The sequence below is a fragment of the Megascapheus bottae genome, chromosome X, assembly GCF_031878675.1.
Source record: "Megascapheus bottae isolate mThoBot1 chromosome X, mThoBot2.hap1, whole genome shotgun sequence".
Classification (NCBI taxonomy): Eukaryota; Metazoa; Chordata; class Mammalia; order Rodentia; family Geomyidae; genus Megascapheus; species Megascapheus bottae.
Genome location: NC_143547.1, coordinates 92,792,625 through 92,908,343, shown reverse-complemented (window position 1 = coordinate 92,908,343; position 115,719 = coordinate 92,792,625). Strand labels below are relative to the sequence as shown.

The window sequence follows — 115,719 nt, the reverse complement described above, 5'->3', positions numbered from 1 at the left end:
CAAGCCTAGCACTCTGCCATTTGAGCCATAGCACTACTTGCAGTGTTCTGGTGGATAATTGAAAGTAAGAGTCTCACAGACTTTTGCACCTAGGTTGGCTTTGGACCATGATCCTCAAATTTCAGTCTCCTCAGTAGCTAGGATTACAGGCATGAGCTAACAGCGCCTGGCTGCAAGTCCACATTTTATGACTCAGAATAGATGTATGCTGACTCTGAAGGTAATTTTTGTCCAATATTGGGCTTTCCTGTAATTGAAAGCTGGCTTTGGTTAACATAGTACAGTAATCGTTCCCCTTGTATTATTTCCTTTCGCTGCTATAGAAATTGTCACAACACTTTTAACTTGAAAAGCACAGCAAGAGGATTGCTTGGGTCTCAAAATTTGTGGGCAGGCAATCTAGACAATCCCCTGCTTATATGTCAGAAAATAAATACATGAAAAAAAAACCTGTTCACAAACTGACGCTGTGGTAACAATAGTCTCAAGAGTATTTACTCAATGAAATTAGGAGGATCACACAGAAGAGCTAGAAGCTTTGAAGTCTTAAGATTTTTCCCTATTCTTGACAAAGAAACAACTATCCCCTTAATAAGTGGGCTAAAGAATTAAAAAGAGGGAAGTGGGGCTTGGCTCAAGGGTAGCTGAAGAGCTCAGAGACAATACCCAGGCTGAGTTCAAGCCCCATAACCACACACAAAAAAAGACGCATCTTTGTAGAAGAAATAACAGTATGCAATAGACACATAAGGAAATGTTCAACATCTCTGGCCATAAAAGAAATGCAAATCAAAACCACATTGAGATTCCACCTCAGCCTAGTTAAAATGGCCATTATCAAGAAAACAAATAATAGTAGATGCTGTCAGGATGTGGCCAAAGGGATGAGAATGTAAACTGATTCAACCACACTGGCAAGCAGTATGGAGATTCCTCAAAAGAGAACTTCCCTGTGATGCAGCCATCCCACTTCTACGCATTTACCCTAATGATCACAAAGGAGGGCATACTAAAGATACCAGCACAACTATGTTCATTACAACATTATTTACCATAGCCACCAACTCAGGTGCCCCTCAGTAGAGGGATGAATCAAGAGAATGTGGTATATGGTATATATGCGCAATGGAATTCTATCCTTCCATCAGAAATGATGGCATCACCCCATTCATAAGGAAATGGAAAAACTTGGAAAAATATTAAGTGAAGTAAGCCACACCCAAAGAAACATAAGCTCCATGGTTTGTAACAGTTAGTATACTTGTAGGATAATTCTAGCAAAGTGCAAGCTTTGTGGGAAAAGTGCAAGGGCAGTGCTCAGCCGCAGGGCTGGCACACCCCAAAAAATTCCTTCCCCATAATAGGTCTGTGGATGCCACAGAGGGTTTTGGTCATGATAGGCAAGAGCCCTATCATTTAGCGACAACATAGTATTAGACCCGGAGTCATTGTCACAAGAGAAAACTCCTGGATGTAGTGCCATACAAAGTGAGTGGCATAAGCCAGGCTACCTAGATCTTTGAGCTGGGGCAACGTTTGTACTAGTCACTAACCTCTTGCACATTAGACTCTGACTGTGCATAACCATAGTTTCTCCAGGTTGGCTAAGGTCAGTGAGGTGCTACTGGCTAGAACCTAGGTTCTATTAGCCCTCCATTCTCAATTACATATGAAAGCGGTCCAAGGAGAGGTACCTGTCCTGCACTTCCACCCCAGACCGATAGAGGGCATACATCCAGTCTTGTCTGGACTTCCGGGGAGGAAGTCGTAGAAAGTCTCACCGGATGTGCGGTGCACTATTACCTCGCCATTTTGGAAGTGTGGTATGTAGTCATTTTGGAACTGTTTCTGGGCTCCGAATTTTTGGTCAGTATTTAAACCTTGGGGAGAGTAAAGATGGCAAAAGCTGCTCTCTGGGTGTCTCCGCTAGCCCGGGAATGTGTCTATTGCGACTATTCCTACTCACGGTGGGATCCTACTTGTGTTGATACCTGTGACGGTTATAGAGTAGCGGTCTTTGGGTTTTCACTGCACAGAGGAGCAGGCTTTCCCATATGCCCGGAGTTTGTGTCATGGCGGGGGGCTGTGGTCGGGGGCTGTGCTCAGTTTTCTTAGTTTCAGGAGTGATGCCATAGTGCGTAGGAGCCCACTTTCCATTGGATTTTAGCGCAAAACATTCCTCACCACTAGGACTCTTTGTCTTCCATGCTGATTTCTCCTCAGGCCCCTAGCTTTCTGGCATCCGGTCCCGCCTGGGCGGTGAGTAAGGCTTCCTCCATATTATGTTGTGGCACTGAAGGGTGTTTTAGAAGCTAACCTTGCTCATACTGAATTTTAACAATGTTTCTTTAGCATGCTGGGGTTCTCAGAACTGCTTTTTCACAAGGGCAGCTGAAAAAATAACTGAAGCTAATAATGGTGACTTGGTTTCAAACATTAGAGCACCTGACTAGCAAGTGCCAGGCCCTGAGTCCAAACTCGAGTACTGTCAAATAAAAATGGTCAGTAGTTTTAAATGGATTGTACATTCCCAATTTTATACTTATACCTATAAAGCATGGCAGAATTTTGTGCATCTGTCGTTTTGCTTTTAAAATATCTTAAAAGACACGTATAATTTGACAGAAATTCAGTTTAAAGATGGTACACTTCTTAATGCTTACACCTAAATCCATAAAGAGATTATCCCAAATATTTCAGGTTTTCCATCAAGTAAGAGTCAAGGCATCACTTTTCCTGGTATGTGCAGTAATGTAAAGGACTATCTTAACCTCAATGATTTTCGAGCTTGGGGGGGGTGACAAGTTTAGCTTTTTTATATTTCGGCACTTCTTTCCAAAATTTCTGTTTTCTTGTATTCAACTGTCATGACTTCAGTGCCATATGATTTACAGTTCCTTTCAATTAAATCCATGTCTGATTGTATGATCTCTGTTTCTTTAGTTAAGAACTGTTTGGATTTCCTAATTTCTTAAGTTCTATAATTTTGATTTTCAGATTATCAATTTCCAAACAAGTTTAACACAGTGGAATTGCAAACCAGATTGCTACAATCATTCTGGGGTGGCTGGAGGACTGAGTAAAGTAATTCTTCTGACCCATAGAAAAAAGTATTCCTTCTCTTTGTCTACCAGGCATTCTGTTTCTCTGAGTGATGATTTATGCCTTTCATTCAGGGTTATGAACTTTCACAGGAGATTTCTTGCCTTGACCTGCCACAGTTTTGTGCGTATATTATTTCTTTTCCTGTTTTTCAAAAATATTTTACAATTTTCATATTGTTATTATAAAGGCAGTATACAGAGGGGTTACAGTTACATATGTCAGGCAATGAGTACATTTCTTTTTGAACAATGTCACCCCTTCCCACCCTGTCTCCCAGGTTTTCTCTCCCATCCCTACACACAAAATTTCAACATAGTGTCTAGTGAATAGCACTCCTATATTTCTTCACATTTTGTCCCTCCTATCATTTCTTTTTTGTTACTTTTTTACAATTTCACCGTACCTCATTCTCTCCCAGTTTTTTCCCTCACATTCCCAGCACAATTTGAATAGTTCATTTTCAGCAGCGTCCTGTGAGTACCATTGCTGCATTTGTTCACCCTTTCTTAAATGACTTTTTAAAAGGCAGCCGTAAGTAGAAAACTTCTTACTCTCCTTTTTGCTCTGAAAACTTTGTTTGTTTTGCAGTTTTAGACGGGGTAAATTTCATTATATATTCATCACTATTTTCCAGGAAAGAATGGCTGATAAAGCAGCTGCAACTTCTGAAAGGACTAAGAGGAAAATGAACCCAGTTGAAGAAAGCTTGGATCCTTCACCACCACCTAAGAAGAGATACACTAAAGGCCTTATATCTAAGAAGAAAGCAACCGAAGAGAAAGAATCCCATCTTGAGGCCTTATCCAAGAGAAAGATGACAGGTAACTATGTTTTGGGGATGGGCAATCATATGCATGTGTGGGAAGGAAGCAAGGGAAGGAAGCGCCTTTGAAATAAGGAAGTATTGCAGGTAATTGCAGGTATAAAGAGCTTTCTGCAGATGGAAGAGCCGCAGCTTTTACAGAGGATGCCGGTGTAATCTCCTTGTTCATACCTCACCTTCCATTATCATCAGCTCTACTGCCTGGTGTTACAGAGTGTATCCTGCCTCATGATGCATACTTCTCACAAAATTTATATGGAAATTTTGGTCAGATGTTGACATACAATTTTCAGTATGTTTTGGCTTAGTTGCTCACTCATTCCTCTCGTCTGCCCTCTGGGACATCCATTCTTTTTGGCACTTCCCAGGATTGTTGAATGTTTGTCGGTATGCTTTTCTGCCATTTCCCTTCTGATCCCCTCCAACTCAAATGCTAAACTTTCCAGTAAATGCATTTTCTCTATTTTTAGCCCACCATGGCATTAGGTATCTCCAGTCAGTTCCTACAATTGTTTCTTGATGAGTATGCTTCTTCTTCTTACCCCTGTTGTGACTGCACTCTCACACCCTGTTGCCACAATGAAGAAATGAGTAGGTGATTAGACTATGCTACATCTCTTTGCAAAAAACAAAACAAAACAAAAAACCCCAAACAACAAAGACAACACTCTTCCATGCTTCTAAGGTGTCTGTTCACAAAGTGAGTGTATACTGCGGCCCACGGGCTTCTATTTACATTTTATCCTGGACACCTCTTTCTCTGTCTCTTTGCCTCTGAATTTCACTCTGTGTTCCCTGGCTGCTACCCTGGGCCTTCACCAAATCTGTCACTCTTCTCTGCATTTGGTCAGGCCACCTTGGGCTTCCCCTTTCAGCAGGTCCTGGGATGAGCTTTTCTCTGTAAAAATTATGTCAGGGAGACAGTTACATATGAGCTGTTTCTGGGGAATTTCAATTCCTATTTCTCCTGCTCACCTAGGTTTCTGCATACATGCATGGTACAGAGGGCATGAGGAGTTTTTATTGGGCACAGATTCTGGAAAAAATTATTTTCCCAGCATGACATTTCCTTGTGGAACATCTCCTTGACCTGAACTAAAGCTCCTTAGCTTATAAGGACCAGTCATGTGCATGTATGTGGGTGGATGAAGCCCTTTCCCCCTTATAATGAAGCCTTCCATTTGGATTGCAGATGCTCCTATCAGCCAGTAGAAGTCAGGGGCTATGTCCTTCTGATGAGGCATGACTAGTACTTCATCTAATCGACTGGATTTTGCATCTGAAAACTTCCTTTATGTTAGGAGGGGCAGGCCTGCTTGTCAACCCTTTTTTCTTTTTTTTTTTTTTGTTTTTATTTTTTGGTGGTACTGGACTTGAAATTAGGGATTAATTTTTTTTGCCAGTCCTGGGCTTAAACTCAGGGCCTGAGCACTGTCCTTGAGCTTTCTCAAGGCTAGAGCTCTACCACTTGAGCCACAGCACCATCTCTGGCTTTTTCTATGTATGTGATACCGAGGAATTGAACCTGGGTCTTCGTGCATGCTAGGCAAAATCTCCACCACTAGGCCAAACTCTCGGCCCCAAGCCTTGTGGGAACAGAGTTGGGGGAAGAAATTTGAACCATGACCTCTCCACAGGTGATAGCAAAGTCAAAGCAGCGCCTTCATCAACTGTGGTGTCCAGTGTGAAGCCAACAGAACCTGAGGTAATCGTTGGCACTGATCGTGAGGCCAGTAAGAAAATTCAGATCTTGGGAGAAGGTAAGTGTGTGTTAGGAGGATGGCCACTGGAACATACTGGAGTGCTGACATTCGTTCTGTTCCCTGGTTTTGCCTATTGTGGCTGTTGTCTTGAGCTTCCCAAATCCTGTAACTCTTCCTCTGCATTTGCTCAGGCGCTCTCTCTCCATTTGTAAGTCTATTTTGAAGACACCTCCCACAGCCTCCTTCACTCTCTGACAACTGTGGATAGCATTCTGCTACTCCCTTTCCTATCTCTTCTTGCCTCTTCACTAATATGAATCCAGCAGTAAGTGTGCTGACTTCCCTTTGCATTTGTGCTATGACTTTCTCCACCTCCATGACAGTTAAACTGGATATAAATGAGTAATATCTTCTTGTTTTGTTTACTCTTGATCCCAGCTTTTGTCCTTGTCCCAGGAAAAGCAGAACATGTGTAAATGACATAGACGTGTCAGACTTGAAGGCACCCCACTTGGACAGAAAAAGGAAATAGCAGCAGAATCATCTACACCATGGGATTTTGAGTAATGTGTTACAAATACTAGGCACTTGGATAGTATATATTTGAGCTTTTCCTCCGTTATTTTCCTCCTGAGGCCAGGACTTAAACTTGGTATCTGTTCTGCTGCCTTTGCTCATTGGCTATTGCTCTACTACCTGAGACATGCCTCTGACCCCAGATTTGGGCCTTATGTAAATTGTATTGAAGAGACAGGTAGTCACTGGGAAAGTTTACTTTGTATTTGTCCTGTGCATCCAGGTTACTGTGTACAAATATGGTACCAGAGGTCACGAGAAGGAAGGTTTTATTGTATTTTCTGGAGGGAAACTTGTCAATACAAGATTTCCCTGTGGATAATGTTCTTGCTCTGAAACAAATCACTTTAACTTAAAAGAACATTTAGATGTCCATGTCGGCCTATGAGACCTTTAGCCTCATAGAAGGAAAAGACATGAGCACTGGTCTCTCTACAGGTGACCACAAAGCTGAAGCAATGCATGCACCATCTACAGTGCCTGATTCCTTATCATCAGGCTCTGAGGTAACCGATGATGTAAAACGTGAACTCAGAAATGAAATTCAAAAGTTGGGACAAGGTACGTATATGTGGGAGTATGTGGCTACTAATAAACACTAGGAGTATCTGTCATTTTGTGATGTAAAGATAGCTTCCAAAAACCTTGGCAGAGGGAGTCAGTTCGAGAATTTCCTTGTTGAAATAATTTATTATGGTTCCTCTTTACTGTGACAGAACAAGAAAGCAGACATTTTCTTTTTTTCAATTCTCATGTCACTTGGTGACATGAAATTGAAAGTTACAAATTGATCCTTATCTTATACATTTAAATCACATTATCACATACATTGGCAAGCACACCCAGTCATGTACACACACACACGCACGCACACACACACACAATCTTTATGCCCATGATTATTTAAAGAGGCTTTCAGTATTCAGCATTTGTGGCTTTTACTTCCTCATTTTTTGAGAAACACTGAAAGATTATTTTATTTTCAGGATATAAAAGAATTGTTCAATTGCTTGATGAATTTCAAGGTCCACTGGAATTTAGGAAAGAAGTTGTTGAATATGTCCTCAAGGAAATAAGAAGGTTAGTGACAATTAGAACTAACCATCTTGTTTTAGCAACTTGATCTGTGCACGTAGTGCTTGAAGTGAAAAGTGGAGACCAGCCACTGCACTAGCCTTTTTCATGAGTAGCTTTCACTTATACTTGAAGTTGAGCCCACTGAATTTATGTGGGTATCACCTGCGCTTCTATTTTTCACACCAACTCAGTTTTACTACAGTGTAAACAGAATGGGATATTGGTCTTCAGTTGACCAACATTGTCTTTGCTGTGTGACTTTTATTTTATTTACATACTATTTCAAGTGCAGGTGATGAGCTCCCTTCCCATTTCCCATAGTGCCTTTCAAGTCATAGAATCTCTGGGGGGTCTTTTGTTTTTGGATGAATGATGCTTCATGCATCAGGATAGTAGCTTCCAAAAGATAAAGAGGCTTCAGTTTAGCCCCAGGGTATCAAGTTATTGGGAAAAAAAAAAGAATGTGAAGACTCATTGAATGATAGACCAAGAAAATAAAGGAAAGCAAAAAAAAATAGTACATGACGTAGACATGAGTACAGTCACATCGAGTACCAGGTACAATGAGTATTTTAACCTAAGTATTTATGGTGCAAAGTAGGTTGCAGTTTAGCCTTAAATTCACCTTAGAATAAGTGTTTTCACTTAATCTGACATCTAGCATAGTCTATCATCCCTGATGTGATATTATTTTATCAACTAAGTTCAAAGATAAAGAATTTTTTACTGTTAAAATTGAGTTGCTATTTTAGTTGGGATTTTTCTCTAAACGTGAGACATTGATGTATATACATTTTTTATTTTTGCTACTCCTGAGGCTTGAACTCAGGGCCTGAGCATGTCCTTAGGCTTTCCTCAAGTCTAGAGCTCTACCACTTGAACCACAGCACCACTTCCAGCTTTTTCTATGTATTTGGTGCCAAGAAATCGAACTAGGCAAGCATGCTACTACTAGGCCAAACTCCCCGACCTGATATGTATACTTTTTTCCAGACAAAAGAATAATTCTTTCCCACACTCTCTTTAAAACAGGTATCTAAGCCGGGCACGGTGGCTCATGCCTGTAATCCTAGCTACTTGGGAGGCTGAGATCCGAGGATCAAGGTTCAAAGCCAGCCCAGGCACAAAAGGACCAAAGACTCTTATCTCCAATTAACATATAAAAAATGGAAAGTGGGGCTTGGCTCAAGAGTAGGGTGATAGCCTTGAGCTGAAGAGCACAGGGACAGTGCCCAGGTGGAGTTCTAGCCCTGTCACCCCCTCCCACATAAACAAAACAGGTATCTATCCAGTATTTTTTCCCAGTAGAATTATTTACTATAAATGAATGTCTTTTAAAAATAATGATTTTCGGGGCCGGGAGTTTGGCCTAATGGTAGAGTTCTTGCCTAGCATGCACGAAGACCCGGGTTCGATTCCTTGCTACCTACATACATAGCAAAAAGCTGGAAGTGGTGCTGAGGCTCAAGTGGTAGAGCTCTAGCCTTGAGAAAGTCCAAGGACAGTGCTCAAGCCCTGAGCCCAAGCCCAGGACTGGCAAAAAAAAAAAATAATGATTTTCTTGCTCAATCTTGTAGTGCACTAATCAATTGAGCAATCAGACAAGGTCAGAGGGACAGAGCAATACTATTCTCTTATTTTTTTAATTAATTTACTCCATATTACAATTACGTGAGTCAGGTAATGAGTACATATCCTTTTATAAAGTATATCTGTTTACTCACTCTCTCCCAGTCTCTTCCCTCCCATTACTGTCCACAATCCGTATAGTTCCTCACCAGTGTCCAGAGAGTTCCCTGCTGTACCTTTTCACCCTTTTTTCCTCAAGTTCTATACCCCAGCTCTCCTGAAAATATAAACTTAAATTCATCATACATAAGGAAAAGAAGACAAAATCCTCAAAAAAAATAAAAAAGAGACCTTCTTGTGTCCTTATCTGTGAGTTCATATGTATAAAATTTTATGTTCATATGAAAAGGCATGTAGTCATTGTGTCTTTGTGTTTCTCTTGCAAGAGTATTCTCATTTGGTCTCATCATGTGCGAGTATCTAGATTCCTGTATATCAATTCTTTTTTAAGTGAAGGTTACAGTTATGAGAGAATATAAGGCTTAAAACCAAAATATTAAAATATTACTTAAGTGCTTTCCATTGATACAAGGTTTTTAAATTATCAGGATAATGTATAGAGTGGTTACAGTTTGTCAGGTAGTGGGTATATTACTTCTCGCACATTGATACCCCTTTTCATGTTTTTGTCCCTCTTTCCTCCCTCCTGATATAAGGTTTGTTTCTGAATTCTTGGCTGCTGTTTCCCATGCCTCATTTTCCCTAATGTGTCCTAAAATACACATATCTTTATTTTCAGGTTCAGAACCCATGACTTCATGAAGCACCTTGAAAGGACACTGAGAAAAATCAACAAGCGCATCAACAAAGACAAAGAAGCTGCAAGTGTCAAATCCTCTCATGAGAGTGCTCAGTAAGAGGAAAGAAGTAGTTTGATATGTTCAAGAATATAGGTTACTAATGCTGAAGTCTTCTGGAATGTGTTAAGAAAATTGGTTTCTAGAGTTAAAAGATAATGAGTAAGAAAAAGGAATGGAGCTTTGCAAGGTTACATGTTTCTATTAATAAAAGTTGGGCTATGACCCTATTGTTTTGCTTTGAAAGGACGGCTTGCTATTGGTGTATTTATTTATTCACTCCCTTTGGATCTCTTGTGTTACTACTTCATCTGTGAAACCCTCTTACTGTCCTCTTCTTTGCAACAAGTGGTCAAATCACAGATGGCATTTAAAACTGCCTTTTTTGTTCATCTTATTTTTTCTTTTTCTTGTTGGTGAAAAGTTCTCTCACTGTATATCCACAGTGACACTGAACTGACTGTTTAGCCCAGGCTTCCCTGCACCTTGTGATCTTCATTTACTAGCATCTTTAGTGCTGAGATAATAGATTTGTGCCACTATGCAAAGCTCCTCTTTGTCCCCATTGTCCCAAGGTAACCCTCTAAAAATGCTAGGCCTGGCACCATTGCCTGTCTCATACTCTTTGTACTAGAAATCTCTCACTGGGATTTCTGATTTTCTGTTAACTTGGTCAGAAAAGTCAGGTATTCAGTGGAGGGCTCTGAAAACTCAAGGCAGTTTTCTTCAGCCTTTATTCTGTATCCCTGTTTCCTAGAGAGCTGGGGCACATCTCTTCAGATGCTTTAGAAACCCGTGATGCCCATGATTGCCTATCAATGACTCAATGTGCCTATGTTAAAATAGCAATTTTCATATGGATGCTATAATTTGTTTTGTCAGTCTTGTGGCTTGAAGTCAGGGCCTACATACTGTCCCTGAGCTTCTTTTTGCTTAAAAGTAGCAATCTTATCACTTGAGCCACAGTGCCACTTCCGACTATTTCTGTGCATGTGGTATGGAGGAATTGAACCCAGGGCTTCATGCATTCTAAGCAAGCACTCTACCACTAAGCAACATTCTCAGTCCCAGGAATATTTTTTTGTGATTTCTTTGTACTAGATGTTTCCTATGCATGTAGTAACATCTGTCCTTCCAGTATCTTCATGATACTCAAATTACATTGTTAAATGAAGTCCTGAAGTACTTGTTCTTTTACATTTATTTTCTTCTGTACTTGCTTTCACAGAACAGTCTTGGAAAAATTCTGTAAAATAAGAAGTGAAAGGACTAGAATAGTGACCATCACACTAGAAGTGAGTGAAAAAGCCAAGTGATAGTACTGCTATGAGTTTAAGGTCTATACCACATCCCCATATAAAAGAAAGAAATATAATTTATTTTATTTTATAAATTGTTCTTCTAGGCTCTGGTGTACCATACTACAATCATAGTAACTCAGGAAGCTGAGATCTTAGGATCATATTTTTAGGTCAACTCAGGCAAACGCATCTGATACTGTTATTTCCAACTAACCAGCAAAAGGGCAGAGTTAATGTGAGTTAAGGGATAGAACACGGGAGTTAAGGGACAGAACACCAGCCACAAATGAAAAACTCAAGTGAAAACATGAAGAGTGGAGTTACATTTCTATACTATAATAAAGAATGTATGTTAACATTGTTTATGGGTTATGGGGTTTGATCTCGGCTTGGGCGTTGTCCCTGAGCTATTCAGCTCAGGGATACTGTCTACCCCTGAGCCTGGGTATTATCCCTGAGCTCTTCAGCTCAAGACTACCACCCTACCATTGAACCAACCTCCACTTCCGGTTTTCTAGATGTTAATTGTTAATTGGAGATAACAGTCTTAGGTCCTTTTGTGCCCAGGCTGGCTTTGAACCTTGATCCTCAGATTTCAGCCTCCATATTAAATAGGATTCCAGGTGTGAGCCACCATGCCTGGTTTATATTAACATTTAAAGTGATCAGTAACTAAAATTTTTTGTCCAAAACTAGAACTTGAAATAGTTTATTTAACCCTTTCATTCATGGGCTGACCACTTGGGCAATGCCTCCAACCTCAATCAGTGAATATTTGTGTATATTGTGCATAAGCCCAGATTCCCTATATAATGCCATTAGTATTTAGAGTCTAAGAGATTATGTTAAGGTGAGATTGTAAGGGAAGAACTTCTATAATTGGATTACTTCACTTACAATGAGAGAGCACTTCCTGTCCCTCTTCCCCCAATCTGAAACACAGAAAGGTATTTAGTTTGCTGACTATACGACATTCAGAGGCCTTTTTCAGAACCTGACTATTCGGTACCCTTATATTGGAATTCCTAATGTCCACAACAATGAGAAACAAGTATATTTTCTTTAAATCATTTTATGATAGTCTGTTACCACAACCCCAGATGACTAAGACATCAACACTGAAAAGTCTGTCATGTTCTGCTGCAGTAATCTTTTACCTGGATTTTTTTGATCCCATCCATGCTAATGAACGTAGCTTAGTGTAGAGCACATGGGCAACTTACTGAAGGTTCCTGATTACTGCATCACCAGCAAGACCTCCTAATTTTAAATAGACACAGTAAGGAAACGGAATCATGACAATATCTGGATAAAGAAAGGGGAAATGCCACATACCCCTTACAACAAGGGCTCTTTATTAGTCAGAAAGGGTAAGGTCTGTGGTTGTGGGGGTAACAGATGGAAATGGGGTGAAGAGAGGTGGGGTGGATGAGTAATGTTATTTTGACAGAGTTTCAAGGATCAGCATCAGATGTAGCCTTGGTCTCAGGATTTCATTGTTGTCACCCAATTGGTTTATGATATCCAGACTTAAGTTTTGAATCAGTATAATTTTGTTCTTCCAAAAAGTTTCAACATATTTAATTGTTCTGTACTCATATTGCAAAGAGTCTATACTGACTCTATGTCTTTTATTAACCTACTTAGCCCAATTTCCTCTGGCTAGAGCCTACTACATGTTTTTGGTTGATTTAGATTTCTTAAGTTTGTAGATGGTCTCACTGATATAGTGTTAGGGAGATGGAGATAAATGATACCTCACTGGATTTATTTTGGTTATACTGAGTTTAAGTGTAACATGTAAGAAAAAGCACATCTTAAAAGGCTTAGATGTAGGTCTGACAACCCAAAGTTGCTTAAAAGCATTGGAACCACTAGTAAAGGTTATCAAATCATGATTTTCCAGATAAGGGTTGTGACATCAATTGTCAGGCACAGTCACTGATGCCAATGAGCAGGAAGATCACTGCAGTTGGGTTTTTATAGACAGCCTAAGGCAACTCAGAGAATGCCAGTTTCATGTGTCAGAAAATAAATGCATATACATGTTCAGAAACTAACGTAATAGTATCAACCAGTTTTAATCAATAAAATTAGGCAAATCACAGAATAAGTGTTAAATGGTATGGTTTTACACCTTGCTCTATTCTCATCAAATGTGCTGTATTCCAAAGGTACCTTGAAAGCAGCAACTTCACCCTAAAGCAGCTTAACTATAAGCTTCATATTAACCACTTCAGTGGTTAGGTATCCAGCACCCTCCAAATTCCACTTCTACATTGCCTTCACTGTTTCTCATGCAGTACAAGTTTATGTCTTTGGCCTGCTTCAGAAAAAAACACTTTGACCTGCCGAACACCAATAGCATCAGTCTTTCAAGTATATAGGATCCATGAACCTCTGCACTCCAGACATGAACAGAAACAATCTTCCAAGGATCCCATGATGTGCTTGATCTTTACAGTGAGTGGGGGCTAATATTTCTCCACTAGTAATAACCACAAACTAAGTTTTGGGAGGAGACTTCTGTAAGACTGGGTGTTGTTTCTCTCCAGGAGTAGTTGTAATGGGAATTTGTAGAATGGTAGGGATATTCGTGATGAGCATCAGTGCATCTTTCATGTTAACAGCAGAAAGGTTGCATTTGCTACTATTTCTAGTTCTTACCCCTCCGGTGTTTTGCTGAGGGAAAGAATTGACTCTGGTTCCTTCAAAAGGTGAACCTTGGGTAGCACCCAGGACTTTAGGCTTTGTGTGTAGGGGTCCGATTGGGAATCGTCAAGATTTGTCAATTGGCCCTTGTACCCAGAAGACAATGTCCAAATGGTGCATGAGACAAAATGCGTGGCGACAGAGCCAAGGGTGCCTTGGGTCATGCTGCACGCCAGACTCGCGGCCCATGAGGCTCTGTACATATGCACACAAGTCCCGGTTCTCCAGAGGAGGAGCACGTGCTATCGCCAGGGTCAGGTTGGTGCTGCTGGCCACTGCCTGGGTGCCCTGGTCCCTCTATCCTTGGACGACAATATATCAAATTCCCCTGGGACGTAGCTACTCTAGAGGCTGAGATCTGAGCATGGCGGTTCAAAGCCAGCCTGGGCAGGAAAACCTGTCATTTTCTCCAATAAACTATTCCAACAAGCCGAAGCAGCACTGTGGTTCAGGTGGTAGAGAAAGTCCAAGGACAGTGCCCATCCCCGAGTTCAAGTCCCGGGAATGGCCACCTTTTGGGGACAAAGCTGCCCTGCACTGCCACCCCGGGCCACAGAGGGGCCCAAGTGCGAGGTGATCTGCACCTGGAGGCGGCCCTAGAGAGTCCTCCGGGGCAGGAGGCGGGCCGCTTCCTGCCATTTTAGAAGGGGCGTGGCCCTGCCCGCCATTTTAGAAGGGGCGTGGCCCTGCCCGCCATTTTACAAGGGGCGTGGCCCTGCCCGCCATTTTAGAAGGGGAGTGGCACTACGCGCCATTTTAGAAGGGGCGTGGCCTGCCTGCCATTTTAGAAAGGGAGTGGCCATGCCGCCATTTTAGAAGGGGCGTAGCCTGCCCGCCATTTTAGAAGGGGCGTGACCATGTCGCCATTTTAGAAGGGGCGTGGCCATGCCGCCCTTTTAGAAGGGGCGTGGCCCTGCCCGCCATTTTACAAGGGGCGTGGCCCTGCCCGCCATTTTAGAAGGGGAGTGGCACTACGCGCCATTTTAGAAGGGGCGTGGCCTGCCTGCCATTTTAGAAAGGGAGTGGCCATGCCGCCATTTTAGAAGGGGCGTGGCCTGCCCGCCATTTTAGAAGGGGCGTGACCATGTCGCCATTTTAGAAGGGGCGTGGCCATGCCGCCCTTTTAGAAGGGGCGTGGCCCTGCCCGCCATTTTAGAAGGGGAGTGGCACTACGCGCCATTTTAGAAGGGGCGTGGCCATGCCGCCATTTTAGAAGGGGCGTGGCCCTGCCGCCATTTTAGAAGGGGCGTGATCCTGCCCGCCATATTAGAAGGGGCGTGGCCCTGCCCGCCATTTTAGAAGGGGCGTGGCACTACGTGCCATTTTAGAAGGGGCGTGGCACTACGTGCCATTTTAGAAGGGGCGTAGCCATGCCGCCATTTTAGAAGGGGCGTGGCCCTGCCGCCATTTTAGAAGGGGCGTGATCCTGCCCGCCATATTAGAAGGGGCGTGGCCCTGCCCGCCATTTTAGGGGGGCGTGGCCATGCCGCCATTTTAGAAGGGGCGTGGCCCTGCCGCCATTTTAGAAGGGGCGTGATCCTGCCCGCCATATTAGAAGGGGCGTGGCCCTGCCCGCCATTTTAGAAGGGGCGTGACCATGCCGCCATTTTAGAAGGGGCGTGGCACTGGCCACCATTTTAGAAGGGGAGTGGCCATGCTCGTCATTTTTTAGAAGGGCGAGGCCTGCCCGCCATTTTAGAAGGGGCGTGGTCCTGCCCGCCATTTTGGAAGGGGCGTGGCACTGCCCGCCATTTTAGAAGGGGCGTGGCCCTGTCCGCCATTTTAGAAGGGGCGTGCCACTACCCGCCATTTTCGAAGGTGCGTGGCCATTCCCGCCATTTTAGAAGGGGCGTGGCCCTGCCGCCATTTTAGAAGGGGCGTGATCCTGCCCGCCATATTAGAAGGGGCGTGGCCCTGCCCGCCATTTTAGAAGGGGCGTGACCATGTCGCCATTTTAGAAGGGGCGTGGCCATGCCGCCCTTTTAGAAGGTGGCGTGGCACTACCCGCCATTTTAGAAAGGCAGCGTGCCACTACCCGCCATTTTAGAAGGGGCGTGGCCCTGCTGCCATTTTAGAAGGGGCGTGGCCCTACCCGTCATTTTAGAAAGGGCGTGGCACTACCCATCATTTTACAAGGGGCGTAGTACTACCCACCATTTTAGAAAGGCTGCGTGCCACTACCCGCCATTTTAGAAGGGGGCGTTGCACTACCCGCCATTTTCGAAGGTGCGTGGCCATTCCCGCCATTTTAGAAGGGGCGTGCCACTACCCGCCATTTTCGAAGGTGCGTGGCCATTCCCGCCATTTTAGAAGGGGCGTGGTCCTGCCCGCCATTTTGGAAGGGGCGTGGCACTGCCCGCCATTTTAGAGGGGGCGTGGCCCTGTCCGCCATTTTAGAAGGGGCGTGGCCCTGCCACCATTTTAGAAGGGGCGTGGCACTACCCGCCATTTTAGAAAGGCAACGTGCCACTACATCGCCATTTTAGAAAGGAGAAGTGTCACTACCCGCCATTTTGGAAGAGACGTGTGCCGTTTCCCGCCATTTCAGAATAGAGGCAAGCAGCTACCCCGCCATTTTAGAAGGGGGTGTGCCACTACTACGCCATTTTGGAAGAGAGATGTCCGATTTCCCTCCACTTCAGAAGGGAAGCAAGCTGCTACCCCGCCATTTTGGAAGAGAAGTGGGTCACTACCCCGCCATTTTAGAAGTGAGGCGTGCTGCTACTCAGCCATTTTGGAAGGTAGGCGCGCAGCTACCCCGCCATTTTGAAGGGGGCGTGTCCCTACTCCACTGTTTTATAAGGGCAGCGCGTGGCTTCTCCGTCATTTTGGAGGTGCTCGCGGTCTCTCCACTTCAGGTCGGCATTTTGGCCATAGATAGGTAAGTACTGGGAGAAAACTCTGTGCCCGGGAATCTCAATGTGCCCTGCAGCGTAGGTGCGTCACTTGCTCCCAGGTCTACCGGGTGGGTTTACTTCATGGGTCCTCTAAGGTGTTTGCCGCCACACCTGCGGGTTCACTCGACGGACCCCGAAGGCTTCTCCTGGGGCCTTTGGCGGGTTCTGTGGGAGAGGTCTGCTTCTGGGGCCGTGGTTGGGGCGTCGAGAGAAAGGCTCACCCTTGGACCTTTACCGCAGGTTCTGTGGGGAGGGGGTTCCGTGAGGTGGGGGTGCTCCGGGCCTGGGGTAGGGAGATGAAGGCTTTCTTTCAGGCCGTTTCATGGGTTCTATGGCTGGGGGGGGTGCTCTGGGGCATGGCTAAGGCATCGAATGGGAGGCTTCCTTTTGGGCCTTTATTGAGGGTTCTGTGGGGCAAGGAGTGAGCGGGGTGGGTTTCTGGTACCCTGGGTGGGAGGTCGGGCAAAAGTCTTCCTCTGGAGTCTTATTGCTGGCTTTGTGGAATGGTGGTGCAGCTTGAGGCCATGGATGGGACATCATTCGGAAGTCTTCCCCTTGGGCCCTGAACTGCGTTTCTGAGGCATCTTTACGGTATCAAGCCAAAGATTTCTTTGACCCTTTCTTGGGGTCTGTGAGGGAGGGCAGGGCGCTAGGCTCTGGGGCCGTGGTTGGGGGTGTTGAGTAGAAAGTTTCTCCTTGGGCCCTTAGCACGGATTCTATGGGGCTAGAAGTGGGGGGGGGGTGTCTGGGGCTGTGGTTGGGGCGTGGAGTAGAAGGCTTCTCGGACTTTTTCGCGGGTTCTGTGACGCGAGGTGGGGGGGCGAGTCTTGTGTGGGGCGGGGCATAGAGCAGAAGGGTTCTCCTAGGGACCTTACCACGGGTTGTGTGGGGCGAGGAGTTAGGAGGGGGGCCTCTGTGAGGCTGTGTTTGCGGCAAGGAGTGGAAGGCACCTCGGGCCCTTTCACGGGTTCTGTGCAGGAGGGGGGGGTGCTTGAGCCATTGTTGGGGCATTGAGCGAAAGGCTTACCCTTGGGCCCTTATCGCATTTCTGTGGGGTGGGGCATAGAGCAGAAGGCTTTCCCTTGGGCTTGTACCACGGATTCTGTGGGACAAGGAGTTGGGGGGGGGTCTCTGGGGCTGTGTTTTGGGCATGGAGTGGAAAGCTTCTCAGGCCCTTTCGCGGGTTCTGTGGCAACGGGGAAGGGCAGTTGGGGCGTTGAGTGGAAGGATTCCCCTTGGCCCCTTATTACGGGTTCTGCGAGGCGGAGTATGGGAGTCGGGTTTCGGGTGGGGCTGCGTATAGAACCGAAGGCTTCCCTTTGAGCCCTTACCGGGGGTTCTGTGACGCTGGGAGTGGGGGTCAGGGTGGATCTTAGGGGGCGGGGCATAGACAAGGTTTCCCTTTGGGCCCTTACCATGTATCCTGTGGGGCAGGGAGTTTGGGGGACGGGTCTTGGGCCGTGATTGGGGCATGGAGCAGAAGGCTTCTGCTTGGGCCCTTTCGTAGGTTCTGTGGGAGGTGGGGGAGGGCCTGGGCCTTGGAGCCATGGTTGAGATGTCATTTGGAAGGCTTCTGCTTGGGCCCTTATAGCAGGTTCTGTGGGTCTCTGGGGGCGTGGTTGGGGTATAGATTGGAAGGCTTCTTCATGGGCCCTTTCGTGCGTTCTGCAGGGGGGGGTGAGACTCTGGGGACGTGGTTAGCGCGTTGAGCCCAAGGTTCCCCTTGAGCCCTTTTGCCGATTCTGTGTAGGTGGGGGAAGGCTCTGGAGCTGTGGTTGGAGAATCAGGAGGAGAAAGGCTTCCCCTTGGGCCCTTATCTGGAGATCTGGGGCATGATTGGGATGTTGAGTGGAAGACTTCCCCTTGAATCCTTTTACAGGTTTTGTGGGAGGGGTTGCTCTGGGGTGTGGTTAGGGCGTTGAGTAGAAGGCTTCCCCTTGGGTTCTGTGCGTTGGGGGACTCTGGAGCCATGGTTGGGGGTCAGTGTTCGTATCTTTATGGGCCTTTTCCAAATGGCTCTTTAGCTCTGGGGAAAATAAGTTGGGGGGAAGGGGTGGTCCTTCGTCCTAGGGTGGCCAAATGCTCCCGTGGGATGACACGACCCACCTGCCTCTTCCTTATTCTTGGCACCTTCTGGAGGATTCCAGAACTATGGCTTCCTTCCAGAATGGTGGCTTGGGCAGCTCTCCCAACTGGTGAGGGGTCTTCCCTGAGGAAGCTTGCTGAGTTTTCTCGGCTTGGCACTGGTGGTATGTGGTGCATCTCTGGCCCTGCCCTAAGCTGACGTGGGCGATGGGGTCTGGGGGTATGTTTCTGGAGGGGTACCTGGGACCTCTACCACTAGGCCATGCTCCAGGTCCCTAGTCTTTTCTTTTTAAATCCTTGTTTATGTGTTGGTGTCAGGTTTATGTTGATCTTGTAAATTAGTTGATGTTTAGTGTTTTTTGTCTTAATTTTAGGAAACAGTTTGTTAATTGTTCATGTTTCTCCTGAAGTGTGTGTGTGTGTGTGTGTGTGTGTGTGTGTACGCGTGCATGCACATGCACTCAGAGTATTGACCTCGGGGTCTCTAGCTCTTATTTGGCTTTTTTCCTCACTACTTAAAATACGCCATTCAGATGTCAGCCTCCTGACATCTAGAATTACAGCACTGGACTAAGTTCCAGCTTTTAGCACATTATGAATATAAGTACCATCACCATCATTCTCTTATATAGGATCTGTAACCTTTCAGAAGAGTGTCCTTCTGCTCTGCCACATTTAGTGTTTCTATGCATTCCTGACTGTTCAGTGATTCACCATGTCACTCACAATCTTTCCCTGGAAGATTTTCGTCTTTTTTGCAGTTTTGTGGTCATTGAATTTTGTCATAGATGGAATATGTCCATTGCTATTTTCCAGGACATAATGGCTGACCATGCAGGTGAGAATTCTGAAAAGCCTAAGAGGGAGTTGAAACCAGTTAAAGGTATCATGGGTCCTCCACCAACACCTAAGAGGAGATATACTAAGGCTGTTATGTCCAAGATTCTGTTGGGAGAGGAAGAATCCAAACTTGAGATCAAGGCAAAAGGAGAAGGTAATTGTATCTTTGGTGGATAAGCAATCATCTGCATATGTTTACAAGGAAAGAGATGTACCTGAAATGAAAATTTTGAGAATTGCTGTGAGCATAAAGAGTTCCCTGTAGCTGAGATAGAGGTCAGATTTCACACAGTAAGGCAATGCATTACCCTTCAGGTCCTGCTTAGATTCTGAGGACACGAGGTGGAGCTGTCTTATTGCGTGCTAAAGTCTAATTCTCAAGCCTGAGATAGCTAGATAAATATCCTGGTCTGAAATAAATCACTTTATCAGAAAAGAACCACATAGATATGTTTATAGCATGAGGAAACCCTTCTACCCCAACAGCTCAGCTTATGAATTTTTTTTCCAGTCCTGGCTTGAACTCAGGGCTTGAGCACTGTCCTTGAGCTTTCTCAAGGCTAGAGCTCTACCACTTGTGTCACAGAACCATGTCCAGCTTTTTTCTTAATATATGTGGTAGCAAGGTATCGAACCCGGTCTTCGTGCATGCTAGGAAAGCACTCTAGCACTAGGCCAAAAACCCAGCCCCTGTGAATTTTGTTTTTCAGGTGCTGCTTTCAGTCAAGAGTCCCGTAAGCAGCCCATGGAGAAGAATGAGGGCTCATCTGAAGCCTTGTTGAAGAAAAGTACTCCATCAGAGCTTAAGGAGATAGCCGGAGGCAGTGCTGAGCCCAGTCCACTGGGTGCTGTGTGTGAAGACTCCACTGGTAGCAAACCTAGTGGTAACACAGTTGGGGAATTTAAAAGGATTGAATTCTTTACAGGTGACACAAAGTTGAAGCAATGACTGCATTATATGTGATAGATGATTTCATGACAGAAAGTCCTGAAGTAGTAAATGCTGATAAAGAATGTATGTTCATGAAAGAAAAATGTTTAAAAGAAAGAAAATTAGGGAAGAATAGTGATAAAAAAACCCGTAGCTGTCATTTTATTATGCTAGATAGTTGACAACTGTATGAGGAGAGGAACCCTTTCCCACAATTAAATCATTTTACATGATGGGATGGTTCATCTTTACTGGGACTAAAGAGCTTTGATAGACAATTTTCCTGTCTTTATATTTTATTTGGCTTGATGATTCTTCAGAGTTTTTTTCTGATTATTTTTTAATATCTCAGTTGAAGTAATTAAATCGGTTAGTCTTTCTGTGTCTCTATCTTACTGTGATGTTCTATAGCATGATGAATAGACAAGTATGTACCGTAATTGATTTGTGGTTCAACTTTATTTTTGAGAGCCCTTGAGGGATTTTTCTTGTCTCTTCAGGACAGGAAACCTTCTTACAGCTACTTCAGGAAGTTGAATATATGAAAGGAAGAGTAAAATTTGCTGAGCATACCATAAGTGAAGCGATAAAGGTGAGTGACAATTCAGTCTGTCCATGTTCTTTAGCCACCAGGCTCATGTAGGACCAGGACCAAGAAGTTGAGAACAGCCTGCTTCAAGTTTTTTGATCCTTGGCCCTCACTGATGGCTAGTTAAGGCTGAGTCCACTGATGTTCATGTTGGTGTCTCCTAAGCTGACCTAACTTTCCAGGCCCACTCTGCTCTCTTGCCTCATTGTAGTTTGAGGTTACGTGAGTATTTATCCTCTCTTTGCCTTTACTCTGATGAATTTTAATAGCAGACCTTACCACATAAACATGAGTGCTGATCTCTCTTTCCCATCACCTACAGTGCCCATTGGGACATTGTTTCTTTGATGGTTTTATCTCTATATTCAGGACCAAAATCAGGATTTAGTTCAAAAGCATCTTGAGAAAATGCTGAAAAATCAATTTCTGTCTCAACAAAGATAATGAAATCCCAAACGCATAATTTCGTTTTGTTTAGGGACAAGTTAGAAGCTATAGTTTTCTGTGTTAGAGAATGTAGTGGGATAATGCTAAAGCCTAGTAGCAAGAGTTTAAGATTTACAATGGTTTATAATATTCTGAATCTCTATTAGTGTTTGGTTTAAAAAGGCATCCCTGTTTGTTGATATGCTTTTGTTTTGTTTTTGCCAGTCCTTAGGCTTGAGCTCAGGGCCTGAGCATTATCCCCACACTTCTTTTGCTCAAGGCTAGCACTCTACCACTTGAGCCACAGCACCACTTTGGACTTTTGCTGTGTGTGTGATACTGAGGAATCAAATCCAGGGCTTTCTGTGCATTCTAGTAAGCACTATCCCACTAGGCCATGCTCCTGGCCCATGCCTGAGCCTCTTAAGCACTGGGATTATAGGTTGATTCCCATCGTGTCAGTATCCTCATTTGTTTATAGTTATCAGATAGCCATGATGCCTGGAACAGTGAGACAATTCATACATCATTTGTCACATTTTCTGTGCCATTCCATATCCTGAATGATTTGAGCCACTAAAAATGTTGGTAACTATCACAAGCTTAGGTTTTCAGTGAAGGAGGCTCTTAACAGTCCAGTCACAGTATTGCTCGGCTTTTATACTGAATAACATTATTTTTGAGGCAACAGTAATGGAGACTCTTGTAAATCACTTTTCTAGTGATATCTTATGAGAAAGTAACCCAATACCCAATGTATCCATGTAGGATCCATCAGTGGGCATTTTTTTTGAGACTAGATCTTGCTATGCAATCCAGGCTGGCTTGAGAAATTATTGTTGTAGTCTTAAGTGTCTCTGAACTCTTTTAATCTTTTTTATTAAAGAATTTATTAACATTGATTTTTACTTTATATTTCAAATGACATGTTAAACAAGTATTCAAGAAGGGAATTTCTATATACAATCACTGGCATTTAGTTTTTAGAACATAATCAAAATTAGGCTGAGGGTTTTTATGTCATAGCTACATATTAATGTATGTAATAAAACATTATGTCTATAGAGTCATAAGTTTTTATGTCTATGTAGTTGTGTTTATATTTCCAGTACCATGTCCATAGTATTGGGTATGCAACTATTGAGTCCTCACTCTTGTACTGTTTGGATCTAATAGACATATATTAAGGATACCATGCACCTTTTGTTCCTTTGGTCTTGACTTGTCTCACTCTACATGATTCACTCTAGATTCATCCACTTCCCTGCAAATGCCACTATTTTATCTTGTCTGTTGGCTATGTAGAATTCCATTGTATATATATACCACATTTTCTGTATCCATTCATCTGCAGGTAGGGCATCTGGAATGTTTCCATCACCTGACTATTGTGAATAGTGCAAAGATAAACATAGCTGAACAGGTGTCCTTGGGTTATGGTGTTCAGGATAGATGCCCAGAAGTGGTATGGCAGGATTGTAGGCAAGGTCAATTTTCAGTTATTTAAGAAACCTCCACACTGCTTTCCAGAGTGGCTGAACTAGTTTACAATCCCACCAGCAGTGCAGTAGGGTTCCTTTTTCTCCACAACCCCGCCAGCACCTGTCATTGTCTGAATTCAAAATCTTGGCCATTCTTGTTGGGGTAAGGTGGTATCTTAGGGTTGTTTTTATTTGCATTTTCTTTTCTTCTTTTTGACACAGCATTTGAATGTTGAAAATACATGATCCATCAATTATGACCACAAATAAGTTTTCTGGAGAGAGGGCTGGTTAGTGCTAATGATTTATCTCATGACCTTGAGCTAAATAGGCATAGTTAGTTATCATACACAAAGGGATTACAGCTACATAAGACATATAATGAATACATTTCTTTTTTGGACAATGATACTCCTTACTTTTTCCAAATTTCCAAGTTGTATAGTTCATTTTCAGTATAGAATCTAGTGAGTACCACTGTTCCATTTGTTCATCTTTTGCCCCTCCATTTATGTGCCCAAATCCTTTTTGTGTTATTTTTTGGTATGGTTTTCCTTTGTTCCTTAGTGGCCAGGGATTAAATCTTCCTAGTGAGCTACGCCATTTAGCTTGGGATGCTAGAGCATCTCTTCCCTTACTGGTTTCAAATTTCACTCCTTCCTTGGAGTAATTTTAACTTTCTATTGAATATGATTCTCATTTGGATGAAAGACCTGTAATCATATAGTCAGTAGTTGGGCCTTCACTGGCCAGGTTTCATAGTTTCCAGAGAGGCTGCCCTTCCTGGGCATTGAGAACTGTTACTCTACTGAAGCATCTGCACACTAAAGGGATTTCTCTATTTCTCTAATAATATCAGGGTGAATCTTTGGAGAAAACTCCTTGGTGATGGAAGGGCAAGGGTGGTGGTTTTTTCTGTTTGTACAGCTGCATTACTTAAGACCCATACTTGTCTTTCTACCACAGTTACATGTGATAAATATCAGGCTTTGAGGAGGGTATGCCTGAGTCCTAGAAGTAGATTTCCATTAGATGTAATCCTGAAGCCTTGGGGGACTTGTTTGTGACCTGGGCTCTATCTCAAACCTAGATGAGGATGTTTTCTGGCTTTCTTTGCCTCATCTATGAGGTGCTTCTACCCTGAGGGCACATCCAACATTGTTTTGTGCTGTCTGAGTCTTGAAGTCAGGGCCTTGAGTGTTGTCTCTGAGCTTTTTTGCTCAAGGTAAATGAGACACAGCTCTACTTCTGGCTTTTTGGTGCTGCTGGAGATAAATTCTCACAGATGTTTCTGCCCCTGCTAGCTAGTCTTAAACTATGATGCTCAGATCTCAGCCACCAGAATAGCTGTAATTGCAGGCCTTGGTTATTTATAATGTTTAGGTTCTAAACAAATATAATTAATCATTATTATACAAACAGTTTCAAGATTTTTTCCCCCAAGATACAAGAGTTATTTTGTTTTGTTTAAAAACAATACCTATGTTAAAAAAATAATGGTCATATGATCAAGACTTATTAGGAATGTCTTATTTGCTTAAAAGTTATCTAAGGAAAGCAAAACTAATCTCTTTTTTGGCCTATTAAGTTCTCAGATTGTAAAACCCTAATAATTTTCTTTTAACTTTCTTGTTTTTGTGCTTCCCTGAAATTTTACATATGTGAGAAAATAGTATTTGCTTTGTGACACTGGCTTATTTCACTGATTATTTCCACTTCCATCCATTTTCCTAACCATGGTATCATTTTCTTCTTTATGGTTTAATAAAATTCATTGGCATAAATTTTTCACATCTTATGGACCATCCCTTTAAATTATCTTACAGTGAATTTAGGAACTTGGAGGGTAACCTTGCATTTGTCTTCTGTTTTGTATCTCTCTGGTTTCCTGAAGACTCAATGATGCAGTCACATGAAGGAAACGTCTTTCATAACTTTACCCTGGAAAATTTCAGTCCTGTTTTCAGTTTTATTCTAGCTTAATGCTATCCTTAATGTAATATGCCTATTGCTATTTTCCAGGAATTGGTGGCTTATGAAGCAAGTAAGAATTCAGCAAGGCCTGAAAATGAAATGTTTCCTATGAGTGTAGCCATGGATCTTCCACCACTACCCAAGCATCAATTGGCAGGAGAGAGAGGATTCTCTCTTGAGACTACAAATGATGGAAAAGGAAAAGGTAATCATATCTTTTGTCAGTGGATAGATAACTGCTTATCTGCCACAGGAAAGAAACTTCTATGATCTGAAGATCATATTCCTGCTTGTAGGACAGGAACAGTTTTTACTTTTGAAGCCAGTGCAGTCCTCATCAGCCCATGGTCATCTTCTGCTCCTACTTCAGCTTCCCAGATCATCAGCTTTCCTAGTACAATATTTGAGATACTGCCTCTTGGTTCACACACACCCTATTGTGAATAAGGCCCACAGTAACATCTTCATTTCACAGTATTTGGCCCAGTTGTCTACTCTATTCTTTGTCCTAACATTCTAGGACTTCCATTCTAGTTGGTTCTTTCCAACAATGGTAAATTCTTATCTTGGTCTTTTTCTCTTTCACTTTCTATTTTCTTTGAAGGTAAATGTAATAGTTTCCAAACAGCACATTTTTCTATTTTCTGGTTAACTCTGACATGATGTCACCAGTTAGCTGCAAGAGCTCTTTTCTATAAATCTACAACCAGAATGATGAAAACAAGCATTTAAATAATGACACTCTAGACTATGCTGAGAACAATCTTCCATGACATAAACATTCTCATCTTTCCACTGTGTACTTTGTGAATTCCTCACACATAACAGTCAGTGTATACTTCATAAGAGTAAATAGGCAGTATCTTTCTGTTGTTCACTGCTGAAGTCTAGCTTCTAATTGGTTACCTGGAATGTCAGACATGTGTAAGGGACATAGAGGTATCAGATTGGAGTGAAAAACACCCTACATAGACACAGAAGGGAATATGAGCTGAATCATTTCTATGGCATTTAGGTTATTATGGTACAAATATCACATGATGAATAACATGAAAATTAAGCCTTTTTTGCATGCAAATTATGTCAAGGCAACACAACAGATTACAAGGATCTCTAAAGAGTTGATTTGTAGCTTTTCTGTCCACCTAAGTTTCTCTATGGCATTCACAGATATAGAGGGCAACAGGGGGATTTATTATAAGATCTGTGCTGAAACCACCTTTTAAGCATCAGGTTTTTTGAAAACCCTTATCTTCTGACATCACTTTATGCCATAAGAAGCAACCGATGTGCATGTGGAGCCGTTAAACACTCCCACCTCACAGCTCATCCTCTTCATTTATTTTTCAGGTGTTAATGATGGCCAAGATGACCATGAGCAGCCCAAGGAGAAAGGTGAGGGCCCACATGAAAGTTCCTTGTGGAAAAGTCTTCCACCAAAGTTTATGCAGATGGCAGGAGGCTGTGCTTCCCCCAGTCCACTGGCTTCTGCATGTTCACAGCACTCCTTTGGTAGCAGTGAAAATGAGCTGCTTCTCAAATCTCATGATAACACAGTTGGGGAAGGGTATATGAGTAGCTATTTCTCTACAGGTAACCCTAAAGTTGAAACAATCACTATACCAGCTATGGTGCCTGATTGATAGCTAGCACATCCAAGGAAATCAAATTTGATATAAAATGTGAGCTAATAAAGGAAATTCAGAAGTTGAGAAAAAGTAAATGGGAAGAATGGTTCATGATGAACTGGGTGAGATGGGAACATGGTCAAATAAGGGTATCTGGCAAGCTGCTTTAGGAAAGGAAAGTCTAACATTTTTACATTTTCACAATTTATGTTTGTTCCTCTTTACTGTGACTAATGTGTGCTATAGACTTTGCTTCTTTCAATTCTAGTTTTACTTGATCATTGTTAAAATTTCCTGATTAGTATGGAGTAGTTTCTAAAATGAAGTTTTTAAAACATGCGCTCACAAACATAAAAGTATTCACACACAAACTCAAACTGTAACTTTCTGCCGTGATGCATATTGATATAGGTCTGCAACAAAAATGACTTCATTTTTGAGAACCACTGAAAGTTTTTGTTTTTTCAGAATATGAAAGTATCTTTCCATTGCTTCACAAAGGGCAAGGAACTCTGGCGGGGACAAAAGAACTCTTTGAGTATGCTTATCAAGGAAGCATTAAGTTGGGAGGGTAGCAACTGTCAGTTTTCTATTAGTAACCTAGCTCTTGTAGGTCCAGGAATGGGGTATACAGAAGCCCTTTTTCTGAGTTTTCTAATCACTGGCTGTCACTCACAGTTAAGTCTGACTCTTCTGATGTTTCTGTTGGTATCTTCTGAGCCCGACTTAGCTTTCCAGGTCCAAAGTGTCCCCTTGTATCCTTGAAATCTGACCTTAGCAGGGCATCAGTTCTCAGCTAACAGTCCTTATTTGTTCTGACATTTGCATGCCAAGTCACATTACATTCTGAAAGGTCCACATTACTTTCTGCTCCATGGTAAACAATGTTTCTCAACTCATTGGTTGTTTGGGTGTCTTTTATTTGCTGATGTTTTTCTTTATTTTCAGATGCTGATGATGTTTAATTCAGTGCCTTGAGAAGATAATGAAGAAAATGAACACTGGTGCCCACAAATGAAGACCTTACATACAATCTTGTTATGACATTGATCAGTAAAATACCAGAAGTATTTTGCTGTATTAGAGAAGATGGCAGGCTAATGCTGAAGTTAGTTTTCAAGTGTTAAGACAATTGCATTCTAGAGGCTAAGAAAAAGAAGTGAACATTTGTTTCGTGAATTTCTGTTAATAAAAATTGCTTGGGCCCTGTGTATTTGGTACAGGCTTTTGTGCATTTATTTGTTTCCTTATGTGTGCTGGAGGTGTTATTATCTAATTGGGTCATCAGTCCTATTGCCCTCCTGGTCTCTGCAATAGGTATCATGGATAGTATATATAACTATTTTTTAGGATTATGTGTTTTGTGCTAATATTTTTTGGGACAGATTCTCTATGTATCTCCAGTGACCTAAAACTCAATTCTGCATCCATGTAGACTTGAACTCCTAATGCATATGCCTCAGGATCTTAAGTGCTGGAATTAGAGGTGTGGGCTACCACGGCTGGATTTTCTGTCCATTATGCATTCATATTGTCTCAACCCTAAACATGACATTATATCTGGTATGGGACAATAGGATTGTTCACAACCAATTCACTAAAGATTCTAGGCCATTAAATGTTCTGTCTGAATTGGTTGTATGAAATGTTCTCTTCATTGTTACCACAAAAGTCAGGCATTCAGAGAAGGGCTCTAAGATACTCCCAACATGCTGTTTTTCAGCCCTTGTACTCAATTTCAGTTTTCTTTATTCCAAGGGTTATAACTGCACACTATTCTACGAAGCAATTTGTTCATGATTGTCTTATTTATCCAAAGTGTCAGCCTCTGCTTGAGGCTAGCTCTACCACTTGAGCCACAGTGCCACTTCTGTTTGTATGTGTATGTGGGGGGGTATTTTATTGGTCAATTGTGGAACTTGAACTTAGGGCCCCTGGCGTTGTCCCTGAGCCTCTCTGTCCTCAAGGTCAGGACGCTTACTGCTTGAGCCAGAGCACCACTCACAGCTTTTACTGTTAATGTGTTACTGAGGAATCAAACCCAGGGCTTCATGCATGCTAGGCCAACACTATCACTAAGCCACATTCCTAGCTCTCATCTCAGGTTTTTAAATGATTCATTGAAGATAAGAGTCTCATGGGGACCTTTCTACCTGAGATGACTTCAAACTATGATCCTCAGATGTCAGCCTCCTGAGTAGCAAGGGTTACAGGCATGAGCCAGTGGCACCCTACTATTGTGCCTTTTTTTGTTAGTCTTGGGGCTTGAACTCAGGACCTGAGTACTGTCCCTGATCTGCTTTTGCCAAAAGTTAATACTCTACCACTGTTGGGCAACGACTGTGGGGTCAGTGACCTTGGACCTGCACAATTGAGTAGACAAGGAAGTAAGTTCTTATCTTGATTTTGGGCTGTGTCAATAGCTTCTCATTTAACCTATTTGGGACTTGATAGCTTCTCATTTAACCTGTTTGGGACTTGATTGCTTCTCATTCAACCTATTTGAGACTTGATACTGTTTGTAGGAATGTAGCCTCTGGCAGTTCCCTAGTTTAAAGAAGTGTATTTAAGATTGAGAACTAGAAATAAACTGGGCTACAGTCTTGGGCTACAGGCTTCTTAAGCTGTGGCTCCTGATTTGGGCTGTAGCCCTCCCGAACCCCATCTGTTTGTCTCTCTTCTATTTTTTCCTAGTCCCTGCCCCCTATTTCAGGAATCCCAATTTGCAAACCCTGGTTTGCTGCCGGCTGGCCCCGGCATACCACTTGAGCCACAGCACCACTTCAGGCTTTTTCTGTGTATATAGTACTGAGGAACTGAACCCAGGGCTTCTTGAATGCTAAGAAACCACTTATCACTAAGACATTCCCTGCCAAGTTGCTTTCTTTTTTGGTCCTGTTAAGAAGATCAGGCTGACATGGAAGCAGCCACCCATGCTGGCTGGCCCTGAACTCACCATATTTGTGCCTCTCTGAAGGCTACATAAATGACATAGTTAGACATGCCTCATTCAACTGAGTGATAATTTTGCTTGTTTGATTTGGATGTTTTCCTTGGTGTTCTATCTTTGGCTGTATTGGGCTTCATGCTTGTTAGGGCCTCACTACTCGAGCCATATCTATAACCAATTTTGGAATTGGTTATTTTTCAGTAAGGTCTTTAATGCCTGACTTTAGTGGGCAGTGGTCCTCTTTCTGAACTTTCATTTGTCACTGAGCAGGACAGGTACATGTCATTTTTGCCTAGTAAGTATGCTTTCTCTCTGGCTAAGAAAGGAACTATGCTATCATGCCCAGCCCTTGAATCAACTTCCCTTTTGAAATAAAGACCTATGAGCCAATAACCAAAATTTTCTAGAAATGAACACAAAGTTTGGCAAGTAGAGAAGGAAAAATAAGAATGAAAATAATCTAGCATGTTTCTTTATTGAAGATAGGAACTGGATTATGGGGGGAGCATTTGCATATAGTACATATTAATGAATAAAATTAGTATCTCCTATTCTTTTTTCTGTGAAGTCTAGAGAGCTGATACCAGCTAAAAATAGCTGGAGTTGTGGCTCAAGAGGTGGAGTAGTTGCCTAGCAAGCATAGGGCCTTCCTTGAGTTCAGACTCCAGGACAGGCAAAGGTAGAACTACCAGTGAAGTTTCAATCACACCATTCTTTGAAGCAGCATTTCAGAATGTGAGGAACATGACAAGTTGGTGACAAAGTGTTCATATGGATCTATGATTCATTTCCTGAAAGAGTGCTATACTTAAAACAGATGTAATATGGGATACCCTGGTGGGAATCTAGCATTGTGGATATCTACTATCACGAGTGTTTACACAATAAATTAGTACTTACACAAGAACAGCTGTAAGCCTTCTAGCCTTTTGCTCACTCATGCTCTGACCTAAAGTAATCTTGAAACAAGTATCCTTACCCTAGGGTAGCTTAATAGTAAGTCTTGTCTTAACCATTATACAGGATATCTGGCTGGAGCTTTCCCCTAAAGTCATCCCCTACCCCATGCCATTATTGCTATTTCTCTACATTACAAGGCCATGAAAATATCGTTACAAGATCTAGTACAGAGTAACACTATCATTGAATTTCTGGCTTGATTTCTGTCAGCATCTAGCAGCCAAGAAACCCCCATACTGCAAACATGAGTGGAAGGTGATACCCAAGGAATCAAGGATTCACTTAATTTTACAATCATTATAGCTAATATTTTATCTCTAGTAGTAAAAGGAAACGTGAGGTTGAGCCAGAAACTTAATGTAAGAAATGTTATGGGGCCGGGAGTTTGGCCTAGTGGTAGAGTGCTTACCTAGCATGCACAAAGTCTTGGGTTTGATTCCTCGGGGCCACATACATAGAAAAAAAATAAGTAGAAAGTGCTGTCAGCAACACCTCTCAGGCTCCAATTTCTTTGGCCTGGGTCGTTGCCAGCAGTCAAGATGGTGCTGCTCTCAGCTGGTAGGGGAGGGGCTCCCTCCCAATGCCGTTCCTGGAGCAGAAGTGGAAACTTCCCCTTGGAACTACTCACAAATTGCTGGATTCTCTGGTTGCGTGAAGCTGGCAGGTCCGTGCACGGCGGTGTCGGCTCTGGGCTCACGCAGGCTGTGTGGCTCGGTCTGCAGCCAGCGGGTCTGGGCTGCTGTGGAGCGCTGTCTCTGCTCTGATTCAGAAGAGCCTTTGTCTCCCGGCCGCTCCGCGGTGGAGCTCCACACTCTCTTTTCACGCTCGTAGTCTTCCTTTTTTTTTCCTTTTTTTCCTCTCTGCCTGAGTTCTCTGTGGTCCTAAAGCTTACTTAGGATCAATTGCTGTTAGAGGACTGTCTCCTGCACTGGTAGTACATGAATCTTGGCAGGAGCTCAGTACTTCTCACCCTGAACCGCCACCATCTTCCGCCTATCCTTTCTAACTGACAAAAGATTTCCCAGAGATCCCTTAGCCAGCACTGCTGAAGTCCATCCCCCTGTGCTGCCGGCAGACGTGGTAAACAAAGCCACCCGCGGATCTTTCAGCTTTGTTTTACCAAACAAGCAATCTCATCCGAAAAACCGCAAAGCCAAATCACAACAGAAAAAGACTTTGTGAAGTGTTTGGATCCTGAATTTAGTGGAGACACAAGTTTCCTACCCTCTCCCCCCACCACAAAAAAAAACCAAAACTGAAGAATACCCTTTTTTTTACCCCATCTCATTTGCATTTTTAAATGTTCTTGTTTTTCTCTTTGCCATTTAACCTACACCTTTTTTTTCTAATGTTAGGATTCATTCCTTTTTTCTTTTTTTCTCCTCTCTTTTCCCGCAATCCTGCTGTCACTGTGGTCATTCCTAGAAACACAGTGACAGCTCTGGATACAGTTTGAATAAAAACGATATCCATATTGATACAGTCACCTGCTTTTTAAACTCCGGGTTCTCAACCCTAGTATTTCTTGGGTAAGAACTCAGAACAGTGAGGAATCTCCCCCCATCTTTTTTCTTTTTTTCCTTTTTTTGCTTTTGTTTTTGTTTTCGTTGTGTATGTGTGTGTGTGTGTGTGTGTGTGTGTGTGTGTGTGTGTGTTCTGTTTTCCTTTATTTTGTTGCTGTTTTGTTTCTTTTTTTCTTTCTTAAATCGGTATCATCGAAATCCCTTATATCAATCTCTCTCTTTTCTCTATATATGCTTCTTATTACTCTTCTTATTTTGATAAGCTTTATCTAAGTTCATCTAAACTTTCTACACAAATACTCTACCTGTCTATCACCTTAGGTCAGTTATCCTTACACGATACCCTTTCTTCATTACTATAATATTCTTACACTCCTGTATTGCTCTTTTCCTACCTCCCTTGTCGTCTTTCATATTATTTTTCTATCTCTGGTCCTCTGTTCATCCTTCAACTCTTGCAATGCATGGATCTACATTTGATGGTTGTTGAGCAATGCTGTGTATCTAGGTGATCAATTATACTCTAGGTCCAAAGGGACTTAAATACAATAGAGATTGGATTGAGGGGCTTATTGTTTTGGTCATAAATTGGTCATCTGTGATTGTATTAGATTTGTATGTAAATGTACAAAAAGAAAGAGAGACTGTTATTACCAATCTAAAAGAGCTAATATCTATTGTCAGCCAACTAAAAAGGTCTAGGTTGGTTATATCTGAAAAATTATAATCTTGTTTAATATTAATCTTGCTCCCATCCTCAAATGGGCAGAACAAGAAACTCAAGAAAAATGTCAAATCAAGGAATAGCATCTCCTACCCAACATAAACAGGCAATGGAGCAGTCAGTGGCAAATCTAGGGGAGAGCCTTCCAAGTGCTATACAAATGCAATTGATAAACATCATTAATGAAAAATGTGAAAACATAAAGAAAGAGATAAGGAAGAAAGCCACAGCTAAACAAGAGGAAACCATAAACAAGGTGATATGTGAAAAAGGGGAAGCCATAAAGGAGGCCATAATAAAGGTTTTTCAAAGAAAAATGGACGAATTCATAGAATCCACAAACAAAAAGGTGACTGAACTCCAACAAATGTCCAAAGAGAATAAAGCTGCTAAGCTAACCACTCAAATGGAAATCAAGGAGCTAAAGAAATCCATACATGATCTAAAACAAGAGATGCAAGGCATCAAAAATGAGCAATTAGAAGCAAGGGAGATGAAGAATAAAGTAGATAGCTTTGATAGCAGGTTAGACAATGCAGAAGAGAGAATTTCCGGGGTTGAAGATAATTTAGTTGTTATAGAAAAAGAACAGAAAATGAGTCAATTCAATTCTAGGAAATATGAGAAAATGCTACAGGAGGTCCAATATACAATTAGGAAGCCTAATTAAAGGCTAATTGGGATTGAGGAGGGTCTAGAGAAAGAGGTCAATGGTATTGGAAATATACTTCAGGGAATCATCTCAGAGAACTTCCCAAATATCCAGAGGGCCAGGTCCATCCAGATACAAGAAGCTTTTAGAACCTCAAACAGACCTGACCAGAAAAGGACATCCCACCGCCACATTATAATCTGAACTGGATCAATAGAGGCTAAAGATAGGATCCTAAAAGCAGTCAGGGAGAAGAGAACAATCACCTATAATGGCAAACCAATCAGAATAACCCCAGATTTCTCAGCAGAGACCATGCAAGCAAGAAGAGATTGGAATGATATATACCATGCCCTGAAGTCAAATAACAACCGACCAAGAATACTGTACCCAGCTAAGCTCTCATTCATAACTGAGGGAACAATAAAAACATTCCATTCCAAGGAAAAGCTTCAAGATTATGTAGCAACAAAACCAACACTACAGAAAATTCTCAAAGATGTTCTACACATGGAAAACCAACACAAATGTAATACAGAGAAAGACATGGCACCTAAAACTCATAACATCTAAGTACCACAAGAACTGTCAAGACAGAGGCCCTAATGAAAGCTTGTAAAAATGGCAGGAACTAATAAATATTTCCCAATCTGACTCTCAATATCAATTAAACGGCAGAAAATATCTAGTTGGATCAAAAAACAAGATCCATCGTTCTGCTGTCTTCAAGAGACAGAACTTACCCCCAAAAAACAAACACCGTTTGAAAATGAGAGGTTGGAATAAACTCTATCAAGCTAACGGCCCCCATAAACAGGCTGGAGTTGCCATCCTCATATCAGATAAAATAGACTTCAAACAAAAATTAATGACAAAAGACAAAGAAGGTTACTACATACTACTAAAGGGATCTTTCCTCCAGGAGGACATAACCATCCTAAATATCTACACGAACTTCATCAAGCAAACTTTACTTTCACTGAAACCATACATACATCGAAATATAGTGATTGTTGTGACTTTAACACACCACTCTCACCTTTGGACAGATCAACAAGGAAAAAACTCAACAGAGAAACCTTAGAATTGAGCAACTATATAGACCAACTAGATCTAACAGACATCTGCACATTATTGCACCCATCAACAACACAATATACATTTTTCTCAGCAGCAGATGGAACATTTTCCAAAATAGACCACATTTTAGGCCATAAAACAAACCTGGACAGATTCAGAAACACTGAAATTATTCCCTGCACACTCTCAGACCACAAGGGCATCAAATTGGAACTGAGCACACAACTCCACCAACGAAAACCCTGTAACTCATGGAGATTGAACAACACATTGTTGAATCACCAATGGGTCATCGAAGAGATCAGAGCAGAAATCCAACAGTTTATGAAATTTCACAAAAAGTAGCACACAAAATATCAGATCCTTTGGGACACGGCAAAGGCAGTACTTAGAGGAAAATTTATAGCTCTGAGTGCATACAATAACAAACTGGAAAAATCACAAACCAACAATTTAATGTGTCACCTTAAGCTCCTGGAAAAAGAGCAACAAACCAACCCTAATCCCAGTAGAAGGAAGCAAATTATTAAAATTAAATCAGAATTAAATGAATTGGAATCCAAAAAAAAACTATAGAAAGAATCAACAAAACAAGGAGTTGGTTCTTTGAAAGAATTAACAAAAATGACAAACCCTTAGCAAATCTTACCAAAAAAAGAAGGGAGCATATCGAAATAAACAAAATCACAGACAAAAATGGTAATATCACGACAGAAATTACCAAGATCCAGAGTATCATGAGGGCATACTGCTCAAACCTTTATGCCAACAAATTTGAGAATCTAGAAGAAATGGATGAATTCCTAGCCAATATTAACATACCCACACTGAACCAAGAAGAACTAACCCAACTAAACAGGCCTATTTCAAGCACTGAAATAGAAATGGCCATAAGAGAGCTTCCACCTAAGAAAAGCCCAGGGCCAGATGGATTCACAGCTGAATTCTTATAAGGTCTTCAAAGCAGAGCTCACACCAATACTCCTCAAGCTCTTCAACGAAATTGAAAATGAAGGTTCCTTACCAAACTCATTCTATGAAGCCAGTATAACCCTCATCCCCAAACCAGACAGAGATTCATCAAAGAAAAAGAACTAGAGACCTATATCTTTGATGAACATCGATGCAAAACTTCTCAACAAAATACTGGCCAACCGTCTACAACAACTCATCAAAAATTATACACTATGATCAAACAGGTTTCATCACAGGGAGGCAAAGCTGGCTCAACATACGCAAATCAATTAATATAATTCAACACATCAACAGGAGCAGGGACAAAAATCACATGATTGTCTCAATAGATGCAGAAAAGGTATTTGACAAGATCCAACACCCCTTTATGTTAAAAGCTCTGGAGAAACTAGGAATCCATGGAACATTCCTCAATATAATAAAGGCTGTGTATGACAAACCCACAGCTAGTATTATGCTTAACGGTGAAAAGGTAAAGCCATTCCCTCTAAAATCAGGAACGAGACAAGGATGCCCACTCTCTCCACTCCTCTTTAACATAGTATTAGAATTCCTAGCCAGTGCAATAAGGCAAGAAGCAAGCATAAAGGGGATCCAAATAGGGAAAGAGGAAGTAAAACTTTCCCTGTTTGTAGATGACATGATCCTGTATTTAAAGAATCCTATAGACTCTACTACCAAGCTCCTTGAGCTGATTCAAAAATCAACTGCCTTCCTCTACGCCAACAGTGAGAGGAATGAGGCACAATCAGGAAAACAACTCCTTTTGCAATAGCCTCAAAGAAAATAAAGTTCGTAGGAATTACCTTAACTAAGAATGTAAAGGTCCTTTTTGATGAAAACTTTAAAACCCTGAAAAAGGAAATTAAAGCAGAACTGAGGAAATGGAAAAACCTCCCATGCTCCTGGATTGGAAGAATCAATATCATGAAAATGACAATCTTGCCAAGGGCTATCTACAAATTCAACGCAATACCCATCAATATCCCAATGTCATTCTTTAAAGAAATAGAAGAGACAATCCAAAATTTCATATGGAATAATAAGAGACCCTGTATAGCAAAAACACTTCTTAGCAGAAAGAACAGCGCCAGAGGAATTTCAATTCCAAACTTTAGACTCTATTACAGAGCTATAATTCTCAAAACAGCTTAGTACTGGCACAAGAACAGGCCTGAAGACCAATGGAATAGAACTGAAGACCACCAGATGTTAAACACAGACGTATGGCCACCTAATCTTTGACAAGGGAGCCAAAAAAATAGAATGGAAGAAAGATAGCCTCTTCAACAAGTGGTGCCAGCAGAACTGGTTAAGCACCTGAAGAAAACTAAAGTTGGATCCTTCTTTGTCACCCTGTACTAGAATTAACTCCAAATGGATCAAAGACCTGGAGGTAAAAGCCGACACTCTGAAAACTTTACAAGAAGGAGTAGGAGATACATTAGACCTCCTTGGCACAGGTCAAAACTTTCTTAATAAGGACCAAGAATCACAACAAATCAGAGATAGGCTGGATAAGTGGGACTGCATTAAACTGCAGAGCTCTTGTATGGCAAAGGACATAGCTAGTAAACTAATTAGGAAGCCTACAGAGTGGGAGAAGATCTTCACCAACCATACAACAGACAAAGGCCTCATATCTAAACTATATCAACAGCTCAAAAAATTAAATCAATCCAAAACTAATTTCCAAAGTAACAACCATCCCATTAAAAGATGGGCCAAAGACTTAAAGAGAGTTTTCTCTGAATAAACAAAAATGGCCTATAGACACATGAAGAAATGCTCAACATCTGTGGTCATAAAAGAAATATAAATCAAAACAACTCTAAGATTCCACCTCACTCCAGTTAGAATGACCAGGATCAGGAAAACGAATAACAACAGATGCTGGAGGGGATGTGGCCAGGAGGGATCACTACTACACTGTTGGTGGGAGTGCAAAATCGTTCAACCACTATGGAAAGCAGTATGGCAGTTCCTCAAAAGACTAAACTTAGAGCTCCCCTATGACCTAGCAATTCCACTACTTGACATTTATCCAATCATCCAGAAACAAGAACATACTAAATCCACCAGCACAACAATGTTCATTGCAGCACTATTTACCATAGCAAAGATATGGAATCAACCTAGATGTCCCTCAGTTGATGAGTGGATCAACAAGATGTGGTATTTATACACAATGGAATTCTATGCTGCTGTCAGAAAGAATGACATTGCCCCATTTGTTAAGAAATGGAAAGACTTAGAAAAGATCATATTAAGTGAAGTAAGCCAGACTCAAAAGAACTTAGGGTCAATAGTTTCCCTCATTTGTCCTAATCAGTAGAAATCTTGGGCTCTACTAGTAGAGATTTGCAATAGAGCAAAACTTCATACATAAGGACATATAGTATGACGCTAAATGAAAGGATCTCTATGATATAGAAACATAAGTCATATAATGAATGACTGTTGTACTTAAGGTACTATGTTGTCTCTCATCTCTTTTGCTGTCCCTTGGGTATCTCATATTGTTACAGTATCTCACTTTGTTATCTGACATATTGAATTTATTTGTGTTTGGTTATTTGCAATTTGATAGGGAAGGGGGGAAAACCAAGACGGGGGGGTGGGGGGTGGGAGGAGGGAAATGGGGACCAAGACATGTGAAAGGGTATCAATGTATGTGAAGTAATGCACCTTCTATCTGGCAAATATCATGTACCCCTTCTATTAATTACAATAAAAATATATGAAAAAACATAAAGGAAAACATAAAGAAATAAAAAAAAGAAAAAAATGGAAGTAGTGCTGAGGCTCAGGTGGTAGAGCTCTAGCCTTGAGAAAGTCCAAGGACAGTGGTTAGGCCCTAAGCTCAAGCCCAGGACTGACAAAAAAAATAGAAATGTTGTGGAGGCTTTTTTTTTCTCCTGAGAATGTTACTATGTTATATCACCAGGTTTTAGAACCTATTAAGACTACCATTGCATATTTTATGTTATTATGAAAGGCAGGTAGCAATTCCTCTCAACTCCAATTTGCCCTTGTTTGTTTTATTGAGAAAAGGAAAGGGGCTCTTGTCCCTTGAAATAAAAGTTCCACAAGAAGGCTAGAGATGGCACCCACACTTCTATTTTTGTTGGGCATCCAATTCAGTCTTAGACTTGTCTGTGATTGTCATAACAGAAAATGCCTGAGTGGGACACCCAGCACAGTCCGTGAGAAGAGTCACTTGGCTTGCCTAGTAGTTGTGCTGTTCTATAAAGTTCCTGCACATCTGGTTGTGGGTATAGACAACTTTCAGCTTCTCCAGGTCAAATGCTGATACATGGCCTACTAGTTTCTATTTTCCATGAAATCCTGAATCAGAGCTGCAAGAGAGTTCGCCTGCACTTCCACCCCACACCACTAGAGGACGCACATGCCCAACCTTACCACTCTAAAGAGAGGTCCTAGAAAGTCCCACTGGAAATAGGCATTCAGCTAGGGGCCATTTTGGAGGTGAGGTGTACACTTTAAACGGTCATTTTGGAGGCGTTCCTAACGCCCATCTCTAGGTCAGAATTTCAGCACTCGGGAGAGGGGAGGAAGGGGACAGAACTCTTAGTGATATTAGCAATCAAGCTGAAGTATTACTCTTTGGGGACTCCAGGGAGGGGGTTTGGAGAGGACGGAAGAAGGACTTTCTGCTTAGGCCCTGTCTTGTTTTTGCTGTGGATGTTGAGAACTGTGCTCGGTTCTCAGACCGTTTTTTATGAGAGATACCCTGGTTACTCAGAGAGCATCTTTGGCAGCTCAGTACATTGTTAGGGGTGGGGGCGGGTCGGTAGTGGAGGAGTATGTCGATATTGTATTTGATATCAGACATCAACCGCGAGTGTCTTCCCTGCTTGTTCTTCCTTGGTCATTGCAGTGGGAATGTGGCTTCTGGGAAACTCTTACACTCCTGAGAAATGGTGGCTGCTCCAGGACTGCAGGATTTTGGCATTAAAGAGTGTCTGGAGAGCTGACTTCAGAGTCTCTGCCCAGATCATTGCAAATCCTTGGCCACTTCACCTTAGGAATAATGGGTTTAAGACGGTAGTTTTTAAAGGGCATCCACATGGGAGTAGAACCCTGTGTTTCTTCTATCAGAGTTATGTCATCAAGGCACTGGACATTCCGGATTATGTCTACATCTTAGTAGACAATTTCAGGTAAATGAGGTACTAAGGTTTGCAAACGCTCTGTTTGGGTTCAGGTCTCAGATTCAGCATTGAAATGGGGACTTGCCCTGGCTTGGTTGGCCTCTGCCACAAGACACTTCTTCCCAGGGCACCTTATCCAGCATTTCAACAATGGCATTGGACACCTGACTTGCAAGCAAATACTTTGTAATCAGCTGTCACTCTTACTGTAACTACACATCCATTCTCTGATTTGAGGAGCTGTGATTTTTTTTTTTACTATTTCGTGATTTTTTTTTTGATAGGAGAGCTAGCCGAAATCACAGCCTACAAGTTGCTTTTACTTAGTTTTGTTCCATAGTGATTTTTTTCAGAGTCTTACATTATAGCTAGGAACAAATGGAACTAAGGTCCTTCTACCTGTGCTTCTCAGTGAAATGGTATGAATTCCATCATGATTATTGGTTGTCATGGAATCGCAGAAGTTTTTGTCCCACCTGGCTCCAACTATGATTCTTCTACTGCATACCTACTTAAAATCTGAGATTCCAGACTTGGAACAGTGTCAAAGGACTGTGTTTAAGATTCTTGTATCAGTTTTGTTGCCATTTTGTATTTTACAAATTGGATAGTGTGGGGTAGAATGGAGCAAGGACCATAATCCAACCTACTGAGAAGGCAAACAACCGAGGGTTGCAGTTCCAGGCCACCATTGGCAAAATGTTAGGGAGATTTCATATAAACAAATAAATTGGATCTGACAGAGTATATCTGACACCTTAGGAGGGAGATCTTAACAGACACATGGCAGTGAGAAATCAGCCCTGAGCTAAATCTAACATCTGATTAATAAATAAAGGTAAACATGGCCTGGTGACTTGAGTCAATTGATGGAGTATCTGCCTAGCATAGCAACTGCCAGTCCCTGATCCCAATCTTAATACTCTCAAATAAAAATTGAATGTTGTTTTCATGTATTCTGGATTCCCATACTACATTTAAATGTATAAAAATAGAAAATATTGAAGGTTTTCTACAATTGCTTATTTTTCTACTAATAAGGTATACTTATATAGAGAGCATTTATTCTCTTAAAAATGGCCTACTCTACATCCCCAAAGATAATATCCCATTATTATAGCACTCCCAGTTAAAAAATGAATATGTAATTAGGCCTGGTGTGCATTTGATGAGGTAAAGAAAATGACCATCCTTTCTGTAGTGATTTTCTGGCCTTGAGGTCAGAAATTTAACTGCTTTATATTTTTGTTTTTGCTACCAGAATCTCTATATTGTTCAAGACAAGGTGTATTCACCTCTTCTGGCTCCAGTGCCATATGGTTTACATTACTTTTCCTTTTATATTCAATCTGGCTATATATCTGCTAATTGACTTGTTTTTAGTAAAGACTGTTTGGGTTTCCTAAGTCTTTGAGTTCTGTAATGTTTATTATCATCTTATCAAGTTTAAAAGAGTGAGATTGCAAACTAGATTATTAAAATAATTTGGGGGTGAGATGGGAAACTGATCATAGTTATTACTTTTGTTATTAAGGCCTTTGTTACCCTGATTAATGATTTATATGTTTCATCCAGCACTAGAGGTCAGGTTTCATTTCATTCACTTCTAGGGTTTCAAAATTTGAGCTTTATTTTCAATGGTTATTTAGCTTTAATTTTCTAGGGATTTGTGTTTTTATTACATAGGAATGAAGGTGGATTACAATTATTGTCCATGGGTCCAGAAACTTGAGAGATCATTTATCAACTTGTATGGATTAATAACTTTAATTATAAAAATTAATATTTACAGTTCTTCTTCCCCATTTGTCTGGGTCTTTTTGCTTTCAGGAAACCCAATACATAATTTACTTTTTCCACACTTGGGGGGACATGGGTTGGGATTTCACCTGTAACTTTGATCTTTTCTGTAGTTTTTTTTTTAAGTTTTTGGCTTAGGTAGCTGAGGCTCATGTCTCTAATAGTCAGATGGGTGAGATTAGAGAAAGTTTAGGTCCAAATCCAAGCCAAAAAAGAAGGGCTAGAAGTGTCTTAAGTTATAGAGATCCAGCTGACCAGGTAGAGACCAATCACACTTATCCTCTCAAATACAAAGTAACAAGAAATAGAAAAAGGGAACGAAAAACAGCAACAAGGCCAAGATATGGAATCAACCTAGATGTCCCTCAGTATACCAATGGATCAAGAAAATACACACACACACACACACACACACACACACACACACACACACACACACACTGGAATGCTACTCATCCATCAGAAAGAATGATATTGTACCTTTGTAAGGAAATAGAAAGAACTGGAAACTATTACATTAAATGAAGTAAGCCAAAACCAAAGGAACATAAGCTGCGTTGTTTCCCTTATTTGCTAACGACTAGGGTCTTACATAAACTGTCATGTCCCAGTTTTATTTGTTTTGTTTATTCAGTGTGTTTACTTCAATTTTCCACAAATGACCAAAACAAACGAATAAACAAATCTGGTTATGTTACCTTAGCTTCTTCTTAATTTTTTCTAATCTGAAGCAATCAGAGAAAACGTCTCATTCTCCATCTTGTTCTAGATTTGATTTCCAGTTTCATGGAGGATACATTTTGTAATGAAATTTTCCAAGAAATCATGTCTGATGAAGTACCTGAGAATTATGAAAGGCAAAAAAGCAGAGTGAGCCCAGTTGAAGAAGGCTTGGATCCTTCATCACCACCTAAGAAGAGATGTGCTAAAGCCCTTACATCCATGAAGAAAGCAACAGAAGAGGATGAATTCCATCTTGAGGCCTTAGTCAAGGAAAAGGGGGAAGGTAACCACATTTTTGGGGGTGGGTGGGCAGGCATCTGCATGTGTGCAAGAGAAGGAAGCTCCTTTGAAATGATGAAGTATTAAAGGTAACTGCAAGCATAAAGAGCTTCCTGCACATGGGACAGGGCCAGCTTTCACACAGGATACTGGTGCAATCTCCTTGCCATACTTCACCTTAGACAATCATCAGCTTTCCTACCTGATACTAACAAGTGGATGACTCAGACCTGCCCACAGTTGTTCCAGATGTTGGCATTCAGTTTTCAGCATGATTTGGCCTAGTTGCTCACTCCTTCCTTTGTTCCCTAGGACTTCCAATCTTCTTGTCAATACCCAGGATTATTGAATGCCTGTCTTCATATTTTTCTGCCTTTTCCTTTCTCTTCCTCTCTAATTGAAAATTTTTCTAATTAATGCATATTCTCTACTTTTAGCCCACCATGGCATTAGGTATCCCCAGTGAGGTCCTACAATTCTTTCTTGATGAGTATGCTTCCTTTTCCTACTCCAGTTGAGAGTGCATTCTCTTATTCTGTTGCCACAATGAAGAAATAAGCAAACTATGCCACATCAGACTTTGCAAAAAGAACAAAAGCAAAAACAAACAACAAAAAATGTTTTCCATGTTTCTGTTCATTACCTGAGTGCATACTGTGGCCCTCGGGCTTCTAATTACATTTTATCCTGGACACTTCCTTCTCTTTGCCTCTGAATTTCACTCTGTGTTCCCTGGCTGCTACCCTGGGCCTCACCAAATCTGTCACTCTCGTTCTGCATTTGGTCAGGCCACCTTGGGCTCCCCCTTTCAGCAGGTCCTGAGGATGAACTTTTCTATGTAAAAATTATGTCAGGGAGACAGTCACATATGAGCTGCTTCTGGGGAAGTTCAATTCCTATTTCTCCTGCTCACCTAGGTTTTTGCATACATGCGTGGTACAGAGGGCATGAGGAATTTTTATTGAGCACAGATTCTGGAAAAAAATATTTTCCCAGCATGAGATTTCCTTATGGAACATCTCCTTGACCTGAACTAAAGCTCCTTAGCTTGTAAGGACCAGTCATGTGCATGTATGTGGGTGGATGAAGCCCTTTCCCTCTTATAATGAAGCCTTCCATTTGGATTGCAGATGCTCCTATCAGCCAGTAGAAGCCAGGGGCTATGTGAATGCTAGTATATCCAAATTTGGTCCTTCTGATGAGGCATAACTAGTGCTTCACCTATTCTGCTGGATTTTGCATCTGAAAAGTTCCTTTATGTCAGGAAGGGGCAGGCCTGCTTGTCAAGCCTTGTTGTAACATAGTTGGAAGAAGAAATTTGAACCATGACCTCTCCACAGGTGATAGCAAAGTCAAAGCAGCGCCTTCATCAACTGTGGTGTCCAGTGTGAAGCCAACAGAACCTGAGGTAATCGTTGGCACTGATCGTAAGGCCAGTAAGAAAATTCAGATCTTGGGAGAAGGTAAGTGTGTGTTAGGAGGATGGCCACTGGAATATACTGGAGTGCTGACATTCGTTCTGTTCCCTGGTTTTGCCCATTATGGCTGCTGTCCTGGGCTTCCCAAATCCTGTAACTCTTCCTCTGCATTTGCTCAAGCGCTCTCTCTCTCTCTCCCTCCCTCCCCCCCGTCTCTCTCTCTCCATTCATAAGTCTACTTTGAAGACACCTCCTACAGCCTCCCTCCTTCACTCTCTGACAACTGTGGGTAGCATTTTTGCCAGTCCTGGGGCTTGAACTCAGTGTCTGGACACTATCTTGGACTTTCTTAAGGCTAGATTTCTATTACATGAGCTACGATAACACTTCCAGCCTTTTCTGTATATGTGGTACTGAGAAATTGAATCCAGGGCTTTGTGCATGTTAGGCAAGCACTCTATCACTAAGCCACACTCCTGGCCATATGGATAGCATTGTACTCCTCTCTTTACCATCTCTTCTTGCCTCTTCACTGGCATAAGTCCAGCTGTAAGTGTGCTGTCTTCACTTTGCACTTGTGCTGTGACTTCTCTCCACCTCTATGACAGTTAAGCTGAATATAAATAAGTGGTAATTTTTTCTTGTCTTGCTCACTCTTGATCCCAGCTTTTGTCCTTGTCCCAGGAAAAGCAGAACATGTGTAAATGACATAGAGGTGTCAGACTTGAAGGCACCCCACTTGGACAGAAAAAGGAAATAGCAGCAGAATCATCTACACCATGGGATTTTGAGTAATGTGTTACAAATACTAGGCACTTGGATAGTATATATTTGAGCTTTTCCTCCGTTATTTTCTTCCTGAGGCCAGGACTTGAACTTGGTATCTGTTCTGCTGCCTTTGCTCATTGGCTATTGCTCTACTATCTGAGACATGCCTCTGACCCCAGATTTGTGCCTTATGTAAATTGTATTGAAGAGACAGGTAGTCACTGGGAAAGTTTACTTTGTATTTGTCCTGTTCATCCAGGTTACTGTGTACAAATATGGTACCAGAGGTCACGAGAAGGAAGGTTTTATTGTATTTTCTGGAGGGAAACGTGTCAATACAAGATTTCCCTGTGGATAATGTTCTTGCTCTGAAATAAATCACTTTAACTTAAAAGAACATTTAGATGTCCATGTCGGCCTATGAGACCGCTAGCCTCATAGCTTGCCTCTCAATTTGGATTGTAGATGGTACTGTCACTCAGAATGCCAATAAACACACCTTGTTGAGATATCAGGGCCTATCTGAAGCCTCTTTGTCAAAACATTTTCCATCACAATTTAGATGTGTCATACCCAGTCCTTCCTCTACTCCACTGGATTTTGTGTCTGAGGATACCCTTTTGTTAATGGACCAGTCAATCCTGGTAGTGGCATAGTTGGAGGAAAAGATATGAATTGTGGTCTCTTTACAGGTGACTTCATAGTGGAAGAAGTGCCTTCAACATCTGTGGTGCCCTGTTTGAAGCTCATTGGACCTGAGGTGTTCAATGTTGATACTAAGCGTGAGCTCAGTAAGGAACTTCACAACTTGGGAGAAGGTAAGTGTGCATTGGGTAGATGGCTACTGGTAAAAATACTTGGGTGCCTATGTCACCCTCACCACAGGTGCATTTCTTATGTAATGTATAATGGTTCCTCTTTAGAAGGTTAAAAAACTGATACTTTTTGTAATTCTTAATTTACTTTATTATTGATATTAGTAATTACATATGGGACAATATCTCAACTTAGGCATTTGATACACACATACAAGCACATATCTAGGCATTTGCTTACAAGTATGTACACACAGACACACTCACAAATACACTAACATTGTATGTCATGATACATGATTGCTGAGACACGTATTCACCAGAATTGACATGCGTTTTTTTTTCTTTATTTTTTTGCAATATATGTGGGATTACTTTTCTCTAGGATATTTAAGGATCTTCCAGTTGCTTGAAGAAATGCAAGGAACCCTGGAATTTAAGAAAGAACTTGTTGAGTATACTATCATGGAGGTTAAAAGGTGAGGGGAAATGGGAACTGTTCATCTTCTTTAACAACTGGACCCATTCAGAACCCAAAATGATAGGTGGTGGACAGACATTGCCCTAAGTTTCTTCATCACTAGACTTCATTCATAGTTAAGGCTGACTTCTCTCTTTGTGTGGGTATCATCTGAGCCTCAGTGCAGTGTGATCAGATCAGGATACTCATCTTCAATTGAACAATGTTGTCTTTGCTTTAGTATCTTTAATTTGTAGACATACTATTCCCAAGTAGGTCATGAGCTACCACCCCATTTCCCACAGTACCTTCCAAGTCATAGGATCTCTGGGGGTCTTTTAATTGTTTCTGCTTCAAGGACTTTGTAGTTAGTTGTGGGGCTTGAATACAGGGCCTACACATTTCTCTGAGCTTTTTCACACTACCACTTTGAGCCACAGCACCACTTCTACTTTTCTGCTGGTTAAATACAGATAAAAGTCTCATAGACTTTCCAGCTTTGACCCTCCATTCTCAGATCTCATCTTCTTGAGCAACTAGGATTACAACTCATGAGCTACCAGCACCTGGCTGATCAGTGACTTTTGATGCTCTAGGAAATAGTCTGCAAAAAAAGGAGATTTTTGCCTGGTCTCTGGGTTTGTTGATGTTGTTGCAAAAAGAGAACATGATGATACATTGAATTAGAGACAAAAATATTTATTAGTAAATTGAAACAGAAGAAAGGCAGATATAGTTCATTTATCTAGATGTTATACGATCACATCTGATAAGAGGTGCGATTAAGTTTTAACATCATATGCACTTATGGTGAAACATTACTTTGGGCTTGGCTCAAATTCACCTTAGAATAAGTGATCCCATTTTTTTAAAGGACACTTGGTATATTTCATCATTTTAATGTTAGATTCCTTTACTAATTAGGCCAAGTGACATAAAAGGTAGCCTGCTAATCTTGGGTTCTTTTTGTATTTGAGATTTTTCTTCAAACTTGAGTAGATGTCTGTACTTTGCTCTAGGTAATAAATTACCATTCTACACCCCTTCCAAAACAGCTGTTTATCCTTGAGATAAGTGTTTTTCAGAGCAAATACTTTTGGGGCCCCCAAAAATAATTTACTAAAATAAGTGACTTCCTTAAAGTTATCTTGCTCAATCTTAGAGTATGATAATCAGATAAAAATAGGCAACGTCAGAGAGAAACAGCAATTCAATTTTCTTTTCTTCTTACTAAAAGTTAGAGGTTATGAGAGAATACAAGGTTCAAGACCAAAACAGAGCTTATGTGCTTTCCATTAATATAAAGCTTACATCTGAATTTGTGGCTGTTATTTCCCATGTCTCATTTTGCCTTGATGCTTCTTACCACATAATGACCTGTGTCTTTATTTTTAGACTCAAAGCCCAAGACTTAGTTAAGCAGCTTGAAGAAAGGCTAAGGACAATCAACAAGAAACTCAAGAAAAATAAATCCCAAATATAAAATCCTCTTATGACAGTGCTCAATAAGAAGAGAGTAGTTTGCTGTGTTCAATAAGAGGAGAGTAGCTTGTTGAGTTCAAGAATGTAGCATACCAATACTGAAAGCTTATGGTATGTGTTGATCAATAGAGTTATCTAATATCAAAAGCTAATGAAAGGGAAAGGAGTGGAACTTTTGAATGTTACAAATTTCTGTTATTAAATATTGGAATGTGACTCCATGGATTTGCTTTGAAAAGACAGCTTGCTGTTGGTGTGTTCATTTATTTACTCCCTTGGGGCTCCTCCTGTTACTATATCATTTGGGAAACCCTATTAATGTTTTCTCCTTTGCAGCAAGATGGCATCTAAAACTGCCTTTTCGTTTCTTTTCTTTCATTTTCACTGATTGTTGGGGAAAAGGTGTCTCCTTGTATACACAGGATGACCTTGAATTCACTGTGGAGCCCAGACTTTCCTAAACCTTGTGGTCTTCCGACCTTAGCCACTTTAACACCGACATAACAGATTTGCGCCACTATGCAAAGCTTCTCTACCCATTTCTTATCCCCACTGTCTTGAGATACTCCTTTACAAGTCATGGTGATTGGCCTGGCATCATTGGATGACTCAAACACCCTGTACTAGAGGGTCTAGGGGAAAATATATCCTTCCTAATTGTGCTTCTCAAATTCTCTATTAACTCAGTCACAAAAGTCAGGTATTCCAAAGAGGGCTTTAAACACTCCAGCCACAGTTCTTTTTCCGCCTTTATTCTGCACCCCAACTTCCTAGAGAGCCAGGATTCATCACCGTAAACTCCATGGAAACCCATGATGCCCACGATTGCCTATTGATAATTCAATATGCCTATGTTAAAATTGCGACTTTCACATGGATAATGTAATTTTGTTTTTGAGACTTGTGCCAGGTATGAGGACCAGGCTTGCCTGCAAGTTGCTGTCTCCAAATGCTGTGGTTGTGTCTATGTCTCATCATACCTGGCTCTGGCTACTGTTTTTGGTTTTAAGTGTCTTTTTTTCTTCACCATATTGTTGATTGGTCTCTCTAACACTTTAGCAACACTTCTATCCTTTCATTGTATTTGGTTATTTTCAATGTGGGTCCTATGATTTGTTAATTTCTTGTTTATCTTGTTTATACACAAACTATTCAGTGTATTTTTCTGTGGTGATTTCTCTATGTACTGTTAATTTCATGTTTGTATTGTGACTGGCAGGATTCTATTTAGTAATCCTGATATCAATTCCTTCCTCAATACATTGTATTTAAAAAAAAAGTATGGCTGGCCTGCTAGTTCACACTTATAATCTTAGCTACTCAGGAGGCTGAAATCTGAGGATCCTGTTTTGAAGCCAGCCCATATAGGAAAGTCCATGAGATTCTTATCTTCAATAATCTACCAAAAAAGCTTAAAGTGATGCTATCGCTCAGCTGGTAGATCACTAGCTTTGGGCAAAAAAGGGTAAACACAGCACCAAGGCCCTGACTTCAAGCCCAAGGACTGGCACAAAAAAGTTTATCATCCACACCCACCAGATTTGTTATTTGGGTGCAATGTTGTAGGGTTTTTTGATGAAGTTATAAGGGATGGGTGTCCATGATATGATGACTACTTCACTTACACTGTGAGATCTCTCTCTTTCTCTCCCTCCCTCCCTCCCTCCCTCCCTCCCTCCCTCCCTCCCTCCCCCCCCCCCTCTCTCTCTCTCTCTCTCATAAACACACACACACAGAAACACACAAACACACACACACAGAAACACACACACACACATACAAGTGAACATAGAAAGGTAGCTGACTATAAACCATGCAGAGGTCCTCATCAGAATATGATCATTCTGGTACCCTGAGGTACCCTGATATGGGAGTTCCACATGTCCATAATGAAGAGAAGAAAGTGTTTAATTTAAATTACTATGTCTTGGTACTCTGTTACAACTCCAACTGACTAAGACAACAACACTATGAGTATTAAGTATCTCCCCAAATTCCCATCCAACAAGAAGCTGTCATGTTCTGCTGTAGTAGGCTTTTGCCAGGATTTGTTTGAATTCAATTCATACTATATGGATGTAACTCAGCATAGAACATTTTGCCTACCATATGCAAAGACCTGGATTTCAGCATCACCAGCAACAACAAAACTTTTTTTTTTTGCCAGTCCTGGGCTTGAACTCAGGGACTGGGCACTGTCCCTGAGCATTTTTGCTTAAGGCGAGCGCTATATCACTTGAGCCACAGTGCCATTTCGGAAGTTTTTTGTTTTTTTTGTTTTTTTGGGTTTTTTTGCTAGTCCTGGGCTTGAGCTCAGGGCCTGAGCACTGTCCTTGGACTTTCTCAAGACTAGAGCTCTACCACTTGAGACTCAGCACCACTTCCAGCTTTTTTCTATGTATGTGGTACCGAGGAATCGAACCCCGGTCTTCATGCATGCTAGGCAAGCACTCTACCACTAGGCCAAACTCCCGGCCCATCAAAACATTTTTTAATTGTTATTGTAAAGGTGATATACAGAAAGATTACAGTTATATGAGTCAGGTCATGAGTCCTTTTCCTTTTATACGGTGTCTTCTGTTTCCTCATTCTATCCTCATCACTCTCTCCTGTATCCACCCACAAATTTTAGAGTAGTTCATTTTCATCAATGTACAATGAGCTCCTCTGCTGAAATTTTTCACCCTTTAGCTCTCAAACAAAAAATTTAAATAGACACAGAATTTCACATTCACGACATGAGAATCATGCTGGTACTTTATCATTTGACCCAAGTTTTCAGTTATTTAAGTTTTTTTTAACTTATTGATTGGTAAATGGATAAAAGCATGTAGTATAATACCTAGCACATGAAAAGAACATAGTAGCTTTTCATTATTCTTTTCATTTTCTCTTTAAAAATTATGTTTACATTTAAGTAGTTGTAGAAATGAGTTGCCATTTAACAATGTACCATATGAATATAGTAAATAATGATCAAAGTCATAAACTTGTCATTTCCACCCATCCCTCCAAACCCAAGCAATTTCCTCAATTTTTTTGTTAGTTTTTTGTTATTTTGGTTTTTTTTTTGCTAGTCCTGGGGATAGAACTCTGGGTGTGAGCACTGTTCTTGGGTTTACTCAAGGCAAGTGTTCTAGCACTTGTGTCACAGCATCACTTTTTCTATGGATGTGGTACCAAGGAATTAAAGCCAGGGCTTCATGCATGCTAGGCAAGCACTCTACCACTAGGCCAAACTCCCGGCCCTTTGTCAATCTGCATTGCATGTTTTGAGTGCATCCTCCCCTTACTCTCATTTGTCTATGGCCTCTCCATGACTACACCCTGCCCTTTTGAATATCTGATACGTAGTGTTTAATTTGCTGGACTGTGAGTTAGCTTTCCTAAAGACCTACATTGTCTTGCTTCTCTCCTGAATCTACCATATTTGTATGTAGGGGTATTCTTCATGTTAACAGCAGAAAGGTTGCATTTGCTACTATTTCTAGTTCTTACCCCTCCGGTGTTTTGCTGAGGGAAAGAATTGACTCTGGTTCCTTCAAAAGGTGCACCCTGGGTAGCACCCAGGACTTTAGGCTTTGTGTGTAGGGATCCGATTGGGAATCGTCAAGATTTGTCAATTGGCCCTTGTACCCAGAAGACAATGTCCAAATGGTGCATGAGACAAAATGCGTGGCGACAGAGCCAAGGGTGCCTTGGGTCATGCTGCACGCCAGACTCGCGGCCCATGAGGCTCTGTACATATGCACACAAGTCCCGGTTCTCCAGAGGAGGAGCACGTGCTATCGCCAGGGTCAGGTTGGTGCTGCTGGCCACTGCCTGGGTGCCCTGGTCCCTCTATCCTTGGACGACAATATATCAAATTCCCCTGGGACGTAGCTACTCTAGAGGCTGAGATCTGAGCATGGCGGTTCAAAGCCAGCCTGGGCAGGAAAACCTGTCATTTTCTCCAATAAACTATTCCAACAAGCCGAAGCAGCACTGTGGTTCAGGTGGTAGAGAAAGTCCAAGGACAGTGCCCATCCCCGAGTTCAAGTCCCGGGAATGGCCACCTTTTGGGGACAAAGCTGCCCTGCACTGCCACCCCGGGCCACAGAGGGGCCCAAGTGCGAGGTGATCTGCACCTGGAGGCGGCCCTAGAGAGTCCTCCGGGGCAGGAGGCGGGCCGCTTCCTGCCATTTTAGAAGGGGCGTAGCCTGCCCGCCATTTTAGAAGGGGCGTGACCATGTCGCCATTTTAGAAGGGGCGTGGCCATGCCGCCCTTTTAGAAGGGGCGTGGCCCTGCCCGCCATTTTACAAGGGGCGTGGCCCTGCCCGCCATTTTAGAAGGGGAGTGGCACTACGCGCCATTTTAGAAGGGGCGTGGCCTGCCTGCCATTTTAGAAAGGGAGTGGCCATGCCGCCATTTTAGAAGGGGCGTGGCCTGCCCGCCATTTTAGAAGGGGCGTGACCATGTCGCCATTTTAGAAGGGGCGTGGCCATGCCGCCCTTTTAGAAGGGGCGTGGCACTACCCGCCATTTTAGAAAGGTAGCGTGCCACTACCCGCCATTTTAGAAGGTGGCGTGGCACTACCCGCCATTTTACAAAGGCAGCGTGCCACTACCCGCCATTTTAGAAGGGGCGTGGCCCTGCTGCCATTTTAGAAGGGGCGTGGCCCTACCCGTCATTTTAGAAAGGGCGTGGCACTACCCATCATTTTACAAGGGGCGTAGTACTACCCACCATTTTAGAAAGGCTGCGTGCCACTACCCGCCATTTTAGAAGGGGGCGTTGCACTACCCGCCATTTTCGAAGGTGCGTGGCCATTCCCGCCATTTTAGAAGGGGCGTGCCACTACCCGCCATTTTAGAAGGGGCGTGGCCATTCCCGCCATTTTAGAAGGGGCGTGCCACTACCCGCCATTTTAGAAGGGAAGCGCGTGGCTTCTCCGTCATTTTGGAGGTGCTCGCGGTCTCTCCACTTCAGGTCGGCATTTTGGCCGTAGATAGGTAAGTACTGGGAGAAAACTCTGCGCCCGGGAATCTCAATGTGCCCTGCAGCGTAGGTGCGTCACTTGCTCCCAGGTCTACCGGGTGGGTTTACTTCATGGGTCCTCTGAGGTGTTTGCCGCCACACCTGCGGGTTCACTCGACGGACCCCGAAGGCTTCTCCTGGGGCCTTTGGCGGGTTCTCTTGGGGATGGAATGGGGAGGGTCTCTAGTGCCGTGGTTGGGGCGTGGAGCGGAAGGCTCCCCCACCCACCCTTTTGCGAATTCTGTGGGGCGGTGTGCGGCTCTGGGACTGTGGTTGGGGTGCGGAGCAAAGGCTTTCCACTTGGGCACTTTTTCAGGTTCTGTGAGGGGCAGGTGGCGGGGTGGGGGGCGGTGGACGGACGGTGGCTTTGGGGCTGAATAGTTGCCTCGTCGAGCAGAAGGCTACTCCTTGGGTCTTTTTGCGGATTTTGTGGGTGGAAGGGACTCCGGGGCTGTGGTTGGGGTCTGTGGTCATTTCTGTGTGGGCCTTTCCCAAGCGGTTCCTCAGCTAAGAGGAAGGGATATATTGGTCGGAGCAGGGGGCTGGGAAGGGGTGCTGTCCGGCGTCCTGAAGAGACTGTTGTCTCGGCGAGCTGGCACGAAACCCCAGATAGGTCTGTCCTGATTTCTCTTCCTTGGACCTTCTAGAGGATTCCAGGACTCTGGTTTTTTTTTTTGTTTGTTTGTTTTTTTCCCCTGCAGGGTAATGTAGGCTGCTCCCCTACCTGAGGGGGAAGGGGCTTTGGGAGAAGGAAGGAGAAGGGAGGGGTCTTCCTTAAGAAAGCTTGCTGCAGTTTCTCTACTTGCCCCTGGAGGGCACACCCCTGGGCCTTGTCCCATGCTGACACTGGTCTGCCGGGGTTGGGGTGCTGTGGTCTGTTTCTGCAGGGGCTGCCCACATTGGATTGGACCCATATGGGTCTCCTGGACAGGCACATGTGCCAGTGGTCTGCTTGTTGGTATGTCTGTGTTTCAGAGCATTTCAGACGAATGCAGCCCTTCATCTTGTGGGAACAGTGGGTCGTTTGTGATCTGGGATTCAGCCTCAGCCATGCAGTGCCAACTTTTCCTGGCATACTGGTCTCACCCACGGGGGAACTGTTTCCTGAATTTTCTATCCAGGATTGCTTATCTTAGCTATGGGTGTGGATCTGGGTGTAGCAACATGGGATACCTTTCTGAATACCCCAGAGTCACAAGCCAGGATGTGCAGCTGTTGCTCCCACTGAGATTGCACTCAGTTTTCTTGTGACTCAGGAAATTATAGACACACTTGAATAGTTTCCACTTTTTTCTGTCTCAGGGTGTAGTAGAACTCTAATCTGGGAGCTTCTTTACAGATGTTTTGTGGAAGCCCAATACATTGTTAAACAGATAATTTTCATGTTCTTGACAGATTTTTGGAAAAGACTTTGCATGTTAACTGTAAATTTAATATTTGTCATAAGCTATAAACAAGTTTTTTGGTGACAGTCCTTGTGCTTGAATTCACAGCATTGCTATTATCTGTGAGCTTTGGTGTTCAAAGCTCGTACTCTCTATGACTTGAGCCACAATTCTGCTTCTGGCTTGTTGGTGATTAAGTGGAAATAACAATATCATGGACTTTCTAGCTTTGATCCTCATATCTCAGACTTCTGAATAGCTAGGAGCTTTACTTTTTTTTTTTGTTTCATCCCAAGTGTAATGGCTCACGCATGTAATCATAGCTCTTCAGGAGACTGAGATGACCAAGAATGTGGTTCAAAGCCATCCCTAAAAGTCCTTTAGATACCATTTCCAAAATGACCAACAAAAGCTATCCTGTGATCATAGCTAAGGTGAAAGACAACAAGCTAAGCTTGAGGGCAAACCCATTTACCTATCAAATAAAAAAAATGGTATTACAGACTTTTTTTTGAAACCCTAGTTTCCTTTTATTCAACTTTTTGATCATTTTAAAGTATTAAAGATTTCTGGCATTGAATTGTCACCCATCTTTAAAATGGATGGTTTTATTTTCCTACATTTTCTCTGTATGTAAATAAAATTGGTCTTCAATTATTGAACTTGTTTGTCCCGTTTTACTTTGAAGTTTATCATGTCATGCATATAGTTTATTTTATACATTTAGTTTTAGCAGTTTTCAAAATTTTTATTTTTTGTTATTACAAACAGAAGTGTTACAGTTAAATGCAAGGTAAAGTGTTCATTTCTTTTGGGATAATGTCACACCATCCTTTACTCTTTTCCAGTTTTGTTTTCCTGTCCCCACCCACAAGCTCTATAATTCATTTTCATCAGAGTGTCTAGTGAGTAAGTGGTACTGGTTTTTAACTTAGTGTGTTACCCTGGCTAGACAGGTAGTACATTTCTTAAGCCATGACCCCATATGTACTTCCTTATTTTTCAAATGGAGCCTTTTTGTCCATTATCTAGCATCTCAAGCTTTTTTTTTCTTTCCTTTTTTTTTGTAAGCTTCCTACTCTGACCAGTTCAGCATTTTATTGGTTGAGGTGGGATATCATAATTTTTCCCCACAGACTGGCCTCAAAAACTCAATCTTCTGTGATTATCTAGGTCTTATCTTCCTATCTAGTTAGAATGACATGCATTATCTGCTGCAAGTATCTAGGTGTTTATTTTTGTCTTTTTAGCCATCCATATTTGCTTTTTGTTTGCTCGTCTTTTATTTGGCATGTTGGTCTCTATATTCATATAGGATCATGTCCAATACTGATCTTTTCTTTTACAACTCTGTTAGTAAGTTCATAAATGGTTTGAGTAATAGTACTTTTTTATTTTAGGAAATAATTTATTAAAAAGACTTATGTACCTCCTGAAGGTTCTTTTGACTTTTTGTGTGTGTTTTTGTGTTAATGTGCTAGTACTGGAACTTGGCCACAGTGACTCATATTCTCAGTTCACTATTTTTTTCCTTTTTTCTTTTCTATTTTTTTTTCTTTTTTCCAGTTCTGGGCTTGAACTCGCAGCCTAGACACTGTTCCTGAATTTCTTGATGAAATCTAGCCTCTTCCACTTGAGCTACAGCTCCACTTCTGGCTTGTTTTGTAATGTATTGGAGATAGGAGTCTCTCAGACTTTCCTGCCCAAGCTAACTTTTAACTGCAATCCACAGTTCTCAGCTAGTACCTAGATTTACAGACATGAACCACCAGCATTCTTACTTTTTTTTTTTGTTTTTTTTTGTTTTTTTTTTTGGTCGGTTGTGGAGCTTGAACTCTAGGCCTGGGCGCTGTCCCTGAGCATTTCAGCTCAAGGCTACTGCCCTACCCCTTCATCCACAGTGCCACTTCCAGTTTTCTAGTGGTTAATTGGAGATAAGAGTCTCACATACTTTAGTGTCCTTGCTGGCTTTGAACCACGATCCTCAGATCTCAGCCTCATGAGTAGCTAGGATAACAGACGTGAGCCAGTGCACCTGGCTTTACTTGGACTTTTTAGTTACTATTTGTAATATAATACTCAGATGTCAGCCTTCTGAGAGCTGGTTTACTTGACCATGACTCCCTGGTGGATCATCTGTAAATCTCTTACATAGGCATTAGGAATTTTCAGACGAGTCTCCTTGCCAAACTCAAGTCAAGTTCTGTGTGTGTTTCTATTAATTCATCCCTGATCAGTGATAAAGCCACATAGAGGAAACCTTTTATTCACTATATTTCTCTGGACACTTTCAGTGCTGTTTGCAGTTTTGTGATTGTTGAACTTTGTCATGAATGAAATGTATCCCTTTCAGAAAATTATGGCTGATCGTGGAGATGAGAAACCTGAAAGGCTTAAAAGAGAAAAGAGTCCAGCTAAAATCATGGATCCTCCACCAACAACTGAAAAAGAGCCTACCAAGACTGTTCCATCCCAGAAGACACTGGAAGGAGAGGAAAAATCCCAACTTGAGACCATAGTTGAGGCAGAAGGAGAAGGTATTTGTATCTTTGGCTGTTGAACAATCACGTGCATGTATCCATGTAGAAAGAAATGCTCTGAAGTAATTAAAGTTTAAAGATGTACTATGAGAATAAAGAGCTCTCTGCAGGTAGGATAGACGCAGCTTTTGCACAGAAATGTGGTGCATTCCCTTTCAGTCCATATTTACCTTATCATACTTTTACTTTCCCCAATCATCAGCTCTTCTGCCTAGTGCTTCCTCCCAACAATATTTGTTATAGAAAAGACCCACAATTTGAACTAACATTGTCATTCTTTCTCATCTGTATTTGGCCTAGTTTTCCAATGCTTACTCTTTGGACCTTTCTAGAAGTTGCATTCTTATTTTTTTCCTTATTGGTGAATGTTTATCTTAGCTTCTTATCTTTCCCTTTTTATGCTTCTCTAATTTAATTGTAATAATTTTGAAACAACACATTTTTCTGAACTTAGTATTCTAGTTAAGCATGAGGTATTTTGAACAGTTCTTTACTAATCAGACTATTTTTCACTCCTGCCTTTGTTAAATGTGTACTCTGTCATCTTGTCACTAGAATAATGAAACAACTGTCACTCCAGGCTATGCTGTAAGCCAGTTCTTAATTCCCTAAGCACTCAAAACACCAACCAAATTTGTATTGAGATCCATCCACAGGTTGATCCTCTCCTAGACCCACTATTTTCTCAACACTAATCCTAAAACACCTTTCTCCCTTTCTTTGCCAGTAAGCTTCATTATTTGGTCACTAGTTCTTTCAGCTACAGTTATTGCTCTGGTCCTTGCCACATCCTGTCATTCTTCCTCTTCATGTACTCAAGCCAGCACTGTCTGTTCATTGGGTTGTAGTTATAAGAAACCTCCCAGTAGTCCCTGCCACCACTTAGCAACTGGGGACTTTAATTCTACTGCCTTTGTTCACATGCCTTCTTACTTCTTCTGGTACCAGCACAATTCCAGCTGTGAATGTATTACTGCCTCCTGGGTACTTGTGTGACATACTTTCCATGATAGTTTAAGTTGCATAAGTACAGTGATTATTCTTATCTGCCTCGATCACTACTAATTTCCAACATTTAATGAAGTACCTGGAACATCAAGAAATGTGTAGATCATACAGAAATATCTGACTTAGGCTGTGAAGTGTATTATTTTGACACAGAAAGGAACCATGAGCAGAATCATCTACATTATGGATTTTGTATGACAGTTTATTAAGTATCAGGCAGCTGATACTTAATAGTTCAAAAGTTCAAATCATGTGAGATTTGAATTTTTTCTGCCTGTAAAATGTGTCAAAAGTGGCAGTTAATCATGGATACCATGGATCTGTGAATGTTTACTTAGTATTTCTGTCCATCTAGATTTCTACATGCATTCATAGAATCTGAGGGCACAAGGCAGATCAGTCTTACTGTATGCTGAAGTCAAATTGTCAAGCTTAGCATGAAGAAATCCTCCCACTCCACAGCTCAGCCTATGAATTTGTTTTTCAGGTGCTGCTGTCAGACATGACTCCCAGAAACAGCCCATGGAGAAAATTGAGGGTTCTTCTGAAGCCTCCTTGAAGAAAAATATTTTATCAGAGCTTAAGGAGATGGTAGGAGGCAGTGCTCAGCCCCGTCCACTGGGTGCTGTGTGTGAAGACTCCCCTGGTATCAGTGGAGGGGGGCCTAATGATGACACACCTGATGATAACATGACTGAAGAAGAAGTGATGGACTTCTATCTTAGAGGTGACTCCAGAGTTGAAGCTCTTCTTCTGCCTTTTTTTCTTGACAGTCCTGGGGCTTGAGCTCAGGGCCTAAGTGCTTTCCTTGGGCTCTGTCAAAGCTAGAGATCTACCACTTGATAAACAGCACCACATCTTGCTTTTTCTATGAATATGGTACTGAGGAATTGAATCTGGGTCATTGTGCTTATTAGGCAAGCACTCCACCACTAGGCCAAACTCCTGGCCCCAGCCAGAATCTTCTGAAAGAATAAACTGTGAAGTCAGGTAGAAGGTCTACATGTTAAGAGAAAGTTACTGAGATTGACTAATTTTTTTGTGTTGGATAGATGGCAATTGCAAGAAGAGGGGGAAGCTTTCCCAGAATTGTAGTGTTTTGTATAATTATGATGGTACATCCTTCCTGGGACTAAAATGTCTTTGCAGACACCTCTTATGTTACCATTCATACCTTGCTAGATCATTTTTCCTAAGAATTTTCTAATTATATACAGTTATGTATGTAAATTTTAGTAATGAAACCCTCCTCATGTATCTGTGTTGCTCATTCTTTCACTCCTTCTCCCTGACTTCTGTCTTCTCCCTCTTCACTTCTCCCTTTTCCACTTGTCCCTCTCCCTCTCCCCTCCCTCATCTTGTATGTCATAGTTATCAAGACAGGCATTCACCATTTCCTTATTATTTGACTTATGGTTCATCCTTAATTTGAGAACTCTTGAGGAATTTAACTTTTCAGGAAACCATCCTTATTTTCTTAGAACTACTGAGTTTTTTATTTTTTCAGGACAGCAAGTCATCTTTCAAATGCTTAAAGTAGTAGAAAATCTGAAAATAAGGCTGCTACGTGCTGAATATGTCCTCAGTGAAGCAACAGAGGTAGGTGGCCATTGAATCTGTGTATATTAGCCATCAGACTTATGCAGGGCCAGGACTGGGTGATGGAGAACAGTTCCTACCTTGGCCCCTTGTTCATGGTTAATTAAGGCTGACCTCACAATTGTTTATGTTGATGTCTTCTAAACCGAACCCAGCTTTACACGCCTATTCACCTCTTCTGCTTCATGGTTTAAGCTAACCAAAACACCGATCTTCAGTTGACAGTCTATATTATTGTGGCCCTACACTTTTGGTGTGAAACCACATCTTTTTGTTGTAGTGGTCTCTTGTTTCTTCACCTATATTGGGATGTTATTATATCATCTGGGAAATCCTATTATCTTTTGGTCACTGCAGCAGGTGCAAAGTCATAGGTGATATGTGTAAATAAATGTTTCATGAATGCTTAATTTTTCCCTTTTTCTTGAGGCATGGCTTACTCCTGTATCCCAAGTGACCTCAGAATAATTGTTTTGTCTAACTAGTCTGTAACTCCTAATGCTCTTACCTCTTAATTTTAGGGTGAAAAAATTGTTCTGCTGTTAGAAATATAGCCCTTTGGTGTCAAAATGATTAGACACATAAGATACAGATTTTGTTAAGGCAGTTTAATTCTGTGCAAAAAAATGTGCTGCTACTCTTTCCAGAGCTAGGCAAGCACACCAGAAGAGATGGTATGCTTGTTTTTTGTCCTAATCTAAGGGTTGTTATTGCCTCTTCTCCTTGTTGCTAAGGAGTCAGGATTACATTTTTTTTGCCAGTCCTGAGGCTTGAACTCAGCGCCTGAGCACTGTCCTTGGACTTTCTCAAGTCTAGAGCTCTACCACTTGAGCCACAGCACAACTTCCGGCTTTTTCTGTGTATGTGATCCTAAGGAATCGAACCCAGGGTTTCATATATGCTAGGCAATCAGTCTCCATTAGGCCAAACTCCCGGCCCAGGGTTACACATTTTACAATTGGTTGCCAGGGTTATGGCGTAATGTAAGGAAATTAGAAAGCACTCTAACCTTCAGTGAAAGGTCCATACTGGTCCAGGAGTTTGGCCTAGTGGTAGAGTGCTTGCTCGAGCATGCACGAAGATCTGGGTTTGATTCCTCGGTACCACATATATAGAAAAAAGCCAGAAGTGTTGCTGAGGCTCAAGTGGTAGAGTTCTAGCCTTGAGAAAGTCCAAAGACAGTGCTCAGGCCCGGAGCTCAAGCCCAGGACTGACCCCCCCCAAAAAAAAGGTCCATACTGGGGTTGGGGAGGCTATCCTTTTGGAGGCAAAGGTGCACATTTACTGCTGGCTGAGAACTAGGCTGGTGAAGGTTTCATTTGGAGGAGGTTGATAAAGTAATTGGAAAGTTCCCACTCATATCCTTGACATGGCTGGCTAGTTACAAACAACACAATATAGAGACGACTGAAGTCATAAAGTAAATTATTCCAGGAAGTATCAGTACAGAATGTGAAGAGATGAAGAGAATTTATTTTGACAGAAAACATTGGCTTTTCTCACGTGTAGCGTGTCCTATTCATTTTTTATCCCCATAACCTTCGGGCAGTCATGGATCCTGGCCTGGTATAATGGACATTTCACACTCTCTTTACTGAAGGCCATTCCATGTCCTGCCTGATTAGGGCCAAAGAAAAAAAATTTTAACCCTATCAAAAACTCATTTGTTTTAATGAATGATTCTAAGCAGTACAGACACAGTGTTGCTCAGCTTTTGAACGGAATATTTCCTTTGAGCCAAGGGTCGTTAAAGCACACTCTCATAAATCATTTTGCAAATGACCGTCTCTGAGTAACCCAATGTACCCACAAAAAGTTTCATTTTGCACCCATCAAACAGTAGTGGGAATTTTTTGAGTCTAAGTCCAGCTGTGTATCCAAGGCTGGCTTGGAAGTTACTATGGAACCCAAGCTGTCTTTGAACTTTCTGTCTTTCTGACACAGTGTCTAAATGCTGAGATTACAAGCATGTTCCACCACTCCTAACAAGATATAACTACAGTGGTTTTCAGGGGTATATTAGTGCAGAGATTATATGGACTCGAGCTTGATAGGCATAGTCTCTATCATTTTATCCATATTTATTTTTGCAAGGCCTGGGGCTTGAACTCAAAGCCTAGGCATTGTCCTTAGGCACTTTTTGCGCAAGGCTAGTGCTCTGCCACCTGAGCCACAGCACCACTACTGGCCTTTTCTGTGTATTTTGTACTGAGGAATTGAACCCAGGGCTTCATGCATGCTAGGTGAGCACGCTACCACTATGCTACACTCCCAGCCTATCCATGATTTTAGTCCCTTTTTGCATTGGTTATTTTTTTTTCTGGTATAGTCTTCCTTTATTCTTGGGTAGACAAGGATTAGATCTTCCTATTGGGGATGACAGATATAGTCTACTTTTACCCAGCAGTTGTGCTTCCTTCATCCTGAAATCACAAAGGTACAACACCTCACCCAGCAATTGATTGAGGTGGGTGTCTCAAGAACATCTCTTTTCCTACTGGTTTCAAATTTGACTCCTTCAGTGGAGTATTTTAACGTCCCTATTGAATCTGTTTCTCCTTTGGAAGAAAGACCTATGATCACACAGACAAAAGTTGGGCCCTTACTGACCCAGGTTTCATGGAGTTTCCAATGAGGCTGCCCCTCCTGGACATTGAGAGCTGTTACTCCACTGGAGTATCTGCAAAATAAGGCTGTTTTTTGTTTTGTTTTGTTTTTGTTTTTGTATTTTTTGTGTGATGACTCCCTTTCTCTAATCATGTCAAGGTCAGTCTCATTAGACATACCTCCTTGGTAATGGAAGTGGAAGTAATTGTACTTTAAAGAAACAATATTGTCAACACAGTATTTTCTTCATTAATACTGTCATTTTTATTTTGATTGCCTTTAAATAAATATGATAGTTATTTCCTTGATAGTGTCCAATAAGTGGGAACAGGCAATCCTTTTTTCTCAGTCTCTGGAGCAGCTTGGAACTGACATGTGTGGGTGTGTGCGCACGTACGCGCACATGTGCGCACACACCAGTCTCAGTTGAATTAATTTAGAAGTGGGGTTTGATTTTGGAATACTTTCTTTTTTGATAGTAACCATAATCTCATTGTTACCTAGATAGAGACCATCATCACTGAGATAATAAATATTTCCATAGAAAAGTCATAGCCAAGTGTTTGTATTTACACTTTAATTGCATTTGTATTTTGATTGCTTGGCATAGATTTCTATTTAAGACTATAAGTTGGGCTTCTTTTTTCCTTGCCTATAATCAGTGTATATTCAACATGATAATAAATTTCATTATGGAATTTCTGCAGAGGCATTATCTCCTTGACCTTGCCCATATTCCATTGTAAAACCCTAATAATTCCCTTTTAACTTTCATGTCTTTGTGCTTCCCTCATATTCTACATATGTGAAAAAATACTCAGTACTTGCCTTTGAAACTGGCTTATTTGTAATACCCAGTTCCAGTTCAATCTATTTAATTATTTTCTTTGCTTTTGTGGCAGAATAAAACTGATTTATTGGCCTGGAGTTTGGCCTAGTGGTTAAAGTGCTTGTCTAGCATGCACGAAGAACCGGGTTTGATTCCTTAATACCACATATATAGAAAAAGCTGAAAGTGGTGCTGAGGCTCAAGTGGTAGAGTTCTAGCCTTGAGAAAGTCCAAGGACAGTGCTCAGGCCCTAAGCTCAAGCCCAGGATTGGCAAAAAAAACCCTGATTTATATAGATAGGCCACATTTTCCCAGACCATCTCTGAATTCTTTTCTATAGCAGTTATGATGTTAAAACAGTCATCCTCTCTTGCTCTTTTATATTTTTTGCATTTTTGTGTGGTTTACTGAAGGCTCAGTCTTGGAGACACATAGATAAACTACTTCTTCACCATTTTGGCATGGAAGCCTTCAGTTTTTCCACTTTTATGTTAGTAAAATGCTATTTTCTTATGTCATACGTCCATTACTATTTTCCAGGATCTGATGGCTTATGTAGAAGGTGACTTAGAAAGTGCTGGGAATGAAATGCAGCCAACAAAAGAAGCCAAGGACGGTGCACAATCATTTCAGAGAAGCCACACTGAGGAGTTGACATCCAAGAGTCAATTGTCAGGGAAAAAAGAAGGTATCCTAATCTTTGGTGGGTGAGCAGACACCTGAATGTCTGCTGAGGGCGGGAGAAGAAACTTCTCTGATAATGATGAAAGTGTGGTAGTTTCTGTAAACATATAAAATTCCCAGCATGTGAGACAGGGACAATTTCACACAGGAAAGGAGTGCATTTCTCTTTATCCAATGGTGTTCGGCTCATACGTCATTTTACTATATTTTCAGTTTTCCTCTGATATAATAATACATGGGATTCTACCAAGACCTACAGTCTGAGCTGGCATTGCCATTCATCTCAGCAGTATTTGGCCCAGTTGTCTATTCCCTTCCTAAAGAAATTTTCTAGGATCTCCATTTCCATTGTTTATCTCTGCAATGGATAGAAATCCAATCTTGGTCCTTTTCTATCATTTACAATTTCCCTTTAATGTAAATGAAATAATTTCTAAAACTAATTTTTCTCTCTCACGCTGGTATGACATCACCAATTAGATATAATAATCCCTTTCAGATCAGACTGCTTTCATTTCATGTCACTGTCTACATGCACTCTCAGAGCCTCCAACACAATGAAATAAGCAGATATACGATGGCACCAAAAGCTGTGCATCTCTAGGGCATTTATTCTCTGTCCCATTTTTTTCTTTGTCACTGAACTTCACTCTGTGGATCCTGTCTCTTTTTTTCTTTCTTTCTTTCTTTCTTTTTTTTTTTGCCAGTCCTAGGCTTGAGCTCGGGGCCTAAGCACTGTCCTTGGACTTTCTCAAGGCTAGAGCTCTACCACTTGAGCCTTAGCACCACTTTTTTGTATGTGGTACCAAGGAATTGAACCCGGCTCTTCGTGCATGCTAGGCAAGCACTCTACCACTAGGCCAAACTCCTGGCCTCCAAATCCTGTTTCTTTATCTTGTAGCTGTTGCTCCGATCCTTAACCACATCCTGGGTAAATCCAGTTGCTTCTCCTTGGACTCTAAAGAACACTTCCAAGAGAGACTGCCACCACCCGACAATTGTGGGTGATCATTCCCTCTATCGTTTCCTTTCATATTCATAGTCTGAATTTAACCACCACAAGTCCATCTATGAATATGCATTTTCCTACTATGCACTTCCTCTGGGACCTCACCCCACCACAACAGTGTAAGTTTCATAAGGTTAAATGTGCAGTGTCTGTGTTTGCTGCTTACTGCTGATCTCCAGCTTCTGACATGGTGGTTGGAACTACACACAAGCGTGAATAACATGGAGCTTTCAGATTGGAGTGGGATGCATTCTGACTTAGAAGAAAGCATGAGCTGAATCATCTCTATGGGATTTTGGGTGTTATGGTAAAATATCAAACATTGAACACCATGTGAGTTTTAAACTTTCCTGGACATAAATTGTGTCAAGGTGATAGTTTACAAGAGATTTCTTGAATCTGTAAAAGGTTTATTCTTAAATTTCCTGTCCACCTAGGTTTATATGTGTATTCATGAAGTCATAGGGCATCAGGAGAATTAATTTTTGTTTATTTGCTGAAGGTAACATTCAAATAGGACCAGTTTCCATACAAACTTCATCTTCTGAAGTCAATTACTTTATCCCACAAAGAGTACCCTGAGGTACACTCCCACCTCACAGCTCACACTCTTCGTTTGGTTTTCAGGTGCTTCTTTTAACCATGACACTCATGAGTAGCCAATGGAGACAGGTGAAGGCCTACATGAAGGCTCCTTATGGAAAAGTCTTTCATTGAAGCTTATGCAGATAGGAGACATTGCTTCCCCCTCCCCCAATCCACTGGATTCTGTGTGTGAACACTCCGTTTGTAGCAGTGTAGACAGGCCTTTTCTCAAACCTGGTGATAACACCGTTTGGGGAGGACATATGAGAATCTATTTCTCTATAGGTGACTCCAAAGCTGAAGCAGTGGCTGCACCAGCAGTACTCGAGGAAATCAAAGCTAATAAAAAACGTGAGCTCACAAAGGAAATTGAGATGTTGGGAAAAAGTAAGTAGGGGAAGAACAGCGCATGATGAACTGGGGAGATGGTTATGTGGGTTATATAGGATATCTTGCCAACTGCTAAAGGGGAGGGAATCTGTCGATTTTATATTTTTACATAATTTATGTTGGTTCCTCTATATTGTGGCTGTGTTCCTCATACTCATACTTTCCATTCTGATCTTACTTGATCATATTAGATTTTTCTTTTTTATTAAATAATTTGTTCACATTGATTTTTACATCATATTTCAAATGATGTGTTTAACAAACAAGTATTCAAGGAGGGAATCTATATACAATCACTGGCACTTAGATTTTAGAACATAATTAAAATTAGGCTGAGGGTTTGTATGTTATAGATACATATTAATCTATGCAATAAAACTACATCTATAGAGTCATAAATTTTTATGTCTATGTAGTCATGTTTATATTTCAATACCATGTCCACAGCATCTGGTACGCAACTATTGAGTCCTCGCTCTTGTACCGTTTGGATCTAATAGCCACATATTAAGGATATCATGCACCATTTGTTCCTTTGGTCTTCCCAGTTAAGTATGGGCTAGTATCTGACCTAAAGTTTTCAAACACACACACAAATGTGCATCTGCACATATATAAACACACACAATGACTAACATTCTGTCGTGATTCATAATTCCTGAGACTGGCCTGCAACAAGATTGACTTCTTTCTTCATTGTTTTGCCAAGACCCACTTCCCATTTTCTAGAGATTAATTGGAGATAAGAGTCTCAGGGCCTTTTGTGCCCAGGCTAGCTTTGAACCTTGATCCTCAGATCTCAGCCTCCTGAGTAGCTTTGATTACAGGCGTGATTTCTTCTTCAGTTTTGAGAAACATTGAAGCATTTATGTCTTTCAGAATATGAAAGGGTCTTTCAGTTGCTTGAAGAAGGGAGACGATCTGAAGAAGTCAATAAAGAACTTTTGGTGTATGCCCTCAGGGAAGCTATAAGGTGAGTAGCAACAGAGCTGTCCATTTTCTTTTACTAAACTGGTCCTTCTGGGGATTTGCAAATACTCTTTTTTCGTGCTTCTCAATCCCGTAGCTTCGATAATCATTAAGGCTCAACCCATGTTATGTTTATGTTGTTATCTTCTGAGCCTGACTTAGCTTTCCAGACTCACTCAGCCCTTTGGCTTCCCTGATTTCTGAGGTGAGCCAAGAAATAATCCTCACTTGACATTCTTTGTCCTTGGCCGAACACACTACTTTCACATAGGTGGCAGTCTTCTTGCTTCATGTTCCATAGTACTTGCAAGTCATTGATTGTGTGTCTTTTATTTGCTGACTCTTCTCTTTATTTTCAGATTCAAATGCCGCAATTTAATTGAGCATCTTGAGAGAATACTGACAAAAGTGGACACCCATACCCTTGAATAACTGAAGCTTCATACCTACAATCTTGTTAGGACATAAGTAAGATGTCAGAAATAGTTTGCTGTGTTAGAGAAGGTAGGGGGTTAATGCTGAAGCCTGTTATTAGGTGTTAGTTAAAAAATTGTATTTTGGAAGCTAAGAAAAAGAAGTGGATGGAGTTTTTATTGGTTGAGCTTCTATTAGTAAAAGTTGCTTTGGTACTATATATTTGATTTAAAATTACAGCTGTATGTGTTGTGTTCTTTTGTTTTTTCGCCTGTGTAGGTGTTTTTAAACAATAGGACAATCCTATTACCATCTTTAAAGCAGGTAACAAAACCACAGATAAGTATTTATGTCAGTCTTTTTTAGGAGTGACCATTTTTTGTTTTGATGCTTTTTCCTAATATTTCTTTTTTTTCTGTCAGTTGTGGGGTTTGAACTCTTAGGCCTGGGCCCTGTCCCTGAGCTTTTCAGCTCAAAACTACCGCCCTACCCCTGGGCCTGAGTGTTATCCCAGAGCTCTTAAGCCCTTCAGCTCAGGGCCACTGGTTTTCTAGTGGTTAATAGGAGATAAGAATCTCACTGACTTTAATGCTAATGCCCTGGCTGGCTTTGAGCCACCATCCTCAGATCTCAGCCTCCTGAGTAGCTAGGATTACAGGTGTGGACCACTGCGCCCGGCTCTTCTTCTGCCTTTTTTTCTTGACAGTCCTGGGGCTTGAACTCAGGGCCTGAACACTGTCCTTGGGCTTTCTCAAAGTTAGTGCCTTATGACTTGAGCCACAGCACCACTTCAGGCTTTTTCTGTTATGTGGTACCAGGGAATCGAACCCAGGGCATCATAAATGTCAGGCAAGCACTCTACCACTAGGCCACACTCCCAGCCCCATCTTTTTCCTAGTATTTCTTGAGACAAGTTTTCCCTGTGAGTCCTCAGTGACCTAGAACTCATCGTGTAGTTGAGCTATCCTAGAACTTCTGAACCAGTTGCTTCAGGCTCATAAGCTGTGGAATTAGAGCTGTTGATAACCATGACTGGCTCCTCTATCCATTTTCTATTCCTGTTGCCCTGAGCTAGAACTCAGCAGGTCATGGTACCTTGCATGGTACCATGGAGATTATTCACACCTGATTAATGAAGGGTTTGGGCCATTAAATTTGAGTTGCCTGGGGCTGGGAGTTTGGCCTAGTGGTAGAGTGTTTGCCTAGCATTTACAAAGATACAGGCTCAAGTCCTTGGTACCACATACATAGAAAAAAGCTAGAAGTGGTTCTGTTGCTCAAGTGGTAGAGCTCTAGCCTTGACAAAGCCAAAGGACAGTGTTCAGGTCCTGAATTCAAGGCCCAGGACTGGCAAAAAAAATTGAATTACATTCAGAGAAGGGCTTTACTCCAGGTATGTTATTACTCAGCCCTTGTACTTAGTCCCCATTTTGAGCCAGGGTTCATAAATGCAGGCTCTATTGTAAACCATTTTTCTCATGATTGTCCATGACTAGGTAAGAGGTTTGGTTTCCACAAAGATACGGTAGTTTTCTTTTTACCACTTGAATCTGCTGGGGAGGTCAGGATGGCATGTAAGCTGATACAGAGCCCAATCTAACACTGAATTCACCATCCTTTTGCCTCAGCCATGCCTCCATCCAACTGAGTAGTGTTTTATTTTTCCTTCTTTATTTTATTTTGGACTTTACGCTTACTAGACAGGGCCTCACCACTTGAACTGTTTAGAATTGGTCATTTTCTCACTTAAGATTTCCCTTGTTGCTTTCTAACTCTTTATTCTCTCTCTGCCTTGTCAGTGCTTATACTTTTGTTTTGTTTTTCTGCTGGTCCTGTGGTTTGAACGCAGGGCTTGGGTGGTTTACCTGAATACCTGAGCTTGTATTTTTCCTTCAAATCTAGTACCATACCACTGGAATCAGAGCTGCACTTTTGCCTTTTTTGTGGCAAAAGGGATAAAAAAGTCAACACTTTCTTTGTGTTGGCTGGCTTCAACTACATTCCTCAGATCTCAGCCTTCTGTGTAGCTAGGATTACAGGTGTAAGACACTGGTGCCTGGGTAAGCGTTCCAAATTATAAGCTTTCTAGTTTTATAATTAGGAAAGATTTAAGCTTCCTCATGTGGCTTTTACCTATTATTGAGTTTTCCTATAGCTGAAAGCAGTTTTTCTGGTTTTGGCTAAAATGATAAAAATCACCTTTACCCTTGCTTTGTGCAGGATTGCCTGAGTCTGGGAATTTGTGGGCTACCCATGCTATCTACAAAACCCTAGGCTCATTTGTTAGAAGATAAAGGAAGAGAACTGTTCACAAACTACCACAATAGAAACTACCTCAAGTGTTTGCTCAAAATTAGAAGAGTCATAAGAGCTGCAAGACTTGAGGTATTTCGCTTCACCCTAGGACATCTAAACCATGAGCATCCTAACAGCCACAGGAAGGGGAACCTGAGGGAAGCTATTCTCAAACCACAATTATAGCCAGGAGCCAGTGGCTTACACTTGGAAACAGCCAGGAGGCTGAACTCTGAGGATAGTAGTTCAAAGCCACCCAAAGCAGAAAAGTCTGTGAGACTCATGTCAAATTAACTACCAAAAAGCTGGAAGTGGATATGTGGTTCACATGGTAGAGCAGTAGCCTTGAGCAAAATGCTCATGGATACCAGGCACTGGTGAATCATGCCTATAATACTAGCTGCTCAGAAGGCTAAGATCTGAGCAGTTCAAAGCCAGCCCAGACAGGAAAGTCCATAAGACTCATCTGCGATTAACCACCAGGAAAGTGAAAGTGGTATTGTGGCACAAGTGTTAGAGAACTGCCAGGCACCCATGGTTCATGCCTGTAATCCTAGCTATTCAGGAGGCTAAGATCTGAGAATCTAGGTTCAAAGTCAGCCCAGGCACAAAAGTCCATGAGACTCTTATCTCTAACCACCAGAAAACTGGAAGTGTCACTGGCTCAATTGGTAGAGCAGTATCCTTGAGCTGAAGAGCTCAGGGACATAACCTGGGCCCACAGTTCAAGCCCCACAACTGACAAAAAAGTGTTAGAGCACTAGCCTTGAGCAAAAATATTTCAGGGACAGTGCCCAGGCCAATAGTTCATGTGTCACTAGTGACAAATAAATAGAAAGTGATTTACCATAGTTGTTTTTCCCACTAACATTCATGTTCTGTGTACCTATGGGATCAGTGAATCTTGACTCTGGAACTCTAGTATATACTTCCTTTGTTCCATTCAGTTTCTGTTTATGTCTCAGGAATCCTGGGTTATTTCAGGACTTCTATATTGACTTGCTGAAATTTTAAAGTCTAAGCATGTAGTTTTCTTTCCAGAGTGTTCTAGAACATTTAGGAGTATCCATTCATTTCTGTTATGCTTCTCATTTTGACACCAGTGTTCCCAGTTACATCATTCTGTCAGGTCCTTCAGCTCCAGTTGAGGATCTGGAAACACAAAATGTCTATTAGTCCCAGACTGCACACAAATTATGGTCTACTTGGAACAACACTTCCAAACCAAGTCTGTATGAACCAAATACATATTCAATGTGACCTCATGAGAATAGACCCCAAGGTACCTCCTTGCCCATTATCCATTAGTGTCCCCTATTCATCAAATGGCTTGTTCCAGGATATTCCCTATTGTTCACTTTTTTACAGGCTCATAGCAGGAGAGATGATCTCACTTGTATCTTCTCCAGCCTCTGTCAGCTCTGAACTTCTAGGTAGCTGTCCCTGACAGCACCCAGTCACTCTGACTCAGATCATCTCTCACCCTTACACCTGATTTCTATAACCCCAAATTACTGCCTTGAAAGTCAACACCATAACTTGAAATCCATCCTTCTTCATCTTGCAACATCTAATATGCCAGGGGTTGTTGCTACTGTGGAGCAACAAGGGTATGGGGAGGGACACCCAGGGCCAGCCTGAAGTCCCCTGGAGCTGAGTGAGATGGTAAGTATTGATGACCCAGCCCTCCCCCAAATACCGGGGAAGAAACCACACCGAGCCAGGAGCTGTGTCAGCCATGAAAGCGCAGCAGATCTCTTGTTTATTGTGTCAGACACTTAATTATATACTGTTAGGGAAAAAGAAGGTGGGAACTGGGAAGCTAGCCAATAGGAAGAGAGCCATTGTGCTATCACTAAGGTTCCAGGGCAAACTTTTAGGTACTGGGCAGGACCAGTGCAGGAAAGCGCACTGGGGCTCAGTCGAATCACGTGTACAGAGATAAGAGAGATATGCAAGGAACCCTAGGAATTCCTGGCCAAAGCCCTTTTCACCTAGCCAGAATGATGAACAGGCCTCAGAGATGGAGATAAGGCCCCAACAATGGGTTTTCTGCATGCAACATTAACTCTCAGAGGACCTACTCCAACACATGAAAAGTGCCAGACACTGGCTACACCATCTAACTTTCATGCTCACTTTCAGCCTTTATGCAGACTTTGAGGGAGAGGTGTGATTTCCCCTTAACACTGAAGACACTAAACATTGGGAGAAGATCAGACACCTGTCCAATAGCTGAACCCAGATTTAAACTGAAGAGTCCCTATCTTAAGTTTCATTTCTTTTTTTGCCAGTCTTGGGGCTTGAACTCAGGGCCTGAGCGCTGTCCTTGGGCTTTTCCCTCAAAGCTAGCACTCTGTCACTTGAGCCACAGCACCACTTCTGGCTTTTTTTATGTATGTGGTACTGAGGAATTGATCCCGGGTCTTTGTGCATGCTAGGCAAGCACTCTACCAACTAGGCCAAACTCCTGGCCCTTAAGTTTCATTTCTAAGAATTCTAATTCTACAACAAGGAGACCGTAGTACACAAAGGGAGACCAAATCCATTACTAATCTGAGAGCTAAAAACTGAAAAATACAAAATGTTGCCTTACCAACTATGATTGACAGTAAGAGTCCTTTGCTTCTCCAAACACATGCAGCCCTCTAAACTCCACCATAGCCATGTGACCATAATACACAGCTAAGTGCTGCTTCATAGAAGACATTACTTGCCATCCACTTTAATTTCTTGTTAAAGATAATTTAATGACTTCCCACCTTGCAGAATGAATCTAAAATATATTTCCAAACAATTCTGTTAAGAAGTCTGAAAATGGTAGTTACTATTTTACTCACTGAACAGACATTTAAATAAAAAGACTCCAAAATTCTATCCACATAAGAAATCTGGTGTTATAGTTTCTTTTAAATGCAATGTACTAAGGAAGGTGATGCCATTACCCTTTCTTCTACACACAAACATGAAATTAATAGCATATGGAGCAATCACCACTGTGAGAAAATACCAATTTGGTGTCTTCACCACAGTTAAACATAGTTAACCTATTGCAGAGAAGGGTCATGGCACTCTCCTCCCTATCACCTTGGGGGCAATCCAGCATAGGAGGAAACCCTTCACAACTCTTCCACTTGGGCAGGGAAATAAGTAGACCCTGCATCTGTCCTGACATTTCTGGAGGTTACTCAAGGGACCAGTTCCAAGCACTGACTACAACTGAGCTCCAAATTGAAGGCCACAGAGCACAAAGATGGACATGTGGTACCAGGAGTGTACCCTAGTGGTAGAGTGCTTGCATCTGCATGTAAGGTCCTGAGGCACCTTGTCAAAGTTGTGTTTTCAGAAGTTGCATTTCCAGCCTCCTACTCCAGGGGCTGTACTTCTAGGTAATAAATGTTGTCTTTGCTAAGGTTCATCACCTAGATCATTCAACCCAAGGACTGGCACCAAAATAAAATACATACATAAATAAATAAAATATAAAATAAAATGTTAACAAAAAAAGAGAATAACAAAAGCAAGACAAGGCAAAGGAAGAAAAAAGGATAAATAAGATAAAAAGAAATGTAACAAAAAGAAAAAGAAGAAACAAGGTAACACTTTCCAGGTCACTAGTGTTGGCAGGTTTTCTTCTTAAGGTGGTAGGACTAAGATCTCCATTTCCTTCTGATCTGATCATAGATTAATATCTTAGGAATCCTATTCCCCCTTAGGTGTACCATCTCATTTCCCATGAAATAAGAAATATCAATTCTTGGAGTCAGAGAAGGCAGAAATCATAGGCCCAGAACTTAAACTTCCATTTGCCAACAGTGGTTCTGTCATAGTCACTGCCATCTATCCAGTCTACCACAAGCACAGACACTGTAGCTGAACTCTTGATATGGCACTATATGCCAGAGTGCTTAGGCAGCTTCCAGGCTGTGGCAGGTAGAGTGTTTTACCTTGGTTCACTTCCATCATGAAGAGGAATCTTTGTTTGCACTTAAGACAGTGTGGATTTACATTTTCATTGCCTCCCACTGTGCTTCACATCATACTATCCCACATGATATCATTTCTAAACATGGTACTTTCTTCCAGGAAGTGATGTATAGCAGGAGTCATGTTAACACTATGTCACCAAACTTGCCATACTCCTCACCATTCTAAAAGAGTGGCATGATTGCTTAAAACTTCACTGATAAGAGTGGGGTATGGTGGCTCATCCCTGTAATCCTAGCTACTCACGATTTGAGTAGCTACTCAGATATGAGGATTGTGGTGCAAAGCCAGCCTGGGCACTAAACTACATGAGCCTCTTATCTCCAAACAACCACTAGAAAACCAGAAGTGGTGTTGTGGCTCAAGGGGTAGGGCAGTTGCCTTGAGCTGAAGAGCTTAGGGACAACACACAGGCCCAGAGTTCAAGCCCCAAGATGAACAACAAGAAAAAACTTCACTAATAGGGCTGGGAGTGTGGCCTACTGGGAGAGTACTTCCCTGGTAAGCATAAGCCCTGGGTTTCATTCCTCAGTACTACATACACAGAAAAAGCTGGAAGTGGTCAAGCACTAATCTTGAGAAAGCTCAAGGAGGGCCAGAAGTGTGACCTAGTAGTAGAGTGCTTGTCTAGCATGCACAAAGCCTTGGGTTAGATTGCTTGGTAGGACACACGCAGAAAAAAGCCAGAAGTGGTGCTGTGTGGTGCAAGTGATAGAGCGCTAGCCTTGAGAAAGCCCAAGGACAGTGCCCAGGCCCTGAGTTCAATCCCCAGGACTGGCAAAAACAAAACAAAACAAAACAAAAACAACTTCATGGATAGTTCTAGCTTTGCTATTACTGGGGACGGAATTTAGGATTATATGCTTACTAGGGAAGTGCTCTATTAATTGAGTTACAACTCCAGTGACTTCTGGCTTTTTGGCAGAACTTTCAGAACTGAATTGAAATAATTTAGAAGCTAGCAAGGTTTTTAGCATGCATTTTAAGAAAATGTTTTAGGGTTTGAAGGCAAGGCTCAGGTGGTAGACTGTCAGCCTACTTACCTTCCAATCCCAATGCTGAGGTCAAACACTATTATTACAAAAAACACCCGAGAAACCCCTGGAACAAGGGTTGGAAGAGATGTGTTGGGTGGATCCCCAAACTGAGCATTCAGAAATAGGTAGGAAAATTCTGGATTCAGGTAAATCAACATAGTGACTACCAGCATAGCCTGGGCTCTATAGAAGAAACAATTCACACAAAAATCTTACAGCATCCCAGTCAAATTTGCAATCTCAACTGGGCACTTTGGATTACTTTTAGGCAATCCCACACAAAATAGGTTACTATAATATCCTGAGTGAAAACTCCTGGCTTTCAGAGGAAAATTGGGATGTAGCAGAAGGGCATCATGTTTGGAATGTGTTGAATCTTTCTCTGAACACCTAACCACTGTTGGGAACCCATGGGCATGCCAGGAACTGCCATACACTCCTACCAGGAATCAGGTGTGCATTATACCCAACTGCAGAAAACCTGAAAGCACACACCTACAGCTGAGCTCTGCTGCTGGGCACTGGATGGGCAAGCCAGCAACAACTGTACTATCTAGCTGAGATCCAGGCATGCACACAGACAGCAACTGTGCACCACTGCTGGGAACCAGTAGGCATGTCAGCACAGACTACATGCTCCTATTGGGAACCCGCTGTGAGCTCCTCCTTACTCCAGAAAAACCCACATTGTGCATCCACCGCTGGGCCCAGCTGCTAGGAACCAGGTGGCAAACCAACAATGCTTGTGCTATCTAGCTGAGAACCAGACATGAGCATGGACACCCAGAGTGAACCAGCATGAGACCAAGTAAAAATTGCCACCAACTGACCACCAACAGACCAAATTAATATTAAAAACTGACATATCTTGAGGCCTGAATGTGAAATTCACAAAGACAAATAACAAAATTTATAAATAATCAAGGTCTCATGCAAACTCCAAAAGCAGCTAAGAGTGAAGGGACAGAAGACAAGACATCAATTAAAAAGATCATAAAAGAATTGACCAATAAAATAAAAAGAGAAATCCAAAAGAAATTCCAAGAACACGAGAAGAAAACACCAATCAACTTCTCAATTTTAAAATAGAAATGGAGACAAAAATAAATAGATATCTATACTTTTTTGTGGGTCATGGGGCTTGAAATCGGTCTGGGTGCTATTCCTGAGCTCTTCAGCTCAAGGCTACCACCCTACCCCTGGGCCTGGGTACTGTTCCTGAGCTATTCAGCTCAAAGTTACCACCCTTTTTGTCAAGGTGCAAGTTATTTATTTATTTTTGTTTATGTGGTACCAAGGAATTGAACTCAGGCCTCAGTGTGCTAGGCAAGCACTTTATCCACTAGGTCACATTCCTAGCCCCTACCACGCTACCCTTGAGTCAAGCCCCATTTTCTGTTTTCTAGAAATTAATTGGAGATAAGAGTCTCAGGTCCTTTTGTGCCAGGACTGGCTTTGAACCTTGATCCTCAGATCTCAGGCTCCTGAGTAGCTAGGATTACAGGTGTGAGCCACCACACCTGGATTCTTTAGATGGAAAAATGAACACTCTCAGATCAGACAGAAAACATGAAGGGTTCAATTTTTACAATCACAGTGGAAGCTATACGTAATAGAATAACTGAGATGGAAACTAGAATGTCAAGAACAGAAGATAAAGCACAGACTTGAGTTCGATTCCTCAGTACCACATACATAGAGAAAAGCTGGAAGTGGTGCTGAGGCTCAAGAGGTAGAACTCAAACCCTGAGAAAGTCCAAGGATAGTGCTCAAGTCCTGAACTCAAGTCCAGGATTGGCAAAACAAAAAAGAAGCCGACCTGCAAGAAATGGTTTCATTGCCTATATTCATCAAGGGTTAAACCTTTTGTTCTATGTAGGTATAGAGATTTTTGTATATTTCAACGTTTATATATATATTGTAGACTAGAATGATGATGCTTAGTAATTCAATAGTAAAATAAGTGAATGGGATAACTGCTAAGAATAACTGTCACAGTACTGTAAAATATAAATAACCACTTAATCGTAACAATAAAAAAAATCTATAAGTGAGGCATTTCAGATAGGACTTTTTTTTTCAGTCCTGAGTTTGAGCTCAGGGCCTGAGCAGTGTCCTTGGACTTTCTCAAGGCTAGAGCTCTTCCACTTGAACTTCAGCCTCCCTTCTGGCTTTTTTATATGCCTATGGTATGGAGCAATTGAATGCAGCTCTTCATGCATGCTAGGCAAGCATTCTACCACTAGGCCAAACTCCTGGCCCCTCAGATATGACTTTTAATGGCCCAGAATGGTCAGTAAGAATATGTAAATAATATTATGGTGCCATGCTAGACATTATGATCTGCTGAGCGGTCTCTCAAGACAAAAAGAATATAAAAGAGATAGGGAAACCAGCTTTGGTCACCTACACCTTTAATTCAGACACTGCGTTTCAGGTATTCTAGGCTTGCTGGCACTACACAGTGATTTCTAGATCACTGAGGATACAGCAGGAAAGTGTGTCTCAAGAAATAAAAATTAAAATAAAAATAGGGCAATAGGTCCAGGAGCTTGCCCTAGTGATAGAGTGCTTGGCTAGCATGCACGATGCCCTGGGTTTAATTCCTTGGTACCACATACACAGAAAAAAACGTAAGTGGTGCTGACGCTCAAGTGGAAGAGCACTAGCCTTGAGAAAGCCCAAGGACAGTGCCCAGGCCTTGAGTTCAAGCCCCAAGACTGGCAAAAAAAAACCCAAAATACAAAACAGGGTGATATTGAAAATGACTCAACTACCTGTCACACAGACCAGGTGGAAAAGAGGATTTTCCCAGTGAGAAAATAACACCATTGATACAGGTGAGGAAAGAAACACACAACAATAAGCTATACTTTCAAACCAAATGCACAAGTCCAGAAACCTTTATTAATGTAAACTTGTAACATTCAAAACTCCAACTCTTTATTCTCTATGGAAGGCAATTGACAACTAAAAACATGTTCAAGGGATTTAGTATTAACCTGGTACTTCTACGCAGAAAACTGGTTCTGGCATCCTATTGATAAATGTTATAAGAGAATTATTTGTTTAAGGTTGAATTATCTGATGCGACGGCTGTCGAATCTTTTGAGTGTCTTCTCAAGGTTCTTAACTAAGTCTCGGCAATTGAATCTGAAAATTAAAGAGAAGGGTCATGAAGTAGATAGCCATAGAATTAATGACTTGGGAAGTACTGTGGAACAGGGAGTGGGACAACCACCACCTGTGTGAAAGTAAGGAATGTGTCCACACATTAAATGTCAGAAAAGGAATGACAAAGATTGTTAACTGACTTCAGGTAGGCCAGAAGTTTGCAAAACTCAGGCTCAGAAGATACCAACATAAACATCATTCGAGTCTACCTTTATGATAAGTGAAGGCTAGGATCTATTCTATACCACTTATTTTTGGTCCTGCTTGGGCCTAGTTGCAAAGGAAGATGGAAAGTATTGTCACTTACCTTATTGCTTTCTTGATGGCATATTCAACTATGTCTTTCTTTACTTCCAGAGGTCCTTCCACTTGCTCAAGCAACTGGAAAATCCTTTCATATCCTGAAAATCAAAAATATTTTGGCATTTCTCATAAATGTTAAACACAAGTGAACAGTGGTAAATGCATATATTTGTAATGATATGTGATAACACTGTTTATAAGTATTGGTAAATATGTCTGTTTGCCTCTGTTTGAGTACATATTTCAATTTAGTATATCTGTAGTGTGTATGCAGAGTGCATGCCTATGTGTGTGCATGTATGTGGTGTGTTTGTGTTTAAATATTAAACTGAGATACCGGTCCAACAATAAAATATGGTTAATAATAACTAAGTAAGGTAGAAAATTTAACAAAGAAGTGTCTGCTGGGACATTTAGTCACAATGAAGAGGACCATGGTAAAGTATGTGAAAAATGCAATCTGGCAGTAACTATCACTTCTGAGGTAGTGTCAAGCCATTCAACACCATTAAATGAGAGTAATCCCCAGTTTTTTGTCCCTAGCTGTTCTATTCTTACTTACCTCGGGCCCACTTTTGAATTTCCTTCTTAATCTCACGTCTTATGCTAGCATTGGTGTCTTCAGATCCTCCTGGTCCAGCATCAGGTGCCACAGCTTTTTGATCACCTGTAGAGAGGGTTCTGGTCATATCTACTCCACAAAGTGTGCTACTACCAGGTTTGAGAAGTAATTTAGTCACACTGATACCAGAGAAGTCTTCAGAAGAGTTCCAAAATCTAGAGGTCTAGATTTTGACAAGGAAGCTACAGTTAGGCCCTGACCTTTCTCCACTGTCTATTTATGGGCAACTTGGCTAATAGTGCCACAAGAAAACAAAATTGAGAGGGGGAAGTATGGTTCGAGGAGGTTTCCTCATTTCACGTGCACATTTCTGTGCGTCCTACATGCTAAAGTAATTTATTTCAAAACAGGATATTTTCAGTGAAGACATCATAGGCCTCCCCCATTGATTTCAGCATACATATTCAATAAATCCCTCCTGGTACCCTCTCACTCCACGTAGAAATGTAGGTGAACAAGATAACTAAGAAGCAGGCTATCACAGACACCTTATATCTGTAATTAAATGATGCTTTCATACAATTCGCATGAAGAGAAATGCAGCTCACATGATGTTCAGATGCCGAATATTCTCCATTACACAAAATTCCAGTGTAGATGATTCTCTTCATGAATTCTTTTGATGTCAAATCGGGGTGTTAGTCACTCTAAGTCTGAAACCATGATGTTATTTAAACATATTCTGTTACACCAGGCACCGGATTATAAGCTAGAGATCAGCAATGAGCAAGAAAGGATCTATATCTGTTACTAGTCAGCTTACACTGTTAGATGGGGTAGGTTACACAGTGACTGTACAGTAGACAATAGCACCCTCACAACTAGATTCATGATGATGAACTATGAAGCAAGTATGTGGAAGTGAACAGTAAAGAGATGCCCAGAGCTGCAACGTGGTGTTTCTTCTGGGAACTGACCTTGACAAAGCTGGTTAGCACATGCAGACAGTGACAGGATGTGGTGAGCATGAAAATAGAAGCTACGGTGACAAGAACCAGGGACCAGAGAGTAAAGCTCAGAATCAAACAGAGGGAAAAGAGGCTACTGTGGTTTAGTGTAGAGAGCATAATGTGTCTAAGAAGTGTTCGGCCTATAAGGCAAACTGACAATTCTGATGGTGTTCTGAGTGACTCAGAGCTTGCAAGGTATTTTTTTTTAGCATGGCCTGATGTTGGTATGATGCAATTCCCTATTTATGTCATCATTGTGGTAGCAAACTAAAACAATTTACATGTGACAGGGGCAGGAACAGAAAACAGGTAATCAGAAAGGAACTGTTGGGAGTAACCAGTGATATGGCATGTCAGAGTCAGCTAGAAAGTACAAAAAGTTGTGATTTGTAAATCATTATAATTATACTGCAGGGAATTCAAAGGGAAAAGCTGGACAGACAACAATGGGCATTTACCAATAAGGAAAGGGGGAAAATGGAAGTTCTGGAAAGTCAGCATAAAGGAAGGAATGGATAATTGGGCAATTTACTGCTAGGACATGAATGGCAAAGCCACCTCAGACTGAGGGGGCGTAGTTTAAAACTTTTTTTTTTATTTTGCAAAAGATCAAGTATGATTCTCTGTTTTACACCAGGCAGAAGACCTGATGATAGGGAAAGGTGAAATATGAGCAGTAGGTGAATGAGCAGATGATCTCTTTCTCATCTGTATTAAGACCTTAATGCTTATAGGAACATGCAATACTTATATCATTTCAAAGGAGTTTAGTTTCATATGGAAACATGTGGATTCCTGCCTGCCTATCAAAGACATGATTACCTTCTTCCTTTCCCTTGCTTGAAGTTTCAGGAGACACTCCCTCTCCTGCTGCTTTCTTCTTGATTGTCAGAGACCGTCTGTATTTCTTCTTAGGTGGTGGCGGTGGTGGAGGACCCATGAGTTCTTTAGCCGGCTTCATTTGACTCTGAAGCTTTTTAGAATTCTCACCTCCATCATCAGCCATTATGTCCTGGAAAACAGCAATGGAAATTGTTTAAAGGGGGAAGAGCCATATGAGTTTTATATCTGTCATGAAAGGGACATACTCGTAGAAGAGTAAAACTTGGAATGAAAATCTCAATATTTTTGTATCATTCTTACTCTTTTTTTTGTCAGTCTTGGAAGATGAACTCGGGGCCTGGGCATTGACCTTGGACACATTTTGCTCAATGCTAGTGCTTTGCCACTTGAGCCACAGTGCCACTTTCAGTTTTTTCTGAGTGTGTGGTACTGAAGAACTGAACCCAGGGCTTCATGCATGGTAGGCAAGCATTCTGCAAATAGGCTATGTTCCTGGTGCAATACTTTTGTATCTGGCTTTTTTGTGTGCATGTGGTATTGAGGAATTGAACCTAGGGATTTGTGCATGCTAGCCAAGCACTCTACCACTAGGCCACACTCCAGGCCGTCATGCTTACTTTTTTTACAAAACAAATATCAACGAAACTTATCTAAAATTATCTAAAAACTGGCTTGTACAGTTGCTATTCCTGTATTAGGAAGTACAGAGGAGCCACAGATCAGACAAATCTCATTGAAGCCAAGTAGGACCAAAAAGGTAAACCACATTTCAACCAATTCCAAGTATAATGTTAATTTCAGACATATGAAATGCATAGGACAGGATATCTTGTTTGCAATCTGGCTGCAACAAAAAAGACCTACCCTGAAAAATAACTAAAGCAAAAAATATAATGTAGTCTCAGAGTTGGGTAAGTGATACAGCAAATACCTAGCAATGTCCGGAGTCTGAGCTCGAAATTCCAATTTCTAAAGAATCTGAAAAACATCACAATTTTTTTCATTTAGTTGGAAGAACAATACAAGTACAAATGCAGTGAGAGTAATCGCTGACTAGGCAGCATTGTTTTTTAAGTCAGTGGTAAGAATATCCCATGTTGTCACACTAGTATTTACACATAGCCACTGAACTCCAACACAGAAGTGTGACTAAAGCGTAGTAGGTCAGGTGAAGTATCTATCCCATGTCTCAAACCAAGTCCCAAGTTCCAGCCACCTCCCAAATCCAACCTTCAGGAGTGCACTCAACTGAAATGTTTTATGATAAAGCACAAATTGATGGCTTAGTGACTGCCCGGCTGGTTCTGGTAGTCACCCAGTATGGGTGGTCACCAATGCAGCCCCACCCACTAGAAAAGAGGTCTTTTCCACGCCGCCTCACTAAGGAGACGTGGCCAAGATTCACCATTATCAGTGAAGAGAAAATGAGGTCGTCTAGGAAGACACCATTGAGAGCCGAGAAGTGGGTTAAAGTACAGCTCTCCTACTGCCAAGGTGGGAGCCACACCCACTGGAGTGCCGTAAGGGGATAGCTGAGGAACAAGCAGGCACGGAACCTCCGGGTATCCGCACCACGGAGTCGTCCGAAAGTCCTAACATAGCACGACTTCCCCACCAAGAGCAGGGCAATATTTCAGACAGACACGTTAGGGCTGGGGGAGAACTGGGAGAAGAAATGAAGAAATGCCACCCTAAACCTTCCCACAGCCAAAATACAAACCTGAACGTCCGCAACCCAACCGTGAGCACCTCAAAACCGCAGTGATCACGAAGAGCCTCACTTCCAAAATGGAGGATAGTGACGCACTTCACTTCCAACATGGAGGGTAGGGGCACGCCTCCCTTCCAAAATGGCGGGTAGAGGCAGTGCCACACTTCCAAAATGGCGGGGCAGTGCCACACTCACCAAAATGATGGGGTTTGCGGCTGAACACACCTCCAGAAAAACCAGGTAACGTGTGCCTCACTTTCAAAACGATGGGGTAGTGGGGCACCGCACCTTCAAAATGGCGGCGTGACTTCGTCGCGCCTCCAAGATGGCGGGGTTGGCAGTGCCCCGCCCTTTCAAAATCGCGGGGCAGTGCCACACCTCACAAAGTCATCGGGTCACCCACTTCCTGAACAAGCAGCCAGTGGTATGGGCTCACTTCCGAAACAATCCCGTACCTATACCTCGCTTCTGAAACAACCGGGCATCAAGTGGGCCACACTTCCAAAATGGCGGCGCAGCTGTGGGCCTTACTTCAAAATGGTGGGGTAGTGGCACACCTCATAAAACCATGGGGTAGCGACGCAACTCACAAAATTATCAGGTAGTGCTCTGCCTCACTTCCAAAATAACGGGGTACCAGAACGTGTCAGAATGGTGGGGTAGATACGCACCTCACAAAATAGTGGGGCACCGGCGCGTGTTATTTCCAAAATGGCGGGGTGCCAGCGTACCTCAGGTCGAAAATGGTGGGAAGCGGCACAAGGCAAGTCCACCGGGATATTCCAAGACAAGCTCCAAGGTGCACACAAAGCACAAGGTGCACATGTGTGCGCCCTCTGTGGTCTGGGGCGGAACTGCAGGCTAGGTAGATGATGCTGATGAATACACTTTGACAAGCTCCCACTTCCAATACGGGAGAACTGTTAAATGAACCAGACCTTCAGGAAACTGAAGTTCTTAATTGTGCTTGTGATTGTTATTGTTATAGTACTATAAACTTGTTGTTTACAAAGAATTCATTATAATGTTTCCTATCATATACCCAGGAATTCTTCATGAATATATTGCCCTGTGTTTTACCAGGTGCTTTTACATTAGGAAAATTCCTAAAATGTTTACATGAATATACCACTCACAGTGCATTTCTTTCCTGTTCCAGTTTACCTTTTGTCGTTCCAGAGGAAAAGGAAACAGGTTTCATAAAGAATGAGACACACCTGTCATTTATTTATTTACATATTTATTTTGTGTGCGTTGTGGGTCTTGAACTCTGAGTCTAGGCACTGTCCCTGAACTCTTAAGCTTAAGGCCACCAACTTACTGGAGCCACAGCCTCACTTCCCTCACCTGTCATGTAATTCCTAGGGCTTTAATATTGGGACTTCACTTTCATTGGTACTTTTTGTTTTATTCTAGAGATTTGCTGTTGTTACCCAGAAATACAGTTGATTATGGTTGCCCTAAGTTCAAAAACTTGGACATAATTACTACCAACATTGTTTGGCTTAATATACTTTGCAGACTATGTAAAAATAAACATTTTAGTGTTTCCTCCTCAGCCAACACACTGTTACATTTCCATTTCACAATCCTCAATATATTACTGAATTATAGACAATCATCCTTATCCTCTTTACAAATTAAAGGGCAATGCCTTGACCTTCATTTGCAAGTTTGATATTTGCCCTGGGTTATTTAATTTTAGTTAGAGTTTAGTTTGGTATAACAAAGTTAAAAATAGGAAAAAGAAGCAAAAACCAAAACATATCCTATTCCCCACACAGAACATGTGATTTAAAGCCTCATTTCATAAATTTTTAAAATATATTTTTATTATAATTAATAGAAGTGTTACATTATATTCACCAGATAGAAAGTGTAATACTTCACAAACTTTGATACCCTTTCTCATGTCTTGGTCCCCATTTCCTTCCCCCAACCCCCACCCCTAATCATGGTGTCCCCCTTCCCACTCTATTTCAAATAACCACATAAGCATATATACAATACATGAGATAACAACTTAAAATACTGTAAAAATATGAGATAACCAACGGACAGCAAAAGAGATGAGAGATAACATAGTACATTAAGGACAACAATCACTCATTATATGGCTTTTGTTTCTGTATCCTGGAGGTGCTGTTTCATTTACCATCATGCTATATGGCCTTATCTATCTAGGTTTTGCTCTATTGTAAATCTCTGCTAGGAGAGCCCAACCTTTCCACTGATTATGACAAATAAGGCAAACCATCGCGCCTATGTTCCTTTGAGTCTGGCTTACTTCACTTAATATGATTTTTTCTAAGCCTTTCCATTTCCTTACAAATGGGGCAATGTCATTCTTTCTGACAGCAGCATAGAATTCCATTGTGTATAAATACCACATCTTGTTGATCCACTTATCAACTGAGGGGCATCTGGGTTGATTCCATATCTTTGCTATGGTAAATAGTGCTGCAGTGAACATCGTTCTGCCAGGGGATTTAGAATGTCCTTGTTTCTGGATGGTTGGGTAAATGCCAAGTAGTGGAATTGCTGGGCCATACGGGAACTCTATGTTTAGTCTTTTGGGGAACTGCCATACTGCTTGAAGGAGTTTGCACTCCCACCAACAGTGATCACTCCGGGCCACATCCTCTCCAGCATCTGTTGTTATTAGATTCCTTGATCATGGCCATTCTAACTGGAATGAGGTAGAATCTTAGAGTTGTTTTCATTTGCATTTCTTATACAGCCAGACATGTCAAGCATTTCTTCATGTGTCTATAGGCCCTTCTTATTTCTTCTTCAGAGAAGTCTCTAATCTTTGGCCCTTCTTTTAATGGGAAGGTTGTGTCTTTGGGGATTCGTTTTGGAGTAATTCAATTTTTTAGCTGGTGATATATTTTAGATATCAGGCCTTTGTCTTTTGTATGGTTAGTGAAGACCTTCTCCCACTCTGTAGGCTTTCTAGTTAGTTTGCTGGCTGTGTTCTTTTCCATACAGAAGCCTGCAGTTTAATGCAGTCCCACTTATCCAGACTTTCTTGTGCTTATCCAGACTTGTGCTTCTGGGTCCTTATTAAGAAAGTTTCGACCTGTGCCAAGGAGAGCTAGTGTATCTCCTATTCCTTCTTGTAAAGTTTTCAGTGTATCTGCTTTTACCTCTAGGTCTTTGATCCACTTGGAGTTAATTCTAGTGCAGACAAAGAAGGATCCAAATTTGTTTTCTGCAGATGCTTAACCAGTTCTGTCAGCACCACTTGTTGAAGATGCTGTCTTTCTTCCATTCTATTTTTTTAGCTCCCTTATCAAATTTTAGGTCGCCATAGGTCTGTGGGTTAATATCTGGGTCCTCAGTTCTATTCCATTGGCCTTCAGGCTAGGTCTTGTGCCAGTACCAAACTGTTTTGATCACTATAGCTCTGTAATAGAGTCTAAAGTGTGGTATTGAATTCCTCCAGTGCTGGTCTTTCTGCTGAGAATTATTTTTGCTATACGGAGTCTTTTATTATTCTATATGAAATTTTGGATTGTCTCTTCTGTTTCTTTAAAGAATGACATTGGGATATTGATGGGTATTGCACAGAATTTGTAAATAGCCCTTGGCAAGATTGCCATTTTCACGCTGTTAATTCTTCCAATCCAGGAGCATGGAAGGTTTTTCCATTTTCTCAGTTCTGCTTTAATTTCCTTTTTCAGGGTTTTAAAGTTTTCATCAAAAAAGTCCTTTACAGTCTTTGTTAACTTAATTCCTAGGTACTTTATTGTCTTTGAGGCTATTGCAAAAGATGTTGCTTTCCTGATTGCTGCCTCGTTCCTCTCATTGTTGTCATATAGGGAGGCAATTGATTTTTGAAGGTTAATTTTTTTTAATGTTTTTTTAATTTTTTTTATTGTAATTAGTAAAAGGGTTACATGATATTTGCCAGATAGAAGGTGCATTAATTCACATACATTGATACCCTTTCACATGTCTTGGTACTCGTTTCCCTCCCCCCCCACCCCCCCACCCGTCTTGGTTTTCCCCCCTTCCCTATCAAATTTCAAATATCCAAATACAAATAAATTCAATATATCAGATAACAAAGTGAGATACTATACCAATATGAGATAACCAAGGGACAGCAAAGGAGATGAGAGACAACATAGTACATTAAGGACAACAATCCTTCATTATATGGCTTTTGTTTCACTATCCTGGAAGTCCTTTCAATTAGCTTCACATTATATGTCCTTATGTATCAAGATTTTGCTCTATTGCAAATCTCTGGTAGTAGAGCCCAAGGTTTCTACTGATTATGACGAATGAGGGAAACCATTGAGCCTAAGTTCCTTTGAGTCTGGCTTACTTCACTTAATATGATTACCCTGCTACCTTGCCAAAGTTTTGAATCAGCTCTAGCAGCTTGCGAGTGGAATCTATAGGGTTCTTTAAATACAGAATCATATCAACTGCAAAGAGGGACTATTTCACTTCCTCTTTCCCTATTTGGATCCTCTTTATGCTTGCTTCTTGCCTTATTGCTCTGGCTAGGAATTCTAATACTGTGTTAAAGAGGAGTGGAGAGAGTGGGCATCCCTATCTCCTTCCTGATTTTAGAGGAAATGGCTTTAATTTTTCACCATTATGTATAATGCTAGCTGTCGGTTTGTCATACACAGCCTTTATTATACTGAGGTGTTGGCATCCCTCTGAGATGCCCACGTGGCGGGGGTAAGATGGCGACGGGGCTCCCGAATAATACAGACCCCTGAGACCATGACTTTTGGTGCAGGTCTGAGTTTATTCCACAAATTGTGCTCGCTAAATACAGATTGAGCGATCGCAGCTGCATCATCAAATAGGAACGACCATCAGCCATTGGTGTCCTGAGACACGCCCCACTGCTTAAGTCATTGTGTGTGTACGTAATCAAGGGCAGATGGCAAACAGCAGGATTCCCCACATCTCCCCCTTTTTTATTTATGGGGCCTAACCAACTTAGCTAAGGAAAATATGGGTCCTGCTGCTGCGGAAATGGGCTTGGTGAGCCAAAGAGAACTAGGGCTATGTGAGTTTCAGAAACGGGATTGGGGTAAATGGGAATCACAGGCCCCATGTCCTCCCCAGCATGCTTTGAGGGAAGATAATCGTTCATAATCATATCACAGTCCTCTCCTTTGGAGTCAAGTTCATTACTCTGGACCTCCACAGTTCCTGTTTCTTCTGGTTCCCATGCCAGAGTAGACATAGGATGAGGTAGCTTTGAGGAGAGTCCGTGGCATCCATATCTGGCAGAGCAGTCATCCAAGGTGGTTTAGGTCAGTGTCCTGGGCTGTACTGGTGAGGTCACGAAGGTAGAGGCAGGACTCAAGTCAGCTGGCTGTAGCTGGCGGTGGTGTCGCTGACAGGCCATTTTGTGGTGGCAGGAACTTGTGGATTTCCTATTCCTGAAACTTGAAAGTTAACAGTTATGCAAAGAGGGTAGATCATGTGCTGTCTTAGAGGGTGGAAATGTTAGGGGCGTATCCCAGAGGTGGTCTTATTCTACATCACAAACCATAGCTACGCCCTCCGATCAGGTGGCAGGCACCATCTTGGCCAGGTGTGGTTCCAAGACCAGGAGGTGCATGGGTTTCCATTTGTGATGTGCTCCACATCTCCCCCTTATTTAATTAGCAGGTGCTTGCCTTACTTGAGGGTGTGCCTGTCTTAGATTGTCCCCCTCTAGGGATCTTACCCGTCACTGACTACCACCCTAGCTCTTCAGGCAATACACCTGCAGGGTTAGCAGACACAAATGGAGATTTTAAGTCGGGCAAATGGCCAATGTCCACAAAGGAAACCCTTCTATTCTCTGGTCTGTACCTGTACATCCTGGTGAGGGCCAGGGCCAACCTCATAGGGTTCCCAGTCCGCGTCTCATGGCACACATGAGTCAAACCCTCACCCCACTGTTAACTGAGGGCCTGGCTCCTGCCAGGTGTTAGTGATCAGGTCCTTCCATCGGACAAGGGGCAGGGTGGTTGGGCGAGGTAGCACGGTGCCCCAATGCTTATAAGCAGGGGAAAAATCCTTTAGATTTGAAATTTAAAAGTTCAATGTAAAGAAAGTATCAAGCTTATCTCGAGGCCTAATGCCTTAGGTACCTGTATTCCCCCATTTTTATTTGTTTTTAAGGGGGCCAATGGCCAAGAGTAGGCTAGCTAAAGTCTCAGGAGTGGAATCTGGGTGAAGATTTGTCTTCTATAACTTCTTCAAGCTGACCCAGGGGCATTGTCTCTATGCTTGATCAGGGACCCTAAAAGCTTAGCCTAATTTACAGACTGATAGGCAAATTGCCTCAGGTTCACAAGCTTCTTTCCTGAATTTGTGGCTCATGTCAACCCAAAATCTGCTCAGTTAGGGCTTAGAGCAAAATTAGGATTGTAAACTACCCATAATTTTGACAACCTTAAGTTTTAACTACCCACTTATAAGTTCCTGCCCAGTAACACAGGCATTAGTAAGGCATGCTTTCAAAGGATTTTCTAAGCATAATCTTACTGGGAAGGGCCAAATTTACATCTGAATAAGGACCTGCTGTTCTTTTCTGTGGGCCAGCTAGAAACTGTTACAAACTTACAAGGGCGAATTGAAATAGCAATTAAACAATCATTTTGTTAGCCCTAATTTTCCTTTTTACTCTTATTAAAACCCTTTTTTCCCAATTTAATACATTTTAAGTAATACTAATCACATCACCCACTTTACCATCAGATTTCCAGTGTCAGTCTGCAAGGGAGAGGCAGGATGAAGCCCTGTCATTTCTAAAAAACAAACAGGCAAGGTATTTGAAGCTGATAAATTCACATTTAAATTTTTGATACTTATCTCCAAATTTAAACTCAATACAAATCCCTTGAGGCATTTGGGTCTTGGAGTTTAGACCTAGGTTTAACCAACTACCCATTTTTTGTATGTTAGTTTCAAGTATAAACTTGTATACTTGTACACAAGTATAATCTCGAACATGTTCGCTCACACACATTCACACATTCACACTCAAACATCTAAGCCCATGCAAAATTAATATTGGCCGTACATTTTTTGAAGTTCTCAAAAGATTCAAATACAAGGATCCGTATTTAGGACTGGTACCAGTTTCAAAGACAAAACTGGACAAGGAAAAACATGTAACATGGACAAGACAGAGAAGCAGAGACTTTTAAGTAACCCCCAAACTTCTGATGGCATGCCTGGCCTTAAACTATTCCTTGTTAGCCAGCCAGCGGAGGGAAAACAAAACAACAAGAAAATTGGGCTGGGTAGATACCCTTAGACATGTCTTGCTGGTGAGACTCAAACCCACACATCCGCTCAGATGTACCCCGTTATCAACAAGAACCCTAAAAGAGGTCAAGGCGTCCCTTGACCACACTGTTTTAGGCCACAGTGCACTTTCGAGAAAACCGGGGAGGTCAATCGACTTCTACTTACCTCTGGAGGCTTTTGATTTTAACCTGGGCGTCTTTTCCAAAAAGGGTTGTGGGAGGGGCAGTAAAGAAAAAAGGCAATCCTTCATCTCAATAACAAGAAAATTGTTAGGAATTGATGAAAGACTTGGGAGCCGTGGTTGGGTGGAACCATGGGCATATTTACTGCGAGGAGAAGCTTCTAGGCCACCCGGGCCCTGGAGCCGCCCGGACCCTGAAGCCAGGCCCTGGAGCTGGCCGGGAGCCGGCCCGAGATAATAAGGGGGCAAATCACCAATATGTTGCCCCCGCCGAGCTATCTTTTTCCTAGTGGACTCATCCCGTATCCTGCGTGCAAACCCTTGGGGGCAGAGAGACAGAGCAATACCCTCAAGCATTTTATCAGAAAAGTAAAATTGCCTACTCTCCAAGATCCCCTTACGAACATGAACCTCCTTTTGCTGAGAGTTTGTGTTCCCATAGTTGCTTGAAGAGGACCTGCTAGTTGTGCCCCACGTCTAGGTACCATATGTTGGTGTCCCTCTCGGATGCCCACATGGCGGAGGTAAGATGGCGATGGGGCTCCCGAATAATACAGACCCCGGAGACCATGACTCTTGGCGCAGGTCTGAGTTTATTCCACAAAATGTGCTCGCTAAATACAGATCAAGCGGTCGCAGCTGTGTCATCAAATAGGGACGACCATCAGCCAATGGTGTCCTGAGACACGTCCCACATGCTCCTCTGGCGCCTGACTGCTTAAGTCACTGAGTGTGTACATGATCAAGGGCAGAGGGCAAACAGCAGGGTTCTTCACACTGAGGAATGTTCCATGGATTCTGATAGCTCAAGCCTGTAATCCTAGCTTATCAAACTGAGATTCAGTTTATTAAGGTTCTGAGCTAATCCAGACAGATATGACCTTAAGAATCCATCTCTAAATAACTAGCAAATAGGTTTTGTTTCAAGTGACAAACTACAAGCCTAGCAAGTATGATCTCTTCATTGTTTCAACCCCAGAAATAGCAAAAGTTTAAAAATTGTAGTTTAACTTCATCTAGAACACCGAGGGCAGAGAGATTTCTTTTAGGCTGTTTTAAAAACCAATGACCCTATACTTGTTCTTCCTATAAATAATTTTAAATACCACAAGTTCTGGCTCTGTAAATATCATATGTGTTGAAAAATCTCTTATACCTTGCAAGGAGTAACAACATCTTTAATATCCACAAGACTCTTCCCTGAATTTATGAATAGTTCCTTTTGTCAGCTCTTTGGGGACACTTCCTAAAGGAACATCTTTGACTTTTCTTTAAATTTGCTGCATAGCCTTTTCTTCTGAATGTGTAGCTTTTGTGATAAAGAACATTGTACAAGTTCAATGTTCAACTTCTCTATACTCATCCCATTTTCCTAATAAAGTACTGATTTTTTCTTAAAAAATCATTTAAATACTACATGCAAAACCTGCTCATGATCTATTTTTTTTGCTAGTTCTGGGCTTGAACTCAGTGCCTTGGCACAGTCTTTGAGCTTCCTCAAGGCTAGTGCTCTACCCCTTGAGCCATCCTCCACTTCTGGCTTTTTTGGGGTATGTGGTATTGAGGAATTGAACCCAGGGCTTCATGCATGCTAGACAAGCACTCTACCACCAGTCCACATTCCTGGCCACAGTCTTAACAGTAGAAAGAATTATTTTTACATAGGCATATTCTTTCAATATAAAATGCAATGAAATTTATATTAATATAAAAAAGAATCCTGAAATACAGACAGATTTCTATGTAAACCCAACTGAGGGCCAGGTACAATGATGTGCACTTGAATTCCCAGGTACTTAGGAGGCTGGAGATTTTTTTGCTCAGGTGTTTGTGGTCAGCCGGATCAACATGAATAGACCTCATCTAAAATGTTATGAATGTGACAAAAAGGCAATTGAGTATGAGAAAAATACTGCATCATCAAACTTATAAGTTGCAGTTTAAGTGAACGTAAGAGTGGAATTTATACTTTTCTAATATTGGGAAAAAAGAAGTCTGAAAATTAATAAGCTGTGTAGTTTTAGGAATGTAGAACAGAGCAAATCAAACAGAATTTAAAAATAGAGATGGGACTATAACTTTTTGGCAGGGCTTGTAATCAAATCCAGGGCCTCCAACATGCTACTTAGGTACTTTATCACTGAGCTACATCGGTAGCAAAGTTATTCTTAATGTAATGGCAAACTAATGAGGAGAATGGAGAAAAGAATATGCCATTAAGGAAGCTATAAGGTATGTGGCAATTGGAACTGTCCATTCTTTCAGTAACCTGGTCCATTCAGGGCCAGGAATGAGGGCTATAAACCAGCCCTTGTGCTGAGCTTCTCAATCCCTTGTCATTCCTTATGGGTAAGGCTGACTCAAGTGACGTTTATGTTGGTGTCTTCTGAGCCCAACTCAGTTTTACAAGTCCACTCAGTCCTCTGATCTCACTGGATTCTGAGCTAAGCCAGGTATTCATTCTTTGTTGACAGTTTTTGTGCTTGCTTGTGTGGCTTTCACTGTGTGGACAAATGCAGTATTTTCACATAGTAGCCTCCCTCCTTTGTGTCCCACAATGTTATTAATTGTCTTTTATTTGATGACCTGTTTCTTATTTTCAAATTTGAATGCTGACTCTTAATTACAGACCTTGAGAAGATACTGAAAAAAACCTAAAACATCCATCTAAAATATAAGGAAATTCGGAGCATATAATCTCTTTATGACAGTAGTTAATTATGCTAGTGAATATAATAACCTTATATTGAAGCCCATAGCATGTGTTAGTTAAAACAAATAGCTTTCAGAGGATAAGGAGTGTTGGTAGAAGTTGGGCTTTTCCCTGTATGTCTGATGTGCAGGGTCTCCTTATTGTTGGTGTGATATATACTTGCTTGTGCTGGGAGTGTTATGTCAAAAGGGATATTCTATTACCATCCTATTCCCTGTTGCAGGTCATACAGTGTATGCTGGTAATTATTATATTTTAAATTTATTTTTTCTTCTTATTTTAAGTCAAGGCGTACTACCTGTTTAACCCCAGCTTTCAGGAATTGCTGTTTCTCTTGCCTCAGGGTCTTAAGTACTGGAATTATAAAGGTAAGCCACCTCAACCACATTCCATACACATTTCTATTTCCATTGCTCCTGAGATAGTCCTCATTGTACTTTGGTGTGTGATGTGGCATCAAGGGACCATTCACACATTCTTTACTGAAGGGTCTGGAACATTACATATGCTACTTGAAATTAATCTTGGACATTTTCTCTTAACTCATTCAACCAAAGTCATGAGTTCAGAAAAGATCATGCCATCACGTCCCATTAGAACATCTGAGAAGTTGCAATATAATAGGCACACACTATGGGGAGGTCAAGTAGAGCTCTTCAAATTATTTTACATACAAAGCAGAGAGGATTTGGAAAGAGTTTGCAAGGTGTCCAGAAAGGAGAATAGGAATTTATGAGTTATCAAAAAGAACCAGATACCTAGTTTGGATGTCCCAGATTATGACACAGTGAAACATGTTTTTTTTCCCAAAGGGTGGAGCTTAAGGGGGGGGTGGGACAAACAAATGGAGAAAGGAAGGGTGCACAGATATAGTTATAATCAATATACATATGTGAAAATGGAACCAAGTAACTTGAAGGGAAGGAGGAGAATGATGAAAGGAGTGACACGGATAAAGAGGAATTGTACTCATAGATTGACATGATGAAATGCCTGTATAACTGCTTAAAGGTAATAATAAAACAACTAAAAAAACAAAATGTAAGGAGATCTGTATGAAGACATATCATAAAGATTAAAATGTCACTTGCAAAGAAAGTATAGAAAAAAACTTTCATCAGATGCTGGTGGTTCACGCTTATAACCCTAGCTAATTGGGAGCTGGGAATTTGCAGATTATGATTTGAAACTAAACTGGCAGAAAAAATGTGAGACTTCAACTCCAAAATCATCTGCATTACACCTGGTGGGAGGGGTGTGCCAAGCAGTAGAGTACCAACTAAGCAAGCAAGCAAGCAGAACAGTTGCAAGAGTTTGCAATCCAACCCTAAGGTAGTACTGAGAGAGAAAAGGGGAGTGGGGGAGGAGAATAGAGACGATAGAAAGGAAGAAACACAGTTTGTAAAGAGCGCTTCTATGAGAACATCAACAGATTTCTCATATGAAACCTTGTAGGCTCGACTCAATGCTATGATAGTAAGAAAAACAAGTATCAGTGAAGATGCTAATTCAACTCATAGTTCTTCAAAAACAAGGAGCAACTAGGAAATTCCCAGATTAACAAACGCTGTGGAAGTTTATCATCCCTGGAATTTTCCTCAGAAGAAAATCTAGAGTCTTCCTTGGTTGTTATTTTTATTTTTTATTGTTATAAAGTTGATGTACATTAGTCAGGCAAAGACTACATTGAGGGGGGGTAATGTCATCCCTTCCCTTGATAGAATTCTCTCATTTTTGCCAATCCAGGGGCCTGGGCACTGTCCCTGAGCTTTTTTTTTTTGCCAGTCGTGGGCTTGAGCTCAGGGCCTGAGCACTGTCCTTGGATTTTCTCAAGGTTAGAGCTCTACCACTTGAGCCTCAGCACCATTTCTGGCTTTTTTTATATATATGTGGTACCGAGGAATTGAACCGGGTCTTCATGCATGCTAGGCAAGCACTCTACCACTAGGCTAAACTCCCGGCCCCCTGAGCTTCTTTTGATCAAGGATAACACTCTATCACTTTTGCCACATGGCACATGGGTCACATCTATAATCCTAGCTTTCGAGGAGGCTAAGATCTGAGGATCGTGGCTCAAAGCCAGCCTGGGCAAGAAAGTCCATGAGACTCATCTCCAATTAACTACCACAAAAGAGGAAGTGCCTCAGCATGGTAGAGCAGTAGCCTTGAGCTGAAGAGCTCAGGGACAATGACTAGGCCCAGAGGGACCAAATAAAAAGAGAAAAGAAAGAGAGAGAGAGAGAGAAAGAAAGAAAGAAAGAAAGAAAGAAAGAAAGAAAGAAAGAAAGAAGGAGAAAGAAAAAGAAAAAAAGAATGTCATAGATTTATAACTATGATCTTCTGATCTCAGCCTCCTGAGTATTGAGTTGTGAGCACAGATTCACACCAATCTATTCTACCAGTGCCCAGATTTCTTGGCTCCTTCACAGTGGACTAAAACTCACACCACTGGCACCTCCAGTAACAAAGGTTTCATACATACACTGAATCACGACTCTAGAGTTCCTGGGTCAGCAGCTTGTATACAACCTCTTGTGGGACTCTTCAGCTTCCAAAATGAAGTCTGTAGATTCCCTAAATAAATCTCCTTTCTTTTATCTGCTTGCTATAGAGTTCCTGCCTATGGATAATTGTTACTAAATTAGATATATTTAAAAAATTTGTTATTAAAGAATTTATTAACATTGATTTTTACATCATATTTCAAATGACGTGTTTAACTAAAAAGTATTCAAGAAGGGAATTTCTGTATACAATCACTGTCACTTAGTTTTTAGAACATAATCAAAATTAGGCTGAGTGTTTGCATGTCATAGATACACAATAAACTATGTAATAAAACATGTCTATAGAGTCATAAATTTTTATATCTATATAGTTGTGTTTATATTTCCAGTACCATGTCCATAGCATTGGGTATGCAACTTTTGAGTCCTTGCTCTTGTACTATTTGGATCTAATAGCCACATATTAAGGATACCATGCACCTTTTGTTCCCTTGGTCTTGACTTGTCTCACTCTACATGATTTGCTCTAGATTCATCCACTTCACTGCAAATGCCATTATTTTATCTTGTCTGTTGGCTATGTAGAATTTCATTGTGTGTGTATGTATATATATATATATATATATATCACATTTTCTGTATCCATTCATCTGCAGTAGGGCATCTGCATTGTTTCCATTGCCTAGCTATTGTGAATAGTGCAGAAATGAACATAGCTGAGCAGGTGTCCTTATCATATCCTGGGTTGTGATGTTCAGGATAGATGCCCAGAAGTGGTATGGCAGGATTGTAGGGAAGGTCAATTTTCAGTTATTTAAGAAACCTCCACACTGCTCTCCAGAGTGGCTGAACTAGTTTACAATCCCACTAGCAGTGCAGTAGGGATCCTTTTTCTCCACAACCCTGCCAGCATCTCTCATTGTCTGAGTTCAAAATCTTGGCCATTCTTGTCAGGGAAAGAGTAAAAAATAAAGGAAACAAACAAAAAGGTGAAAGCCTGGGCAAGAAAGTCCGTGAGACTCATATCTCCAATTGACATTCCAGGTTCCTGGAGACATTGGCAGGTTTATTTATTTGAAATAGTAAGATTAAGGTCTCCAATTCTTTCCCTTTTCATCATAGGTCAAGCTAAGCTCCTAAGAACATCCAAACCTCTGTAGATAAACTGCTTCATCTTCCAAGAAATAATGGTACATCAAGGTCATTGAACCAGGAAAGTAGATTACCCATCGAACCAGAAGCTTGAACTTTCACTGAACAAGTTATACTAGCATAATCACTACCAACTGTCCAATCTGTGAAAGTAGAGGCATGCACACTGGCTGCTCAGTGAGGTACCCTATCCGATTGTACTTAATCAGCTTCCAAGTGGCAGGCTGATTATTCTGCTTCCATCAGGGAAAATGAAACTGTATTTGCACTTGAATACACACTCATTGTGACTATTACTTTTAATTGCCACCCACTGTACTTTGGGAGAACTATTTGAAGGTTTAGGAGGGGCCATGTTCACCACCATGCTATCATTGACTTCCAGGAAATGAAGTAAAACAATAAGTTAATGGGAAAAGATAAGCTTCTGAGAAAAGATATACCAAACCTTATGTCCCCCACCAACCTGACATGACTTCCTCTAACACTGGCATAACTGTTCAAAGCCCCACAGGTAAGTTATAATATTGGCAGTACTGAGGTGTGAATTCAAGGCCTTATGCTTGTTAGGCAGATGCTCTACCATGGAATCTTATCTACACTTCTGGCTTTTTGCTAATTATTTGATGTTAAGAATCAGGCATTTGTCTCCCCTGGCTCGCTTCGAACTGCAATTCTCAGATCTTATCCACCTGAGTAGCTATGATTATAGGCATAAGCCAACTCTGCCAGCTTTTTTTTTGCCAGTCCTGGGTCTTGAATTCAGGGCCTGAGAAATGCCCTTGCGCTTTCTCAAGGCTAGTGCTCTACCATTTGAGCTTCAGCACCACTTCTGGCTTTTTCTGTGTATGTGGAATCAGACCCAGGGCTTTATGAATGCTAGCTGAGCACTCTACCACTAGGCTGTGCTCCCAGCCCCATGAATTCAATCATGTGGTGGCATACCATGTACCATGATCTGCTGAGTGCTATCTTGGGTTAGGACATGGGTGGAGAACCCAGCTGCGGTAGTCCATACCTACAATTCCATCACTGAAGAGGCTAAGGCAGGTGGGGAGTGTGGCCTAGTGGCAAAGTGCTGGCCTAGCATGCACCAAGTCCTGGCTTGGATTTGTCAGTACTATATACATAGAAAAAGCCAGAATTGGTGCTGTGGCTCAAGATACAGCACTAGCCTTGAGAGAGTCCAACAACATTGCTTAGGCCCTGAGTTTAAGCCCCAGGACTGGCAAAAAAAATAAGAGGCTAAGGCAAGAGTATTGGGAGTTCCAAGCTATCTAGGCCCATACTGAGTTTGAGGTCATCTGGGATACAAAGGGAGATCTCATCGTGAGATATATTAAGAAAAAAAATTAAAAGACATGGGAAATCTTAACTAGAAAATTATAAATACTATCTATGATTTTCCAACCAGGAGGTGGTAGAATTTCACTCACTGTTCTGCCAACCATCAACACAGACAAGAAAACAAAAGAATACACAAGTTATAAACTTTTATTAACAGCAATTTGTAACACTCAAACATTTTACTTCTTTTTTTCCTAGCCTCCAAAAGGCAGTATTCAAGTAATACCTGGTGACGCTTCAGCCCTCTCCCTTATCTAACACAGAAAACTAGTTTTTACCTCTTACTGGTCACATAACACAATGTCATAACTTGTATGTGTCAATGTGTATCTTTGTTGAGACAGTCTTCCATTTCACTCATTATTTGCTCAAGGTGATTAATTAAGTCCCGTCTTTTGAATCTGAAAAGTAACGGACAAGTAATTAAACAAAAGACACCCAAATAAACTGTGACATGAGAGGCAGTGAAGGAGACAGGGCAAAGAGATAGCTACCTATGTGGATATAGTAAGGGAAACATATAGTAAAAGTCACACAGCAAGGACATGGATTGTTAAATAAGACTCAATGCACACACAGTTCAGCTCAAACTACTAAGTGTCCAGAGGGATGACTGGGCCTAGGAAACTGAGTCAGGCTCAGAAGAAACCATCAGTCATGGCTATAGTGTAATGCCCAAGGCACGAGATGACCACCAAGAAGACCACCAAGAGTCAGACTTTCCGAAATGCAAAAACAAGGCTTTATTAAGGCGGGCTGCAGCTCGGACCTCTGTCCGACACAGCAGAGCTTAGGAGGAAGCCCCGAGCTGAAATTTTACAGGGCTTTTAAAGGCAAAGACCACAGATTTACATCACACAACAATCAGCTATTTGAGTGAGATAAGGTGGGGGTTAGGGACATTCCAGGGCCATGGGTGCTAACAGGAGGTTCCCATGCCAGTAGAGTCCTAATTAGCTGTCTGAGGGTAGTTTTATGGCTTAGAAAATGCCATCCCTTGAATTTACATGAGTTCTGATTAATTTTAACACAGACAGGTCTGTTCCTGCACCACAATTATTCTGTTTCTTTAATTTATGTGCACTTTTGGGTCACTCATAGTTTATATAAACAACAAGATGGTTACTGCCTCAGAATGGGGGGTGCTTTTTAACTCCTCAATAGTGGTTTCAGCTTTAATTGTCCATGAGTAAGGGCCAGGGACTAAGAAACTCAGGTCAAGGGCTAATCTCTACTTACCTCTCTCATCCTGAACTGGCACATTTGCTAAAAGAAGATGTACAATTTCTATTAAAACCCACCTCATTGCTTCCTTAATGGAAAATTCAACAAGCTCTTTCTTCACTTCCAGAGGCCATTCCACTTCCTTAAGCAACTGGAAGATCACGCCATACTCTGAAGAAATAAGAAAATCTCTGCATGAATAAGAAACCCAAGTCAATCTTGATAAAGGCTTGTGAACTGTGAATCATGACACAGAATATTACATAGTATGTGTATGTGTGTTTTAAATTCTTATGCTGAGATTGTTTCATACCTAATAATCATACTCTGGTACACAATGACCAGGATTAGAATGAGAAGGAAGCAAAGGAACCTGCTAGGACACATAATTAACAACAGAGTACCCACCAGAACTTATATGAGAAATGCTATTCTGGAAAGACTCTCCTGAGGCAATGGGAAGCTCAGTTGCCCCTGGGTTTTATCACCAGCAACTTTCTCCCTACTTACTTCATCCCATCTTGCGAATTTCCTTCCTGAGCTCACACTTTATATCTGCAATGGTTTCCCCTGGTCTTCCTGGACAGGAAGCAGGTACCAACCAAGGTGCAGGCATTGCTTTAAATTCAGAGTAACCTGTAGAGAGGTTGATGCTGTTATCTCCTTCTTCAGCTGTATGATCACCAGGTTTGAAAAGCAGCCAATCTCTACTGATGTCAGGGGAATCTTCAGACAGAATAACCAGTGGGTTAGAGGGAGCGCTGCCCCCTGCCACCAGCTCTGATGAAATGCATTTGGGCAAGGAGCCTTCAGCTGAGCCCTGATCTTTCTCCATGGTTTTATCTGGGGCATCTTGGCCGACAGTAGCACCTACAATACAAGCTGAAAGGATGAGCTATGAGGTAGGAGGGTTTCATAGCATCACATGCAGCTTTAGGTGTTCTTACATGCTAAGTAATTGAATGTAGAAGTAACTGAAAGATACTCCAGAAAGAAATCCCACTGTTAACAAGTTGATCTCAGAACACATAGTAAAATAAATATTCCTGTTGCCAGAAGCATATGTAGACATGTAGGTAGACAGGATGACTAAGATGCAAACCTACACAGATCTCTGGCATCCATGATTAAGTGACTCCTTGACACACTTTACATGCAGAAAACCTCAAATCCCACGTGATGTCCAAGTGTCTGATATTTGCATCACATCATCCAAAGGACCATCGGGTAGAAAATTCTGCTTATGCTTTCCTCTTTGTGTCAAAGTGATAGGTATTCACTCCATTTCTGACACCCCTATGCTATTCATACATATTCTGTCCTCCCAAGCACTGGGTCAGAAGCAGGGAATCAGATGTGAACAAGGCAGATAAGAACTGACTCATGTCCTTATACAGCTTCCATTACATGAGAGATCACATAGGTTAAGTAGGCAGCAGCACACCCGCAGATGGATTCATGTTGGTGTAGGGGCAAAAAGGCATGCAAAAGGGAGCATAATGAATGTCCACAGTTCCCAAGTGGTGGCAGGCCCTTCTGGGAGGTCTCCTTCAAGTGGGATCCAGGGAATTAGACAGAGATGGCTTTACAACATGCAAGTGGAGGGCTGGGAATTTGGCCTAGTGGTAGAGTGCTTGCCTAACATGCATGAAGACACAGGTTTGATTCCTCAGTACTACATATATAGAAAAGCTGGAAGTGGTGCTGCAGCTCCAGTGGTAGAGCGCTAGCCTTGAGGAAAGCCCAAGGACAGTGCTCAGGTCCTCAGTTCAGTCGCCAGGACTCGCAAAGACAAAAGAACATGGAAATGGAGATTGGCAGGATGTGGTGAGGACCAGAGCAGTAGCCACAGTGATGGAACAGGAAGCACAGCGTGAAAGTCAGAGGCAAGGATAGAGTCCACCAGGATTTAGTGAACATGTTAGGTCCAGGGAGTGCCTAGCCTATAGAGTAAGAATTTAGATGATCTGGGTGCCTAGAACAGAAGGTGGTTTGCAGTGTGACCTGTTGCATCAGTGTCTAATTTCCTGCTTCATTAATCACTGTAGTGACAGGGTAAGAAAAGAGTCATGTGACAGAAATTGAAATTGAAAAGAGACTAATCAGAAAAGAGCTGGGAGAGAATACTGTGATACATCATGGTAAAGTGGGCTAGAAAATAGAGTAAACTATTTGGAAATTGTCATGATTTCATTTTAAAGAAACAGTAGAAAACACAAAGACATTTGCTAAGGAGAATAACAATGGGAATACAATTTTTCCCTTCTCCCATGGGGGAGGTGGCCTTGTTAGTGTCGGCTGGCAAATCAACCCCTTTTCCTATAAAAAAAAAACAAAGAAAGAAAGGAAGAAAAATGAAAAAGGGAAAATATCCTAGAAAAGTTGCCATAGAAGGAGGAGTAAATAAATATACCAAATACTGCTGGGAAATGAAGAGATGTCAGCTCAGACTATAAGCCTTGTGCACAACAGATTTTGTGTGAAGAATGAGGCAGGATCTCCTCTATTATACCAGATAGTGGAGTTGATAATGGGGGAAGGTGACATATGAGCAGAACATGACTATGGACTTGAGGGAAATGCAATGGCTTCCTGTCTAAAAACTGCCCCTATCCCACCTGCAGCAAGGTGTTTATACTTGCAATGGTTACACCATCCTCCAACCCTTTCACTCTTTTGGAGGTATTCTCATCCCTTTGCACCTGTGCTGGGGCCTGTCCACTCACTAAAGACAGGAGATATGGTTACCTTCTCCCTCTGCCTGGACTGAGGTGTCAAGATGGGATACTTCATCCTCTGCTTCCTTCTCTTTCATGTGCTTCTTTTTAGGTGTTATTGCAGGACTTCCTTACCTGGACTCATTTCTCTTATAAGCGTTTCAGACTTATCACCAGCTTTATCAGTCATTATTTTCTGCAAGAATGCAATGGAATACTCCATTCATAACAAGATTCATCACCACAAAACTGTGAGCAGGAACAACACCTTCCAGAGCAATATGGTGATGAGACCTTTCCTCCATGTGGCAGCATTACTGAGTAGTCAGGAAACCATAGAAACACACAAACCTAAATCCCAACAATGTAGAAGAAAGGAAGTGGTTTGTTTTTTACCAGTCTTGGGGCTTGAACTCAGGGTCTGAGCACTGTCTTTGGACTTTTCTCAAGGCTACCACTTGAGCCACAGCACCACTTCCAGCTTTTTTCTATGTATGTGGTACCAAGGAATCGAACCCAGGTCTTTGCGCATGCTAGGCAAGCACTCTAACACTAGGCCAAATTCCCGGCTCCAGGAAGTGCTTTTTTTTTGTAGTACATAGGATCTAATCCAAGACCTCAAATTTGCTATATAGGAGTTTGATCACAAAAGTATGTGTACAGAAAATTAATGATTGCAAAGGAAAAAATAAATCAATGAGGTCCAACCTTGTCTTCTGAAATCGAAATCATTATGTGACCAAAATTTGGATAAGATAAATCAGAGATTACTTGAAAGCAAATACTATTAACAATAAAAAGGGAGTCACAGTCACGGATTAAAGCCTTTTATAGTCTCTTAACTATGCCACCTGTGTAACTGAGGTATCAGGATGCACTGAAGCACATCCAAATTATTTATTGATATAAAATTTTGCTAACCCTGACCAATGTTGCCTAGAATCATCATCTGACTGATCTCTGTGTGCTGAATAGGTAGGATTACAGGTATGTACTATTCATGCACTGCCCAAATTTTGTAATACAACGTGCCAACAAAATCTGGTCAAGTGAGTTGAAAAATGTATTTGCACAGTGGCTCACACCTGTAATCCATCAATGGAGGGTTTCAGAAAAATCAAGGCTCTGGAGCCTGACAGGGAAAAGTCCGCAAGTACACATCTCAAGCAGGAATCACGGTGGTGCTAGAAATCAGCAATATCAGAGACACAGGTAGAAGGGTCTACATTCAAAGCTGGATCCAGCAAAAAAAAAAAAAGCAAGATCTTCACTGAAAAATAACAAAAGCAAAAAAAAAAAGAATATATGATAGCGTTCCTGCATGGCAAGCCTGAGGTCATGAATTAAGCATCATTCTTCAAGCAAAATTTATCTGGGCACCGGTCTCATACCTGGAATCCTACCTATTTAGGAGGCTGAGATCTGAGGATTGCAGACAGAAGGCCTCCTGGGCTGTAAACTGACAGTTGGAGTTTAAAGCCACCTCAGCCAGGAAAGTTCATGAGACACTTATCTCCAATAAACTACCAAATAGCCAGAAGCAAAACTGTGGTTCAAGTGGCAATGCTAGCCTTCAGCACAAAAGCTAAGGGACAGCGTCGAGATCCTGACTTCAATCTCCAGAACAGACATAAAAATAAAATCCGGAATATAAACTGAAATTCCTTATTCTCGTTAGTCAGCAGACAAAGTAGAGGCACGGTGATAATGACAGCTGAATTCAGCCAAGACAGGCTTCTAAGTCAATGGTGCAGCAGAACGTGTGCTGTGTTGCAGAAGGTTATTCCAGAACCAGTGGATAGAGCACCCCGGGGTAGAGCTTCCTTCAGTGGAAGGCCGTGCTCGCTAGGAATAGTTTTCACTCGGTGATTGAGAACTAGTCCGTGGTCCTCATTGAGTCCCATTCCCTGCCCCCACATCTCCCTCCGCCACCCCCACCTCACGCACAAGGTTCAGGACCAAATTCACCAAAGCCCTCTCCCTACGACGCAGACACACACCAAAGCCCAATTTCAAAGTCCAGTTCCGTTTCCAGTGCACGTTGCTGTGGTGGAAGACAGGTATGCGTCTTCCACTGCACAGCCACGCACTAGAAAGCAGCGCGCCGCCCCTCCCCCACTCTCGCTCCACACCCCCCCCACCCCACACACACGACCAAGGCAGGGTGGCCAAGGATTGGCCATCTCCACAGAAAACTACGTCAGTATGGGAGACCACTTTCAGTGTCAAGCTACCTCACTGGAAGAGCAATATACATTGTCTTAGAGAAAGCCTAATTCCCAGAAGCCAACTGACCCGGGGCCCGGCATGGAGCAAGGCGCTGACAAGCTAAAATAATGAATAGTCCACTGACGACTCCTACATAGGACTCCACGACACTCATTGAAGGTGTGTCAAGCTGCCTCAGAAGTTACCCTCCTAACACCCAGGACACCGATCCTGAAGAGCCGTCGTAGAACTGCGCACAACCCCCTGACCACTGTGCCTCAACAACAAACAGAACCCATGGGAGGCCTCCCCCACGGCGGGGTAAATGTCAGCAAGTATGCCCACACTACAACACCCCCCAAGAAATAGGACTTCCATCCTGACTGGCAACATGGGAGGGACAATTTAGGCCTTTTTAAGACCCCCAGGAAGGACCTGAAACTGACCAGAAGGTGGGAATCCACAAGCACTTCCAAAACGGAAGGGGAGCCAAGTACTTGCCATCCAGTGGACTCTCTGTGACCCGCCTCTAGGGTGGAGCATGGGGCTGCGCATGCGCACTCTATGGTGGTGGGAGGCACAAGTACATGGCACAAGATGCTCCTGGAACTCACAGGATGGACTGTACAAACTAATCACCATCCCTCGGGAGGCCCCAGCACACTTGGAAAAGCTGGAGACTTTGCATATCCAGAGTCTGATGTTCAGAAGGCATGTAACTAGCACACTATCTATGCCAGCCTAGACACCCAGGAAACCTGGCCACACCTCTCACCATACCTGATCCACTCCCTATGTACTTCCTATGGGAACAACTACCCCAGACAAGTATAGGACTGGGCATACAACCCAGTGCCAGGGCCCTTGCCCAACATGCTTAAAACCCTTGCTGCCAACCATAGCTCATCATAAACAAAGGACCTTTTTCCAAGTCCTCGGGCTTGAACTCAAAGCCTAGGCACGGTCCTTGAGCTTCTTCCACTTTTGCCTTTTTCTGTGTATCTGATACTGAGGCCACACTCCCAGCAGGAAGGAACTTCAAAAGAACCAGAATCCTTTTCCCTCCTACTTTAATGCAAAAATTGCATTGATGTCCTAATGGATGCAGAAACCATGAAGAAAAAAAAATCCAGACAAAGGCTATTCACAGGAAATACTTCTCGCCATTTTTCACAAAAATCTCTACACTAAACCTCCACTATTTAGATGATCCTGCAACAGACATACTAGCTGTGTTACCTGAGAAAACATACAAACCAAGGGCCTCTAATTAAGTCTGCACTTGGGAATTTTCTGGATGCCATCTGATGCTACATATGAACCAGTTTTCAGCCAGCAGTCTAATGGCATTTTTTTCTGTACCCACCCTCTGAATGATGCATCACTGTTGAGTGACCATAATGATCTTCTAGAAGTAGTTTTACAGACAATGCCAACCAAGGTATTTACCTCCAGTAGCTCAAAGTTGAACTGTCCCAGGATAAAGTTTCAAGGTTAATTAGGGCCAAATCACAGTGTGGTAATAGGTTCAAGGTGTAAACCACAACATGTACACCTTTTATTGTATCCTTTGCTTTATCTAGTTGAGTAAACAATCAAAGTAGTTGCTAGTTGTGTCTACTCTTCATTGTGTTCTGAAACTCATATACAAGCACTCTTCCTACTTCAGCCCCTAGAGTAGCTGGAGACATAGTTGTGTATCATAACTCCCAGTTGAAAATACACTCATTTTGACAATACATAATTATGTTATGATTGCTCTTACGCAACCTTGGGTTTTCAAAAGTCCCTGCATCACCATTCTGGAAGTGTTTTCTTTTCTTTTCTTTGCCAGTCCTGGGGCTTGAACTCAGGGCCTGGGCACTGTCCTTGAGCTTTTTCAAGGTTAGTGTAAGGTCTGCCAGAAGGAAACTCCACACAGTTCAGGAGAAGAGTGTTTATTGTGTGAGGAAAGAGCAGATTCCTGCCACTTAAGATGGAGTCTGGCGAGCAAGAGAGCTTATGGCAGGAAGTGAGAGATTATATAGGGGAAGGGATATAGCCACAGTGGAAGTGGATGTGATCTGAGAGGATGGGGAAATACCTCAGACTGGGGGACCTCCCACTGCCCCCAGGCATGCCAGTTGCCAAGGTTACAGGTGCTGGGTGGGGATTTCCAGGATGCAGGGGGAGAGACCCAAGGGAAGAAGTCATTTCTTCCAGGTGGACCTAACAGTTATTCCTCTACTACTTGTGCCACAGAGCAGCTTCTATTTTTTTCTGTGTATGTGATACTGAGAAACTGAACCCAGGACTTCATGCATGCTAGGCTAGCACTCTACCACTGAGCCACACTCCCAACTCTGGAAGTGTCTTTTCTCATATGGTACATTTTAAGTCAGAATAAATTCAAAGGAAGTACAGTATGTTAACACAAACCTGGGCCAGCTTGAAGTGCTTTAGTGGAATCTGCCTCAAAACCAAAACAAAAATGAACTATTAAACAGAAAAAAAGAAAAGAACACATAAACAAGTAAAACAAGACAAAACCTAAGGAAGTGAAACATGGGGAGTATCAGCCTGTAATCCCAACACTCTAGAAGCTTTAAGGAAGAGGATTTTGAATTAGAGACTGTTTCTGAAAAAAAAACAAAAACTAAAATCAACATGATCAATCAGGCTCTAAATTATTTTCTTTTTGTGTCCTAGCAGAAGAGCAGCATAGGCAGCACCTCTATGCTATGAACACTCGCTTTGAGAACAGCCTGAAGTACTGTTTCCTTAGTTAGACAGTCTGTGATATTTGCATGATGAGATAGGGATGGACTCAAGTTTTTTAGTTGTACAAGGTATTGAGCTCAGGGCCTACGAGCATAGTCCACTGCACTGTCTTCTATTTCTCCATTTGTGTAATACATTGACTATTTTTAGTGGTTTGAAACACCCAATTTGAACCTTGGTGGATTGAAATCACATGAAGATTCATTTCCATATGACAGTTCAAAGGCAAATGTGGTCTTGACTTAGTTAACTGCTTTGCTTTGTTGTAGGTGAAAATGAAATTTTAGGGCAAACTCTTTTCTTCAGAAATGCCTGAGAAGAAATACACTCTGAAACTCATTTGGGCCATTGGGTGAATCTAATACCTTGCATATAAAACTGAAATCCTTGATAGCTTTTTCCCCTCTTTATTTGTGTATTTATTGTACAAAGATGTTTCACTGTGAGGTTTCCATACAGCCATACAATGAATGTTTATCAGTTATTCTTTTTTATGTATCTTCCGGTTGAAAACAATTTTAGAATGTTTTATCACTCTATTTTCATTCAAGGGAATGAAGTACATCAATGATTAAACACTGCTCTTTCAACTTTGCCTTATACTCTCCTTATTCCTGCAGCTTCCAATGGCCAAAATGATCTAGATCCAATATACAGAACATGAAATATTTGTCTTTATTAGTATGATTATATAATCCAAATGGGTTGACACACAGCCAAGGACCTAACACAGGGTTTTGCACATGCCACTCAAGTGTTCTTCCACTGGGTTAAATCCCCAACCCCTAAACTGTAATTCGGAGCCCTAGGACCACCTCTCTACTTCCCCCCTCCAAAAAGCAGGAAAGGCAAAACAGACTAGTTCCTTATACAGATTTTATAAGGTCAATATAAACATTATGCACACATGTAATAATGCCATTGAAGGAAAAGATAACTATGTGATATGATTTCTGGACATAGAGACACTCATCCTGTATAAAAGATTAGCAAAAAAAAGATTAGCAAACAAAAAACGAAGAGCATATTTAGGGAAAAAACAAGCTGTCCTGCTAACTCGTGATAGTATTTTTAATTCAGAATGTTAAATTCAAGAGGTTTGAGGTCAAGGCCAGATTAAGAAAATAGTTTACCAGATTCTATCTCAAGCAATAAAAATCTGGGCACTAGCCGGGAGCAGTGGCTCATGCCTGTAATCCTAGCTACTCAGGAGGCTGAGATCTGAGGATGGAGGTTCAAAGCCAGGCCAGATACTAAAGTCTGTGAGACTCTTATCTCCAATTAATCACTAAAAAGAGGAAGTGGGGCTGTGGCTCTGGGGTAGCGTGGTAGCCTTGAGGTGAAGAGCTCAGAGACACACCTGGGCCCAGAGTTCAAGCCCCATGACCCAGAAATAAAACACACACACACACACACACACACACACACACACACACACACGCACAATCTGGGCAGTGCCCAAGGTAAATATCATCTAAGCTAACCCAGGAAGCATACATAGTAGGATGGAAGTTCAGGTACAAAGGCCAGGCCAAAAAAGGAGAATCTATTCAATAACAAAACCAGTAAAGTACTGGGGGCAAGGCCCAACTGGTAAGAAGAGTAATGGCTGACTAGGTAGTACCTGCTTGCAAGTCAGGGGTGACACTGGAAGATTTTCATGTTGCTGAGCTAGGTACCCCAGCACTGTTGGGTAAATGTTGAATAAAGCCCAAGGAAGAAGTACCTGTTGCAAGGCCAAGCAAACCCAGGAAAGTTCCCACCTCACTGCTGAGACTGACATCCAAGTCACAACAGAGCCTCTCCTCCCACCCCAAACTTTAGTACCTTGACCTGCAATCTTCTTGGGTGAAAACATACACTGAAGGCTCAGTTGCTGCCCATGTTGTTCTGGGAAAAAACCTGTATGGTTCTACCCCTATGCAGGTGCTTATGGAAAGTGATAATAAAGCACTCATCTCCACCCTTACTGCAGAGCCCCATGAACGATCTCACCTTTTCTTTCCCTTTCACTGGTGGTCTTGGAAGAGATCCTGAGACCAAGGCCAAGTCTTACATCCCCCACAAAGACAGATGCTATTGACACCTTGAAACTCTTCAGTCAAAATAAGATTACTCACCCACCCCACCTCCATCTCACTCTGCTTCCATCTGCCCCCTACCAACTTTACTTTTTGCCTAATATTTAATGGGACCCTAGTTGTAAGGGGGCAGGCCATCTCCCCTTCAGGAAGGTTAAAGGAAACTTGGTGACTCTTCCCAGACTTCACTCCAGCAGAAAGCCCGTTAGTCTGTTGAGTTAATTTTCTGTCCCTTTCTTTATTCTGATGCCCTCATGATTCAGTTTACATACAGCTGCCCCTCTAGAAAACAGTCTCCCTCCAGGCTGTGTCACAAAAGAGTGGCAAAGAATTCACCACCATCAGTTGCAAGAGAGCCAAGATAGCAGAGAAGACCAGCTTCAACTTCCAATGTGTCCCTATGGGAACAACTCTTGTAATCCACGAGGGACCCATATCCCTAGAAGCCACATAAATGGGGATGATTGGAAGAGCAAGCAGAGGAGAGTCTCCTAGGTGTGTTATACATACAAAGGACATCTAGAACATTAGGTCCAATCCAGATAGGCTCAGCACTCCCCCCTAAAAAACAGTGGGGAATCACTGGGGTATGACTCACAAAACTGAGCAAGGACTCTCAATCCCAAACTCTGAACAACATCTAAATGTTGCCTCCAGAGAGCTACTTACAAAGTCCCCAAGGAGTAGGACCACTACCCAAACTGGGAATATAAGAAAGCTTAGGACTGGAACAGGCCACTAGGAAGCAGGTTCTGCACCCTCTGCCTCTTTAGGGATGAAATACTGACCCAACTGATATGTAGCTGTTTTAGTCTCCAGATGGCTTACCTAGGACTTGCTGCCTCACTGTCTTGCTCACTGTCCCTCTGGTGGTCTTGGATGGAAGTGCAAGGCAGTTTCTCTCCCAGAACTGATCTATTATTGTGGGAGGACTGAGGGAAGTTTGGGAACACAGGCACTGATCAGTAACACCAGTCTGGCCACAAGCCAAACTAGAGAAGCGGAGGACTCTACCCCCAGAGCCTGATGTGTGGGAGACTTGTGACCATCACTTCTCTGATATCCACCCAAAAGGCAGGATGCCTGGGTTTCAGCACTCATTATGTCTAATCAATTGTAGTGCATACCATATCAGCCCACAACCTCTCCCCCTAGGCTAATGTGGCTTTGACACTGTACTGTAACATCATTTACTGTCCTGATTCTGCAGCTACAGATATGGGCTGAACCTTGCTACAGAATTTTGTGGATCTGCTTGAAAGCACAAGGCATCTTACGAGACATTTTAGCCTCCAGAACAAAGTGAGCTAATTCCCTAAGATAAGCTATTTTCCTTTCTCTTGGTGTATATATCCCAAATATGTCCTTGCTCTAGATAAATGTGGCTAAAACAGATAAAATACACTTTCAAAGAGACTGATGGTCACCTCTAATCCCAGCATTCAGGATGCTGAGAAAAAAAAATTGTAACTGCCAGGACAGTCTGGAACACAAAAAGAAAAAGAAACTAAAGAAACCAAAGTAAACATCTCATAGGAAATGAAATAAAAGGAGGGAGAATAAAAAGTAGATGAGAGTGAAGAGGAGATAAAGGAAGTCAGGAGGCGAAAATAAAGAAAATGAAAAGCAGTATAGCATGTACTAGTTGAGAAATTAATAGACAGGAAAAAAGAAACTGCTTTCTAGTCATCTACCATTATTGAAATGTTCTAGGGCTAAGATCATCATTAACATGTTATCTCTAAATAGACTACTCTAGCAATCATATATCCCGTTATGTTTAGCACTTTCTTCAAACCAGTAATGGTATATGAAGGTGATGGAGTCAGGAAAGGAAGTACCATTCTCTGAGACTAAGGAGGACATAGTTATTACCAGCTACCCAATCTGCCAAAAGTATACTCACCCACACGGAGCCCTGAGTTTGGCACAATATCCTGAGTGTTCAGTCAGCTTCCTAGGGGCATGTTGATTCTTTTGGTATGTTTCTCCCGTGGGAAAGGCACTTTTATTGGCAGTCATTGTAGATTACATTTTCATTGCCACCCATTGTGCTTTGATAGAACCATCTGCATTTGTAGAAGCACCATGTACATCCCCATGGCATCTCATTGATTACATCACTCCTAAGCATGGCCCTGTCTTCCAGGAAATGAAGTACAGCAACATTATGAATTACAGCTAGTGGTCCCCACCTCCAGAAATGGTTGCCTCAAACAGTGCCATGAGCTGGGTGCTGGTGGTTCGTGCTGGTAAGCCTACTTGTTCAGGAGGTTGAGCCCAGAGGATCACAGTTGGAAGCCAGCATGGGCAGGAAAAGTCTGTGAGATACTTTTCAACTAACCACCAGAAACCCTGAAATAGAGCTGCAGTTCAAGTGTTAACAATGCCATCTTTGAGCAAATAAGGGAAAGGGCCCAGACCGTGTTTAGACCCACATACAAAAAATGTAGCATGATTACTAGAAGCTTCAGTAATAGTTCTAGTTTTGTGAGTACTAGAGCCCTAATGGTTCAAAGCAGGTAGGTGCTCTACCACTCAAATCTCATCTCTACTTTGTTCTAGTGTATGGCATCACTACTTTTGGCTATATTTAATAATCTAGGAGGAAGCAATATTATTGTTATACACTGTATGAAACTGCTTCTTCCATAGTCCAGTGCAAACAAGGAAAGTGTAATGCTGAATATTGTTTTAATTTTATTTTTACCATATCCAATAGCAAAATTTTGCTTAAATACCTAGTAAATTTTGGCTGTGGGATCACAGGCCTTAAATTTCAATGGAGAAAAATACATCAATAGAGAAGTTAAAAACTAATCAATTGACAAATGGTGAACAAATGCAACACTGGTACTCAGCAGACACTATGCTGAAAATAAACTATATAATTTGTGTATGGGGATAGGAGGGAAAAAGTGGGAGTGAGCAAAGAAAGGGGTGACATTGTCCAAAAATAAGTGTACTCATTGCCTGACTCATGTAACTGTAACTCCTCTGTATGTCACCCTTATAGCAATAAAAAATAAAAAAATAATCCACTGAGGGATTGCAATGTGAGGCCAGTGGGGGCAGAAAAAGTTCAGAGGACCTCTATCTCAATCAATGTTGGGCATGGAGGCCTTGCCTGTTTTCTCGGCCAGGATAGAAAGCACAATGGCTTGGCAAAAGTGGCATGTACATGTCATACTCAGTGACACATGGAAGCACAGTAAAAGGAGCAGCTCTGGCAAGCCAGGCATTAAGGGATATCTGACTTGGAAAATATCCAACATTCCAAAATGGGCTGTAGACATGGTCCAAGTAATTTGGGGCCTGCCTATCAAACACAAGGCCCTAAGCACAATGTTTCATATTGCCAGAAAATCTGCCAAAACAAAACCAAAAACAAACAAAACAAGAAACACTATATACTTGGAGCAAAACATGTTTTGATATGCCTTGAATCTAGAATATAAAGGCTGAGGCATTCAGGGTCAGCCTGGGCTCCATAGCAATACTAATTATCAGTCCATAACCATTTCAATTGGAACCCTCACCTGGGAATTTTGGAATACACAAAATCATGAGAATGGTTTGTAATAGGCTGTGAATTACTGATTCCTGGCCCAAAGGAAGCTTGGATTCTCTGCAAGGACTGAGTAACATGTCTGGAGTGTTTACAGACCTTCTCTGAACTCTTGAGTTTCGTAACAGTGAATGTGAAATTTCACCTAGGATATTCACAGGGCATTAATGGTCTAGCCCTTCCAGTATAAATACTCCCAGAGTGCCATGTAAGACACTCGGGATACACAGGAGATCTTTTTTTTTTTTTCAAGAAGTACTAGGGAAAAAAGACTAAAAATTGCACATCATTTAAAAATTTCACTTATAAATACCACCTATGACTTTGCTACCTGCTGCAGAAACTGAGTGATAAGATTTCCCCCAAAAAGTAATACTACAAACTCACCTGAGAAATAAACCAACAAGCACACAGTAGCACTGCGAAGCAAACCCATAAGGTAAATGCAACTTTTATTAATTGAAATTAATAACATACAAAGGGCTATTCCTTAGCTCATTAAATTTAATATTCGAAATTAACACATACTAAGTAGCTTCAACATTGGCCTTCTGTCTTCTCAAAGATAGAAAACTAGTCTGGCTTCTTACTGATCAATGTCATAACAATTACTTAGGTAGTTTTGCTTTATCTTTTTTGAGACAGATGTTGATATTATCCAGTATGTTCTCAAGGTTCTTAATTAAGGGTCGGCATTTGAATCTGAAAATAAAGAGAGGAGTCATCAATAAAAACCCACCCAAGCAGGCACCAATGTCTCACACCTGCAATCCTAGCTACTCAGGAGACTGAGATCTGAGGATCGCTGTTCAAAGCCAGCCAGGTCATTGAATTTTTTATTTTGCTAGTCCTGCCTGGGCCTTAAACTCAGGGACTGAGCACTGTCCTTGGGTTTCTCAAGGCTAGAGCTCTACCACTTGAGCCATAGCACCACTTCTGAATTTTCCTATGTATGTGGTACCAAGGAAGTGAATCCACGTCTTCACGCATGGTAGGCAAGCACTTTACCACTAGGACAAACTTCCAGCCCATCTGTGAGACTCATATCTCCAATTAACCACCAGAAAACTGGATGTGGCTCTGTAGCTAAAGTAGTAGAATGCTAGCTTTGAGCTGAAAAGCTTAGAGGCAGCGCTCAGGCCCCAAGTTCAAGCCCCACAACTGACAAAAAGAAACAAACAATGACTTGTTCGGCACTATGGGACCCTTGGCAGGGAGATCATCATCTATATAAAAGTAATGAGTGTGCCCTCACATGCAAGGACAAAGACTGTCAATAAGTATGTTTACCCAGCTTAGCTCAGACCCCAGGGAGGTCAGAAGGTTGAGTTAGGCTCAGAAGACCCGATATGAATATCATTTGAGTCAGCCTTAACCATTAATAAGGGCCAGGAATTGAGAAGCTCAGAGCAAGAGCTGTTCTGTAACCCTCACTCCAAGGCCCTGCATGAATCCAATGTACAATTTCTTTTGTCACTCACATTATTGCCTCCTTGATGGCATAATCAACAAATTCTTCTTTGACTTCCGGAGATCCTTCCACTTCATCAAGCAACTGGAAGATTCTCTCATATCCTAAGATTAAAAAAATCCACAGTGATTCTCAAAAATGAAGAAGAAATACACATCAATCTTGATGAGGGCCTGTCTCCATATGTTTCATGGAGTGTGTATGTGTGTGTGTATGTCTGCTATAAATATTTATATTGAGATACTAGTCCATATGTGATTATAAATCATTATAAACAATAATCAAGTTAGATTAGATTGGAAAGAAAATAAAATGACCTACTGGCCCACTTTAGATTCACTAAAGTGGAATCATTGTTAATTATATAAAAATGCAAATCTGGGAAAGCTTCCTCTTCTGAAGCAGTTGCAAAATATTCTATATAGTGAAATGACCATTGCCCCAATTTCTATAATTAACTATTCTTCTACTTACGTTTTTTCAGTATATGGATTTCAGTTTTGAGCTGGTATCTTATATCAGAATTGATGTCCATAGGTGCTGTTGGCAAGAATCAAGCATGACAGTCAGAATAATCATTGCTTCAACAATGTATGAGGTCACCCATGGAGAGGTTGCTGCCAGAGGAGCTATGAACAGCAACCTTTCTACAGGTGTAGCAGTAGGTAGAGAAGCACCAGGTTTCCTGCTCTACTGGTACCATGGGAATCTTCAGAAAGAATCTAATTGACAAGGGGAAAAGAATATTTCCTCCTGTCGCCTGCATAAGCTTTGATGGATTACTTTTACACAAGTTTCCATGTGAACCCTGATTTTTCTCCATGGGCTGTTCATGGGTGTCTTGGCTGACAGCAGCACTTGCAAACCAAATTAAGAGAATGATATAGGTGTTTTTAATGGCAACACATCCACATCTGGGTGCTCCTTATGGAATAAACTAATTTATTATTTAAGAAATGATGATTTGTAAGAGAAAAAAGCTCAGGTTGAAATTCTGCCTCAGCACATATTTTTTTTTTGCCAGTCTTGGGCTTGGGCTCAGGGCCTGAGCGCTGTCCTTGGACGTTCTCAAGGCTAGAGCTCTACTACTTGAGCCTCAGCACCACTTCCAGCTTTTTTCTATGTATGTGGTACCAAGGAATCGAACCTGGGTCTTCGTGCATGCTAGGCAAGCACTCTACCACTAGGCCAAACTCCCGGCCCCATCAGCACATATTTTTAAAAATCCTCCTGAGTCAGCACGGTTGGCACACACCTATAATTGTAGGTATGAAGTAGGCTGAGATCTGAAGCTCATAGATCAAAGCCAGCCCAGGCAGGAAAGTCCATGAGAGTCTTACCTCGAATTAACCACCAAAAAGCTGGAATTGGAAGCTGTAGATGAATTAGTAGAAAGCTAACTTGAGCAAAAAAAAACAAAAACTCAGGGACAATGCTTAGGCCCTAAATTCAAGCCCCAGGACTAGTGCAAAATAAAATATATTTTCCTGATTCCCTCTGGCTCCATAAATGCATGTAGAGATGTAGGTGCACAGAATAAATTAAAAAAAAAAACACTCCACAGATTCCTGGCATCCATGATTATCACCTGGAAACAATTTGCATGCAGAAAAGCTCAAACCTCATAGAATGGCCAGGTGCCTGATATTTGTGACCCTTCACCTAAAGTCTCATGTGGTATATTATTGTTCTTCTGTTTCTCCTCTGTGTCAAAGTGTGGCAATTCTTCCTTTAAGACACCACTACATTATTCCAATGTCCTGCTGTTTCAGGTACCAGGTCACAAACACGGAAGCAGTGAGTAAGCCAGACAAAACCTACCCCTGTCATTATGAATCTGACAATGTTATATGGGACAAATCAAATAGGAAGTATACAGTAGACAGAAACATACAACTTGTTGATGAAGAGAAAAGCAATGGAATGAATGTCCATAGCTGCCAGATGATCCTTATGAGAGGTTTCTTCTGAGCAAAGACCAAGGAGGATACAAAAATGAGTTGAGCAGATGGGGAGGGAGCGAAGAGAGGGAGGTGGGTAAGGGAGAAAGGTAGCAGGCATAGTAGTAAGAGGCAGGGATAAGAGATTAAAGGTCACAGGGGGAGAATGTGGCTACCATGATTTAGTGCAGGAAGTTGGATATGACATGGAAGTGTTCAACCCGGGGTCACAGAGAATATTCAGGTGATATTCTGAGTGCTTCAGAGGATGGAAGATGAGTATCATCACCATCAGAAGTGGCCTGACCAAATTGTGTGCTTATTAAATTATTCCGGTGGCAAGGTGAGATAATATATATGTGACAAGGGCAGGAAATTAAAGCAGATGGATCAAAAAAACATTGTGGGAACTAACTGGTTGTAAGTAGGCTAAAAATACAGGAAAAGTAGAAATTATTACACTTAGAATAAAGGGCACAGAAATGAAAGGCCAAAGGGTGAATGAATACAGCAGTAAGTGCTATTCAGTAGATACTACGTTGAAAATGAAGTTCACAACTTGTGGGTGGTTATGGGATGGGAAAACTGGGAGAGAGGGAAGGAAGGGTTGACACCATCCAAAAAGAAATGTATTCATTACCTGACTTATGAAACAGTAATCTTTCCGTATATCATCTTATAATAATAAAAATCTTTTTCCCAGTCCTCGGGCTTGAACTCAGGGCCTGAGCACTGTCCTTGGGCTTTCGCAAGGCTAGAACTCTACCACTTGAGCCACAGTATCATTTCCAGCTTTTTCTATGTATGTGGTACTGAGGAATCGAGCACTGGTCTTTGTGCATGCCAGGCAAGCACTCTACCACCAGAACACCTGGCCCCAATATTTAATGATAGGATACTGGCTAAAAGAAGAGAATGAAATTGAAGAAAATGATCACAGAAAAGGGATTGGAAACTGAACTAAACACCATTTATAAATGAATAGAACTGTCAGCATAGACTGTAGGCCTTGTTCACTGTATCTGCTGTGGGAGCAAAGAAGTAAGATCCCCTTTCTTGCACCAGCCAGAAGAAGTGATGATGAGGAAATGCAGGAGGTGACTAAGGGTCAAACGAAATCCACTATCATCTTATGAGAAAGTAACCGCTAACCCACGAGCAGGAATATCTTTATGCTTGCAGCCATTTCTAATACTTTCATTTCAGAAGCATTTCTTTTGTCTTGTATGCATACAGGTACCTGTCCACCTACC

At 41.8% G+C, this 115,719-nt stretch overlaps 5 protein-coding genes across 12 annotated transcripts in view; 3 read left to right on the top strand and 2 right to left on the bottom strand.

Moving 5' to 3' along the window:
• Window positions 1-1,808: 1,808 nt before the first annotated feature.
• On the top strand, window positions 1,809-47,359 carry LOC150041586 (sarcoma antigen 1-like). Of its 5 annotated transcripts, XM_090326107.1 has the most exons (7): window positions 3,543-3,636; window positions 3,740-3,926; window positions 5,566-5,688; window positions 43,756-43,878; window positions 45,294-45,419; window positions 45,802-45,895; window positions 47,272-47,359. In XM_090326107.1, exons 2-7 carry the CDS (start codon window positions 3,746-3,748, stop codon window positions 47,357-47,359), a joined length of 735 nt encoding a protein of 244 aa, XP_090182233.1. In that variant the 5' UTR covers window positions 3,543-3,636; window positions 3,740-3,745. The 5 variants fall into 5 exon arrangements, with proteins under 5 accessions (XP_090182231.1, XP_090182232.1, XP_090182230.1 ...); XM_090326105.1 differs by lacking the exons at window positions 3,543-3,636; window positions 43,756-43,878; window positions 45,294-45,419; window positions 45,802-45,895; window positions 47,272-47,359 and adding exons at window positions 1,809-1,823; window positions 6,646-6,768; window positions 7,194-7,287; window positions 9,653-9,923; XM_090326106.1 differs by lacking the exons at window positions 3,543-3,636; window positions 43,756-43,878; window positions 45,294-45,419; window positions 45,802-45,895; window positions 47,272-47,359 and adding exons at window positions 1,833-1,866; window positions 6,646-6,768; window positions 7,194-7,287; window positions 9,653-9,923.
• LOC150041587 (uncharacterized) lies at window positions 13,927-29,139 on the top strand. Its single transcript, XM_090326560.1, has 10 exons — window positions 13,927-13,981; window positions 15,396-15,541; window positions 15,976-16,181; window positions 16,272-16,464; window positions 19,522-19,699; window positions 20,256-20,471; window positions 20,977-21,068; window positions 24,995-25,151; window positions 26,297-26,341; window positions 27,523-29,139. The coding sequence occupies exons 1-10, from the start codon at window positions 13,927-13,929 to the stop codon at window positions 27,537-27,539; spliced, it is 1,305 nt and encodes a 434-aa protein (XP_090182686.1). The 3' UTR covers window positions 27,540-29,139.
• Window positions 47,360-52,262: 4,903 nt separating the features above from the next.
• LOC150041585 (uncharacterized) lies at window positions 52,263-66,631 on the top strand. Of its 2 annotated transcripts, none has more exons than XM_090326094.1 (8): window positions 52,263-52,350; window positions 56,114-56,297; window positions 57,796-58,035; window positions 58,816-58,907; window positions 62,884-63,031; window positions 64,907-64,972; window positions 65,891-65,984; window positions 66,340-66,631. In XM_090326094.1, exons 2-8 carry the CDS (start codon window positions 56,120-56,122, stop codon window positions 66,410-66,412), a joined length of 891 nt encoding a protein of 296 aa, XP_090182220.1. In that variant the 5' UTR covers window positions 52,263-52,350; window positions 56,114-56,119; the 3' UTR covers window positions 66,413-66,631. The 2 variants fall into 2 exon arrangements, with proteins under 2 accessions (XP_090182220.1, XP_090182219.1); XM_090326093.1 differs by having other exon boundaries at window positions 64,907-65,008.
• A 9,984-nt stretch (window positions 66,632-76,615) lies between these two features.
• On the bottom strand, window positions 76,616-82,059 carry LOC150041584 (uncharacterized). 3 transcript variants are annotated; one of them, XM_090326244.1, is made up of 6 exons: window positions 81,988-82,059; window positions 80,537-80,583; window positions 79,585-79,774; window positions 77,753-77,857; window positions 77,195-77,288; window positions 76,616-76,866 (listed from the first exon to the last, which is right to left on the bottom strand). In XM_090326244.1, exons 3-6 carry the CDS (start codon window positions 79,766-79,768, stop codon window positions 76,794-76,796), a joined length of 456 nt encoding a protein of 151 aa, XP_090182370.1. In that variant the 5' UTR covers window positions 79,769-79,774; window positions 80,537-80,583; window positions 81,988-82,059; the 3' UTR covers window positions 76,616-76,793. The 3 variants fall into 3 exon arrangements, with proteins under 3 accessions (XP_090182370.1, XP_090182369.1, XP_090182371.1); XM_090326243.1 differs by lacking the exon at window positions 80,537-80,583 and having other exon boundaries at window positions 81,988-82,057; XM_090326245.1 differs by lacking the exon at window positions 81,988-82,059 and having other exon boundaries at window positions 80,470-80,548.
• A 29,504-nt stretch (window positions 82,060-111,563) lies between these two features.
• LOC150041583 (uncharacterized) overlaps window positions 111,564-115,719 on the bottom strand; it is a 4,350-nt gene continuing 194 nt past the window's right edge. Inside the window, exons 2-4 of the mRNA XM_090326246.1 lie at window positions 113,001-113,066; window positions 112,537-112,630; window positions 111,564-111,757 (exon numbers count right to left, since the gene is read on the bottom strand). Coding sequence (XP_090182372.1) covers window positions 111,664-111,757; window positions 112,537-112,630; window positions 113,001-113,066 — 254 coding nt within the window. The 3' untranslated portion in view covers window positions 111,564-111,663. The remainder of the gene's footprint in view (window positions 111,758-112,536; window positions 112,631-113,000; window positions 113,067-115,719) is intronic.

What these genes read in the sequence shown, in the direction of transcription:
- LOC150041586 (XM_090326107.1), top strand. Translation starts at nt 3,746, where the DNA reads ATGGCTGATAAAGCAGCTGCAACTTCTGAAAGGACTAAGAGGAAAATG. An exon ending in AATTCAGATCTTGGGAGAAG is followed by an intron (nt 5,689 to 43,755) that starts GTAAGTGTGTGT and finishes ACCTCTCCACAG; the next exon opens with GTGATAGCAAAGTCAAAGCA. An exon ending in AATTCAGATCTTGGGAGAAG is followed by an intron (nt 43,879 to 45,293) that starts GTAAGTGTGTGT and finishes GTCTCTTTACAG; the next exon opens with GTGACTTCATAGTGGAAGAA.
- LOC150041587 (XM_090326560.1), top strand. Translation starts at nt 13,927, where the DNA reads ATGCACACAAGTCCCGGTTCTCCAGAGGAGGAGCACGTGCTATCGCCA. An exon ending in CGTGCTATCGCCAGGGTCAG is followed by an intron (nt 13,982 to 15,395) that starts GTTGGTGCTGCT and finishes GTCATTTTTTAG; the next exon opens with AAGGGCGAGGCCTGCCCGCC. An exon ending in AAATGATGGAAAAGGAAAAG is followed by an intron (nt 25,152 to 26,296) that starts GTAATCATATCT and finishes TTTATTTTTCAG; the next exon opens with GTGTTAATGATGGCCAAGAT.
- LOC150041585 (XM_090326093.1), top strand. Translation starts at nt 56,120, where the DNA reads ATGGCTGATCGTGGAGATGAGAAACCTGAAAGGCTTAAAAGAGAAAAG. An exon ending in TCCTCAGTGAAGCAACAGAG is followed by an intron (nt 58,908 to 62,883) that starts GTAGGTGGCCAT and finishes ACTATTTTCCAG; the next exon opens with GATCTGATGGCTTATGTAGA. An exon ending in AATTGAGATGTTGGGAAAAA is followed by an intron (nt 65,009 to 65,890) that starts GTAAGTAGGGGA and finishes TATGTCTTTCAG; the next exon opens with AATATGAAAGGGTCTTTCAG.
- LOC150041584 (XM_090326244.1), bottom strand. Translation starts at nt 79,768, where the DNA reads ATGGCTGATGATGGAGGTGAGAATTCTAAAAAGCTTCAGAGTCAAATG. An exon ending in AATTCAAAAGTGGGCCCGAG is followed by an intron (nt 77,289 to 77,752) that starts GTAAGTAAGAAT and finishes TTTGATTTTCAG; the next exon opens with GATATGAAAGGATTTTCCAG. An exon ending in GCCATCAAGAAAGCAATAAG is followed by an intron (nt 76,867 to 77,194) that starts GTAAGTGACAAT and finishes TTTAATTTTCAG; the next exon opens with ATTCAATTGCCGAGACTTAG.